The 109,569-nt window shown below is 41.8% G+C and overlaps 1 protein-coding gene across 2 annotated transcripts; it reads right to left on the bottom strand.

Moving 5' to 3' along the window:
• Positions 1-26,183: 26,183 nt before the first annotated feature.
• Positions 26,184-103,992, bottom strand: znf827 (zinc finger protein 827). 2 transcript variants are annotated; one of them, XM_033623320.2, is made up of 15 exons: positions 103,581-103,992; positions 82,750-84,024; positions 80,320-80,492; positions 79,528-80,023; positions 69,704-69,982; positions 56,755-56,994; positions 52,687-52,741; positions 52,459-52,559; positions 40,469-40,606; positions 39,046-39,217; positions 36,783-36,949; positions 32,994-33,203; positions 31,082-31,259; positions 27,675-27,725; positions 27,206-27,345 (listed from the first exon to the last, which is right to left on the bottom strand). In XM_033623320.2, the coding sequence occupies exons 1-14, from the start codon at positions 103,621-103,623 to the stop codon at positions 27,677-27,679; spliced, it is 3,576 nt and encodes a 1,191-aa protein (XP_033479211.1). In that variant the 5' UTR covers positions 103,624-103,992; the 3' UTR covers positions 27,206-27,345; positions 27,675-27,676. The 2 variants fall into 2 exon arrangements, with proteins under 2 accessions (XP_033479209.1, XP_033479211.1); XM_033623318.2 differs by lacking the exon at positions 27,675-27,725 and having other exon boundaries at positions 26,184-27,345.
• Between the last annotated feature and the right edge of the window lie 5,577 nt (positions 103,993-109,569).

The raw sequence follows: 109,569 nt of genomic DNA, 5'->3' as shown, positions 1-109,569 counted from the left end.
CCATCTTGGCCAAGAGACAAAGTCAGCTGCAGCACCCCCGCACAGGTCAGGTGTACGTGTTTCCAGGATTTGAGGACATTTGGGGGCTTAGCCCGGACCTCTCTCTGGGGGTCCCGGGATCTTCCCCTTGCACTTTTTTGTAAATATGATAGGGCTGTCAAAATAATGTGTTAATTTCGGTTAATTAATCACAAAGAAAACAGCGCCTTAAAAAAATGTATGCTGATTAATAGCGTTCTGTAGTGCCCTTTGACCCAGGGCGTCATTGAAGGCCACAGTGGCATTGTCATATGATGGAGGCAGACAACATTACTTTGCTTCGTTGGCTCCATAAATTGAACGTTTATATTTAAAAAACATCCAGATGGAACTGTTGATAGGAGCACTGTTCTGCAGTAAGGAATCTTCGTACCATCAGAGCACTTCAAGCCTGAAATATCACCTCAACACAAAGCATTTAGCAGCAAACCCGGAGGTCCGAGCTAGCACAGCCTCTGATGCTCACACTAGCAGCCAGCCTCATCAAGCCACACTCGACTAGGCGTCAGATACAAACTGAGTAATTCTACCTCTGACTGACCCTTTCAAAACTGACTACAGTGGACTGCAGACCAGTTTTGGTGATAGTGGACAGGCGGACAATTGTATCCAAAATCCAGCAGCTTTACTACGACACATCTGCCAAAATTCATTTGAAATGATTTTTTAAAAATACTGTCGCAGCAACATTTGATGGATCCAATTAATTTAGATTAATTAATCACGGAGCATTTAATTAATTTGTTTAATCACTCTACAGTCCTAATATATAAACAAGCTATTTTTTATGTTTCTAATGCACTCTGGCAACATATTTACATTCAAAGAACAAATAAATCCCAGCAGGAATCAACCTATTTTCATTAAGAAATAGACAATGGTCATCGGGCCACCCAGAACCCTAACGTGGGCCAGATTTGGCCCTTGGACTGTATGTTCAGAATCACTGATTTAGTCTGTAAAATGCTTGGAGAAATGTGAAAAATACATCTCACAATTCCTGGAGCCAAAGATGGCTACAAATTGCTCAATATTTGTCCAACTTAATCAGTCCAGAAACCAAAAATATTCATATTATAATGATATAAAACAGAAAAAAGCAGAAGATCCTCATGTGAGGACCCAAGATTGGCAATTTTTGCATGACAAATGACTTGTATGATAAATGGTTTATCAAAATTATGATGAATGATTCATTTTGTGAAGATGAAATAATTGCTTCCAGCTCTAGTGTGGACACAAATGTTAGCATTTTTTAGATTTTTTTCAGGAGTTATGAGTGCAACTTCTCTTTTTATGTGTTTTGGTGTTCTTCCATTAAGCCATTATATACAGAGAATGCACAAAATTACAGGAAGTACAACATAATGCAAGCAAGTACACTAGCCACAAAATATTACCTGTTGTAAAGCACATAATCAGGAAACTGTTAATAGTGACAGTGATAATGATAATAAAAATAACAATATATGTAGTAAATTTAAATATTACAATACAAATACTATACAATGAATGTACATTTAAACATTAAAATGCATCTTATAAGTTGAGTAAAAATGATGTAATTCAGTAAATATATATATGTAATAATTTCAGTCGGTTAAAAGCCAGTTTAAAACGATGCTCAGGTGTTTTTAGTTTCAGACACTGTTGGCCTAATAGTGCTCTTCTGTACATATGGGCTCAATATGTCCGAAATATAAACTTTCTGGCACGTCAGTCATATCCAGCTTTTTTCCTTCAACAGCTTAATAGTTCAGCGCTCGGAAAATGTGACATTTTAGGGCTGAGGAGAGAGATATTTTTCCGAAATGTGTTGGCACAGTAAAATTCAGTGAAGTGATCAAGTTGCCATATTGAACTTTTTGAACTTTCAGTACAGTGCTGCGAATCGGAGAGATCAATAGGATCTTCAACCTTATTTTAAAAGTACCTCGAAGCCAAGGAGGAATTATAAAGGTGGGGTGATTTGATTTTTGTATTCTGAACCAACTACAGATGATTTTGTACTTTTTAATTTAACACAGACTATAAAATCTTGATGATTGGATTTTATTTTCTACTTTATATAGTGTTCATGGTACTGTATCTCTACCCCCGTGGGTGTGAGTTTCTACTTTCTTCAGCCACTAGAGGTCTCCCAAATTCCACTCAGCTCTGGATTCATTATCCTAATGACTGGGCCCTGAGTGCCAACCACCCTCCTCTCCATAATGCCCCCGCCTCCTGCCCTCCATCCATTCTTCATTGAGGTTGCCTAGGGTGCCAGGTCACTCAGAGGTGAGGACATCAGCAGCTGCCACTCTCCTGGAGCACAAGCTGTACTGTAGTCCTCACCCTCGGTGCCAAACCCTCCTCGGCTACTCTCAATCCTCACTGAAAAGAAAAAGGGAGTGATGCTTGGTACAGTACAGAAGAGGAGGGCTGAGCGTGTTACTGTACAGCTTTCAACCTCACCCCTCACTTTGAAAGTAGCCTATATTTCAGGCCAAAAAGAAGTGAATTCAGTACTAATCCATGCTTGTCCTTGCTGGTTTGCTTTGGAAATACTGAGCCTGAGCCCCCCAACCGCTGGACGCGCTCCCAGGTCGCTGCTCGTTTGCTCCCGCCTGCGTACGAGAGGAAGAATGCCCCTTGAATGCAGATGGATTCATTAGGTCTGAGTAACACCCTTCTCCTCCATCATGCTGACACAAACACATACACACTGTAACTGCTCTGGCTTTGCAAAAGGGAACAGTGAGTTCTGCAGCTCTGGACACACTCCACACACACACACACATGCATATACGTACACACACAGTCGTCTCCAGTGTAAACAACACCATGCGGTTTCACTAAGGAAGATTAACTCAAATGCTGCCGGATCGTGTTCGGCCATTTTAGCCTAAACACAGGACCCATCCACATGTGTTTAGCATTTTGCTGGATCTCTCGAATGTAAGCAGAGGACAGAGACTGGCTCTTTGATGAGGTTTTTTCATGTTTAATGGAGGGGCTTACATTGACAGCCTTTCTTTGTGTCAGCAGTCTGAAGTCAGAATGCTTTCCTGGCTCCGGACAAAACAAAACGGTGCCCTCATACTGTTGTAATTGCAGTCCCAAAACTCGGCTTTTCCCCCTCAAAACCTCAAAGTCTGGAACAAGCGCCGAACAATCGGTGCTGCTACAAATGTCAGTAAACAAAGCGAGCATATCGACATCTATGTTTTCCTTCTTGTTGGTTGTGTCAGCGTTACAGTTTGGTTGTTTTCGGGTCAGATCAGAGCGTGAGGGAAGCCTGACACTGAGGGAAATGTCAGACTGGCCCTCCTACCAGGCTGATTTGGGAGCTGTGTGTGTAGTGTGACAACCGGTCATGGGCTGCTGATCCACAAAGCCTCACCCCATCCCTGCTATGTTTGCTCTGCTCCTCACACACAAGCACATACCGCCGCACTCACCCACCCTCCCCTCTTTTTGAACACCCGTCCTGCTCACCTCCTACACATCTTGTACATACATACAAGCCATCCATCCCCTGTCACACACTCGCACACACATGCACCCACACACGCTGCCTGCCTTGTTGCTCACCCGGCCGCTCCGACTCGGCTGGCTGCACTGCTGTCTCTCTGTAGTGACAGATGAGTGTGTGAGAAGCATTTCCTCCAGGCTCAGGGCTCACTTTCAAGACGGCTGCAAAACGATACAAGGAGCCACACGCTAATGGGGTTGGAGAGCTGCAGCGAAGCCCTGAGTGTGTGTATGTGTGTGTGTGTGTGTGTGTGTGTGTGTGTGTGTGTGTGTGTGTGTGTGTGTGTGTGTGTGTGTGTGTGTGTGCTTGTAGATGTAACACCCCACTCATTATGCTGCTCTGATGGGTCACTGTGCAGCCTCTTTATAAGAAGACCCTTATGGCGACATGTCTTATTATATCAACTGCTGAGATGGATGTTAATACCAGGCTGTGCTGTGCATGCTGCGTGCTCTCTAGCCTGTAGAGTGATGAGACGTGGTTGGTATTCGAAGTGCGTCTCATTGCATGGGCTAATTCTATTTAACCTGGTGAAGTCTGCTAGATGGTTCGGTCAGAATGCCCCAGGGAGACCACTATGTACCTCTGCTTTATTACCCACCTGAGGAGGCTCGCTCTCCCACACATGCACACTCCACTGTTTGCTATGTGTAATTTACTGTGCAGCCTGTGGGCCAGGCCTTCATCTGCAGGAAGGCGCGAATAGAGCCTTGGCGCCAGTAATTGGACTTTAGAACTGATTGGGGAACTTGATTGACCCCCGGTAATGGATTTGAGTGAATAATTATTTGTAGTTATGGTTGGAAGATGATATCAGGGAGAGAGAGACCAATCCCACCAGTGTGACTCACCCCTGCCGCCAGAGCAGAACGCTGCCAGCACTCAATTAATGAAATCCAGCTGCTCAGACTCCCCACGTGTAGTGGCTGATCAAAAAAACACACAGGGGTCTGGTCAGAAAAAGGGTTATCTTCATCCAACCTTTCCCTTTCGCACAACTGGCAGCCCGTGGCCCATCACAATAGTGATTATAAAATCTTCTCCACTCCAGGTACAAGACATTAAGGTTGATAATGTCTCCATTATTTTTTAACTGCCTGTGGCAGTGCTCAGCACAGCCCATGGCAGCCATGTTAATGAGACCTCTCAAGATGGCAGGCAGCGCCTCCTCAGGACACAAAATGCAATCACTCTTAATCCAGCACTTTAATTGCTGGCCAAGCCTGCCTAAGTGAATTCAGCTGTTCCATCTCTGCAGGCAAGTGGCTGCACCTCGAGAACGATCCAACATCATACTCACAAAGATAAACTGTGCTTCAAAACAAATGGGAAGTGATGCACGGTGGTCTGTCTTGTTAAAACCGAGGCTTATTTTTCTGGTTTGAGGGTGTCGGACAGACACAGAGAGCTCAGAAAGCACAAGTTAGATTTTCTCTCCTCTCCCCTCACTGCCTTAACGCATAATTTTTAGCTCTCTTCAGAGGCTCGAGGAGGTAATATGCAGGGAGAACAGCAGCCACCTTCCTTACCTCTCTTTTATCTTCCTCTCTTTGCTCCTTGATTGACCCACTTGCTCCCACATCATTATCCTCACACCTCTCCTCACTACAGTACATTTCTCTTTCCTCTCTTCTTCTCCCTCTCACTCTCCTGCCTTCATCTTTCCACCAGTCCTCCTGTCATATGTCCTTGTCCCCCCCCCTCTTCCTTCTCCCCCTCTCCCTCCGTGTGACCCCTCATTGCCCTCTTGCCAGTCTCTATTATTTCTGGCTGCCCAGTGGCCTGGTCAGGCTGGTGCTCCGGGGCTCCAGGCAGCCCGTGTTATGACAGGTAACACTGGGCCGCACACTCTCTCTGGTAACATGCGGAGGTCAGCCTGTCATACCTGTCCACAGCTCCACTGTGCACACACGCACATGCGCGCACACACACAAGTGCCATGAATCACTGTGTATGGATAACTGCCAGACAGCCCTGGCCGTAACCTTAGATTCAGCAAAAGTGAGCGATGAGGCGCAGTGGAGTAGAAATACACCTTTCTCCATTCTGTTCTTTGTGCTTGCAAAACAATGTCTTTTTTTCTAAAGGTCTTTACATGATGTGTTGCTTTTACAGCCTTGGCAACCAGCAGGAATGCTGTGTAGTTGTTCCTGTTTAGCTCAGAGGAGGAGGATTTAACTGGATAGTGGCTGTTAACTACCGCTAGACTCCGCTCTCTCCTGGCATGGCCTGCTCCCCGTGTTAATGACCACTCACAGTTGCTGCCCTGAGGGGGCTGCAGGACAGAGTCAGCCAACATCAGACCCTCACAGCACCTCCAAGACCATCTGCTCAAACAACACAAAATATGTTCCGCATGTTATTTGTCTTTTGCATCCATTGTTTTTGGCTTGTAAGAAGCGACGCCAAGTTACAATTTGTTTCATTCATAACAATTTTTAATCGGATGGGATTGCTTCTGCGGAGGGTCCAAGCGTGTTCCCTGAATGCATTTCCTACTCATGATGTCTCATTTCTGTCCAGCTGCCCTCTATCAACTAGTGAATAGCCAAGTTTTGTAAGGTTCAGGGCCAGTAATGAGAACAGTCATCCTCTCCCCGACCGAACAAGCTCTATCCACCCCGGACAAGATGGTAGCGCCCCGGTAGTCGATCAGCGGTTGTTGTTACCGTGGCATGTTCCTGGCTCCCCGTCTGATCCAGGGCAGTGCCCCTCACTACCAGGCCTGCGAGGGCCAAGGGGCCGGCATGGGTTTGTCACGCCAGGTTGACATTTCGGGGAGCTTTGCCAGGACACCACAGCACATTTCGTCCTCCTGGACAAGTGGTGTGGGAGCAAACGTGTCAACTTGGGCAGATGGGCAGGCGTCAGTGCCAACCGCACTGGACCGTACCGGACCGCTGGCCTGGCAACTGTCGGCCAGCCAGCCAGACGTAGCGCTTCCTGGCACATGGTGGAGGGGCAGGTGTCTCCCTCTAGCAGCAAGCTCTGGGAGCATGTCCGTCTGCATACAGTTTATGTGCCTGTGTGTGTGAGACGGCGAACAAAAGATCAAACCATATAAGTTATTGCAACTCAAAAATAAGTATGCAGAACAGAATTTAACTGACTTTGATAGTAGAGTTTCAGGGCAGCCAACACCAAAATGAAATCATTTAAACAAACCCAAACTGAAACCAGACCACTCGACCTTTAAGTCCGAGCAGCTCTCTGAGTTTGATATTATGGAGGTCTGGGGCTGCCAATGCTAAAATGAGATCTGGTAAAAATTAAAATAAAATATAACCCCTGAACCCTGAAGTGAGCTATAACCAGACTGCTGTGTCTTTTTAAAGCAACTCTTTGGAATGAAAAATATTTCCATACACCTGAATTGTGACCCATCAGGAGGCAGTACCACTCATAACATTGTGTCACTCATAAACACAGCACTATAGACCTTTTCAAAATTAACATAACCATTCTAAATGTGTCTCTGTGTGTTGCCTGTTGGAAAGTTTTGCAGAGTATATGAATGGCATCAGCTAACAGGAAGTAAAAATGGACCCAAGCTGTTGCCTTGCAATGCAGTTCCAATAAAATTTACCATAGCAATACAGATGTAACAACCTTGGACTGTCCTTTCCCTCCACTTACTGCTGATATATTTATTCACAATGTTTTAGCTTTTATCAGCTGTATGGACAAGCAACAGTTTGTTATAAATCCAGGGTAAATTATGGACCACAAAAATGCCTATGCTGTTTTATACTTCTGTACAATACTACGCTGTCCAAAGGTAGCTCCAAAACCTACCTTAAGTTATTAGCGTTTGAGTCCTCGTCATGTGGCCTTCTCTTATGCGTGCCTGTGTGTGTTGTGTACCTGACAGTTATGTTACCTTTTTAGCATCTTATAGCCTCTGAGTTGTTTTTAAGTGTATAAATAAATTTGAGTGGAGTTGAGAAAAAGACACTAAAGCACTAAAGATAAATGTGGGCAAATACGTACATCATAAATCAATCTTCCAATTTCAACATGCATAAATGGAGCACTACAACAACATCCATGCCATCCCAGACAAAAAGAAATACACTGGTAAGCAAGAACGTGCTGGCCTTTTTCACTTTATTCAAGCAAGTCTGGAAAAATAAGCACAGATTTAGCTGGATGTGGTTTTGTTATTTAACTTTGGCAGATTTTATACGAGCAGACATCAAGGACGTGACCCTGAATAAAAAAACATTTTTCATTTAATTTTTAGGAGCAAAAATCAGGACATAATTAAAGTTTACATTTCAAAGTCAAGTTTTTGGCTGTACATTGTCTGCAAATTCAGCTCAGTTCATATTTAATTTCGTTATAATTACTACAGTGTTATGCTTTGGAGTAAACAGGAATTTGTTAGTGGAAGTCAGTTCAGGGGAAACTAGAAAAAAGCAATTTGTATAAAGCTTAAGGCTGAAGCTTTTGTTAGATTGAGAATGCCTGAGGATGATTTGTGAATGTATGTGCATATATGTTAGGATGTGCACATGCGTCTGGCACCATTTCATTATCTGTGTTAGCGTACACCTGTGCTTCTGTAGGAGTGAGCCTGTGTTTTGCTGCACATCTCAGCCAGGCATGCTTGGAGGGAGAGCCATTAATCTTAGCTAAATCAAATAAATCAAGTGCACTTTAGAAAAGAGCTGTCAGTGTAATTGTTGTGATAGCCATTCCCCGGCTTCTCCAGGGGGAGCTCAATTGAAAATTGTGCCAGGGAATGCACACTCACCGCCGTCCAAAAAATGCAAGGGCTCTGACAAAAAAAAGAGATATAGCTGAGGCTGCCCTCTGAATGAAGACATCTGAAGCTGCTCAGTAACACGATGAACACCGCTGAGGGTGATGAGATTGAAGTTTGCAGCCACGTTTGTGCCGCGGAGTCCATCATAGTGGGATGCTTGGACAAGGCCGCTTCAGTATAGTGGGCCTGTCTTTTTGTTTGATCTTCCCCAATCTTAAATGTGGCCAAAATGCCCCTAATGCTCTGCTCTGCAGTTGGCGCTGCTGTTAAACGGTTTTGCTCAAGAGAAAGCCACCGCGGTGATAAAACATCAAACCTAATCTTCAGCTCCATCCGGTGCGTCTGCGCAGAAAGAGCACAATTTGGTATTTACATTTAAAAGAATGCTAAACCCTTTCAAGGAAAACCATATTGGTGGGTTGCAGGGATGAGACAGAGGAGATAATGGGGATGGAAAGAGCAGCATGTGAAAAGGCTGCTCTGCCCTCAGTGTCCCTCTCAACCAATGAGGGTTAAATGACTATCTGGGCACCTTGGCAACCATTTCTGTGCTTCTTCTTCTTCAACTAATTCGGCTGTGAACAGGCTGCATTCATCAGTCAAACATGCCTTTGCTTCTCTCTCAAAAAATAACCAACCTGCTGTGAAGGAGTCTTGAAATATGTTTAGTCTCACTTGAACAAACGATTTTGGTTTCAGGTTTTAGATTTTTATTTTCACCCATCCTTTTATTGTTTACTTTATTACAAATACCCTCTCCAGCTAAATATTTCTCATTTCTTCATGTTTCTCAAGGTTCCAGCAGATGGTGCCAAACTGTGTGTGTGTGTGTATTCGTGTACAAAAGCGAGTGTTTGTGTGTGCATTGATCTCCTTAAGTGTGTGTCTTTGAGCGAGAGATGAAGAGAGCCCCTGTCACTCACCTTCACATCAGGTATCACAATAACCAGCAGAGAGGCGCAGGACAAAAGGGTTTTAGATAAAAGACTATACTGTATTTATTCAAGGTTTCAGTTGAATACATTATAATCTCATTTTTTGCAGATACATGGGTCAGAGTAGTTGTCGGCCCATATTGTTCCTATTTATAATGAAGTTAAAAATATTTAACTGCAGCTTCAGATGTTTTGGTTGAGAAAATGATCTGCCCGAAACCTTTTTTTTGTCGAGGACACATAATACAGCTATTCAACAAATCCTCTCCACACTCAAGAGTAACAAAGTAAAAGTAACAGAAAAAGGTTAGAAAAAAAGATGAAAAGACATGGATGGATGCGATCTCTGTTAATTTGTTTGACCCACTCTCGTCTCAAATGAGAATGGATGGAGGGATTCCCAATGTCCTGATTGGAAGATGGATGAGTGTGCAGCTATGGCTTTAATTGATTGAAGACAGGAATTCAGTTAGGGATAATTGAATCATGGAAATCATTAAAAGCTCAAGTGCATGAGATAATTAGGAGTGCGAGCCAGGTTGTAATCAACCCTCAGTACAAATCATCTTTAGGATAGAGACTAAAAGGAGCTTGTTATCCTGCAAGATTTAAGGTTTCGTGACATTTGGTGTAAAACATCAAACCCTTCCTTTCACATAAAGGCACATTCGAGCGCTTTGAAGCGCTCGAATGCGGCTCTTTTTTGGATGACTCGGATCATATTTATTAATAAGTGACCGCTCTGTTTTAATATTTCCGTTTACTTTTGGCTAATTGGTCTCCAGGCCAGATTTTCCTGCTACAGATTCCCAGGGTCGGCCGGGGGTCAGCGTTCTACTTCATTACTCCATCCAGGGAAATGAGGAGCCTGATTAGTTTGGGCTTGACCTTGGGCTATTCTGTTAAGCTCGCTATAACTAAATCTCCTCTCTTATAGATCTCAGCAGACTCAAATCATTGAAATTGTTGCATCTTGCATGGGAACACCGTAAACAAGCAAGAGCGCAAGAAGATGTTTCAAAATCTTGTTTCCTGTTTCAGTTGCAGAGGCTTTGCTTGTGAGCTGCTGACAATCGGTGGGCAATATCTTTAGGTTCAGTGTCACACAAGATGTGAATGAAGTGCAGCACCAACTGTTACCCATAGAAACCAAGTAACCTATGGCTGGGGACTGTCATGGAATGCCATGGTAACAGCAGAGCTTAACAACAGGGGAGTTGGCTGGCTTGTGTCCTATCTATTTCAAAGACACTATCATACTTAAGTAGAGCTGCTCTCCCTCTGCCCATTTACAACCGCCCCCCCTCAACCCCCCCACCCCCTCTTCTATAATGTGTTTGTCATCCAGTTGGAGTGGCCAAGCAGTAGCTTTATATTTGAGGCAGCACCCAGCAGGGGGGTATGATCTGTCCTCCCTGCTGATTCAGGCTGCCCTAAGTCTGGATATGCTAGGCCCAGAGACTTGTGGGTAATCCCCCCCTCTCTTTCCCCCCAAACACCCCCTGCAGTGCTTCCTGAATCAGATTGCTGCTGACCCCCACCGAGTGATGTCTCACCCCAGAGAACGGGGAACGGGCGCAGCGGGGGTTTGGGCAGGCACTGATGCTATGCCCGTGGGCTGGGCACCAAACATGCATGTAAATACATGCCCCACCATGCGTGTCCAACCCAACCCAAAGAGCGGCGAGTGAGTGACGCACCACACAAGCCTGCAGATCATCTCCCTCTGCTGCTCTCCCTCAGGTGCACCTCAGGTGTGGATTGCCTTTTTTTTTTTTGCACAGGCTTGAGCCTGACATCTTTGTTTTTGGTTTGCACTTTGCATAAAACTGCACGAATTTCCAGGAGCCTGTGCAGACTTGCACGACTTCCACACACTATTAAGGACTGAATAAACATGGAATATTTCATATTCACCAATTCATTTTGGTGCCTAATTTTTTTCCAAAGATGAATAGATTTACAAATCAACAAGCAGCCTCAGCGGAGCCTTATTCTGCGCTGTTTTTGCCCTGGCTTCAACCCATGCCAAATCGATTCCAGAGGTCATTTTCTTCCTTCATTTTCTCTTCCCCGAGTGCCAGTGGTCTTGCTCTGCAGCCTGTACTGAAGGCTGTCTATGGCAGGACTTTGTGTGTTTATTTTCTCTGTCGAAGCAAAAAGAAAAAAGAAAAAGGAGATCTGTCTCCACTTAGCAAAGCCTCGGCTCCTTCACAGGGTAAAAACCTCGATGGTGGATGAGGGGCGGTGAGGAGGGGGAGTCGTAAGAAGTACTGATGCTGAGTGAAGCATGCATTTTGTTAACTGCAGGAGAAGGAGAGGGCACACAAAGATGAGGAGGTAACCAGGAGAGGACAAAAGGAGAGTGCTGAGTGAGGGGCAAGAGGAGAGATTCTGTGTGATAAAAAAGATGTATATTGAGCTATAAAGGGGGGGAAAAGTGTGAGGCAGATGTAGTGAGCAAAATATAGAGAAAAAGAGAGACAGAGAGAGAGAGAGAGGCCAGGCAGCTGGGAGCTCCCACAGACACGCACTTCTGTCTAAGCAGCTTTCCTCTCAGGGCAGGGTCACGGCGGGTCACGGCGGGATTACACTTTTGGCAAACAAGAGGGAGCTCCTCTCTCACAAAGCCGTGCACGACTCCCCCATGACTCTCAGCAGCTGTAATAAAGCCAAGGCAGCCTGAACCTTCAAACAAAAAGCTAACACGCTATCGATCGACAGCGGCCAACTTTCGCGAGGTGGTGTCGAAAGGTCGACATTGTGCAGACAGCTCAGGCCGGGGTGAAGGGCTATTATTGGGATGAGGGAAAACTCTGGCGTTTAGTCTTATCACAGAAATTCCTCACTTAGTTGACAATTTCACCAAACTGTCAGCGCAAGAATGGAGTTATTGTTATTCGGCAAATGAAGAAAAACAGCCCCCGTGTACAGTGTGATATTCCAATCACAAAATCCAAATGAGGTTTTTGTATCCTTTCAATCAATAGCCATCCCCTGCAGTGCCTGCATGTCTCTTCACTTCCTAATCAACACTTCCACTCATAGGGAGGTCAGCTGAGCAGGCGCACAGTGCCCCGAGCGCTGCTTTGAACTTAATTAAGCAGCTTTAAACACAGCCGAAAAGATTCATTATTACACAGGCAAGATGAGCAGCTAGATGAGAACATGGCCCTTCAACAGAAGAGATTCAGCTTCGGATGGCTGTTGAACCCACAAGGGTCAACACTGAGGTGACGGAGGTCCCGCAAGGACTGCCAAATCCTTTAGATTTGATAAAGGTTCCTCTAAATCACTTCCTTTTTTCAAGTTAAAACCTCACTCCGGCTTGTATAAACACTGTGGATGAGACTGTATACACATAGAGATGTAAACAGTGATATTATCCGCTGAAGCAATGCAAAACCTGCAACCAAAAAAGAGAGAAAGAGAGGTAAAGATGGAGGTGTTCATGTGCCTGGAAGGCTGCAGCGTGCCACCAGGGTGCTGTGAGGCAGGGCCTGTTAAAGGAGAGCTCCAGACCAAGGTGTTCTATAGCTCGGGGGCTAACGGTGATAAATGAGTCCCTTAATGTCGGCAAACACTTTATCTCTGCTTCATCTGTTTTCATTAGGCAGGGCCAACCTTTGGCTGGGCGAGAACGTGCTGTAACTTTCATTACTACAACACAGAAAGGAGAGGGAGAGAGACCTCCCATCGGTCTAATAAAAACACCAGCTAGACACCATGACAGATCCTATTCCTTATTATTATGATGGCACGCCAACGTTATAAATTAGAGATTGCTATATCCCTCAAAGATGATCTACACTGTTCCTTAACTCATGTCCCTGTCTCCCCATTGAATGATATCTGCCCTTACTGGTCTCAAACATGCATTTGATGCTTGATTTCTCAGCCTTTATTTTTATGTTTTTATATGCTAGTCTCTCTGAGAGGAACGTTGAATGGACACCAAGGCTTTTGCATTTCTTGGTGATATTGGTGGCACAATTTGAGGGTATTTTATATTTGGGGTCCTCGTAATTTGATTTGAATGTTATGAAATATGAGGATCCTTGTTTGGACAGTATGAGATTTTCACAGTATGACAGCCATCTCCGAAAATATTGCAGTTTCTCTGTGTTACAGAATTTATATTACTATCAGTCAGAATGACACTGAAAGCAGTGATTCCCAGCTGGTGGGTCCTGGTCCAAAAGCAGGTCGCAGGTCCATTCTGAATGGGCTGCAAGTGACTCGAAAACATGTCAAGTTAAAAAAATAAAAATTTATTTTTAAGTACAGTGAATTTCCAGCACAAAGCTTATATTTTGAAGTGCTGTTTCCTGCTGTAGAGTGAGTGACTAACAGAAAGCTACTTGACAGAGGCAGCAAACTTGCTCAACAACAAGTATGACGCTGAAAATATTAAACGTTGTGGACCTTGAACAAACGACTAATGAGAAATCTGGACCCCATGTCTGGACCAGTTGGGAACCAAGGCCTTAAAGGAAAATGGAAGATTTATTGTTGGTTGAACAAACTATTAATTAAACTTGAAACCATTTTGTTAGTGGACATTTGTGTAAGAGGTCTCTCCTTAGAAAATAACCAACATAAAAAGGAGATTCTCCGTCCAGTTGAATTATTTTTTCAGTATCGTACATTAGCAAATGTACAACGTATGCTGACTTCTGCATCACGGTACACCTTAAAACAGGTATATCCTCGCAATCCTACATTATTGTTTATTGAATTTCAGTCATTTTGGTCATAGTATAGCATGTCTTCAAAAATCACGAAAAAACATCATAGTATACTATATCATCAAAAATCATGAAAAAAAAGTCATAGTATAGTATGTTGTCAAAAATCATAAAAAAACGTCATTGCATAGTATGTCGTCAAAACTCATTAAAAAAAGTCTTAGTATAGCATGGAGTCCAAAATCATGAAAAAAGGTCATAGTATAGCATATTGTCCAAAATCATGAAAAAACGTCATAGTATAGTATGTTGTCCAAAATCATGGAAAAAACGTCATAGTATAGCATGTCATCAAAAATAATGAAAAAAGTCATAGTATAGTATGTCATCAAAAATCATTAAAAACGTCATAGTATAGTATGTCGTCCTAAATCGTGAAGAACAGTCATAGTATAGCATGTCATCAAAAATCATGAAAAATTGTCAGAACATAGCATGTTGTCAAAAATCATGAAGAAACATCATAGTATAGCATGTTGTCAAAAGTCATGAAAAAATGTCATAGTATAGCATGTCACCAAAAATCATGAAAAAATCGTCATAGTATAGTATGTCGTCAAAATCGTGAAAAAATGTCGTAGTATAGCGTGTCACCAAAAATCATGAAATAATCGTCATAGTATAGCATGTCATCAAAAATCATGAAAAAATGTCATAGTATAGTATGTCGTCAAAACTCATGAAAAAATGTTATAGTATAGCATGTCGTCCAAAATCATGAAAAAAACGTCATAGTATAGTATGTCGTCAAAAATCATGTAAAATCGTCATAGCATGTCGTCAAAAATCATGAAGAAACATGACAGTATAGCATGTCACCAAAAATCAGGAAAATGGTCATAGTATAGTATGTCGTCAAAAATCATGAAAAAATGTCATAGTATAGTATGTCGTCAGAAATCATGAAAAAATGTCATAGTATAGTATGTCGTCAAAAATCATGTAAAATCGTCATAGCATGTCGTCAAAAATCATGAAGAAACATGACAGTATAGCATGTCACCAAAAATCAGGAAAATGGTCATAGTATAGTATGTCGTCAGAAATCATGAAAAAATGTCATAGTATAGTATGTCGTCAAATATCATAAAAAACGTCATAGTATAGCATGTCGTCAAAAATCATGAAAAAAAGTCATAGTGTAGCATGTTGTCCAAAATCATGAAAAAAACCCATCATAGTATAGCATGTTGTCAAAAATCATGAAAAAATGTCATAGTATAGTATGTCGTACAAAATCATGAAAAAACATCATAGTACAGCATGTCATCAAAAATAATGAAAAAAGTCATAGTATAGTATGTCGTACAAAATCATGAAAAAACATCATAGTACAGCATGTCAAAAATCATTAAAAAAATTCATAGTATAGCATGTCGTCAAAACTCATGAAAAAAAGTCTTAGTATAGCATGGAGTCCAAAATCATGAAAAAAAGGTCATAGTATGGCATATTGTCCAAAATCATGAAAAAACGTCATAGTATAGTATGTTGTCAAAAATCATGAAAAAACGTCATAGTATAGCATGTCGTCCAAAATCATGAAAAAAAAGTCATAGTATAGCATGTCATCCAAAATCATGAAAAAATGGCATAGTATTGCATGTCATCACAAATCATGAAAAAATGGCATGGTATATAGCATGTTGTCAAAAATAATGAAAAAAGCCATGGTATGTCGTACAAAATCATGAAAAAACATCATAGTACAGCATGTCAAAAATCATGAAAAAACGTCATAGTATAGTATGTCGTCCAAAATCATGAAAACAAAGTCATAGTATAGCATGTCATCAAAAATCATGAAGAAACATCATAGTATAGCATGTCACCAAAAATCATGAAAAAATGTTATAGTATAGCATGTCACCAAAAATCATGAAAAAATGTCATAGTATAGCATGTCGTCAAAACTCATGAAAAATTGTCATAGCATAGCATGTCGTCATAAATCATGAAGAAACATCATAGTATAATGAAAAAAGTCATAGAATAGTATGTCGTACAAAAATCATGAAAAAACATCATAGTATAGCATGTTGTCAAAAATAATGAAAAAAGTCATAGTATAGCATGTCATCAAAAATCATGAAAAAACGTCATAGTATAGCATGTCGTCCAAAATCATGAAAAAAAGTCATAGTATAGCATATCCAAAATCATGAAAAAAAGTTATAGTATGTCGTCCAAAATCATGAAAAAAAGTCATAGTATAGCATGTCGTCAAAAATCATGAAAAAACGTCTTAGTATAAAATGTCGTCCAAAATCATGAAAAAAAGTCATAGTATAGTATGTCGTCCAAAATAATGAAAAACGTCTTAGTATAATATGTCATCAAAAATCATGAACAAACGTCATAGTATAGTATGTCGTCCAAAATCATGAAAAAAAGTCATAGTATAGCATGTCATCAAAAATAATGAAAAAAGTCATAGTATAGCATGTCATCAAAAATCATGAAAAAACGTCATAGTATAGTATGTCATCAAAAATCATGAAAAAACGTCATAGCATAGTATGTCGTCCAAAATCATGAAAAAAAAGTCATAGTATAGCATGTCATCAAAAATCATGAAGAAACATCATAGTATAGCATGTCACCAAAAATCATGAAAAAATGTTATAGTATAGCATGTCACCAAAAATCATGAAAAAATGTCATAGTATAGCATGTCGTCAAAACTCATGAAAAATCGTCATAGCATAGCATGTCGTCAGAAATCATGAAGAAACATCATAGTATAGCATGTCATCAAAAATAATGAAAAAGTCATAGAATAGTATGTCGTACAAAAATCATGAAAAAACATCATAGTATAGCATGTTGTCAAAAATAATGAAAAAAGTCATAGTATAGCATGTCATCAAAAATCATGAAAAAACGTCATAGTATAGTATGTCGTCCAAAATCATGAAAAAAAGTCATAGTATAGCATATCGTCCAAAATCATGGAAAAAAGTTAAAGTATAGTATGTCGTCCAAAATCATGAAAAAAAGTCATAGTATAGCATGTCGTCAAAAATCATGAAAAAACGTCTTAGTATAAAATGTCGTCCAAAATCATGAAAAAAAGTCATAGTATAGTATGTCGTCCAAAATAATGAAAAACGTCTTAGTATAATATGTCATCAAAAATCATGAACAAACGTCATAGTATAGTATGTCGTCCAAAATCATGAAAAAAAGTCATAGTATAGCATGTCATCAAAATTAATGAAAAAAGTTATAGTATAGCATGTCATCAAAAATCATGAAAAAACGTCATAGTATAGTATGTCATCAAAAATCATGAAAAAACGTCATAGCATAGTATGTCGTCCAAAATCATGAAAAAAAAGTCATAGTATAGCATGTCATCAAAAATCATGAAGAAACATCATAGTATAGCATGTCACCAAAAATCATGAAAAAATGTTATAGTATAGCATGTCACCAAAAATCATGAAAAAATGTCATAGTATAGCATGTCGTCAAAACTCATGAAAAATCGTCATAGCATAGCATGTCGTCAGAAATCATGAAGAAACATCATAGTATAGCATGTCATCAAAAATAATGAAAAAGTCATAGAATAGTATGTCGTACAAAAATCATGAAAAAACATCATAGTATAGCATGTTGTCAAAAATAATGAAAAAAGTCATAGTATAGCATGTCATCAAAAATCATGAAAAAACGTCATAGTATAGTATGTCGTCCAAAATCATGAAAAAAAGTCATAGTATAGCATATCGTCCAAAATCATGAAAAAAAGTTAAAGTATAGTATGTCGTCCAAAATCATGAAAAAAAGTCATAGTATAGCATGTCGTCAAAAATCATGAAAAAATGTCTTAGTATAATATGTCGTCCAAAATCATGAAAAAAAGTCATAGTATAGTATGTCGTCCAAAATAATGAAAAACGTCTCAGTATAATATGTCATCAAAAATCATGAAAAAACGTCATAGTATAGTATGTCGTCCAAAATCATGAAAAAAAGTCATAGTATAGCATGTCATCAAAAATAATGAAAAAAGTCATAGTATAGCATGTCATCAAAAATCATGAAAAAACGTCATAGTATAGTATGTCATCAAAAATCATGAAAAAACATCATAGCATAGTATGTCGTCCAAAATCATGAAAAAAAAAGTCATAGTATAGCATGTCGTCAAAAATCATGAAGAAACATCATAGCATAGCATGTCGTCAGAAATCATGAAGAAACATCATAGTATAGCATGTCATCAAAAATAATGAAAAAAGTCATAGAATAGTATGTCGTCCAAAATCATGAAAAAAAGTCATAGTATAGCATGTCATCAAAAATAATGAAAAAAGTCATAGTATAGCATGTCATCAAAAATCATGAAAAAACGTCATAGTATAGTATGTCACCAAAAATCATGAAAAAATGTTATAGTATAGCACGTCACCAAAAATCATGAAAAAATGTCATAGTATAGCATGTCGTCAAAACTCATGAAAAATCGTCATAGCATAGCATGTCGTCAGAAATCATGAAGAAACATCATAGTATAGCATGTCATCAAAAATAATGAAAAAAGTCATAGAATAGTATGTCGTACAAAAATCATGAAAAAACATCATAGTATAGCATGTTGTCAAAAATAATGAAAAAAGTCATAGTATAGCATGTCATCAAAAATCATGAAAAAAACGTCATAGTATAGTATGTCGTCCAAAATCATGAAAAAAAGTCATAGTATAGCATATCGTCCAAAATCATGAAAAAAAGTTATAGTATGTCGTCCAAAATCATGAAAAAAAGTCATAGTATAGTATGTCGTCCAAAATAATGAAAAACGTCTTACTATAATATGTCATCAAAAATCATGAAAAAACGTCATAGTATAGTATGTCGTCCAAAATCATGAAAAAAAGTCATAGTATAGCATGTCATCAAAAATAATGAAAAAAGTCATAGTATAGCATGTCATCAAAAATCATGAAAAAACGTCATAGTATAGTATGTCATCAAAAATCATGAAAAAATGTCATAGCATAGTATGTCGTCAAAAATCATGAAAAAACTTCATAGTATAGTATATCGTCCAAAATCATGGAAAAAACGTCATAGTATAGCATGTCATCAAAAATCATGAAAAAAAGTTAAAGTATAGTATATCGTCCAAAATCATGGAAAAAACGTCATAGTATAGCATGTCATCAAAAATCATGAAAAAAGTCATAGAATAGTATGTCGTACAACATCATGAAAAAACATCATAGTATAGCATGTTGTCAAAAATAATTAAAAAATGTCATAGTATAGCATGTCGTCAAAAATCATAAAAAATCGTCATAGTATAGCATGTCATCAAAAATAATGAAAAAACTTAATAGTATAGTATGTCGTCCAAAATCATGAAAAAACGTCATAGTATAGCATGTCATCAAAAATAATGAAAAAGCGTCATAGTATAGTATGTCGTCCAAAATCATGAAAAAACGTCATAGTATAGCATGTCGTCAAAAATCTTGAAAAAACGTCATAGTATAGCATGTCGTCCAAAATCATGAAAAAATGTCATAGTATAGTATGTCGTCAAAAATCATGAAAAAAAGTTAAAGTATAGTATATCGTCCAAAATCATGGAAAAAACGTCATAGTATAGCATGTCATCAAAAATCATGAAAAAAAGTTAAAGTATAGTATATCGTCCAAAATCATGAAAAATCGTCATTGCATAGCATGTCGTCAGAAATCATGAAAAAACATCATAGTATAGCATGTCATCAAAAATAATGAAAAAAGTCATAGAATAGTATGTCGTACAACATCATGAAAAAACATCATAGTATAGCATGTCATCAAAAATCATTAAAAAATGTCATAGTATAGCATGTCGTCCAAAATCATGAAAAAAAGTTAAAGTACAGTATGTCATCAAAAATCATTAAAAAATGTCATAGTATAGCATGTTGTCAAAAATCATTAAAAAATGTCATAGTATAGCATGTCACCAAAAATCATTAAAAAACGTCATAGTATAGTATATCATCAAAAACCATAAAAATAAGTGAAAGTATAATATATCGTCCAAAATCATGAAAAAAAGTCATAGTATAGCATGTTGTCAAAAATAATGAAAAAAAGTTAAAGTATAGCATGTCGTCCAAAATCATGGAAAAATGTCATAGTATAGCATGTCATCAAAAATCATGAAAAAACATCATAGTATAGTATGTCGTCAAAAATCATGAAAAAAAGTCATAGTATAGCATGTCATCAAAAATCAATAAAAAATGTGATAGTATAGCATGTCGTCAAAAATCATAAAAAATCGTCATAGTATAGCATGTCATCAAAAATAATGAAAAAACGTCATAGTATAGTATGTCGTCAAAAATCATGAAAAAAAAATTATAGTATATCATCCAAAATCATGAAAAAAAGTCATAGTATAGTATGTCGTCCAAAATCATGAAAAAAAGTCATAGTATAGCATGTCGTCAAAAATAATGAAAAAACGTCATAGTATAGTATGTCGCCCAAAATCATGAAAAAAAGTCATAGTATAGCATGTCGTCAAAAATCATAAAAAAAAGTCATAGTATAGCATGTCGTCAAAAATAATGAAAAAACTTAATAGTATAGTATGTCGTCCAAAATCATGAAAAAACGTCATAGTATAGCATGTCGTCAAAAATCTTGAAAAAAAGTTAAAGTATAGTATATCGTCCAAAATCATGAAAAATCGTCATTGCATAGCATGTCGTCAGAAATCATGAAGAAACATCATAGTATAGCATGTCATCAAAAATAATGAAAAAAGTCATAGAATAGTATGTCGTACAACATCATGAAAAAACATCATAGTATAGCATGTCATCAAAAATCATGAAAAAACATCATAGTATAGTATGTCGTCAAAAATCATGAAAAAAAGTCATAGTATAGCATGTCATCAAAAATCAATAAAAAATGTGATAGTATAGCATGTCATCAAAAATCATAAAAAATCGTCATAGTATAGCATGTCATCAAAAATAATGAAAAAACGTCATAGTATAGTATGTCGTCAAAAATCATGAAAAAAAGTCATAGTATAGCATGTCATCAAAAATCAATAAAAAATGTGATAGTATAGCATGTCGTCAAAAATCATAAAAAATCGTCATAGTATAGCATGTCATCAAAAATAATGAAAAAACGTCATAGTATAGTATGTCGTCAAAAATCATGAAAAAAAAGTTATAGTATATCATCCAAAATCATGAAAAAAAGTCATAGTATAATATGTCGCCCAAAATCATGAAAAAAAGTCATAGTATAGCATGTCGTCAAAAATCATAAAAAAAAGTCATAGTATATCATGTCGTCAAAATAATGAAAAAACTTAATAGTATAGTATGTCGTCCAAAATCATGAAAAAACGTCAGAGTATAGCATGTCATCAAAAATAATGAAAAAGCGTCATAGTATAGTATGTCGTCCAAAATCATGAAAAAACGTCATAGTATAGCATGTCGTCAAAAATCTTGAAAAAACGTCATAGTATAGCATGTCGTCTAAAATCATGAAAAAATGTCATAGTATAGTATGTCGTCAAAAATCATGAAAAAAAGTTAAAGTATAGTATATCGTCCAAAATCATGAAAAATCGCCATTGCATAGCATGTCGTCAGAAATCATGAAGAAACATCATAGTATAGCATGTCATCAAAAATAATGAAAAAAGTCATAGAATAGTATGTCGTACAACATCATGAAAAAACATCATAGTATAGCATGTCATCAAAAATCATTAAAAAATGTCATAGTCTAGTGTGTCGTCCAAAATCATAAAAAAAGTTAAAGTATAGCATGTCGTCCAAAATCATGAAAAAAAGTTAAAGTAAAGTATGTCATCAAAAATCATTAAAAAATGTCATAGTATAGTATATCATCAAAAACCATGAAAAAACGTCATAGTATAGCATGTTGTCAAAAATCATGAAAAAATGTCATAGTATAGCATGTTGTCAAAAATCATGAAAAAATGTCATAGTATAGCATGTCACCAAAAATCATTAAAAAACGTCATAGTATAGTATATCATCAAAAACCATGAAAAAAAATTAAAGTATAGTATATCGTCCAAAATCATGGAAAAAACGTCATAGTATAGCATGTCGTATGTCGTCAAAAGTGCAAACTTGCACAGAGTGATTACATTGCAGCCTGTTTAACCGTCGCCAGCTGTAGTCATGTCACTTAATACTGGACCAATTACAAAATTTGTTGTTCCCATTCATCACTTTGGCACAAAAATCGGGTCGAAAAAGGTTGGTTGGTCGTGGTTGAAAAATACCAAACTTGCCCTTTAAGTACCGTACGACATCTGTACTTGGGAGGCTACTTCCAAATCAGACTGGGCTCTTGTCAGCCAAATCAATGAATCCAGAAAGCCCAACACCATGCAATTTAACAAACTGTGAAAAAGTAATTTTACCAAAAGTATTTTTAAACAGTTTAAATATCAGGACCTTTTCCGAAATTATGTCCTGACTAAAAATGAGTTTAACACAGGTCCATTTTATTTTTGAATTTATTTGTTTAGTGACATGAACACTATCTGAGAACTTTTTATTTATTTTATTTTTATTTTATTTCAACCGTTTACTGGACTGGATACTAAAACAAGGTTATTCAATCATTCAGCAGAAAAGAACTGCGAATGTTACATGTATTTAATCAGCCTACAGTATATTTTTAATTTACACACTATAACCAGTAGCACCAGTATTATATCTATGCTAGCAGCTACAACACCAGCAACATACTATAGCTACCTGCTCACAGTTGGCTGAATAGTCTGTGTGGATCACCTTTCAACGTGAAAATAAATGTAACAGTAAAGATAACTAGAAATATGTCTTAAGCTCCCCAAGGGATCTGAGACTACCTCTACCTCACACACTGTATAAAATGATCTGTTATATGTAGCACATATACTAGAAACTTAAACCAAATGACTGCTCTGTGTTTATGCATAAGAGACAAATACTTATGTATTTGGGTCATTTAAATATTCACAGAAGAAACAGCGAGCTTGGAAAATTAAGGTAACAGTTTTGTTATATGTTTAGAAAAGTGAGAGAGAGACACAGTTTGAGGTCGTGGATACACATGATACTCACCATCAAAAGAATGAAAAGACAAACAAGCGACGTAATATTTGATGTAAGCTTTACTTTCAAATCCTGTTACATTTAGACCTGGCAAGTTGAACATAAAATAATGCCAAACAAAGAAAACAAATACAAAACCAAAAAAGTACAAATGATCTATTTACCAGTTATCGTCACAACCCTGTACAGCCTTAACAATGGAGTAATAAAAAAAAAGCTTTGTACAGCACATACCAATCTTTACCGAGTGCCAAAAGATAGCTGAGCCTTTTTCTAATCATAAAATACAGCCAAACTTAAAGCTAACTGATTGTAGACAGTGCAGTGTGATGCTAACTAAATGCAACCGAGGGGAGTTAGTTTTAAACACAATTAAGTGCTGAGGGCAATGTCATGCATACTCTGAAGTGCTGAGAAGGTAGTTAAGCTTTAAAATAAAAAAAAAGGTCACTGTGCTGCTTACGAGTAAAATAAAATAAAACAGAATAAGTGCTTAAGAATATCGGTTTTTAAAAGGATAGAGCCCTGTTGCCTTTTTAAACATTACACTCAAACTAGGGGGGACAGAAAGAAGTGCAGCCATTCATGATTACGCTGTAATAAAAGGCAGACATTTTAAAAAGGTGTCAAGAGTGGACACATTCTTTTTATATTCATCTTTTTTTCTTTTGGACCCTGACAAATAGTTTGACTCATTCTCAGAAGTCTCAGGTGGTTTCCTTCCACCAAGTGGCACTAGAGTATAAAAGATAACGTAGATAGTACAAGGAGAGAGTGTGTGTGTGTGTGTGTGTGTGTGTGTGTGTATTGAAGGGATGCTCCTTTCACTCCAGAGACAGCATGCCAGACATTGATAGAGCAAAAAGGAACAAACAAACAGCAGTGTAAAGGGGGACAATCGAGGCATCGCTCCAGAGGCAGGTAGTGACGGATTCAATCCTAACATCACATCCTGCGGCGACTTACATTTTGGTCTCGACAATTCATTTTCTCTGTCCAATCGACATTTTTCTGACATGATTTAAGTAGAAAAATAAACAAAAGCAACAATGATTCATTGTAAGAAAAATGCATGAGTGAAATAAACAAAAGGAGAACATAAGGAAAATTAAAATAAAAAAATAAAAAAAACCAATCCCTTAACAATAAGGGATTTTGGCTTGAAGACCACTTACAAACACAAGCGCCATCAGTAATGGGTAAAGCTTTTTTCATCTTTTCAAAATAAAATGCTTGTACTATGCTGCCCTGTCTCGCAAACATACTTCTTTTTGAGCAATTTACGGATAAATACATATTCTCTTAATCAAAAAGTGCAGCGCTGTGCAAAACTGGCTATCACAATTTAGCCTGGGACCTTTAGTTCCCAGGGAGAGCTTGACCTCTACTGTCTAATTCATGCAATTTGTATTCACTGACGTTCTCCGATTTCACAGAGGCAGACCCTTTTGCACCGCTCGAAATGCCTACATGTGAAACTAAGGGGTGTTGATTGAGTCATTTCCAGCAACTACTGTCCACTTCACATTACGGTAACCTGGTGGACCTAAGTTTGCACTTAAAAAAAAAGGAAAATAAAGATTTAAGTGCTTTTGGCTTGAAGTATAACTACGTTAAGTGCAATTGAAACTCAAAGGGGGTTGGGGCAAAACGCAGTACCATGTCTGCCGGCCTAACAGAAGCCAGTGCCATTGAACGCAACGCTGTACAAGTGAATGGCTTTGCTTCATCATTGCACCTACAGGAGCTTTTTTCTCACGATGGGTTCCTCTATGAATGTTAGTAGAAAATGTTTTATTATGATGTAAAAGGCTCAGTAAAAAAAAGTAATAATAATAAAAAAAATTGAAAGACAAAAAAAATAAAAACAAAAACAAACGAAAGACACAGAAGGCCACCAAACACACTAACTTTCCCGTCTTTATCCAGCACAGAAGACGTCCCTGTTCACACTTCTGTATCGCTTCTTTTTCATGTACATAAACAAAAATACATTCATTCAAGTCATTTTGGAACAGTTTTTTTCTTATTTTTTTTGTACACAAAAAATTACAAAAAGCTCCAAAAAGCACCATTGAATCGGCCTGTGGTGACCCTGGCTGTGGGTAGCTCGCTAACCCAGAGCTGGTCACCTCCACAAAACAGTTATCTCATATATCTCTTCTAAGTATAGGTGCGTCATACATAGTTCTGCATGTGGAGCTGCGCTGATATCCACCTGGTCTCAGACGTAATGAATTCATGTTTCTGTTTGTCGTGTCGTTATTTCACTGCTTATTCACCTGCGAGTGCAAATTCATAGTCAACATTTTACTTTCAAATTATTAGCAATAAATCTATATTTCTTGTCAGGATAGGTCAGATTTGTCTTATTTACATCATCACAGCTTATCTTCTGTTTTGTGAGAACTATTAAAATTAGCTAGTAACCCACTGAAATGACTCCGAGACGGGGGTGATATCAGGCAGCAGCGATGCATAATATGGTTTCACCATTATACAAAAAAACAACAGAAATCAAAAAGATGGGAAGGGGAAGGGCTACAAAACTATGTACAAGACTGATAAATAAGTAAGTGCGTGGTTTGAGGCGTTGCTTTGGAAACGTGCCTTTTACAATGAAAAGCATTCCGTTTCATTGGTTCTGTCCACGTTGCACCGCTAACACTTCAGGATATCTCGAATTTAGCTTCCTAATGACGTCAAAGCTAGTTGAAACACAGGCATGCTATTTCGATGCATAATAGCAAGAGACAAAAATGCACTAAAATATAGCACTTGCAAGTTTTGTTTCATCTTTTTATCTCGTCAAACGACTAAAGAAAAATATCTATAAAACTGAGATACGTTAGTTTCCTCAGATAATGCAACTGGGTCCAAGTCATTCAGACATTTAAAAACAGAAAAAAAGGTAATAGAGAGTAGTAGTTGAAGTAGTAATAATTCAATTGATAGAACTGATAAGAAAAGCAGCTTTTTGATATAAATGCATTTTTAGCATGTACAGCCTTTTTCTCTTATAAATGTTTTTTTTTCTTCTTTTCTTCAATATGTTTGTCTGGTCCAGCTTATTCTGCTGGTCTGATTGGAAAAGACGTTGCTCCCACTGCAGTGGTCAAGTGTCATTCACACCACCGTCCGAGGAGTGAGGGAAAGAGTGAGGAGGAGGAGGAGGAGGAGAGGAGGTGGGCGAGGTCAAACAGTCTTGGCCCTCTCCATCAGTCCCAGGTAGGCCAGGAAGGAGTGTTTGTGGGAGGAGGGCGAGGGGGGAGAGCGGGAGGGGGACGCCGAGTTGGAGGAGAAGAGGAGAGGAGATGTGGCGGGCCGCCATCTGGAGTGGAGGTGCGAGTGGAATGTGAAGCGGCTGTTGTGGGTGAACAAGGTGGTGAGGGGGATCAGGTGCGCCCGGTCGCAGCTCCTGTACTGCTCGAACACGTGGCGGGAGGAGGGGAGGAAGAGGGAGGGGCTGCCGCTGCTCGGGCCGCCGGGGTTTCTGGTGGCGTTGTTGCCGTTCGCGCTGACCACGCAGTGCAGAGGGCTGCCGGCGTCCAGCTGGTGGGACTTGCCCAGTGTGAGTGACAGGGCAACGGACTGGAGCGCCTGGGACGCCGTTAGACTCATGAGTGGGCTGTTACTCCCACTCCCTCCGCTGCTCCCTCCTCCTCGGCTGAACAGGAAGTTCTCCTGTCTCTTCCGCAGTGACGAGCCCCCTGGCGATGTTCCCTGGAGTGGCAGCTCCTCCTCTCCTGCCTCCTCATCATCCTCCACCTCTTCTCCTCCTAAGCCTCCGTCCAGTCCCCCCGCTCCTCCACTCTGGTGTTTCTTGAGGTGGCGGCTGAAGACAAAGGGGTGTGTGGTGGTGAAAGGGCACTCTTGGCAGCCGAAAGTCTGGCGTGGCGCGTGCTTCAGCTTCTTGTGCAGGTTGAGGTTGTCCTTGCGCTTGCAGCTATAAGAGCAGCGGTCGCAGTGGAAGGGCCGCTCGCCCGTGTGCACACGCACATGCTCGATCAGCTTATTGGCCGTCTTGGACAAGTAGCCACACTGCTCACACTTGTAGTGGTTGCCCAGGCGGTGCCCGCGCATGTGGGCCTCCAATGAGGCCTGGTCGGGCCACAGTCCCTGGCAGATGCGGCAGCGGTACTCCATCTTACAGTGCGTCTTAAGGTGGCACTCCATGGCCGCTGGACGATTGGTGGAGTAGATGCAGAAAGGGCACCTGAGTAATGCAACAAAAAGGGAAGCAGGGAGGGAGGACACAGCACACAAAAGCAAAGGACAGTTGAAGGAAAGTGTACGTTCAAAACCACATAACACACCTTGAAATTTAATAACACAAAATGATGAAGAGGAGGAGGACAGGTAAAGGAAAAGTGTGTATCATGTACAGTTCTGTGTGCTCATGGTGGTATGTGTGGCAGTTTAATGGTGGGAGAATTGAAGTGATCAGGTATATGTGTGTGTGGAGGAGGAGGGGGGGTGACAGGCTGGAGAAAAGATTGGAGCAGTAGGACATGAAGGGAAATGAAGGAATGGAGTGGCACTTACATTTAAATAGCACCTTTCATCTGCTCTGGGCCCCAAAGCGCTTCACAAACCCTGCAGAACAGAATCACCTCAGAAAAACCTCGAAATGGTCAAGGCCCTCTCTCCCTTTCTACACACTCCTACATATATAGAAACACTTCACATTGCTCAAGTGTATACACGTGTACACACTGGTCTAGGAAAAAAAATCTTGATCTGGACGTTGGAGATTAGAAAATATAGGCAATAGGAGTTTATTTAAAACCTGTTTGCCCTTAAGGTCCATTAACTCTCTCTACACCTGCTTGGCTAAATCCTGCCTGCTTTTAAAAGTAAATATAAATGTGGTTTACATAAATTAAGAGACTGTGTAAACCTTGAAGAGCTGGAAATATAACCCACATGTGCAGATATAAACAGAACAGCATAGAAGCATATTTTCTGATAACTTTAAATATAAAAAATATCAAAACAGCTCATTTCTTCCATCTTTTTTCTCCCTTGAATTAAAAAAAAAAAAAAATCAAAAATATCCTCTACCTGCTTCTTTCCCTTCTGAGTAGCTAGCTTAAAATCAATCTGGCTTCAAAAACATTAACACCAGACAGAAGAAACATTTAAAACCGTTATAAAACTCCTGTACATGTATTCACGCACACTCTACAGCTAGCAGCAAATCCTCGAGTTAGTGACTGAAGATGCTGTGTGGAGATCTTTGAGCTATGAAGGGGGCTTCTTGTGTGTTTGTGCTCTGTTAGCCACAGGATTTGTATAAAGTATAAATCATCATAACTGTGTTGGCAGCTTCCTGGTTTACATTTAGTGAAATGCTACCATTTCCAGACATTTAGCAATGTTCAGAACATCCTAACTCCACTGATGGCTGCACAGGAAGAAAAGAAATAAAACGATATAGAACACAGATCTTTGTTTATGACAAGATGAGGCGGTAATCATAATGATACTTAATGACTCTGCACATGCACAGACTGGAGTTATGAGAACAACTCAAAAACAAAAAAATGGCTTGTGTTACTTGAAATGAATCTTTACAAAATGTTTCATTTACTGCATTCCCCCCCCCCCCTAAATATGTAGTCAAATATTGTCATGTGTTGGAGCTGTTTTGCTATCGACTGCCACCCTGGGTTGGCCTGAGCTCAGACACTAACATCATCAGTGTGTGGTGTGGATGTTGAGATCAACAGATGGGCTTTATGTTAGCTTGACAGGCCTGAAATGGGACATAAACGTGTCACAGTACAACAAAGGCTCCTGTGGGACTGGAGTATGGAGATGGAGAGGGAAGCATGTGAGGAGACTGGAGCTGCATAAACAGTCACTATTAGGAGAGCGAGGCTGCCTTGTTAGAATTAGACAACTATGTCCAATGTGCATGAGTACTTGAAGGGCTGCACGATTATAGCCAGAATGATGATTACAATTATTTTACACAGTAGCAAGATCACGATTATTTATCACGATTCTTCATTGATTGATTTTTACTGCAAATGAACAGAGCACAGCTTTTACTTCCATGTTGTAAAAACATAAGACTTACGGTTTTCTATTAAGAATACGATTCAAATATTGTATTTGAAGCCCTGTAGTGAATTGTAACGGTCTAAATGAGTAGCAGTATTCCCTCTATCGCTGTATATATGTATTTCATTTTACTCGTAATATTTCAGTCCTAGGACTTTTTTTGTTTTTCTACCTGTGAAGATATTTGTGACTGAGTTTTTAAAATGATGCACTGAGCATTTTTGTTTTATATTGAAAATCCAAAAATAAAGGTTAAAAAAATACAGTTCTTCTTCACCTAAATTCAGTGCATCTCCTAAAAGCAAAATATAAATAAACTGTAACATATCTGTACCAAAATATAAGCTGACTAAAAATAAAAATGCCATTACAGAATGCGACCACATGAAAACAGATTTTACTGGCACATATCTTTGGTCACATGGAATGCGATTGCACTGGTTATTTTAGTCCGTCTTTGGGAGCTGGATGGATGTTTCCACCGCTGTATTTAATTTTTTTTTTTTTTTTTTTTTTTTTTTTTACAGGGGTCACGGTATCGTGACGGGCTGTACAGAGTCACTGATATGGATGTCTGAGTTGATGCTGGCTAAAGAAGGAGATTCAGTGAGGAAATGTAAAGAGACATTATTGTTCTTGGCCTTTAATGTACCGCACATTATGGTGTTTCTTCAGATGGTTTAACAAGTTGGTTGTGTTGCTTTGTGGCGAGGACACGTCTCATGCACTTTTTGAATATGATTTTTTTTTCTCTTTTAAATTGGAAATACTTCCAAACAACATATGGTGACCATTGATGAAGGGATGATTTTCATTCTGCTGCAGCAGGGTGCACACATTAAAAGTGGAGGCTTTCAGTTAATGAATTGATAGCCAGCGGAGTTTTCTATGAGCAGAACACGCATTTTAAACATCAGTATCACAGCTGATCATGTTCATTTAATTGTGGGAAGCCAAAATCCTTATGATCATCAATTAATTGTGCAGCCCTAAGTACATGTTCATATGTTTGTATATATATATTTGTGTGGGGTAGGTTTGGATGCTGTATTTAAAAGCTTTTTATCAGGGTTTCCACAAAATGCACGCTGTGTATCACAAAGCATGCATTAGTTTAATTTCATATACATTTGGACTGACATGGCTATGATGTAAGTGATCTGACATTTGTGCTTCTCCTAAATGATTATCTTCTAGGGGTGTGCCAACAAATTTCATATTACTGTCTGTATTGGGGGGAAAAGGGAGCTTTCTGGAATGCAGGTTTCATCAAACATTTTTTCTTTGGCATGGCTGTTAGCTGTGGGCAGTGGAACAACAGACCCTGAGGGGAAGCCCATTTCCATCTCCTTTCCACTCTCCCTTCTGTTCATAGCAGCCACTGCAGACCCAGAGACCACTGTCTAATAAGTTACACTTGCCAAGAGAGGCTGTCGAGCAAAACTACAGCTTGTATCATTTCATTTGCTGGCTGCAGATAATGAACATTAAAGTGAGGTTAACTGATTAAGGACACATGGCTGGAATAATCTTCAAATAGGACCACAAATCTATTTCTGTCTTCAGCTGTATGGCTGCTACAATCAGCTCTTAGTGAAAGAACCATAATAATGTCAGCCAGAATAATGTACATTATGCATCTTTTTGTATCCTTTGTTATTTAACATGCATCGTTTTATCTATATCAAATGAGTTAAATGGTGCATGTAAAATAATTACTGAAACCATATGCCGTATGTAACTTGCACACCCCTAGCATTTGTCTGTGACTGTGTACGTACTGTGTATGTGTTTTTGTGTGTAGTGAATTGAAAGGGTGAGGGGGTAAGGGAGGGGGAGGACGGGCGGAGTTAGGAACCTCTGTCTGTACTTGCTTTCCTTACTTGAGCCCTCCGGAGGGGACGGTGTGGCACTTCTTGTGCTCCAGCAGCTGCTCAGGCGTCTTAAGGAACTTGTGGCAGACGTCGCACTCAAACATTCGCGTGATGAGGTGGATCTGGAGGTGCCGTTCATACATGCTACGCGTCTTGCACACAAAATTGCAGAAGACACACTCGAAGCCTGGAGGGGAAGGAAAGAGGAGAGGGTGAGATAAGACTGAGTCTGTTCCAATGATTTTTAATTTGATAATTTTGTTGCAGAGGCTCATCGTGCTCTTCAGACTCAGCATGACTGAAACCTGACCCCAGAACCTGAAACAAAGGGAGTTCAGATTCAGGGAAAAGTCAGGTTCAACAATGTCCACCAGAGCATGTGAGCGGAGCGCGAGTGGAAGAATTTTGGATGGAACACAGAGCAGATTTTTTGGAAATTCAGAGCGTCGCCTCATCTCCATCCCGCTCCAATTTCACTCTGGTACTGCTCACACCATGAGTTTAAATGCGTCTGTGTTTTACACACTCACAATTTCCTGTCAAAAATTGGCCGCTGCAAGATCGACAATCAAGTTTCCTAAGTAGTTTCAAAAGGAAACTGAGCAGTCATACAGGTGCACTATTCCTGTAACACTAACTGAGCTTTTTTGAGTGGAGCGGGGTGAAATCTGAGACGAGCACGGAGCGATATTGAGCGGAGCGGCTTGGAGCGCTTTGAGCGAAGGAGCGGAGGGAACGAGCAGTTCTGTGAGCGAGGAGCGGAAATTCTCACCGCTCCACTCGGCTCACATGCTCTGATGCCCACTCACATAAAAAGAATATATATAATAAATTGATACAGCTGGGCGAAGACATCCTGACTATCACTCCCTAACAGGGGTTGAGCTCCAAAAACAATGTATCTCACAAATATTTTTTCAGACCCTCAGTACCTGGCATATGCCTGCAACTTTTAAACTCCACACCCCAAGTTTGTAATGTAAACATTTGGTTAGGAATCTGTACATCCAGATAATGCTGATGACATCATCTGGGACTTTTTCTTAGATTTTAGAAAGACACACAGAAGACTTCATACATTATAGTATAAAGTGTGCCGTTAAGTTACTTAATGGAAGATAAAAAAACTGCCTGGACTAGGCCACATATGAATGCAATTAAGTAAATGAACGTGTCATTTCAGAACTCATTTGCATCGTTCTCCAACTGTTCTGATTTAACAGGTGTATTTATAAATGACAGGAGTAATAATGAACGTCTTCTTTATGTCTGTTACAACAGTGTCGTTTTTTTAAAAGCAGACTGAAAACTAATACTTCCTCAAGCTCTTAGTAGAGAGGTTTAAATGGTGTGGTTAATGGATACTTCAGTACTCTTATTATTCCCTTTTTAATAAAGCCTTCTTATCTTGTATGTTTTTGTCACGTACAATCTTTACCTACTGTTTTTGCCTTTTATTTGAAGCACGTTGAGTTTAAGCCTGTCGTATGAAATATGCTACACAAATCAACTTTATTTCTCGATGTCCATATTTGGTCTGTCACCCAGTGCAAGCAGATTTCTGACCAAAGAGTAAGTGGTTAGTCTCAGTACAGCTCTATAGGAGGAGGGTTATTAATTAAATAATACTTGTGTGCACCAATCCAGATTTAGCAACTTCTGAAGCAGAATTTGATGACAGTTAGTGGGTTGTTTGGTCACTGTCAATCAAATCCCTTTAAATCACACCCACAAAATCCAGATGAAGCAGATAAGCTAAGATTTGACTCTGACACTCTTCATTAATATAACCTGATGTGTTGTTTTATTGTTGTCTATTCTGTCATGACTATACAGTGCTGTAGAGACAGAATGGAGACGTTTTCAGAGGCTTCAAAATGGTGAAGTGTATGTGTTCGCACTAATTCCCACGATTCCTTGCCTTTGTCAGACTTGTCCTCAGTTCCTGATCCCGAGTGGCTTCCAGAGCTGGACTGGCTGCCTGCGGAGGAGGGCGGGGCAAGCAGGCCCCTGAGTTCTTCGTTACCGTGGGTGAGGTCTCCGCCCTCCGAGCTGTTGAGTGAGTCGCTGAGGGCCGAGAGTGACGAGGAGGTGCTCTTGGTCTCACTGAGGGGACTCCTTGAGTTCAGACCTGGACACGAGAGGAGAGATGGCAGAAAGTGAGAAATCTTTATCATTTCGATGGAAAGCAATGCTGGGGAAACAAATGCACCAGCCCTGACTAAAGAAGCCCCTGGAGCAAAGATATTACCTGAAACCCTGCAGAAATTGTGCTGAAAATCCGTTTCAAGAACCCCATCGTTATATACATGCACACACACACACTGGCATACACACAAACAGAACACAGGCAGGCAGCCTCGGCAGCCCTGTGCTCTGACCGAGGCCCTGCTGCCAGTCAAATCAAGATGCAGTGTGCTTTTATTGATCCCCTTCTCTAAGTCTGCAATTCACTGCGAAGAGAGAGGGAATTAGAAGGGGAGGGGGCCGAGAAGGAGGGAGGGGTGAGGAGCGCGGGTCATGGCCGAAGGAGCTAAGATGGCGGGAGCATCTCAGGGCACAGCTCAACAAAGGGCATTCACTCAGGAGGGAGTGAAAGCAGGGAGGCAAGGCTGCACGGATCCTGAAATGGTTGACCTATCTTTTTAATACAGGCACACAAACACACATACACACACACACACACGTTGCCTAAAACATACAAGGATGTACACATGCAGTGCACACACAAGCAATTATACTGTAATAGAAGACATGATTAATTGCCTTCAATCAAATCTAAATAAACCAGGGTCAATCACACCGCAGTTTTAGCAGCATTTTGAATACAGTATTGAACCAGCTTGAGGGAGCTTTTATCTCCTCTGCTGCAGTATTTAACATACACTTGCCTTCTCTTATAATATCCAAAAGGCTAATGCAATAGAATATAAGCAAAAAGAGAGAGAGAAAAAAAGGCACTGCTCTGAGCCAGTGGGCCTCGACCTTGAAACACACCTTAACTGAAAAATATTCCATTTTCTCTTTCACGAAAAGCTTCGTCTATGATTGCCCGGCAACAATCATGACATAGGAGCGGAAATAAAGAGGCAAAGCCTGCCTATCTGCCAAAGTATCCAAGGTAGATATCAAGTAGTACCATCACATAATTCACCACCTTCCCCCTACAGAGAAGGGCACCCAACCAACCTTCTCCCCGTGCCGAGTCCAGCCTTCACAGGGGGTCAGCTTGAACTATGACACCTGCTGCGCACAGCCATCTCCCGCCTGGGCGTGTCCACACAGTTGACCAGATAACTAGCCTTTTACAGTCCATCTGGATTCACTCTAAGTGCTGCCTTAAACCTCAAGTAGAGACACTTTAACAAAACCTTAACAAATTACTAAAATCTCCACATACAGACGGCAGCAGGACGTGACCATAAGCCACACTTCTGTACATTTGTGTGTTTGTTGTTGGTGTCCATCTTGTGTGAGACTGAGATAAATGCCAAGCCAGGCTGAGAGACTTAAAAGATGGCCACAGTGGCATCGTAAACCCAGCTCGTCTCCAAAGGACCCAAGGCCTATTGATTTTTTCCCCTCAGGCACGATAAGGGCCAACCTTCTCAGATAAACAAGGCCACTGTGGCCTCTGAAAGACCCCTCAGCTGTCTAGGCCGGACAATCCCACCCACCCACACATACACACAAGCAGCACACGCACCCACTCACACACACACTGAGGAACAGTGGAAGAGCAAAACGTCAGCAATAAACTGGACAAAGCTGTTTTAGACAAAAACACTCATATCGACCACCAGGGGTTCACACCAGCAGCTTTAAAAGTCCAAAGAAGGTCGACTGGAGGAGGATTGTTTGTGAAACCCAATTCTGCTGCTTGTCTTTCCCCGTGTCCTCTGAACTGACACACAACTACGTGTTTATGAAGTGTAAATTACTGTTTCATTAGGACATTAGGATGTTTTGACTTGGAACTAATGCTCAGTAAAAAACTGGGAAGGTGCATTAAAGTCTATTTAGTATTTAGACAGTGATGCTAATTGTGCTGGTTCTGTAATTAAACACTTTGGATCTGAATTGAAAGTAGAGCTGAAACTACGAGTAAGTTAGTTAATCTATTTATCTGAACAGATTTTGCTAATTGTTGCTAATTGTCATTATTTAAAGCAAAATGTCAAAACAAATTCAAGGTATCAGCTTCTCAAACACAGCTGCACCATGGACCTTTTTTACTGTAGTAATGATACAAGTATAGAGCATATTTTCCTCATATTCTGCCTCCTCATTTTAAAGAGTATCTTATACCTCATATTAAAGGACTATTCTCAAAGTCATATTTGACAGTCAATTAAATATCCTTTGTTTTGAACTGTTGGTCAGACAAAATACATTTACATGTGTCAATTTTGTCATTTTTCACTCTCATAGAACAAACAATTACTTGTAAAAAATAATCAGCAGATGAATCCATAATCAATACTGACTTTGAGCTTCAGTTCAAGTGAGTAGTGTAGGATTTTTTATCTCTAGAAACAGATATCTGCGTATGTATGCAGAGTCTGTAGGCAACGGGACAAAATTTTTGCATCCGAAGTGCTCAGGTTTCCGTTTGTAGTCTGAGTAGTATTGACCAATCATGTTTGAATAGCAGGTTGACAGTGTGGTGTGTGAAGAGGCGGAACACACTGGCTGAAATACAATCTTGGAACCCATCGGCTATTGTCTGACTAAGAGTTAGCTTTATATTAGCTTTTTAAAAGTGTAGCTGCATTCATATGCAGATATGTTAATAGAGATTAGCTGCAATGATTGGCGCACAGAAGAGAAAGCCTTCGCCCGTATATCTACTGGCTGCACCGGATCAGCCCGAAATATTGTCTCTCGCACTCCTCAGAGACTTTATCAGTCAGACATTAGCCGATGCACTCCAAGATTGAATGAATTGTAACCTCATCATTGTCAGAAATCAGAGCGACTGTGTATAAAAATTCATGTCCACAATTTTCAAAAACCCTTAAAAATTGAGAGTCAGCTCTTTAATGTCAGTCACTGTTTAAATTTAAACCCCATGTGTTGGAGTGCAGAGCCAAAACAATACAAAATGTGTCACTGTCCAAGTACTGCACTGTATTTCTATTCTGAGTTGTGAACAAGAGCCACAATGTGTAAGCTACCACCCACTCTAACATGTGAGAGTAATTTTGAAAATAACTCCATAAATCATTTTCCTAGGGGTTGAATCATGCACTTTGCTACTATTCAGTACATGTTTGAGAAGCCTGCATGAGCAGCAAACACAGGAACATTACCCCAGAGCTGAAACGACAGGGCGATTTATCTTTTGGTCAGTCGAGAGAAAAGTCGAATCATCAAGTCTTAATGATCGATTTAGTTATTTTTTTTTTAAGTTCTAGTGTCTGTCAGCTTCTTAGTTTGGAGGATTTGCTGCTTTTGTTTGTTATGTAATAGTAATAAATTGCAAATTTTAAGGTTTTGGACTGTTGGATAGAAAAAAATAAGCAATTTGGAACAGTCACCATGAGCTTTAGGAAATTGTGATGAGTGTTTCATTATTTTCTGACAATTTATACACTAAACAACTAACTGATTAACTCAAAAAAACAACCCAACACATTTAGAGAAGCTATTTCATTACTTCAGTCACTCAGGACCAGTGGACCACCACGTGTCACCAGGGATTGTGTACCTGCATGTCCAGTACTAATGTGGTTCTTCATGTCGTTCTCCTCCATGCAGACATAGTCACAGACGCTGCAGCAGAGCGAGAACATCCACTGCTCCTTGTCCACATGGAGCGACATGTGGCTGACAAACTGGGCATTCAGCTCCGTCTGGAAATCACACACATGGCAGCTGGACAGAGAACAGAGAGGAAAGGGAAGGATGGCGAGAATAACAAGGGGGTGGGGGGGGGTGGGGGGGACCGTCAGCCTTAGTGTTATATTATGTCTGCATAAATTGGTAAGTGGTACAGCACGGATACATTTCTTTTAATTTGATTAAGATTATTGAATATTTCAACACTGCAGACGTGGTGCTATTTGACTCTTTCCAGATCATCATTAGCCACATAAAAGTATTCCAGTACACAAGTACAGCATTTTGGGAAATTCACTCATTCACCTGGAGAAGAAGATCAAGAACACTAACACACTAAAAATCACACTCAATATGAAGCTACAGCCAGGAGATGGTTAACTAACAAGCGTGTAACAATACATGTGTTGAACCTTTCTGTGCGAGGCGTTCGGCTCGGTATGCAATACAAGCCGAGTAATTTCTTTTTTTTTTTTTTTAAAGATTTTTTTGGGGCATTTTTTGCCTTTATTTGACAGGACAGTTAAGTGTGAAAGGGGGAGAGAGAGAGAGGGGATGACATGCAGCAAAGGGCCACAGGCTGGACTCGAACCCGGGCCGCTGCGGCAACAGCCTTATACATGGGGCGTCTGCTCTACCACTAAGCCACTGACGCCCCACGAGCCGAGTAATTTGTTGACCTACTATTTGTTAGCGCCATTTCTAGCAAGTCCTAGTTTTCTATTATTTTTTGAGTCATTCTAATGCGGCAACCTTTGATTAAAGGCAGGTGGGCTAACGTTTGGAGCGTGGACGACGCCATGGGGTTACAGTCTTTAACCGCAACCCATTTGGTTAGATTCTGTTGTCTGATGAAGTCATTAAATACCCCATTGATTTGAATTAGTTTTTGTGAAGGCCTTTGTTTGGGGAATGTTTGTTTGGGGATTCTTGTTTCCATTTATTTTAAACGCGACAGTCAAGACAATCAGTTCATAGCGCCATCTTGCAAACCTGAAAATCAATCTACTCTCAAACCAACCAATGCACCCTGGATCATCAAACAGTGAGTAAAGCTAAACCAAAGACAGTGAGTTCATCGTATCTCCCGTTATGGCATCTGTGGGCGGCTATTTTTTAACTTATTTGGAAGCTGCAATACTATTACATCTGCAGAAATAAAATATACATCTTAAACTGTGTGAAATGTTATGTTTTCAGCGCCACTACACACGACGTAACATGCCATGCGCTGTGTGCCCATCCCACCCCAAAGCAATACATTCTACTCCAATGAGACATGCTAGGATGCACGCTACGCTAAAAGAGCTTGTTACAAAGTGGTTAGTAACACCTGTAACGCCATAACCAGACCACAAATAGAAAATCCTCCGATAACCTACAGGTCTGGCATTGGGTGTCACTTTGGTTTCGATGTGAAACATAAAGGGGGATGGCGAGAGACTTAAAATGACAACGGTATGTCACATCTGCTACACAACTGTACGTTACATCAATGGGAATATTTCAAACATGTTAACTCATTTCACTCCCCCCTGTGTGTCAGTGGGTGGAACAAAACGGAAACAAGGAGCAACACACATGCTACAAGCTAACATTATCCCCGCAGCATTTAGGCAGACATTCCTACCTGATCACCAAAACGATTGCTATGTTTATAGCCGCAGATATGAGACCTGACTTTGTAGTGGAAAACTCTTTACGAACATGCTAAATGTAATTGAGCCCAGTTAGAATATTCCTTCATAAACCCATTACAGCCAGACTGTAATTTATGCTTTGTACAAAAAAACAAAAAAACAAATAACAATGTTAGTTTTAAAACACTAAACATTTTAAAAACAAGTAAATTTATCTGGCATTTCATAAACAGAACTGTTTCTAGTGTTTGAATTTGTTTATAACTACCATAAAGAGCTGGTTTTGTTTTGTATACAATGTGTCTTGTTAATGTAACGTATAGAGACAGAAGTCTATTTTGGGAGGGTGTCTCGCTGATGAGGCCAGCTACAGATGTGAAGAAACTGTTTTCGTGGCGTGAGGTGAGTGTTTCAAAGAGTTTACGACCCCTGATATTGGCTCGAGACATCCTAAAAGGATTTGTGTGTTGTGTTTTGCTCTGTTATCATTACCTGTAGTAGTAGGGGCAGTTCTTGCGCTCAGCAGAGTCAGCTGTAACAGCGCTGACGATCTGCTCGGCGTCTGTGTTGACCAGCTTGACAGAGTGGATGGTCAGGTGCTGATTGAGGTTAGCCCTGCACTTGGCTGCATAAGGACACAGGTGACACTTGTACTTCCTCTCTTCTGCAAAAATAAACACAAACACAAAGACCTCGGGTTACTGTAAACATTACCTCAGATGATATTTCATTAAGCTGCACTCAGCCTCTGAGCCTTCAAAGCAAGCTTAAACCTAATTACTTAATGCCTAACCCTGCCTCACCTTCGCCCGACCCCAACTGTAACTCTGATCCTTGGAAGAGGAAGAAAAAAAAGAAGAAGAAAAAAAAAACACCTTGTGATGTCTGACAAAATCAACTTTTCGGAGAAGCATCTGGATGATTCTGTAGATGATAGTGAAAATATGAGGCATGTACAGACATAATTTTAACATATTCGCCAGCACTATAAAATAATTTGCATAAAAACCAATGCAAAATAACAATCTCTCCTTTAATCCCACAACAAATCAACATAACAACATGTCTTCTCCCTCTAGCTCCCCCTCAAACACACACACACACTCACACACACACCATTTGCCCCAAGGACATGAAGCCAGGCAACCTTTATGTCGCCGGGGAAACCAAAAAGACCATCACACTGACATATGCCCCTGCTTCTGCTCTCTGTGGTGTGGCCAAGCTGTTCACAGCCAACGCTCTCAGATGGCGTGTGTGTGTGTCGTGTAGTGTGTGCACGCAAAATGTGAGAGCATGTCCAATTGTGCGGGGGCATTTTGTACACGAGTCTCCATTTGTGCGCCCAGTGATTTAGTCTGCAATCCCAAGTAGGTTGCATTAATTTCTAATCCGGCGTTCATTGGCTTTAAATAAAATTGCATAAGCGGGATGCTTATTAATTTATTTTCCTAATAAGGACGGAGAGAGGGATTGCGGAAGACAGTGACGGGAGAGAATGGATCAGTTGGGAGCAAAGGAGGGCCAAGTTTGAAAACACAGTGTAATCAAGACACAGGGGAGTGTACAGCTTCATCCTGAGGAAGTCTCCCGTGTCCGAGTGCGAGAGAGAAAGTGAATGAGGGAACCAATCGTGACTGCATCAGAAATACTGGTGTGTGTGTGTGTGTGTGTGTGTGTGTGTGTGTGGATACTCTGTGAGGCATCCCTCTAGCTGGGTAATTAGACGGGCAGTTTTCCCAGTGAGACTAATCATGGTAGTAATCTCTTTAAAGGAAGGGTAATCTAGTCTAGTCAACCTTATTTACTTACTGTGGGCAGCACAAACACAAGTACACATGCACAAACACACCAGCTTACATCTATACATTCAACAAAGACATGCAAATGTGCGGCGGTGGTGTGTTTTATTTACCTGTGTGCAGAGACAGATGTCTGGAAAGGGTCTGCTGTCTACCGAACACCTTGCCACAGACAGGACAGGGGAAGAGCTGTTCATTTAGTCTCCACTGGGCGATCCCGTTTCCCGGCTCGCCGTCATCCTTTTCTGAGTCTGGAACACACACACACGCACACAAACACAGAAAACCATCCTCATCACTCACTGCTGACACAATCAGCCACAGAAGCATCCAGCAGGTAGACCAAAGGCTGTAAAGTCATGACGCTATAAATCAAAGTAACTTAAGTATAATATGTCTTGATGTTGAAACCGTAACTACCAAACCACAACACACTGCTGTGGTATGTGCTAATGTAGTGATAGTGGTGTTCTTTGAATTGTAGGGTATTTTTATCATCAGGAAGTTTTGCCTTTATTTATTTAATAGTGGATGTATGAGAGGTGACAGGAAGCAAGGGGATAAGGGGGACGAGGAGAATGAATGCAGCACAGGTCAGAAACAAACCAGGGAAAGTTGTGATCAGTGCAGAATATTGTGTGTGTGTTAACCACCAGGACGCCCCATTTACATCCATCTTTAATGAGATTTAACACCAGTAAAACAGCTGGAACAACACAACTGTTTCTTCACTTCATATTTGCTTAAAGAATACTTTGCAGTGTTTCCCCTATAATTGTACAAGCCTAATGGGACCAGGCCAAGAGATCTGTGTTTGTGGGGGAGACTTTGAAATGATGAGGTATCATCTATTTCCAAATGGTTTCAGATGGACAAACTCTCTCAATATAACAAAAATAAAAACATATAAAAGACAAAGTCAACATCGAAATAAATCACGGTCCTTGTATTAAATTCCTAGGAGTCATAGCAGATGAAAAACTAACATGGAGATATCGTATTGAACTTGTCTGCAAAAAGATGTCGGTTATGTAGAGTATGTTCACTGGTTAATCATTCCTGTATTTTAACTCTTTATTACAGCTTAATTAATCCTCATATAATGTTGCGTGATACTGCTTAGGCTGCCACATGTCCCACTTATCCTAACGAGATTTTTCTAATTCAAAAGAAATTTTTGAGAGTGATTATCTTCGCTAAAAGACGCGACTCATCTGCTCCGCTCTTAAGAAATTATTAGCGTATATCTATCACTATCAATATCAGTTTTTAAGGTGAACATATACCAGACATGTGTATTCATGTATAAATATATACACCTGACTCATGACCTGCCCAGTGTTTTCCAGAACTTATTTAAGTCTTCCTCAGACAGTAACTGATATTCCACAAGACACTCTAAGCACTTAAATCTAAGGTATTGTCGGACGTCCCTTAACCAATATTCACTGAAATAGAGGACCATCTCACTGGAACAACCTTCTTCCTTCACTACATTTAACATGGACATAATCGTTATTCAAAAAACATCTGAAAAAGACCCTTAACATTTTACTGATGCATGTGTAATACATTTCAGAATGTAAATACAATTTTTTGTAATGAGTACATTTCTATTTGTTTTGAATTTCTGATCAGTTAAAATTTGTTTTTAACTTTTGCTTTTCACTTACAATCCCTGTTATTTTAAAGGGGAGGTATCTCCATAAGCCATTTTTGGCTTCTAACCTCTTCTGCACAATGTTTAAACTTTTTTAAACAATGTTTAAACTTTTCTGCATTCGCGGTCATTTAGGGTCACGCAAGTTTCTCTCCTCTCTGTGCTTCAATAAAACCTGCTATAGCCTTATGGTAATAATGGTGACTAGCAAAAAGGAAATTTTTTTTTTTTTAACCTTGACAGTTACATTTGTGCAAATTTTTATACTTTTATTTAATGTTCTTTTCAAATATTTTTCTTGTTGCCAACCTGCAGCCACCCCAAAGCAGTCAACCTCTGGGAAACACTGACTTTGACAACTTGGGGAAATATGTTTGTTCCCTTTCGTACAGAGAGTTAGATGACAATGTTGATGCCATTCTCATATCTGTCCACTAAATATGAAGCTACAACCAGCTGGAAATTACCTTAGCTTGGCACAAAGACTAGACACAAGGGAAAACAACAGACTTGCCAAGACACAAGAAAATGAAAATGTCCGGTCGAGAAATAGTCTGACACATAACCCCCCATAAACCACATCTTGTTTTTATATGTAACGTGTTGAGCTTTAAAGCTACCTGTATGTGTATCGTTGAATGTTGAACTTTTTCGTTACCTATCCCTTAAGTGATAAATAAATTGAGATATATATTCTACCCAGCTTTAATAACCTCATACAGTATTCTCTTTCTGTTGAGGTGCCCGTGTGCTCTCCCACTGCTCATCAGTTCTAAGCCCTCCTATGGAGGCCATGTGGCTCCCATGCTAATCAGCCTGCATTACTATGTACAGTGCTCTGCCTCTGGTCTCCACCCGACTACACAGACAGGCAGGAGAGGATGGAGGGGGACTGGAGATGGGACAAATGACACAGAAAAGAATCAATGACATGACGCAAGATACAGAAGAAATAAGCAGCCCTTTTTACACAGAGGTCAAACTACAGGGCCACTATGAAGTTCCCTTTGCATTTTTACACAGAACCATACCATTTACTGTCTCTTTTATGGTAGCTGACCTCATTGTTTTCCCAATTTGTGGACATTTGTGGCCATGTTCTTCGTCTTCAAGTTAGCTGCTAACTACAATCAGCTACTTTTTAAATCTTCTGCAGTGGGTCAGACACATAACACGCCCTCAAAACAGTACACCCGTGCTGCCACTGATCCCGTCCTGCTGGCTGTCCCTTTCATACAGACATCATTTCGGCTCTGTTCGTACCTCCGATTGCTGGCTTAAAAGCGAGACAACTCTGTCCCCCCACTCCACAATCGTACCTTTTATACAGAACGGCAAAGCAGCATGACAGCATGAAATTCCCACCCTGAAGAGGCAGTGTAAAAGGGGCTAGAGAGTGAAAGAGACAATACACTCACATCACATTTTACCAGCAGTGGATCTATCTATGATTAATCTAATTCCATTAAGATGCTGTGTAAGTACAACATGACATTCACTCATTTGGCTGCTTTAAATCATGGCAACGTGCTACTCTCTGGTAAAGTAGTGCTCAGCCAAAAACTAGGAGGTATACCAGTCTAGTCTATCAGGAAAAGTCTCATTCCCTTTTACTTCAGTGAGACAACAGAACTGACACACTGTGGGCTAATTTGCTAACCCACAAGACAGAAACCTGTCTGCTACCATTTGACAGATGCTCCTTGTCTCGCCTGCGGGTGGGATGCAGTGCAAATGCATTCTTAATGTTAACAGCAAGCACCAGTCCTTTGCTCTAAAGCCTGCAGCATACACGTTTCACTGTAGCTCTCGTTACTGTATGTCACCCCCCCCCCTTCCCTCCCTCCCGCTGCACCCCATAATCAAAGAAATAAAAAGAATGAGAGCGACTATTTTCAGATGCTTTGATAGAGTCTGAAGAATTGAAGTTTCTGCTTTGAATTAAACCAGAATAAAAACGTATAGTACTTTTCTCATTGTGCTGTGCAACTTATGCAGATGGAGGCAGGATTTTTACTTCTCATCTGCAATGTGCAGAGAACACGCAACACGCACTGACCTTGGACAAAACTTTTTGTATTTGCGAGGCATTAGATTCTTTAAGTTATTCTGAGTTTTACTCTCAGTGTTCATAAAGGATGGAAAAACTCTGTTGCTTACTTTCCCCCTCTCACTTAAAGTTTTGATTCTTTGCAGATGGAAATCAGCGTACACAAGCCTGACAGTTCTGACTTTACAAAAGAGAGAGAAGAAATTGAATCTTTAAGTCACATAATGTACAGTTTATACCGAACACCAAGTTGTGGTAGCTTCTTGAAGTCACATTTCACCATTAAAAGGGCTTTTTCCTTTTAAAGCCGCCCTACAAAACCCATTGATGAGGTGTCTGTGGTGGTAAAGATGCCGCAATGAGGAAAAGCAGAATGTTTTCAGGAATTTGGGGGTATGTTTTATGTTAACCAAATGTTAAAGAACAGATGCATCGGCTTTGGAAGGTGGTGCGAAAGGACATTTTATTGTTGTGTCACTGACTCACAAACCCTGGAGCATTTTTTTTTCTGTATCTGTGTCACAAATTTAATCCCCTCTTTGCCCCTTAACATGCAAACTAATGAATTTATGGTGTGTGCCTTTGTCCGTTTGCTTTTATTTGCCCTCACACATCTTTTTTGGAGCTGTCAAAGCAAAACACAGCACACTCTGTTTGATTCAAGCACACAAAAGAAGTGTTTAAATTCTTATTTTAGAGGAGAATGGTTAGTATACAGTGCATATGGAAGGTATCTGTTGTGTACGCAGACAGCTGGAAGGTAAAAAGGGACACAAAAAAAGTGCGAGATGCATGTGCACTACCTATAGCCACATTAGTTTGTCTCCATATGCTCTTGTGTACTTTGTTTTTATTCTATTCTTATTACAGTTTTATATACCTCTCATTATGTATTTATTTTACTTTCTGTTTATCTGTACTTAATGTCCTTCTGCTGCTGCAACAACTGGACCTCCCTGCTGGGAAGCAATATACAGTACAGGCCAAAAGTTTGGACACACCTTCTCATTCAATGCGTTTTCTTTATTTTCATGACTATTTACATTGTAGATTCTCACTGAAGGCATCAAAACTATGAATGAACACATGTGGAGTTATGTACTTAACAAAAAAAGGTGAAATAACTGAAAACATGTTTTATATTCTAGTTTCTTCAAAATAGCCACCCTTTGCTCTGATTACTGCTTTGCACACTCTTGGCATTCTCTCCATGAGCTTCAAGAGGTAGTCACCTGAAATGGTTTTCCAACAGTCTTGAAGGAGTTCCCAGAGGTGTTTAGCACTTGTTGGCCCCTTTGCCTTCACTCTGCGGTCCAGCTCACCCCAAACCATCTGGATTGGGTTCAGGTCCGGTGACTGTGGAGGCCAGGTCATCTGCCGCAGCACTCCATCACTCTCCTTCTTGGTCAAATAGCCCTTACACAGCCTGGAGGTGTGTTTGGGGTCATTGTCCTGTTGAAAAATAAATGATGGTCCAACTAAACGCAAACCGGATGGGATGGCATGTCGCTGCAGGATGCTGTGGTAGCCATGCTAGTTCAGTGTGCCTTCAATTTTGAATAAATCCCCAACAGTGTCACCAGCAAAACACCCCCACACCATCACACCTCCTCCTCCATGCTTCACAGTGGGAACCAGGCATGTGGAATCCATCCGTTCACCTTTTCTGCGTCTCACAAAGACACGGCGGTTGGAACCAAAGATCTCAAATTTGGACTCATCAGACCAAAGCACAGATTTCCACTGGTCTAATGTCCATTCCTTGTGTTTCTTGGCCCAAACAAATCTCTTCTGCTTGTTGCCTCTCCTTAGCAGTGGTTTCCTAGCAGCTATTTGACCATGAAGGCCTGATTGGCGCAGTCTCCTCTTAACAGTTGTTCTAGAGATGGGTCTGCTGCTAGAACTCTGTGTGGCATTCATCTGGTCTCTGATCTGAGCTGCTGCTAACTTGCGATTTCTGAGGCTGGTGACTCGGATGAACTTATCCTCAGAAGCAGAGGTGACTCTTGGTCTTCCTTTCCTGGGTCGGTCCTCATGTGTGCCAGTTTGGTTGTAGCGCTTGATGGTTTTTGCGACTCCACTTGGGGACACATTTAAAGTTTTTGCAATTTTCCGGACTGACTGACCTTCATTTCTTAAAGTAATGATGGCCACTCGTTTTTCTTTAGTTAGCTGATTGGTTCTTGCCATAATATGAATTTTAACAGTTGTCCAATAGGGCTGTCGGCTGTGTATTAACCTGACTTCTGCACAACACAACTGATGGTCCCAACCCCATTGATAAAGCAAGAAATTCCACTAATTAACCCTGATAAGGCACACCTGTGAAGTGGAAACCATTTCAGGTGACTACCTCTTGACGCTCATGGAGAGAATGCCAAGAGTGTGCAAAGCAGTAATCAGAGCAAAGGGTGGCTATTTTGAAGAAACTAGAATATAAAACATGTTTTCAGTTATTTCACCTTTTTTTGTTAAGTACATAACTCCACATGTGTTCATTCATAGTTTTGATGCCTTCAGTGAGAATCTACAATGTAAATAGTCATGAAAATAAAGAAAACGCATTGAATGAGAAGGTGTGTCCAAACTTTTGGCCTGTACTGTAGGTTCATCTTTTTTTTGCAATTTTGGTATGTGCCACAAATAGACTGTTTTATAACTGGTCAAAAATGATCTAATTCAAGTGCATCTTAATCTTAATTTAAAAAAGGCATATATAACTATGATTCATTCTAAGATATCCTAAATATGCTGCAAGGGAAATAACGCAGCTATCACAAATTCGAATACTGAACAGAAATGTATTTGAACTTTGAGGAGCTACATCAAGTTCAAACTGCTTTTGAATAAAGTAATGTTTGCATATTATTTTCACAGTGTTCCTTCTATGAAATATTGTTTCTAGGGTATCACAAATGGACCACAAATTAGGAAATAGTTTATAAGCAGAGCCTGTTTTTAACTGGAGCTGAAATTATTAGTCCATTAGTCGATTGACACAATTTAAATGGGAAACTATTTTGATAATAAATCATTTAAGTTGATTTCTTAAACAGAAAAGAAAAAGGGCAAACACAATGTCTGATGAAGAGGCAGTCTCTCCAATGTAAGAACTTCCTGCTTTTCAGTTTTATATAACTGTGGGATGAATATCTTAATCGTCTGTCTCCAGTAGGTTTGTGACTCACCACTGTAATAAAGGTGAGTGAGGGCACATGTGTGATGGTAAATACATGTAAATGGACCAGTGCAAAGCAACATTTAGCTGAAAAATGTATGAGTAATCAGTACACACAGTGGCTATGTTTGTGGTTCCTCACGCAGAGTAAAGCCACACAGGCGGTGAAGGTGTCACAACACGAGACATGTCAAGAAACTTACTGCGACCCCGACCAACCTGCGGGTCGTGGACATCCTGACCTCCTGCATTAGCTGCAACCCGCCTCTCAAAAAGACCTGATATCCAAGTATAGCTGCCTGATTGCACTGCTTCTCTCCTAACTTACTGTCTGTGTGTGTATTATTCTGAGAGTCCTAGGCCTTCTTATGGAGCCTTGTAGTTAAAGCTTAGCACATAAAGGCATTAACTTGTCCTGACTCATAAGTGAAACTAGGGGACGGCCTGGTCACACAAGGTGATGAGAAGCTGGATGGCAAGGGCTGGAGGCCACGACCTGGCTAACACACTGATGATTAAGCCGGTTAGGGTGTGGCGTGAGCCTTGAAGTGGTTAATGGTTTAATTAGTGCTATTAGAGCTGGAGGGAGAGGGAGAGGGACACAAACAAGAAATGAGGATCGTAAGAAACCCCAGACTGAGGAGAGAAGACACTACCTCCTACTTACTTATTGTTTCTTGCTTATAGGAATACATCACCCCCCAATGACCATTTGTCTATCAATTAATCACCAATGTTACATTGAATTAATGAAGAAAATGTGTTTTTCAGCATGTCTCCATGATGGAAAAATACAAAAATGGAGAAATTCTTGATGAATTTAAGGCATAGGTGTCTGTGTTTAACAGCAGTACTATATCAAAACATCTCATTTCAAACTCCCACACAACTCTTGCAGTGTTATCTGAGTTTCATTTATCCAGTCGTATACTCAGTACTACTCAAACAGACCACCCTTTCCAACAAGGAATAAGTGAAACTTATCAGTGCTCTCTTCAAAGCCATACTCCATTGACAAAAACAGTAATTTTACCTTTCTGAACATGGGAGTTGCTGGTCTATCGCTGCCTCAAATAGTTAGTTTATTTGTGCTATTATGGGAATTTGCTGAATTCAAACTGACCTGTTAAAACATCAAAATCAGACAATAACACAAACAAACAAACAAACAGATCAAGGCAGTGATAAATTACTGTTTTTGTCAGCGGAGTCTGGCTTTAAAGATAGTGTACCATAGATAAGCTTCACTTTTGGTTCAGTACCCTGTCGGAAAGGAAAGGGAAAGGATCCCCTTTTAGTCAACTCATCAAGAATTTCCCCAGTTTTTGGATTCTGGGTTCATTGGAGGTATGCAGGAAAAACAAAATTTCTTCATAAATTCAACGTAATACAAGGTAACTGAAACACAAATGATAATTGGAGAGGTAAGGTTTTGGCCTCATGCACCATTAGCAGCCATTAAAATTAACATTTTTTATGTCTCAGAAATACTATTAAGGGTGGTTGCCAATTATGTAGCTCACAGATAAATAGTTGTGGAATGAACATAATCGTCTATGAGCGTATAAAACTACAACCCTTATCTCCTGGTGTTTAATCATAACTTGACTATAATAATATAAATAAAAATAACTATTTTGCATTCTAGAAAAAAACAGGTACATTGTCAAATACATTATTAAAATATCTGCAATAATGATGTCAGCTTTTCTTAAATACACGGCAAGTTTCAAGACAAAATAACGACAGCTAATCTCTATAAACCGATATCTGTATGCTGAGTATGTGGGCAATGGGGCAAGATTTTGGTATTGGACGTGTTCTGGTTTCTGTTTGTCGTCCATGTTGTTTTGACCACTCGTGTTTGAAGGGCAGGTAAACAGTCCATGTGGAGAGGCAGTACACATTGGCTGAAATGCAATCTTGGAAACCATCAGTCATAGTTAACAGTTTAACTTTATATTTGTTATTCAGATATCTGTTTATGAAGATAAGTTGAAATGACCAGCACACAGAAGAAGAAGTCTCACCCTGGGTATCTGCTCTCTGCACCGGATCAGCCTGAAATATTGTCTGTCGCCTCTAGAGGCTTTATTATTGTCAAACGATAGCCGATGGGTTCTGAGACTCTAACACAACAGTCAATTGTCACTCATTGCTCACCAACAAGTGGAAACTACAAGCGCTAAAAAAAAGACGCCAGCGTGAAAGTGCCAAAAACTGCAGTTCCTCTAATACCCTGTTGAGGCTGGCTACAAAAGTGAGTCAATCCCAATAGACACCCAGGTTAAAATGCTCAACTTTATAGCAGAAATAAACATGTTTACAGCCTACGAGGCATCATCACAGTCTGTGAGTCAAATATGGTCACTTCTGCCTCCAAGAAACCAAGATGGTAATGGTTAAAATGCTGAACTGGAGGCTTTAAAACAGGAGTCACGGTGGCTACGTCTATAATTTCATACAGTTTTTGCTCACACATCATTTTAGGATCTAAATTAATAATACCACAATAAACTTAGCGAAACCAATGAGTCTCTTTATGTTGTTGTTTTGGAAAGGTGGCATGAACTAACAGGAAAGGACACTTAAGTTCACCATCCACTATACAGAAAATCTGTTTGATTGAAGATCTGCCTTCCTACAGCTGCAACTTCAAACGCTCACCAATATTTAGAACAGCAGGGTGACAAAACTGACAGAAACCAAAATGCAGATAGACAAAAGAAAAAGAGCAGGCGTAGAGAGGCATACAGTGAAAAGAGTAAAACAGTAAAAGAGCGAGCAGCAGAGGCTGGATCTGAAGCTTAAACACACAAGGGAAAGGGGAGGTGGTCTGGGCGAATTAACTTTCAGGACACTCTTGACACCCAGAAGCCAATCAGATTTTCATTAACTGGCAGAGGGACAGGCAAAGCTGGCACAAGCTAATTAACCTCTGGATCTCTCACTGCCAAAGGAACATGGAGGGAAGTTCTGGGATGCCAGGGAAGAGGGGAGGAGAGGGAGACGGGGGATGCCCTGGGCAGAGGCCTCCGGGTTGGGAAATGCGTGAGAGTGCAGAAAGGCCGCATGGAGCTCTAAAAATGAAACGGGGAGAGGGGGTTTACCAGAGAGGAGGGTGAGATCATGTTAAGTTGGAGGTGGTTAATTGAGATGTGTCCTTGTGGCTGTATACTAAGATTTAAAGGTGTCTTCATGTGTAACTGGATGTTGAGTAACTCGCCAAGCTACAAAGCACCTGTGTGAGAGTGTATGTGTGCAAGGAGTGTCTGTAAATGTATGCATATGTATGTGTACAGCATGTGCATAATGAGCATCTCTGCATATACAATTATTGCTACGAGCTACAGTGAAAATGTCATGAAGACTTGGACATGTCTTTGAAGACACTGTGCTATGAATGATGCAACAGTACTGACTGTTGGCAGTTAATTACGTCCGCGTCTTGACCAGCTGCAGATCATTTTCTGTCTATTATTTATTTGGAGAAATGGTAAAACAACGTGAACAAACATAAAGACACTGTGTCTGCAACTAACGATCATTTTTACTGTCGATTACTCTAACGATTATTTTCTCGGTTAATTGTTTTTGTCGATGAGGTGTTAAGAAGTAGTGAAAAAATGCAATTCACAACTTCTTACTCACACTGCACAAAAACCCACTAACATTTGGCTTTTGTATTTAATGGCAAAGGTTACAATCAGCATTTACTACTACGACAAATGACTCTGCAGTGGTCACGGGCGTTTATCAGCTCCAATCGGATGTGATTCAAGGTGCATCCGATCCAAAGTCAAGGTGGGTGAACATGCCAACTTTAGCCCCTTTGCTGGTGTGATGAAATGACAGGCCGCCACAAAACACTGTCCATGTCTGCCTGAGCAGCGCTTGAAAATCATTCCAAATTTAGTTGTCACTGATTCTGAGAGAAAGACTCGAGCCGTACACGTGCCACGTTTTTTGTGCCCTCAAATTCATCGTTTTTAATGTAGCCACGTGGCAGGTGTTCTCAAACGCTGAGCAACGCATTCCTGAAGGCCTATTTTTTAGGATGCAACAGCCACGCCCCAAGATAAACCGAGTTTAACTTTTGGAATACAGCACCGCATGTCATGTGACGAGCAACAACCAATCACAGCCAACAGATATCTTTCTCTTCTTCCATAAAAATCAGTCTGTGATAAATACAGACAACTTGATCATTTTGGTGCAGAGCTGTCAGAGCTTTACATCTGTCCCACGGATGATACGCCCACACACATAAGATCAGCTCTGCACTCAGGATTTGAGGTAAATAGGTTATGATAATATGACTGTTAAGGCTGCTTAGCAACGTCAGACGCAACCTGCCGCCACGCTCATGAAAGCTGGCTCAAAATAGGCACAAAAGTAGAGCCCAGCACCCGACCTTGCATTTTCCAGGCGATTAAAGACGCAGCATGTGTGCGGCCCCTTAATAGGTAAGGCAGATTTAAAAAAAAACAGAAGTAAACACTGTAACATTTTCTTTGAATTTTTTTTTCCAGGCTTTTTTTTTTACCTTTAATGGATTACGCAGATGAGGGGGGAGAGTGACACGCTGCCTGCTCCAACCACTAAGCCACAACACCGTTACATTTTCAGTGACCTCCATGCTGCTTTCTAATGTTTACTAGCCTGGCGGTGATGTCAATCGGATGCAACAGAAATAAAAAATCAGAAAGGCACACTCATCCACTGCAGAGCCAGGGTACACAGCTCTGGTCTACTGGAAACAAGAAAGCAGCTACTGCCTATTTTTAACAGGTTTTCCATCTTTTAAAAAACCTGCATACACCCACTAATTTTGGTGAAAAAAGGGTATCAGATCCAGGATGATGTCTTTGCACAATCAAGAGCCAGAGGATATCCAATTTACAGTTCTACATTACAAAGGAAAAACAATAAATATTTACATCTGAGAAGCTGGAACCAGAAAATGTTTCACATATTAGCTTGAACACTGATCAAAACGTTAAATTGATGGTCACAATAGTTGCACATTAATTTTCTGTCAACTGACTAATCGATTCATTGACTAATAGTTGCATCTTTAAACAACACAATATGAGCTGATGCCCATCCTTCTACTGCCTACAAAAAAACTGCTAGTGATATGTCTGTTCCTCTACTACTATAGTTATGTTCCTGTGTGTGTGTGTGTGTGCGTGCGTGCGTGTGTGTGTCTTACCGTGGAATGGTGCCCTGGTAGAGGAGCTGGCTTCTGCGGGGGAAGAGCTCTTGGAGCGCGAGTTAAAGGGTGATTGTCTGAAGCACTCGTCCAGGAACGGACTGAAACATGATGCATAATACTAACAGTTTATACAGCTACTAAATAAAACACATATTCAGACTGTATTTAATACAGGATATTTCCTTATTGTGAAGCAAACACACAAACAGGGTATTATTGACTCACCTGTTTATTCCCACCATGTTACTGTCTTTGTGGTTGTTGGCTTTGCTGACTTTTTCTGGAAAAACAAACAAACATATCAACCCAGTCAGTACAGTAACATTAATATATTTCCACTTATCCATTTGTGTTAAACATTACACCATCTATTCAACCCATAGACAATCTGTAAACGGATACAGGAGTTACATCTACCTCATATGTACAAGCATTTGATCAAGTGACTGATGTTCCATTGTTAGGACACACGATGAAAACTCAGCCGTCTCCATGACAATTACGCACACTCTATCTGCTGATGAAAACGTGGCTGTTGTCTCCAGGAAAAGTGGACCTTGAATTAAGAAGTTAGTGTTTTATGTTTTCACTCTGAGTCCTGAGTAACTGTAGAGAACAGATATGTAGATGTAGAAGCATCTTGATGCCCTATAAATTATTCTGTTAACAAATGGTTGCCAAAAATGTCCTAAAGCTTCCCCGCACATTGCCCATTATAGAGCAGAGAAACAAACACTATATGATCCTGGTTCCTTGAAGTTTAACTCGGCTGGTAAAGCACAGGTTGGCCATGCCAGCAGGGGTGCACTGGCCATCTGGAGTAGTGGGAGTCTCTCTGGTGGGCCCGCCGACCTGTGGGCCGAGAGTTAGCCCAGGAACACCAATATGAGAAGATTTTTGAAAAGTAACAATGTGCATGAATGGTCAGATCAGACAACCCAGATGGCGTGTGTGTGTGTGTGTGTGTGTGTGTGTGTGTGTGTGTGTGTGTGTGTAGATGGTAAAACAAAAACATTACAAACACCTCTCAACACTATAGTGTTCAATATAAATCCACTGACAGCAGCCTCAAGAAGCGCCAAGAGTTAAAACAACACCGCTAACATAATGTCAAAACACAGTTAAGATAATAAACTTGAGAAAGTTTGGATTTATTCTAAGAATGTCTTATTAGATTGCATTATAGTGTACAGATCTACCTAACAGAAAAGTACCCAGTGTACAATAATATCCACCACCTTTGGACACGCAGGAAAAGTCTGTTGAAAGCCATTTATCAGGACGAAATATTCATATATCTCATGGTGCTACTTTAGGAGGAATAAAAGCGAAATGTGTTTCCAGCTGGTGATTATCAACCTAACCTGTGTCTGACCTGCAATGCAGAGATTTTCTCACACATCAGCACCTGGTTCTAACTAGCTGCGCTTTTCCTCTCTACTTTTCCCAACTCGTAAAAACTCAAAGGCTTTTTATTTCCTGACATAACAACGTGCTGCTGAGAATAATCTTAATGTGATCGATCAACTGAATTCGACATCTCCTGACGCTTAAAGGGAGGTTTTGCCGGTATTCAACCAGCCTTGTATCATGATACAGGTAGTATGTGTGAATGAACTATGGTGAACTTGTCACCATCTTGCCAGCACCAAGATCTCCCGCCAGATGACATGCCACTTGGGCTGCTGCTCAAACTACAGATTGTTCTTCCCTATTTTTATATACCCGCCACCACAGACACAAAGAGTACAGGTATGATATAGGAACAGTAAGCTAAGCTCCACCTTCACATGCCTGTTGGGTCAGAGAGGTGACGGCACACCTAAAGCTACAAGAGCTGAGATATCACAATCAGGGCTCTATTAAAAAATACTACAAGGCATGGCAGCCCTTCCTGGACTACTTTAACAACCTTCCATGTGCCAGGTTGACTGAATAAGGCCTTCAACCCCACCCCCTTGATTTAGTTTATATTCAGTTATCAATTTATTCAATTATTATTTAATTTAGTTCAGTTGATTTTCTCTGATTTATCTATTTTACTGTTATTATTGATCTTAACATTGCTTTGAGTTACCTATGTCTGGCTTTACCTCTCCTACTTGTACTTTTTATTACTGTTTGCCCATGTGCTGTGTTCCTTTTGTACAGATTGCCTGAAAAATGCAATAAAATCAGTTAAAATAAACAGTAAACTAAGTAGTTGATGCCTATTTCTCACCTAAAATGTTATCAGAAACACTGTTTAGCTGTCATATAAGATTGCTGGTCACCTGCCAGCCGCCATATTTTTTTCGGACCGGCAACTCGCATTACGTCACCCACCAGGGGGAACCTTTATAGGTCCGGTGTGGCACAGTGCATTCTGGTAGTTGTAGGTTTTCTACCTCTTGAGCAAAAGCAAATGCCTCAGTCCTTCTTCTCTGTTTATCTGGTCATGTAGCACCAGTTTCAAAGTATGTGCGTCTTTCTCCTGCATAGACAGCCCCGTTTCATGAAGAGACCGTCTTTCCAGCAGTGAAATACTTCTTTAATAAGCCTTATATTATATTTCAATGGAATAGTTTGTCCTGATATTACTAGTGGCACTTGTTTATTTCCAGTGCCTCCACTACAAAATGCTGCAGGACACTGTTCAATAAAGATTAACATAAAAGCGTTAATATAAAAGTGTCAATAACTGCTTGTGTTTTCCAAAAAGCCTTGATGCCTTGGGAGTGTTCACACCTGAGATCACACCTGTTCATGATCATGCACTAAGACAACTCTGTTCAAGAATAATTTAAATACTGTTGCATGCACCTGTAGTGACACAAGCAGAGGGCATCAAAGTCCACCGCAATACACCAGATATTTGGAGTGCTTCTTCTGAGTGAGTCACTTCAGGTCCGACATGCTTGCAGCTCATGATCTGAATACTTGTAAAGTAGCAGCCATTTCTGGTTTCTCACAGAGCGGCTGAGTCTTAAATACAAACGATTTTAAGAGGTTTCTAAGTGGTAAGTAAAGTGAGAATTGTAAAATCAGCTCTAATACCGCTACTTGGCCAGCTGCTGTGAGCATAGTGTATGGGTTTCTGTATTCAGCTGTAAAGAGTGCTATACAAAATGCCTGAGAATGGAGCCATATGTGTAAGTTTCAAGGCGATGCACTGAAGTGAATTTCAAAGCTGCAACCATCTCAGTGTTCAGAGCGACCTTGCTACTGATGTGTCTCTGAGGTCCTACTGCTCTGGGTAATTCATATTGATTGCTCATTGTGTGACAGCAGCCCACTCTGTTCCAGTCCCCCTCACATTCAAACCCAGTTCTAAGGGGGCGGTTGTCGCTGTTGCCAGGCTAGCGATGCCCTGGCCTCCCTGGGTGGGCATACTGTGTACCCCTGCTGCCCTCTCTACCCTCCTTATCCTCTGCCCCCCGCTACAACCCCCCACCCCCACCCCTAAACACCCCACTCCGTCACACTGCTCGCCAAGGACAGAGGTCTCTTTCCACGTTGCCATGGAGATGCCGCACGGGAGAAATGTAAAGGGAGGAGGGAAGAAGCGAGGGAGGGGAAGTGCAGGGGGCGAGCGTGTGCAGCCAAGTGTGCTTGAGCCGGCATGTCTGAAAACGAGTCAAGGGAGAGAGAGGGAGGGAGAGGGAGAGAGAATGAGAGAAAGGAGGAGAGGGAGGAGGGAAGAGGGGGCATTTGTGCAGACACCACTCCCCATGGGGCCTTGTGTGAGTGTGTAAAGGTGTGCATGCAAGACTGTGTGGGAAAGAAAGACTGCCAATGTGTGAATTTGTGAATATGTGTGAGAGCAAGACGAGGAAAAAGATTTTACACGAGCTTGTTTCACTATATGGCATTTCAGCGAAGCAATCAGAGGCTGGATAGAGCCGAGGTCACAGCCCAGGACTACAAGCCTGACCCCACACGTGCACACACACACACACACACACACACACATCTGCACCTTCTCCCTGAGGGGGCGATGGTTCCACCTCAAAGCTCTGTCTTAATCTAGCAATACAAACAGCTGTCTGCAGCTTCAATGTCACTTTCATGGCCGCGCAGGTAAAAAGCAGGATGTCATTACATGTCATATATCCTCGACTTTACAAGAGAGCCACCAGGGGATGGAAATGGAAACATGTAGGTTTTATGGTCGAGTATCAAAAAACTGTCCAAGGTTTACACTGCGGCGCTGCGGGGGAAAAGAAGACATGTTACTGTGCATGTATGTGTGGATCTACCATCCCTCGGAGAGCGGCGTGTGCCTGACAGCGTGCATGTCTTGAAGGAACATACCTGACAATTTGAACAGTAGTTCGGAGGCCATTTTGACCGATATGTCCTGGGAGAAGAGGTCTTTCTGGGGGCGGGCCAACGTCTCGGGGAGGTTACTCATTGGCTCAGTCTTCTCACTCGCCCCTAAAGTGCTGAAGGCCAGCAGGTGAGAGGCAGGTGGGGTGAGTTCTGCAGGGGGTGGGTCCACCTCCATGGGCTCTGCCTTTACCTTCACCTTCTGGTACTGATCTTTGTTGTTCTCTGCAGCAGATAATTGAACAAGAGAAGATTTACTGGTTAGACTCTGAGGAGATTCAACCGTTATACATTATCTAAGGGTAAACACGTTTTTGTTTCATTTAAAGAATCTGGGTTACTGTGACCAGTTTAAGGATTATACACTAACCAGCAAAAACAGAAACCTGTGTAATGTGATGCAATGCATTACCCTTGACTGAGGTAGGATTTTGAATGCAGGACTTTTACTTGTAAAGCACTATTTGCCTAGTTCTGACCAAGTTTTCATACACAATATATTCCAGCTTTTGCCCTTACTCTGAAAAAGACAATATTCTCACTAAGCTGTTTACAGTGCTGCTAATGAAAATGAATATTCTGGGGCACTCACTAGCTCGAAAAAGAACTCCCGCACACTGTCTAACTTGCAAAAATAATGATTTTAATGCTGCTGCAACATTTCAGTGACTAGCTCTTCATCAGGCAAACAGTTTTGTAACAAAGAGAAGCCATCTTAAGTAGGAGTGGCTGTGAGTTTGCACACATTACCCACGTGCAGTAGGAAGACATCAATACCAAACATCAAAAAGTTAACAATCAACATTATACACAGAAACAGAGGAACAAACAGCTTAGTGACAATCCTAAACACGCCCCCACTAACTCACCTGGTAGAGCAGGTGTCTCATGTACAAAGGCTGTGTCCTTGCTGTAGCGGCTGTGGGTTTGATTGCAACCAACAGCCCTTTGCTGCATGTCATACTCCCTCTATCTCTGCCACCTTAATGCTGTATCTGTCCTATCAAATAAAGGCAAAAGCCCCCCAAAAATAATCTAAAAAAAATGAATATGCTAGTATTTGTGTTGCATACTTTGATTTACATGTCAAAATACATGAAAATGTAACAATATAGTGTACCTGCATACCAAATTAAGGCCTTATGCGATGTGTTTTTTTGATGTGTTCATACAGCCCAAATTCACGCGTCCCACATCTGCCTCAAGAGGCTCTACACTCAGTAAGATATATGACACGTGGTCTATGGTTGTAGACTCCACATGGAAAAAAATCCACACACACACACAAACAAAAAAAAACATTAACACTCCTAAAAAGCAACAGAGGAGGGATCCCTCTGCTGTAAATGCCCTACATATCGAATGAGTCAGAGGATAACTTAAATTTTTTCATGAAGATTTGCAGACTTGAGAAGTATAAAAATTTTTAGGTAAAGACATACAACATTAGATAAACACTTGCTGACTTTCACCCAAATGTACAGGTAAATAATTTATCCAGCATACATGTTTAAAGAAGTTGTAAAGATAGAAATAAAACCAAAAGGGGGAAATCCAAATAACAGCCAAAACATTGCAGCCAAAGCCGAGCTGAGCCGGTTAGCATCTAGCTGTGTAATTATTAGGGCAAGAGGCCACCAGGAGGTCACACAGTCGCTCGGGGAGGGCTCCAGCAGCTCATGTAGGTTCACTGAAGCAAACAGGAAAGACATCAAAACACTATGAATGTTAACGAAGACGGGATGAATCTATGTTTAGAATAACCAGGGGTGTTTGGATAGAAGAGGCTCTGATTGACAGTGGTTTTCCAGCACACGAACAATGGCCTGAAAGGGTGAAAACAGCTGTTGACTCACTTCTCATACAAGTTCGAGAGGTGAGGCGAAGTGAGCGGGCTAAAAATAGTCGAGATGGCATCTGTTAGGAATGTCCCGAGCCGATCTGCAGAATCAAACACTGACTCTCCTCTCTCTGTGGATATTAAACAAAAGACTATAGGCCGCCATAAAAAAATATTGGAAACTATTAAAGGGAAACTGTGTGCAGGCTATATTTTCTTAATGCGGAGCTATTCCACTGTAAGAAATTGGTTCTCTAATGGCCTCTGTGGCTAAATTTACTAGATTAAATGTAGGCCTACTTGAGGCTATAGTGAGTATACACTGTGCAGTTGTATGATTTGGAATAAATAAACTCACTGGTACATCTGTTAGCATCTGTGCATCACACACATCTGATCTTTGACTGCAGGGAAGGCAGTGTCTCGGTGTGGTGACAAGCAGGAGCAAGACAAAGCAGTGGGGTTGATACAGTGCTGCTGACATGGCGACTCAGCACGATTATGGGATATATGAATTTGGCAGGGCATCGGGAGCAGTGGGAGGGGCAGGGGGGGAGGTTAGGAGAGCTGGAGAAAGAGTAGGGAGGGAGGGAGATACAAGGCAGTAACCCTGCGCTAACCCTGCCACCCCCCTCCCCTCACATTCTCCACTCCTCTGCTGAACGAGGCCAGTGTGAGACACCAAGACGGGTCCTGCAGTACATGGTGTGCACGTGTGAAACATGCAAGAGTATCCACTGAATCAGTATGCATGCTACTGTGTTTACGTGGGCGAATTAAAGTGTAAACTCCCCCTCGCCGCCTCCCTAGGGTCCAGGTGTAGCCAGCATGTGGGGGACACTGACAACCATCAGCCCCACTAATCCTTTAATCAGGTGGCCAGAGTTGGCCAAGAGTAACCTAGGAGAGGCTGATGGAGGGGCAGAGCAGAGGAGGAGAGAGACGGGAGGGCGGAGGGGTGAGGGTGGGGGTGGGGGCACAGCTCTGCAAGGGTCAAAAAAGGGACACGCGAGCTTCCATCATTGGATCACCACCCTAACGACAGAGGCTGAGTGGACCGCTGCACTGCAAAAACACACACACAGTCACACACAAAAACGCATCCCTGGACTAACGGATACTATATGTGCTTGAGTTCCCAGCGCAGGGACAAACATGCTTATGACTCAAAGTGCAGTCCACGTGACAGAGAGAGAGAAAATATTTGATTCGTAAACACACAGACACCACGTTGAAAGCATCACATCACAGCAGGTCAGATCAGAAGTCTACCTGTCACACAATGAAAATGTGGCCTTACTCCCACACTGATAATAGCTATGGCTTTTTGGTCAGGGTCGTGACCTAATGTTCTGAAGCCATAAAAAGCAGCCCTCAGTCCGCCTGAATCCAGCTTGTGTGTGTCTGTAAGTGAGAGCGTGAGAGTGTGCGTGTCTGTGTGTGCGCCCTGTGTGTCTATGAGCGTATGTGTCATCCCCTCTGGAGCAGAAGCCTCTTCTGTGATACACCAGCTGCCATTAGGCCACAGAATCAGGTCTGGAGGAATGTGTGTCTGTGTGTGTGCCTGTGTGTGTGTGTTGGTGTGAATATACAAAGTGCCTGTGCCCTTTCTAAATAAATATCATAGCTTTTCTCTAGTTACAGTGTTGCTTCAATTCCTCTTATTATAACTTCAAAATACGCCATACCTACAGTTATTTTCACAAACTAAGGGACATATTGGAGTTTAACTGCAGGCTGTTATTTTATGTGTGTGCATTTTAGAAATTTGTGAGGTAGTTGCACCACCACTGAAAATGAAAACTGGTATTTGGTGGTTTATATTGTGATATTTTAGAAACACCATAATCGTGTAGATGGGAGCCACTGTTGTGGTTATATTTGAGGAATAAAAACCAGGGAAACTGACTTCCTATTTCATTACAAATAATCTACTTTATTACACTTTCAAGTTTAAAACTTGGCCTAGATGTAAAAGACTATTAATGTTACAACAAAATGCACAAAGTCCTCTGCAGAGTTTGGCTGGCTGTCCTCCTGTCTGAAGGGACAACATGGTCCAACGTAACTATCAGTACTATTAATGTTAATTAATTAATTAATGTAATGTATTAATGTCAATAAATCTTTTTAAAACTTTTGGTCCAAAAATTAAATTTTCTTTTTTCCCCAAAGGTTTCAACAGTGAATTGCTAAAACTTTTTGTAAATTTAAGAGCAGGCATAACAACTGAAGACCCATTGAAACGGTAGTTAGAGCGTCTTTAGCTTCTGCGCTGTGATGAATTTTCTAGTTAGGATGGCAAGAGAAATGACACCCACATACCGATTCAACTGAGCTGGACAGCCACAAAAAAGGTTCACTGGCTGAGATTGATGCCAAAAGATATCAATTTATTCAAAACATCCATGCACAAAAAGAAAAGTGCTTAAAGTGCAAAAAATAAGTAATAAAAAGTGATAAAACCAGCGTCAAACATTTCAGTTCTTGACTCAGCCTGTGAACCTTTTTTGTCGCTGTCCAGCTCAGTGGAATTGGTGTGCAGGTACTTCTGCCATCCTCTCTTGATTGTCCATTGTACCGACACACCCAACTTTTTTTTGTTGCCCTAAGTTGGCGCAGTTTCACAGCAGCCTTAAGACTATGTATTTTATCATGAAATCGATTATTTGAGCCGAGTACAGTAACAAGAAGAGATCAAATTTTTTGCATTTGGGACTGTTAGAAAGTGGGCGGGGTGTTGTCTTTAACGTGATACAGCGGAGTCCGATGCTGAGCAAATTGTCGGCTCCTCAAACACCCCTCTCATCATAAGATCAGGAGGATGAGGGAGGGATGAATGAATTAGACCTCAACCACACAGTTTTGAAAATGAAAACAAAGGTTTCGCCCGCTGATATCCAAACACACATCTCATTCTATCTCTCTCCATATTGCTGCTAGGTACGACAACCTACAAACAATGAAGTGTGGTTTTATATGACCAGTGTGACTAGCTAGTTGCCCATTTGATTGGACAAACTGTTGCAAACTCCCCTGAGTGCAAAATGAGTTATCAAACATTTGAAACAGTTTCACGTAAAGAGGAAAGACACAGATTTTGATGTAGAAAATGCTCTGATAGAGATTTTTCGCTGAGTATTTAGCATATGACAAAAGATTAATGATCAATTAACACAGGGGCACAGGATTAAAACTAGGAAATTGTATATTTCATTTCATGGAGACTTGAAGTTCACATGCACACATCTGTTCGTTTGTTTGGTAAATAAAATGTGAACTTTTAGTTTTAATTGGGTTTTACTTTCAGTGTTTAAGATTCATGTCTCTGCTTAAACAGATGCACATGGACTCTATTCATGAAGCAGCACGTGCTTTAGAAACTAATGACAAACTGTTAGTTGAAGTCTCTCCGGATCAGACGGGTTAAAACTTATCCAGATGTGACCCTTTAGGTAAAAGGCTGCAAACCAAAGCTTCTATCAGCCACACTACACGGTTTTACAATGTGTGTGAATGTGATTTGTACGCCAGGTTACTTTAAATGCACTATACATACCTTGTTCCCTCTGACGCAGCACTACTCAAGTTCTGAGTCAGAGCGAAAGTGACTGGGGTTTGTGCGATGTTCTGTTTTTAGTGATCAACTTTGACCTCAGGTGTCTACTCGAATCTGCGTGGACGGCGTGACAGCCTGTTTCGCTGAGAACATACAGTAGGAAGGTGCAGACCCAGGACAGATTTGTAACTACACTTAGACGAAAAAAGTCACACACAGTTAGCAACTTAATGCATGCAAAGTCAATTTATTGCACCACTTTGATGCGTCGATGGCACAGGAACAAAAACTTGGACAGACAGGCAGTGAGGGAGACAGACAGAGGAAGAGGCAAAGAGGAAAGAGAAAGAAAAAAAAAAAGTCAAACAGTGCCAGAAAAAGAACACCCGAGGGTAAGAGAGGAAACAAGAAAGTGGGATGAGAGAGAGGAGCTGGGGGAGGACAGGAGGATGAGGAATGGCTAGAGCCTAAATGACAACCTCTCAACCCCCCCCCCTCCCGTTATCCAAGTCTACCCTTCTCCCTGCTCTGTTATTCCACATCTCTCCATCCCTGCCCCCATCCCTCTCTCTCTCTCTCTCTCTCAATCTCTCTATTCTCCTGCTCTCTAGCCGACCTGCTCAGACAGGGGTGAAGAGTTCATGCGCTTCAAAGGCTGCAGTGTGGAGACTGCATGTCATGTGGGAGCCACAGCAGCCTTGCCTGCAGACTTCACAGACAGCTGCTGCTACAATTGATCCTCGACCAGCTAGCTCTCAGTAGTTCAGCCTTCCAACGGTCGCAAACTGGAGCTACATCTGACTCTAGAGCAGCATGCTTGATAAACAGCCCATAAGGAACCAGATATGGCCCGTATAAAGTGGTCCTAAACAAAAAAACATTTGGCACAAGCCAGAGCTGATCCAAGGCTGGTGAAACTTCATCATATAAGGTCAAGACAAAAGCTGGCCGATGATTTGCCCTGGTAATTCCGGCTATCACTTCCGCATTTAAAACTGCCTACCCAGGAAACAAACAGATGCAGCGAGGGGCAAAAGGATTCAACTGTGTATTTCTCTAAATAGAACTTTAGGCAGTGATAAGGAGCTGGTGAGACAGAAAGAAAGATGTGGAGGTAGGAAGGGTGGGAGTAGGAGAGGTCAGCGAGCGGCCACACTGAGGGGGCATGATGAGGACACTGTCAGAGCAGTGTGGAGCTTAACATAAAGTAATACTCCACAGTAATGCCAGTGTTGTTGTGAATTAGAACAGTGAACTGCTTACACAGTCTGCTGTGATAATCCATGTTGAATAAATAGTGAATGCTTTTATGTGAGCGTACAGATGAATAATAAGCATTACATTCACTCTCTAAATAAAACGGGAGGGGCGATGTGCATTTTTAATACGTACATATATTTTTACCATAATAAATATAATTATTTTCAGTGCTCCCTTTGTTTTGTTTTTAGTTTATTCCTAAAATGCTTGATGGTGTTTTTTTCTGGAAGCCGAAGAAACTGAAGTCTCCAATATCATTTTAACTATTTCTGTTGTTTTAATAGGATTTAAGATCAAACCATTATATTTGTCATATAAAAGTTGCTGACCAGTGCAACCACTGCTGTTAGGGCTGGGCGATATGGTCAAAATCTTCCATCATGTTATATGTAATTATATATCATATATTTATATCACCATACATTAATTGTTCTGTAAATGTAATAAAAAATGGTTTAAAATGGTTTTAAATAGCCCTGTGATAGTCTGACCTGTCCAGGGTGTATACCACCTCTCGACCAATGTCAGCTGGGATATGCTCCAGTCCCTCTGCGACCCCCAACAGGATAAGCAGTTACAGAAAACGAATAAATGGTTTAAAAATAAACATACTGTACTTCATCACATTTAATTATTTTCTTCTTTTTTGGGGGGGGGGGGGGATTTCCATGCAAACAACAACAAATAAACAACTGCCTCACATGCAAGACTTCCTAGAGCTTAAGGTCAGTTAGATTTAAGACTTGTTTATGCCACTTGAAATGACATTTAAGACCAATTAAAAAAAAAAAAAAAGCTGAAAAGAAAAACAATAAATGCCCATTTTTTGTTGTAACGCGCAATTTTGTGTTTCTCACTCTGCATGTGGGATCCCACTGCCCATTGAGTCAAGTTTGAAAAGCTTCTTGCGTAAAATACATTGAGCCTCAGATGCATTGCTTTGTACCAGGTTCAGCCATGCTGTGAATTTTGGTTAAACAGCCGATTTTTGTTGAATCTGCACTGCCCCTTATCATCCAGGGTACAAAGACAGCTAGCTAGCAGACACTGGATCCTCTGCTCTGAGCATCCCTGCCATAGACAAAATAGTTTTAAAGTGTTTTTGGTTCTGCTTTCCTGATCTGTGTGACGTTAATACTAGAGACATTTGGTAAAATATATTTGTAAGAAGCAGGTTTTACAATGCAATGTCAGAAAAAATCCTACTTTCCATGTCTCAGCATTTTTAAGACTTCACACACTGATTTAAGCCACTTCCAATACAAATTAAGGCCTTATTTCTACATTAACAAATTCATTGCTTTTTCAGGCTATTAAAGGATCCGCACAACATTTTACAAATATTCAAGTTAAAACTGAAAAACTCCAAACAGTAACAACTAAAATTCTTTCAAAATGGAGGCTTTAAGGTTCTAGAGATCAATGACTTCAAGTGTTACAGGTTTCTGTATTTAAAACTTTATTCCTCCTCCTCGTCTGCCAAGATCAAGTTACCTTGCGAGGCAGCTAGACTTGTGAGATCACACAAGAATCCAGCCCTGATTTACTACATAGCCTGCCCCAAATAATCCCCACAGAAGAAACAGTATTGCCAAATCTCTACCAGTGGATGTATTTCTATTGCCGTTCAGTATATACCGCCATATCCCCCAACCCTAGGTGCTATGGTACTATGATACATTTTCCTAAGCTTCAATTATGCTTTACTGTCAATGCTGCACAGTTGGTAGGAGTAGTGCTATGACATGTACGCTCAATACAAACAAGGTAGTGGTGGCAAGGTCTTGGTGAAAATTAGCTGTCTGAATATTTGAAATTGAAAAGCTTTAAAAAGGGACCATGTTTGTTTTCAGTGCACAATCATTGAGTTGATCATTTGGACATTCTGTTATTAATTGCAATGAATATGTGTGGGTGCAAATATGCAGCATTACATAATAAAGCCCAATAATGTAAATAAACACATTCTACAATCAGCAGACACAAACATAAAAAACATGATTTAATGCAATGTAAGAAACAATTTCAATAAGTCTGTCTGCAGCTGTTACTAAACTGCTTTAAGACTTCACGAAAGCCTTCCACTTCGGTTGACTAAATCCCTACAACTACCTGAAGGCAGCAGGAGATGTACAATGTGTGTTTTATCTGTAACAAGTGCCGCATCAAAGAGCAGAGACATTACGCACCATGATCCGCTGAGGTTACCTTGAGGAAATCATGCACAACCAAACAGGGCGCTGCAATAAAAACCTGCACACATCAGGCTGGTCTGCTTCAACGTGGATGGTATTCTGCCACTTTATCTGTTGCATTTTAATAGCAAAATGAAGAGGTGGAGCGGACTTAAAATAGGAATGTTTTAGCAACATTTAACACTGGTAAGTTAAGAGTTGACTTTTAAGCAGAACAAAACTCCCACAAAAAAGAAAAACTCTTGATGGAGAGTCGTGTAACTGTCAGAATATCCAGTTGACAGTGACGATTTCCACACTGTAGGCCGTCAACATGCGGTGTGTCAGTCAGTTGTGGCTCCTTCAGTAGAGGCAATCATGTGCAATCTTTTGAGGGGAGGCCAGGTGGAGCTGGCATCCTTTGATTACAAACAGCGTTAATTATCACTCAATCAATCAGCTTTGGCCACTGCTGCAAGAACTGCCAATGCTTCTGGAAATCAACACCCACTTTCCAGCTTTTTGCTGCGTTCAGCTAATTGCTCTGACACACAGACAAAACCAAAACAATACAGTTTTCTTATAAAACCATGTGTGTCGACTATCACTAGAGCTGGTAGACCAAACCAAGACTTACCACCGGTTAATATAAAACCTACATTTCAATGGTAACCACAGACAAGCCTTAGATACTGCTTTGTTCCTTCTGGATGTTTAAGTAGGTTGTTGTTTTCTATAATAATCACCAAAAAGAACCTCATAAGCTGAAAATTTGTTGCTGTCAGTTCACCGTCGTTCTGCTCCTTAGTGGTCAAAATTGCTTAATGCAACTCTTATTAGGAAGGTAACGAGCGCTGTAGAGGGGACAGGGCCTGTAAAATGTCCTCAGAGATGGAAGGCCTGTTCCTAAGGAATGAGGAATGAGTTAAGCAAGTACAAAGTGTGATTTCACACCTATAGTGAGGGTGGCTGGATGGTGAGTGGGTGGCACGGCTGTTACCCACACGATGCCAGTCTGCCAGGGCACCACCTAGGGCCCTGTACCCCCTCCTTCCCCCTCCCTCCCTGTGACGCCATGTTCCCCTTGCCCTGCAACACCAGTGCCCATCTGCTAGGACACGTTAGCCTCTGGCGCCAGGGACTATTTAGCCTGGCGTAATTAGCCCCCAGACACCAGCAGCCTGGTTTTAAACAGATGTGGGGGAGGTAGCGCTTGCAAGGCGACTCAACACGACCAACCAATGTTTGATAAGGAAGAGAGGAGAGAGGGGGGAAGGAGAGAGAGAGAAGAGAAGAAGAAGTGACCTAGTTAAAGGGATGATGCAACTCATGTTACAACACAATGGGCAGTAATGATGACAACCCCACTTGCTCGGACTGTCCAATGCCATGGTCGAGGAAGGATGAGCAGCGGAAATCTAATTAGGCTGTGTCCATTTGCTGTACGACAAGCAAGGATGAGAAAATAAGCAGAAAAGTGATGTTCTGAACAAAGAAAATGCTCCGTCTAAACTCCCCAATGTGATTTCCCTATTCAAATATCCTTACTGAGTTTCTGTGCTCTGGGGCTGACCTTTAACAGGGGACACAGAGAGGTTACGGTTTAGATGCCCTTGAACCTCACGACCGTAATCACACGTGACTGTAACGGCATTGACCTTTCCCTGGCTCTCTCCTTTCCTCCTCGCCATCTTTTTCTCCTTCCCTTCCCCCAGGGTCATTTGAGGGTCCAGACTCTTGTCAAGGCTGTCACTCTAGACAGCCCTCTCCATCTACCGCCCCCGCTGTTGCCATGGCAATGGACGGCACTGCGCTCCGAGGACTGTGTGAGGGGGCAGAGGGAGCCAGCGGACGGATGAACGCTGCAGCATCTCTCCCTAACCTAGGTCAACCTTGCAGAGCTAGTGTAAGTGATGGGTGGGGATAAACGCTGGCCATGCTGCTTGAGGACCAAATAAACTGGCAGGATAACATCAGCGCAGGGATTGGAAATGGCAAAATTGATGGGAGAGGAAGAGGGCTAACAGTGATGAAACAAAGAACATAGGTGGAGGCAGTACAGTGGAGGAATTATATACTGCCCACATCATTCTCTCGGCTTCTCGCTCGCATTTAACACAAAGTCCAATATCTTAAATTTGGTCTTTCCGCTGTTTTAAAGTAGTAATCATGTCATCTTTGTCTTCATCAAATGCGCACGCAAAAGCACATGCGCGCACACACACAGGGAAACGTGACCTGGGGGCAGGCAGTGGAGCAGCACACGTGTAGTACCACAGAGCTCCCAGCCAGCATGAGTCACTCCGAACACCAGTCAACCCAGAGAGAACAATGGCAACCGGTGTGTGAGGTGTCTGTCAAGCACGCACACACTGGCACAGGATGAAGCGCCTCGGATGGAGTAACGCCCCACTGCGCCACCATCAGACTACCATTTGCTTTGTGCTTTTTAACACCGTGGATGCATATTTGCATGAGTGTGTCACATTGTAAATTTTACGGCTGCACAATTCTAGCGTACTAATGATTCCATTATTCAAACCAGTCTGTATTTCTTTCTACAGGAAAAGTAGTTCATGAAGCCTGATAGATATCAGATCGAGAAAAATTCAAACAGTACAGCAATATATTATTAAACCATGATAAAAAACAATCATATAGCTAGGGAAGCCAGCTCTGTTGGTACATACTGTTACATACTTCAGCAGATTTCATTCTTGACTGCCTGAGAGATACACTCCAGCAGCCCACAGCGGACAAACACCTGTCCATAATACACTTGAACTGGACCTGGCATTCACTGGTGATTTGGGATGTAGGCTAAAATAAGCAGCGGCTTTAAACTTTATTTAGCAGCCGCATAAAGTGTATGGTGATTGAAAAACAATAGATAAAACAACGTAAGTGCAGCAGCACACGCGCTGTGCTACAAAATAAAGATGTAGGTTTGAGTCCCTGCCTGAGGACTTGTTTCCAAAATTCTTGCGAAGCTCAAACCAGCAGCTGTAAAGGCAAAATCATGCTGCATTGGATGATGTCAGAGTGGTCAACACAGGTTGAAACAGGCTGCGTGTCAAATATCTCATTGTTTAACTGTCTGTCATGGAATGAGTGTTGAGTTTAACACAGCAAGCAGATACTGTAGATCAATGATACTCAACTACTGGCCTGTGGGCCAAATGTGGCCAGTGATAGGGTGCCGGGTGGCCCAACAAATGTTTTATAATGAAAATAAACGTATTCAAACTGGAAATAGGAGGATATGGTGCCAGAGTGCATCAAAACATCAAAACAGAGATTGTTAATCAAAAACAATGGCCAGAGAGGATCCCCAGACCACCCAACAGACCCCGGTTAATTATTTATATATCAATTATTAATGTTTGTTTATTAACTGGCCCCTGGCCTCCTGTCATTTTGCAAAAGTGGCCTCGGGCAAAGCAAGTTGAGTATTCCTGCTGTAGGTCTTTTGCCATTTGATGGCATTGTTTTGAAGAGGAAACGGTTGCACAAAACAAAGCACAACTGATCCTCAACACGCTGCCTCTTGTTCACAAAAACTTGGGAGTAAACTATAGATGCACAGAGGGATACTGTAGAAAGAAAAAAATCTGCAGCCACCATGTAGAGCAGAAGCCTCAGAGAAACAAGGACTATTTCACTACATACACTTTTTCCCCACAGGTACACTTTGCTCACCTCTGAGAAGCCCCCAATTTCAGCTTGGTTAGGTGTGCCCTGCTAGAAAACAACAGAACCCTTTGATGGCAGTCCGAGCCATGACCTTTGACCTACAGCTAACCTCCCGAGCTGCTATTGGCTGATCTGAAACTCACACAGCTGACCAGCACAACAAATATCAATAACACAGAGCATAGCCTGTTCTTTCCTAGATGTACTTCTGTGTAGAGATGAGATGCATTAAGGGTTTTACACAAACTCAATACTGTAAATGCATCCAGTAAAGACCAGACACTTTGCTTCACTTTAGAAGAATTAAATAATTGAATGGGTCAGAATGAGAACTAAAAAGCTCATTTGCATTTCCCCCTTATCGCAAACATGCACAGATCCATAGAAACAGTGCGAATACAGCCTTACCTGAAAGCTTAATCAGCAGCTCAGAGGCCACCTTAACGTTGATATCCTGGCTCAGCAAGCTGTTCTTTGCCATGGGGCTCCCTTCCCTCGGTTTCAGCGACCCTGGACGCTCTGTGGCTGCTGTCGCCCCCGCTGGCCCCTCCTGGCAGAAAGTGGCAGGGAAGCTTGGCTGGACCTGGCTCTGGGACTGGGAGGATGGTCTCGGGCTCAGCGCTTCCTCCACTTTGGGCTCTTCCTTCAGGTGGAACGGAGACTTGAGCGTCTCCCTCTGGTTGGCTGCTGCAGTCGGAAAGAAAAGAATGAGAAGAATTAAGAAGGTTAATTTGAGGAAAGCAAGCAGAAAGGAGTCAAAATACTAGTTGTGACCAAACAAGTGAGGAGGTCTGTCGGGTAATTTGAAATGTGTAAGTTTAACCCAGAAATAATAAAAGGCCAAACGGAGGCGTTCTTTCTATCACCGCATCTGCCTTACATTACTTACTGAGTGTATGGCAAAAGGTCTCTAAAACTTGCATGCACCCAAGGGTCACATACTGCATTCTGTATATCCTTCAGCGTGTGGCGAACATCTATCTGATGTAATGTTTTTAAATGGAAAGTGCTGTTAGTTTTATATGATGCAATGTTTCTTTATCTATACCCCTGTCTGAGATCTAACATCTGATGCCAGTATTCTTTTGTTGATTTGCCTGCGCAGGGACTGCTGAGACTCAACTGTCCCTGCTAAAAAAAAAAAAATGGAAAAACTTCTTAAATGTATTGTGGTGTTAACGTTTACTGAAAAAACAAACACCTGAAGTTAAGTGTAATACGCCACAAGGACATCACATCGCCGTTTTCAGACAACATAAAGTACAATACACGAAAATGCAAATTAAATGGAACAAAGTGGTCCACAGTGGATTGTCACAGCCCTATCGCTGCAACAGACACCACAGTTGGCTCGCTGTGGGCCAATACAGAGGGTGCAACCTCGTGACTGTCCTTCTCTCTCGGTCTTTAGGGCATCCACAACAAATTCCCAGTTCATTTCCCTCCTCTTTTCTCCTTCACACTGTCCCCTCCCCATCCCATTAACGTCCGTACACTCTAATTCTCGGCGCTATTCTGCTTTAAGTCTGGCTCCCTCATCCCGCCTGAATTGTCTGATTCCTCTTCAGATGTAAGAGCATAAAATAACTCCTGTACTTCTGTGGAGCGCGATAGCAATCTGGCTTATCTGCCATCTCTGCAGTGTGTAGCCTAGGTTAGGGAGTGAACTGTCACATGGATCCCTCTGCTCTAAAGTCATCTTCAAGAGAAACTGGGCCACATCTAATCCGCCTTAGATGAATAATTAATAATTAGACATGGAGCAACTTCCGATAGCCGCCAAGAAAAGAACAGCGGGGCAAGCGCCTCTCTTTGTGTCTCTCAGCACGTTCCAAATAAAACTCCGCACTAAAACGAAGGTTTACACAGGCTATAGCTTACACCACTGTTGACATTTAAAATGGCTATAAAGCACCGAGAGAAGCCATAGAAATATGTTTTAAAATGCATTCTGCTCGCCTGTGCAAAGTCACTTGATATCTTCTTTTCATTCAGTGCAACTATGGAAACCATGGGGAAGGTTAAAGGATACTATTGTCCACTATTGTAACCTGATTTACAGCGGGTGCGCCATGCCATTTTTCAGAACCAATTACAGCACTAAGTACTTCATTAAGTGGATTGGCTGTTGGCAGTACAGATCTGAATACATGAAACTTTAAACACTTACATGCATGTGTGTTTAAGCTGTTGCTCAATATATATCTTTACAATATGCCATATTATTAGAACTGTGTAAAATATTCATTGTATTTTGTCCTTTCTGGTTTTATGAGCCAATATATTTTGTAATTTTTTGACTTATTACGGTTAATTAGATAACAAACACCTGCTGTAGGAGGAAGTGGGGAAGCAGAGTTTATTTGAGCAAAGCATGAAGTTTGTAGGAAGTGTGTGTGTAGAACCTCATGTTCGCTGCACTGTTGCCATGTTGTCGTCTGCCAAAAGTAAAAACAAATAAGCCACTATGGATGAATTAGTATCTGCGACTGAGGTGTTGTGGTTAAGACGGTTTCACACGTGAGTCACGAAGCAGAGCCTCGTTGCTATAGCGAAGTTTGAGAAGCAAAGGTTGCTTTCTATATTTTTCTTTAATTGTAAAAAATGTATGGACCTTTAGAGTTATTTCTCCTCACAGCAGAATACTACATGTATGGTATGATATGATGTTAATGTTATAGTAAACACACAAACACATTTTAGGAGCTGCAGAGGAGCTTCACAAAAGTTCACCTCTAAAATTACCTGTACATTTATGTTCAAAAATAAAATATAGGGTTGTACCGAAGGTCTTTGTTTTACATTTGAAGCTTCTATTGAGGTTTTTAAGTGAAGCTTCGAATGTCTGTCGTCATATTTTATGAAATCATCACCCTAAAAAAGAAATAAAATCCTTGAACAAAATCCTTAATTTGAATACAGTGATTCATCGGATCAAATGAGTCTTTCTCTATTAAATCAAATTTCTATAATGAATACATGTGATTTATGGTGCTGTTGGATTACTGCTAGACCGTCTCATTACTACAGGTGTGTGCCTCTTTTTGCAGCGGGAGAGCAAATAGTTTTTGTCTTCAGTGATAATATCGTTTTTGTAAGGTTAAACAAATATGGATTTAAGATGAATATTTGTTCAGATAAAAACCTGTCATGAATTTTAGAAATGATTACCTTTGTCTTTTTTCAATGAATTTTGACTTTTTTGACTTTGAAATGTTTGGCTGACACAAGTTGTAAAACAATCCTACATCGCCACCACTGAAATCTTATTCAACACATAATTTAATACTAAATAAATAGTATATCGTACTATATCTCTGTGTATTGCACATTCTTTGGACAATTTTTTTTTACATATTTTTTACCACTTCTAAGAACTGCACAGCTAATTCAGATAGATTGTTCATATTTTTTTTCAGTATTTTTATCATAACTTTATTCTATCCTATATTTTTGTCTCTCAATTTTTGCAATACTTGTTTTTATTTTTTAATTTCATTTTCTCTTACCGTGTTTATGTTATGCATCAATACACCAAAGCAAATTCCTTGTGTGTAAAAACATATTTGGCGATAAACCAGATTCTGATTCTGATAAGTGTAACCTGATCTTTATCTGCAGCTGTGCAGAAATACCAGGTTTAAACAGACGGAACAAACATGCAAAAAAAAATCTGTGCAGCATTCAAACTTTAATTTAGACAACACTATTTACAGCCCTAAAATTTGATTGAAATTACAATCTTAATAAACTTATTCCAATGGAGTTTGATTGTGTCTGAGCCAGGTACCAGCAAACATATCTATTTATCTCATGAACATCCTTCTGAACTCTTGACACATCAACAGTTTTCAAGCAATCTGTACACTCCTGCTGTCTGTCACACACACACACACACACACACACACACTCATGTGCACACACACAGACACAGGGCATGGATATAAGAGAGGCTATCACTCTTGGGCAGACTGCTGTCCAGTCTCCTCTGGCCCCAGCAGAGATCTGCTCTGCTCCTCACCCTACCGTCTCACCTAACATCTCTAACCGCCACAGGCCCGCCGCCCCCTGCCCGCATCATCAATCTGTGCCGGCTCCGGCCCCTCTGATTAATGATGATCTATGCCGGAGGGATAGAGGGCTCAGGGACGGGGGATACGGGGCAGGAAGAGGGGACAGGTGCTGGTGTTTTGACCACCCATGTGGTGCCACGATGCCACAGTGCCACACCATGGCGGGCCGGGACTGCAGTTCAAGAGGGGGAGAAGGAAGAGGTTGAGCGGTGGGGGGGTGTGTGTGTGTGTGTGTGTGTGTGTGAGGGGTGGGGGTGGGCAGTGACCTTCAAGTTCAGGGGCAGTGGCGCAGGGTCGCATGCGGCACCAGCTGGAAATGTCACACCGTCAGATGTCAGCGGGCAGGCTAAGTATAACCTGGTCAGCACCTGGAAGGACGTCCTCTAATTAGAAGCGTGTTGGGCCATGTCGGATCAGACAGGGACAGCACACTTGGTCACCGCCTTACAAACACACATAAAAATACACTATCCCGTTTACCCACACAGACACACGCTTATCTATATCTTCAGAGAAATCCTGACTTGGTGTTGTCACATACAACAGTGCAGTGTCATGCTGCATTCAAACCATATGGGAATGCCGGGCTGCACATAAGCCACTGACAACTACAGACGCAACACAAACTTAAGATTCTCAAATTCTTCTCCTCTGTGGCCTCACGAGAACAAAAACAACCCCAGGACGTGCACTCACACACAAAGTCACACCACTCCGGTGACCTTTTGGATTGTCGCTATAAATAGAGTGTATTTCCACTCAGAATCTATGTTACAGAGCCCAATGAATTATTTAGTAGCCTAATCCAATGGGCAAGTTTTTTTATTCCTCTACGCTGATGGCTCAATAACAAAAAGTCAGAGAACACTACCAAGAGGAACAATTCAGCCTGCAATGCTAAGCTTACACTTTGGCCTTTTGTCTGTCAGAATTTCACAATCACAATAGCATCATGAGCACTGTGAAGTGAGCACAGATCTGAGGAGGAGACGGGCATCTCTGGGTGACTGGGCATCTCCTCGGTGAGCTTCCTGCCTGCGCGAGTACGTACCCCGGCCAATGTCAGCTCCCTGTGCATGATACTGTACGGCTGGTTCTAGCTCAGGGTTGACGATGCTATCAGTTTGTCTCCATGTTATCACACCCTTCTGACACCTGCCACCAATGCCACTTTCATCCCCGTTCTCTTCCCTGTTCCTCTCCCCTTCACCACGCTCCTCTCTCGCGCCTCATCCGTCTCGCTGCCAGGCGCTTGTCCACTCCGCCTCACCTCTCGCTCCGTGGCCAGGGCTGCCGTCAAATAACTTCATTAGCTTTCCACCTCTGTCACGCCGGCCTGCTCCCCCTCTGACAATTGGCTGCTGTTTTCTCCCGGAGAAAAAAAAAAAAAAAGCACAGGGCTACGTGGGGCAGGTTGAGAACCCAACAATAGCTGACAGTGTGCTAGACACCGGACAGTGATACTGATGGCTGCAGTGGGGATGTATGGACCAGAGGTCACACACAAAAGGCCTGCCTGTGTCCGCTCATGCAGAGCTGGAAAGCAAGGGACATGTAGATTAAATCTTGATGTTCACAAAGTGACAAAACTAAAGACGAGACATTTCAAGATTCTAAATATTCTGTGTCATCTGCACTACGCTTCTACATTCAATAGATGCCCCTATGGTGTTTTAAAATACAGCAACACAAAAAATGCCTATATCTCGGAAAATGACGTGACAAAAGAGTGAAGAAAAAATCTATGATCTCTAAAATTACTCAAGATTTTTCATGTACGATGATGAAATTCTGCCTGCGCGTCGTTTCATCGTAGCAAAGCAACACATGCAACATACTCTCTCAGGAAAAGGATAAATAAGACAACTGCAGAAGCATCATGACAGATGCAACACCTCCCACAACCCCCTGCATGCCAATTATTCACACCCAGCCAGGGTCAAGCTCATTGTGCCTGTGTCACCGCAGCGGGGGGTGGGGGGGTGTCGGTGTTTGGAGGGTGTGCAGTGCCCACTGTCATTATTAACTCAGGGTCCACTGGGCACAGGGTAGGGGCTGTGCATTTCAAAGTGCCTCCGTGGCTTTCATCTCTGAATCAAAATGTGGATCACACTGGATAGCTAACGGTTGTGTCAGCGTGCAAGGATAAAAATCAAAGGGTATCAGTATAACACTCAATGGAAAGCAGGGCAGCCCAAAAAATGATATGCTTATTATGTCAGAGGTCAGGAAGAGTTCACTGGCTCTTTATGCCTGGGGAACTCGATGCAACTCCCTCTTTGCCTCTTTCTCCCTCTCCCTCGCTTGCTGTCACTTTATCTGTCTCTTTTTTTTTATCTTTCCCTCTCCAGCTTTTTATACCCCCCCCCCTTCTCCTTCTTCCAGGCCTTGTGGGATTGAGGCACTGAGACAGCAGTGTAAAAGCAGGAGGGATGAGCTGCTCGTGTACACATTCAATCTGGGTTGGCAGGGAGGTCAAAAGAAATAGAGTCTAGAGGTCCCAGGAGGAACTTCCTCACCTCTCCCTCCCTGGCTGCTCCGTGGCATGGGTAAGTCTTACAAAGATCTGAGCCCAGTTCTTCTTAGTTTCATAACCCTCTATCTTTAACTCCGCCCCCCAACAAAGGGAGAACTTTGTGATCAAAGACACAGTATTCATTAAAACCCATCATCATGCATTGAAGTTCAACATCCTCTCGTTCTGTCTTTTTATATCCGTTCTCATTCTCCTTGAATGATGCCCTGACTAAGATGTCCGCCACTTGACACTGGACTGACATTGCGAGGAGCCATCTTGGCTCCTCTGGGACTTGCCTGGGCTTGATTGTGCAGTCTGGGAGCGAAGTGCAACTGGCACCCAGGGGGCATCCATGTGGAGCCCGGGCGTGCGAGATCGAGGGGGAGTTAACTAAGCCAGCCCAGTCCCTGTGCATCCTGGCGGGGTCAGAGGATGGCGCTGAGGGCGCTAATCATTTCAAATTATGAATTCCTTTTTAATTATGAATTATGCATAAATTTTTAATTAATCTAATGTTCCCAGGGTTTTTTCCTCCCATCCGCGCTCAAGATCTCAATCTAATTACACAGCATTAAGTGGAAGAGTGGCAGCCGTAGCCTCGACCCCGATGCTGAACCTTGGTCAACCTTTTTCCATCAATCTTGCCATCGTCTCCGAGCTCATCCTTTGATATTTTGCAACATGGTGAAATGCATCTAAACACAGTGTGGACCTGGTGTACCTTAGAGCAGCATGTTTGTCCAGTTTATTAAAATAATGCTGTATCATTATGTTGTAAAGCTCGGGGGAAAAGTCCATGTCACAGTGCAACTTCTCCAGTGGCAGAAAATACTGAATTACATGTTAACTTGTAAGTGTTTAACTGTTTCATATTACTGCTACCATTACTGTTAGCCATAAGTTCTGAGGTGCAGACATCTAGGTGTACAGCATCAACTGCAAGAAAGGGCAAGACTTCACCAAAGTACAGTAGGGTCATATAAACAATCATTAATGCAAGGCTCCAGACCAACTTCTCATCATCAACTTTAGAACAGGGCTGAGTAATATATAGAAATTACATCGAAATCGCAATATGAGACTAGATATTATGTTAGATTCGGAGTCATAACATCATTAAGTGTCGTCTTTTATCACTGCAATATCGATATTGTGGTTTTTGGTCAAAGATATTGTCGTATTTGATTTACTCTAAATCACCTAGACTTATTGTCATTTTGTCAGTCATAATAACAGCAACACACAGGCAAAGAGAACTGTTAACAGGACAAAGATGCCTAGAGGTTACAGATTTTCAACTCCCCCGACTACTGATAAGATGTGGGTGAGAAAAATTAATCCCTCAACAACTTTTGTCGAGGTGCCCTTCAGGGAATTATTTAGTCCCCAACTGCTTCAGTGGAGCTAATCAGTGGCCGACAGCACAGGGCTGAGGATGTACTAACTGGGCGGCCATCAAGTGTCATTTGAACTGTGTGCAAAAGAAGCAAAACATATACAGTATACCCTTCAAGTATTCATCCTTGGGTGAATAAATTATGAAAACAATGTGAAGGGGAATGTAGAAGAATCTGGACATTGTAATGACATTGTTAAGCAGATAATATGTGGTTCAACAGACCATTTATCTACGAGATTAGACATGAACATACTGTACATGCTCTGATTTGGGTCATGACTTTAGTGCTTCTCAGTGGTACTTGAGTTGATTTTCATGTGCACGTTCTTCTCTGTTGCTACCAATCATGATAAATACCCCCCAAAAAACATCCCTGTTGGCCATTTAGCAAAGCATACTTTAGAGGCATGAAGCCACTGAAGCCTTAAGCAAGAAAAAAGCTTAATATAAGAAAATTCTCAGTCTATTTACTCCTTCACGGTATGCGTGGAATCTGTTATCATGCTAAGAATGTCTCCTCTCTTTTGCTTATCCCATGACCCCTTCGTCGTACACACGAGTGGCACGTCACAACGAGGGTGCCAGTGAATCAGTTAGCCCTGCTGGGCTTAACAGTATTCACCGTTTAGTATACATGGATGGAGCTTTCATTATTGAGATGCGTCATCTTTAGAATACAGATTTGCAAAATCAGGACTCGCAGGTGACATCCTCCCTGTGTTTATCCCAGTGTTACATCAGCTGGGCAGTCTTCATTGGGGCTGACCTGAATGCGTCGAAGCTTGCATCGTTGCCATGGTGCGATGGCTTTGTGACTTTCATCTAACATCAATTCCAAGCAGCCCAATGCTACTCAAATCACTTTGAAGTTTGTCTTGAAATCATGGCTGCTGTTGCTGCGACCTGGACACTAACAAAGTGGCTAACTGTCGCATTATTTTAGATGCACTGACCAAAAACTGATATTTCAAAAAAGTTACTGATGCTTCGATGCCCAAAAACTAATATCCTTGACAGCACTAGTTGTTACTGATACTGGAATATTTCAGGCCTTTGTATCTCTGGCTGTCTACTCTAGTTTTCAGTGAATATAAGCAAACTCTATTTAGTCAAACATACAGTATGTTGTCCTCTTCAAATCAGTGTGCAAAGAGCAAGCTTTGAATTCTTTGGGTGTTGCCCTAACCAGTTTAAAAAGGCATGTGGTACTTGTGAAAAGGCTAAAAGTCCATGGCCTACTTTTCCTCCATACTCAAGGGAGAGATACAGAAACCAAGGTTGTGAGTAACCCTTGCGTACAAGTGAAGGCATCCCTGATATCTTCAATATGCAAGATAATAGTTATGGTCTGAAAAACAGCTCAAACATACATGTCTGAACTTGAGAGACCCACGCAACTTTGCCACCTATTTTGTAAATAATTTCTATTCACTTAGCTGCATAAAGCATAAGCAGGGTTTTACATTCGAATCCTATGTTAATGCCCACAAAACGTCTAAACACATTAATGTATTTGCAGCTGTCAAAAGCTGAAACTGTCTATTCACTAAAGGTTTGAACTAACTCTCAGACATTGTAGGCTCCCATTGTTTTAAAACCCATTAAAAACAGCTCACAGAGACATACTGCGGCCTTGACCTGAAACGATAAACATAAAACTGTTTACACTTCTTACGAATGTTATTTCTGGTGACAGTGAGGAATCAAAACAAAACTTGAGGCAAAGGGGAGACAACTTCTAGCTGGAGATCAGAATGGATGTCTTCACGTTTAAGTCTGGAAGAAGCGCAATACTTTTGATAAAAGTGGGACTGCAATGACTGGAGATAGAAAGTCAAGTTGAGAAAACGGCACAATAAACAAAACAATTATGGATCACAGGAGTCAAGCTGGTGTGTCTGTGCACGCTGTTTTTCCATGTATTTCTCAAAACTCACTTACTTGATGCAATCTGTCTTTCATTTAGAGAGTGGTAACTTTAAACTGCAGCACAGAACATACTGTACATTGATGGGTTTGTGCTTTTTACAGGCAGTAAAGAAAACAAACTGGCAACTATTTGATAATTTAGAAATTAAGCAAGTATTTGTAAGGAAAATGGCAAAAATTCAAAATTTCCAGAGTTCCAACAGTGAATATTTTCTGGTTTTCTTGGTCCTCTGTGATACCAAACTGAATATCTTTGACTTTTTGACTCTTCTTGGAACAAAACCAAACATGCAAACTTGAAAATGATGCAAACCTGAAAGCTTCATAAGCAGGTCAGTGGCCGTCTTGGTGGTGATGTCAGGGCTGAAGAGGGAGGCTGTTGTTGGACCGCTAGGACTGGATCTGACCCCGACTCCTACCCCAACTCCAGGTAGGTCCAGGGAGTTGGCACTGCTGCTGGGACGGTCCCTGCACATGCTAAAGGGGGACAGCACCGACAGATCTCTTTCCTGTGGTTCCTCCTTGATGTGGACGTGATTGGAGGAAGCCTCGACCGGAGGGGACGTCTGCTGCTGGGTGTCTGAGTGCAGCGGGGACAAGTCGGTGCCTCTCAGGTCTGCGGAGCCGCTGTCGCCCATCAGGGAGCCCTCGCCCTCCGTGTCGGTGGTGAGCTCCTCTTTCACCTTGACGTCTGTGCGAGGGAAGTGCTGGTGGCAGCGCATGTGAAGCTTCAGGCTGAAGTGACGGGAGGAGGTGAAGGGGCAAAGTTCGCACTGAAAAGTCTCACCCCGGTCCTGGTGCTGATGTACCTGGAAAAAGAGGACAGGTTTGTGTCAAATCGCTTCTCCTCTCCGGCACTACAGGACATCACAAGGAAAGACAGGACTCTTGGCTTCATTTCAGTTAAATTCATCTACAACAAACATGCAGTCGTGTTTAATTATGCCATGTAGAGGATATATTACACGTTTAACTAAAGCATGAGTATCCTTTAATGTTAACAATTATTTTCCAAGAGCCGTAATGACTGCTAATTAAAAATGATGTGGATGGGGGTGACAAGGGGTGCAGGGTCACAAGATGAAGAAAATCCATATCATCTCACCTTCATGTGGGACTTAAGATTGTCTTTGCGAGCACAGCGGAAGGGACACAAGGGACACTGGTGGCTTTTCAAGCCTGTGTGGATGACCATGTGTCTCTTCCAGTAGCTCTTGCGTTTGATGACCAGTCCACACACAGGACACTGGAATGGTTTGCCACCATCCTCAGGAGAGCCTTGAGGGCACCAAAGAACATTGTTACAAGGAGAGTCATTAGTCTTTTAGTGCATGGAAATACAGCATGTACTGTGTGTTGCTGAAATGTGCCTGTGTTACTGTAGCAAAATAAAAACCATGCCTTTCCAAACACAGACTACAGTATTCACTGATCTAAAAGAGACAACTACTCCACACCTAATGGTGAAAACTATCAAGGGAAATGCCAGCTGGAAGCAATGGAACAATGGAAGTAAAAACTCAAGCATGTTTTAGTATCTCGATTATTGTTGTTGGCTTCATATCCGGCATCCATTACTGTTTAATTGGTCTTATTAGAAAGAGGCATGATTGCATTACAAATTCTACAAGGGCCTGTCAGGATGGCTTCATAAGTATTCCAGTGCCGTTCCTTGAAAAACATCTGGTAATCAGTGTTTGGTGAAATTACTGTGCTCAGCCATTCATTGACCTGAGGTGTAAAACCTCGAGACTGCCTATTTGCAACAATAAACCGCCATCTGCGGCCCAACCTCTCCAAGCACAGCAGAGATCACAATGCAAAAATGACTTCTGCTTATTCTGAGTCGAGCCGAGTGGAGCGGAAATAAATCAGGAGAGAGGAAATGTGCGTCGGTTTAGTGCCTTCGTCTTAGCGCTTAACACGTTTGTTTCCTATGTAATCACAACCATGTTTCAGAAGAAGGGAGAAAGCATTCCCTTATATATTCAAAGTGCAGAACATGCCTGTGCAATAGAGTTTTATAGTGGAACTGGCAAGGGACGACAATAAAACAAGACATGACGGTCAATAATCAAGGTCACATTTTTCAGTCTGGCGACCAAACAACTACCTGCATTTTTACAGCGCTGCTCGACCTTGACGGCTCACGGGTTAGAGCAGACCCCCTTTTTAGCATGCAGATCACAGAATATTACATCGACTGCCTCATCTGTCTGAAGTCAATTTGATCCAGCCATTTTAGATTTGGCGGGGTTGCGACACAATCCCTCAAAAGTGCCCATCCATCTCCCTGAAAACATTCTGTTCTCCCTAAAGGCTACTTAGCGAGAGCATGCACTATGAGGCTTTCTCTCTCCCTGCGCACGAGTGGGATCTTTGTGTGCACCCTTGTTTGGTTATATGTCTACATCTGAGTACACACTTACAGAATATACTGCATGGCCATTTGTGAGTAACTGAGGAGGAGAGAATAAGAGGGAGAGAGAAAGAGAGAGTGTGTGCACGCATCTGTATCCAGTCAGTGGAAAGTATGATGTGTTTGGCCTTAAGTCTGCTGTGCTGATCAGTGCAGAGGGCTCTGGCTAGTGGGGGTTGAAGCCAGGAGGAGGCTGCCGAGATGGATATGGACTCCAGGGCTCCCCACTGTGCCGAGCACACACTGACGGCCCCCTTTTGGCAGCACGCACATCCGAGCACAAACGAGCTGGTCTGGGAAGGCAGTGAGGTCTCAGTCGGAACCCCCCGTTGAGCCCACAGACCATTTCCCAGACTAGAAGGCCAGCCAGGGCTGTTTTCTCTCGGCTATGCTCTCTGCTCGGCTGACAGTTAAGCTGAGGCTACACTACTTGCTACTTCAGCGCCAGTGAGGTGAGAACAAAACCATTACAAAACTAGAGAAAACATGTCATGGAAGTTCAGAATTGTGCTTTTTTGGTGACAAGTAAACCTGCTACTCTCCCACACAATGACAGCGAAGACATTGTGTCTTTTTGGAGTCAAGCTGCCGTTGCAATATTAGTTTTAACTTATCAGTACTAACAGTTTTGATTTGCTCGTCATGACTTAAATGGCATTAGTTCTTTAGTAAATGCTGAATGGGAAGAAGTACAATGAGAGGGGAGAGTTCTCTTGAACTTCAGGTAAATCTGTATGATTATTTTTCAAAAGAAAACGGCATGATGAAGGAAGATGAAAACTTTTCATATAGTGCATGACGTGTAGCAGAAACGACCTTGAACCTTCACAGACTCTCTCTTCTATACAAACATAAGGTCATTTTGTTTCATTGTAGCAACCTTGTTTAAGCGTAAGTAGCTTGATTCTGTGTTTAATATAAGGCAACAATTCAGTGTGTTTTAGTGTTTTGCAATGAACAGAAAAATACAACTTTTCTCTGCTAAAAATATCCAAAAATGCACCTAACCTAAGCTGGGCTGTACTCTTATCATCAATACTGATGCAACTATAATATTGATGAATGTAGTATTACTGTTACAGTGATCGCAGTACAGACATTATTCCTTTAGATTACCTGCTTGGCTGTTGGGTTTGCCTCTGCCCTTTGGAGTAGAGGGTAACAGCAGGTCTAGGCTCTGGGTGGGTGTAGAGGGCGTGGGAGCCTTCTGGTTCTTGTCCAGCAGGGGCTTCACATCCTCTTGGAGGACCCCAGGAGTCGCCAAGGAGGAACCATCCTTCTTCTCTGCCAGCAGGTTTCCCGCTGCCCTGGCTGCCACCTCTTTGAGCAAGGCAGCAGAGGAGGTCATTGAAACAAGTGAGAGAAAGGAACTAGCCGAGGACTGGTGGTCAGTAGCAGCACTGGCGGTTGACGAGGCTTGGCTCCGCTCGCTGACTTTCTTGGAAAGTGCAGCGAGGGTGGAGCTAGCTGACTGTGGGCTGAACGGAGAGTTGAAGGCATCAAAGCGCACCACGTCTTCTCCCCGACCACCCCCTCCGAGGGCGGGCACTGCAGATGAGGCAGAAGTGGAGGAGGAGGAAGGAGTCGTTGAGGAGGAGGCCACGGCATTCTTGTCTTGGAGCACGGCATTCGCTGCTGCTTTTAACTTCTGGATTGCAGAGTCTGGGGACAAGCTGGAGCCGCAGGGTGTGGAGCAGCTGGCCGGTGGCCACTTATCTGCAACACCTGCCCATACGAAGCCACTGCCGTTGCTAGGGGTGACAGAGTTAAAGGGGTCAAGGGGCTCTTGCTTAATGTTGGTGACTGAGGGTGCCAAGGAGGCTGGTGAGGCTGAGCCGCTGTTGTTGTTATTGGCCAGTTTTCGGGCAAGAGCACTTAACTGCTGGGCGTGGTGGGAAGACGGGGAGAGAGTCAACGGTGGGGCTAGACCTATCGGAGGAGACTCCCCCCCAGCACCTCCCCTGGATGACCGACCCAGAAGCTCCCCAGTGTCAAGTTTCAGCGACCCAGCCTCTAGGAGGCGCCGTAGGTTGCTGCTGAGGGGTTTTCCCAGGGCACGAGATGCTGCCTCGCCATACAGTGACGATACCACAGAGGAGAGTGTGTCCTGGGTCGAGAATGCACCTCCATCCAGTCCAAGAAGTTCCAAAGAGGCACGATGGACGGGCGTGGGGCAACCCAATGAGCTCTCACCTCCACAGGTATCGTGGTCCCCGGACCCAGTGCTGACTCCAGGCCGTTCATCAGGAGAGGAGCCCCTGGCCAAGAGAAGCTCATCCTGGGTGTCTCCGTAGGACGACGACTCTGAGCGTGTGTCAGAAGCATTCCCAAACCAGCCTTCTTCCTCCACAGGACCGTCATCTGGCCCTCCTTCCTCGTTGCTGTCCACATCTGAAAGAGGAGAGAGATCATGCATACAGATATCTCCATGTTGCTCAAGAAAAGACAGTTAGACTAGGCATTATCTGTCAGCTTAACACTTAAGCATCCTAAGTATGAATTGTGAAAGCCAAACACTTAAGAGTTCAGTAGCGGGCATGGTCATAGCCTCTGGATAGACAGCTTTTAACAGTGGAAATTACTATTTACTATTAACTTTAATTATTTCTCATCCTTGCTCGTCTGATATTGCAGAGCAGTTAGTAATCTGTCCTATGTGGAAGCCTAATTGAAACCACGATTTTGAACATTCATAAACGCAATTACCTGCCCAAACCAAGTCAAACGGCCAATTGAAGCTGCAAAAAATACACTTTATTGCTCAGCAAGGAGAACACTAAAATGACTTCCAACACAAATTGAACATCTTTTTATACAATGGCAGCTTTCCACCAGGCGCATCCAAGATGTTTGAGTAATTTAGATTTTTCTGTCCTTTTTTAACCATATTTTTCCCACCCTTGGTCTGGAAGAGTCTAGTAAAGGGGTTACCATGACAACGGGTCCTTCTGGGAGGCTAGACAGCAAAGATTAGGGTAATGGAGGTTACAGAACTAGATTAATATTCATGAGCCTGCAGATACCACCGGGGAGCCAATAAGGATAGGGTTAAGGTCACCAAGGGTCATTAATATACACTTCATGTATCAATATTCATAAGCAAAACATTACAGCTTGCCAGACAAGGGCGAACAAAGAAAAGTGAATATTCCTGATACATATTAACAAACCTCCATAAGAATATGTCAAAAGCACCAAGCCTGGGCAAAACAAAATGTCAAAACTGACTTTTTTTCCCCTCCTCTTTGGGTTCGTGTACACAACCTCACAAAACATCTGATACAAAGCAAACTGGCTGAGATTTCTCAGAAAATTGGGCACTCATGCAGCTGCAAAAACATGTGGCAATGAAAGAATTATTTAAAATGTCTCACACGCCAACATACATGCAGTATATCCACACACACCAAAGCCGTCTTCACCCTCGCGACCCTGACAGAGGCCTGGTGGGTCTGCTCTCTGTTTACAGGCAACGGCAAAATGGTTGCCTGGCAACCCAGCCCAGCGACCTGTTGGGATCATTAGAGTTGGCTGACATCTGGCCAGCGTGGCTCGCCATGGTCCACAAAGGTGACCACAATCACAACCCACTATGACCGCTACTCTCCTGCTGCAACAGATATCAAACAGGGCTTACACACTTCCACAAAGCATCTTCTCATCGCTGTCTTTCACGCACACACATCTTACATTTTTCAGCAACACACAACCAAAAGCTGACAGGAAACATCAGATGCCAAAAACCAAAACAATGGATTATGTTATAACACTGGCCTTAGGGGCCTCCAACCCGTCTGTGACCCCGTGTCTAATAGACATCACCTACACAAACAATGCAAGATGTAAGAGACTGATGAGCAAGACAGCGTGTATGATCCTTCTCATTTCTTACTACTGTTCTAAAGGTGAATGGAAACGTCATAATGCGACGATTGTGAGCCCAATTTTCCCATGCTCCTTGAAGCCATTTTGCCACCTGAGTAGGGTTAACAGGAATGAAAGAGAAGGAGCGGGAGAAAGAGCCAGTGAGTCATGCAGGGCAGGGCTTGACCCATTTCCATGTGACATGCGAAAAAGCAGCAAGAGCCACTAATGGCTGTAATGTGGTTAGAGGGAAATCGCTAGATTGCTGACCCAAGGTCTCAGCTTTGAGGCCGAACTCTCTAGCTTCCTTGGTTCACTCTTAAACCTCAGGGTTAGGTACAGCTGAACGCAACACTACACCACTAGGCTTCTGCCAGAGTGCTACAGTGCACTGATGCACTCCACTACCATGGCTTTGTGTGTCACAAGTGAGCCACCCCTGTGGGCGGAATGACATTTCCCAAGGTCATGGTCTCCGGCCCAAGCTCTAAGGGGGCTTCGTCTGAGCTCTGCTCTCACAACTGCTGCTGTATGCCCACCACACGCACGGGGACAAACATATGCACGTGCATACATATGTTTAGACTCCAAATGCACAGCCAAGAATGTGATTTAATACTGAAGTCCTCCCCTCACTGCATTTCTGACACACATTCAAATGCTTTGCCTCCAGTGTGGTGGCTGGCTCTGCGACAGTAACTGTAACCCCCCCCCCCCCAAGTGATGAAGGCATGGAGATACGGGCCGAGGCGGCAAGCGTCTGCCACTGAAAGGGAACCATTTAGCGGTGTAATGGCGGGGATGACTTGCATGTTGAGACAAACAGCTGCGGGGTGCTCAGCAGTCTGGTTCTGTTATCACTCACACACGGGTGATTCAGTGGTGCAGCGGCAGGGGATTTTCTCTCTGGGCCACAAAGATGTATAGCGCCACCACATTATAGACAAAAAGAGAGCCATAACAGGTCAAAGTGCAAGTTGAAGCTACATAAAGAGGAGGCCGTGAGGCTTCGAGACCGGCTAAAATAAACTGCCTTGAGCTTGAACAGAGATGTACACCAAGCAGCTAAAAATATTTTGATGTAGCACCTCTGTGACTTACGGTGTTTGGAAACCTGTGTGTTGTGTTAACCTGTCACAAAAAAAGAGACAGGGAGCTCACAGCCTGCAACTACAGCTAAAAACAGTTGGACATTACAGGTAGTGTGCTTGTTCATTGTTTCACCACGCAGTGCTGTCAACAATCTCCATTTGTGAACTTGGCAGGATTATTTTGGCCGTGGCTTTTCTAGGTCAGAGAGGGGTGCATGTATGTGTATGTGTGTGTGTGTGTGTGTGTGTGTGTGTGTGTGTACGCACATACATACAAGTTTAGTACAGGAGTCAGCCAGATTTCCTTGTCAAACAGAATGATTGCTGGTAAAGGGAAGAGTGCGAGTTAGAGAAGGGAGAGAAGAGCAAGGGACTGGAGTAAAGGTAGGTCAGGAGGTCACTCACCACATGACTTGTGTGAGGCTGCTGACTAACATATTCCCTCTCTCTCTCTCTGTCACACACACAGACACACACACACACACAGACACACACACACACAAAGCTATTCTGTGACTTAGCCAGGCATGAAAATTGGCCTCGCTGACCCCAGGCCTGAACAGGGTAGGGGGAGAGGAGACGGGGAGGCGAAGGAAGGAAGGGACAGATACAGGGATGGTTAAGGGAGGGGTTGATTTGGCTTGGCAGGAAAGAAGAGGAGGCCATTAGCCGATTAAGGCTGGACAGGGGTGCATCAATACTGTGCCGATGTCAAAACGAGAGTCATGCCCATGAGCTAATATAGCAATGAGAGTAAGAGAGTCAAAGGGAGAGGGAGCACGAGCTAGAGGGAGGTAGCGCAGGTCAGGGAATCACTAAAATCGCAAAGATTGCTGACCGCAAAAGCCATTAAAAGTGAGATAACATAAAAGACTGCCACAACATACCAAGACTAAAGCCATCACATCTACATCGGCAAAATGATTAGTCTTACATCTTTGCTGCTGCGACTGGGAGGGGGAGACTGTGGTGGTATGTGTGTGTCTTTGGGTGTGGGTTAAGGAGGTAGAGCAGGGGGTGAGGATATAGGAAGGAGGGCAGTGAGCATGGATGCAGTGAGGAAGGAGCCACGGTGGTAATTAAGTGTCCGGCTGGGCCCTGGCGGGGGTTGCCACGGCCGCGGGCTATGCTAATGAGCACGCCCGGCGGTCAGGGCTGCCTTATTAACGCCTGCTGGACAATATGGTGGGAGAGACGCTCTACTGGCGGGCTCACGTCTCTGCAAATGACTAACAGTCCTCCCGAGGAGGAAGGTAATTCCATTAATTGGGACACACTGGATCAGGATCGCTTCCCTTCCCTTTTCCATAATCTCTCACCAGCTTGATCTCTTTCACACCCACATGTTTTTTTTTCTTGTATAGATCACTCCCTTCATCCCTGTCCCTCTTTCTCCCGACTCCATAACTTGGAATACAGATATTAAAAATAAATAAACAAATGAAGCGCAGATGCTCTAAATACATCCAGCTGGATGTGTGGGAGCTAGCAGACATACTTTCCCCCCTTCACATGAAATTATACGCCATCAATCTGTTAAATGCTGTCTTTTGCAGGAGCAACATGATAATTGCTCCAAAGTTTATCCATCATGTTATTTCCATTAGGAAGTTGATGAAACATGACAACCAACAAGGCTGGGCAAGACATGTGATCACTAAAGCAAAATGTCACACAATGGAGCATTTACTTTTGATGAACTTGGTGATGGTGTGATAGCCTTTGTCTTGTGTTGGGATGCAATGCCACTCCCTTCTACATTAACCTATTAAAGTAAGTGCCTATCAGACAGATTGTACTCTTAAAAGCAGCAATTCCATATACATACACATGGCATATGTGTAGTCACTTATATTCTTGTCAAGGCCTTTACTTTCAACGACTTGAAAAACTGACAATTTTTCTTCCACGCAAGAGTAAGCTGAACCATTAAACATTCCTCTAGCAATTAATTATGTTGACAATATGTCTTGATACATAGGAAAAAAAAAACCCTGCTGGTTATTGATTGAGGTTCACATTAGACTTCATGAAAACTAAGAATCAACTCTTCCATTTCAACTCCAGCTACCTCCGTCATCCTGCACAACTGGCAGTCTGTGACAAAGACGAAAAAGAGCTCATCTTTTAGCTGGAATCTGAGGTGAGGCGATACTCTTGGTGAGGATCAGGGTTCAGGCAGCAGGGCTATATATAATGGCGGTTGAGTCGTATTGAAATGTAGTGCAAATTACCATCTGTGTATTTTCGGCCTTGGCCTCCGTGGTTTGTGGGTACTTTGGGCGGCATGCCAGAGGTGAAACAGGAAGGAGAAGTGTTCTTGGAAGAGAATGAGACGACTGAGAGCCCCAGACCTCTGAAATTCCTCATTGCAGATGAAGTGCACTTTACCCCCTGGTTTATTTTTCCCTTCCATTTTTAGCATCTCATGTTAAAAAAAAAAATACTTGCTCATAACCTCAGATGTGTCATCAAAGCTATAGACCTAAACTGCTGGAGGGAGAGAAGTGGTATGTCTATTGCATCTTTGCAGCATAAACTGACATATTACAAAGATTGTGATTAGAGGAGATAACAACTGAATCTGATCAGTGACTTTATTGTCCCACCCTGAAATGATTCAACCTGGGCTGGAAGTTAGTGTGTCTCACATGTTTGGACAAACTGTGTATTTATACTATCACCTTCTGTAATGGTTGTACCATTCATATATTATTTATTGTGTCTCCAATGTGACATCTGAATGTTACTACATAAAACAAGCATAAAAAACTTAAATTCAGATATATCTGCTGCCAGGTATCATAGTATAGGAGTTTAGTTCAACTGCAGTGGGCTGTGCAGTTAATGTGGCTCCTGCAGTTATGGCCAATTTAAAAAATTTTCCATATTCCTGAACAGTGAAAGCCAATTTCCATTTCACATGCAACAACATCCTGATGCAAATGTGTGAATATGATGTGAGACCATTACAGAAAGCCCACATAAGCAACCAATCGCCCAGAAATAGACATACATATTGCGATTTTAGAACTTTTTCATCTCGCTTAAGAACACCCTCTGTCGCTGAACACAGACAGTATCTCGCTAAATGATTAGGAGTATCATTCTAGCAATAATCTACAGCCCAGGCTTGAGGCGAACTGCAGTATCCAGCTAATGACACTAATTGGTGACTGGAAACAGGGCCAACGCTCGCTGTCACAGTCCCAAAAACAGCATCAAAATGTTTGAAACATCTTTTACACATGAGACTGTCAAACCCCATGTCTTTCTACCAATTCCCATTTCAACTGAGCAGACAAAGGGCATTCACGTTCTAATCACTGTGCCATACTATCAGAGACCTTCAGAGTCATGGTTGTGTACTTTTTCTTCAAAGTCTACAATAAAACGCAATTGAAAAGGCAGAATGATGAAAAGTCCACCAGATTGGTGCATTAACATGCCACTTTATAAACTAGATGAAGTGACTTCCTAAACAGTTTGTGAAGTATTAAATGTTAGAAATCAATTCTGTAAATTCTCAACATGTGGAAAACACTGACTTCACTGAGTTCTCTCAAACAGCTTATAGATAATATATTTTAATGTCAGTTTATCAGGCTGCTGCCCAATTTGCAAAAGCGAACATGCTATAAACAGGGAGATCTGCAACACCAAAGGAAAGCAAATGAATATCTTGAAAAAACTTCAGGCAATAAGGATCAACAACGACCTGTCCGATGTACTGGACAGTCAGTGGTGTGTGAATGGTAGCCAAAAAAGCCTAAAGGCATCTACACACCACGTACTATTTGTCAGCTGGACTAAAACCAAAACAGCTTCGACAGATCTGGTTGTCTGTGGACGGATTTGTAAAAAATATATTTTGATTTTATTTGATGTTTTATTTAGAAAACTGCACGCTTAGTTAGTTTATGTTATACAGCCACTTTGCATCTCATCTATTTCGTCTTTAGCAGCAGTGGCACCCCAGAAATGTGTCATAGGGATGGCCAAATGAAGCTGCTAAAACCTTGGTTGTGGCACACCAAAAGCAAAATTTAAGATACAACAGTAACACACACCAAGGATTATAGCGAGGTGCTGATCACTGGCAGTAGACTTGATTATCAAAAACAAGAGTCGCATACTCTGGCTCAATAAGCATTTCTTTTATTTCATTTTTCACATTTCTTTTATTTCTTCAAGATCAACAATCTGTTGATCTTGAAGAACGTCTGAGGGCTGAAACATCACCATCGACATAAAAGAAATGCATATGGAGCCAGAGTGTGTGATACCTGTTTTATGTAATTACACCAAAAGCAAAAGCCTTGACTGAGTTTCAGTAACTCTATTATAGTGTTGAAGTATATAAGCTAGTTGAAAACAATGTCAATACGAGAGTTAAGGAATCACATACTGATATACTTTGTTTTGTTATTTTACAGCTAATATTACAAATTATCTGATGTGCATAGACTAATACTGGTACAGTTAACATTTTGAGTTCCACAAACAATCCTGTTTTAAAGTATTATGTATCTGTGTATACATGTGTCACGCAATTCATTGTTCTTCATATGGGCTAGTTGTCCTTTGTTTGAAAAAAACAAAAAACAATATTCAGCTTTAATTTAAAGGAGTACATTAACTGTAGGGAACATAACATCTACTTGGAACAAGATTATTCAAGTTTAAAAACACCACACAGATGCCTCCAATTATTTTTGACTATTTTCACGATGGAGGGCCAGTGATTGTTTCAGTTTGGCCCTTGACGACACCACTGTTTGGCAGTCTGTAATAACCTGCGTGAATTATTTTCTAATCTAATTGTGCAGCTGATCTCAGTTGTAAAATGTGCAAATACTGACTGCCAATGACATCACAGTGGGCGACTTCTGCATATGGTGACATCTTGGGCATTCCCTTCATAATGACAAGCCACTGGCGTCCATTACCAACTGTTATCAAGTCCAACAATGGCAGCTATCAGCCAATTAACAAATTATCAATGCATAATATAACCAGAGAGGAATGTCATTCAAAGTGATAAATCACATTAAAACCAAAACCATAATTCAATATCGCCACTAATCAAATATTACCATTAACAGCCCTGCTCATTGGTTTACATCAGCGGCCATGACATGCACAGTATTTGCTGCTAGAGCCAATCGTGTATATCCTGTGCCTTTGTGGTGACGGCTCTCTTAAAAATCAACCAGATTAAACTTCCTAATATCACTAACAAACATATGATATGTATGATAAACATCCCAAGCACTGTCATGTGTATGTGGAATGAGTCGCTTTAAATAGCTCTTCAAGCTACTAGATCCTTGACTAACTCTGAGGTGGCATTGATTCTGACTGGGCACATAAAACACAACATAAAGGAGTGGGCCTGTGCCGCAGCAGAGAGGCAAGGATTAACTGGCTAATTACAAGGTGAGAAATACTAAAACCAGCATACTGGTGGTAATTCCCAAAGGCACTGGTTTGGACAGTCAACTGGCCCTGGGTCAACTTTGTTCTGGATGGTTTTACTGTCAAACTCTGTGCCAAAGGATTTATTTTATTATGAATGACTTATTCACTGCTTGCAGTGTTTTTGGTTACGATGAGTCATGCTTTTTTATTGAATCTACTTTACAAGCACTGGTAAATAATCTAAGCAGCCAACAGAAAAGGAGATCTCATGTCCGACAAGGTTGTCCTTTTATCTTTGAAAGCAATTCTATGTACAGTTCTCCACTGAATGAGTAAGAAAAGATTATTTGACTGACAAAAACAGCTACAATGACTATCTGTGGATCACCATAGCCCACCCTACTAAACTGATAGCACTAACATTTTAAAAATCAGAAAAAAATCATTTTAAGAGTATTAAATGTCAAGAGGTCAAATGTAATATGTAGTGCGTGTCACAGGGTTAAGTCTCCCACTCATTGGATATCATTTACTGGTTCGTTGGTTGGTGAAGTGAACATTTCCTGGCATAATTTTTAAAAAATTCAATTGCCCGTGTATTTAGAAAAAAAACTGGCAGAAAAAGGTTTCCACCCGAGGAATGCATGCAAGGAAGAAACCCCAAAACAGATGAGTGTGCTGGGGTCTTTAACAGCATGGTGTCGGTCAGGGGTATTACTCAACAGCGTAAATCCAATCCCAGCATTTAAAACTGCTGACCAGCCATTACTCAAAAAAGGTCACTCGGCCACATGGGTTTGAAAAGTGCCAAATTTCTTCAAATATTTTCATGTTGCATTGTACAACTGTGTCTCTTGTACTCTTCACTGCTTCCGTTTCCACACTTTTTTTTGTCAAGTGTTTAGTGCCCTGTCTTGTTTCATTGCTTGCGGGCTTGAGGCACTGTACAATGTTGCTTTAATTTCAGTATAGTACAAATGCAGTCTATCCAAAATTTGATATCATGAATCATAATATAACACATTTATTGTGGATAAAAGCCAGATGCCAAGTCTGTCTGTAACCAGCCAAAACACAACCCTTTCATTTTTTAAAGAAGTAGTAGAATATTCAGAAGAATGCTGCGTAAATGGCATGTTCCCTCAGACGAATTAAGAACAACCAAGTGAAAATAAAATTCAGTGTTTAGATTTTTTGACCTATTGATTTACACCATGGATTTAGGAACTTTTATGACCGCTGCTGATGCACATTAAGATAGTTCTTCATCTATCAGCATACATGCACAGATGATATAACCATTCTCAAAGTGACCAGTTTAATAAGTAAAAAAAAGAAAAAGTTCCAGTTTTTAAACATAAGTGCTTTGGGGGAAAAAAAATCATTCATACGTTGCTAGATAAATGGGACTCATTGCCAGCATAGTGTCTGAACACTAGACACAAACCAATCTCTTGATTCTGTGAGAAAGAGCTGTTCATATTCATCAAGACTCAAGCCGTTGCCTCTCATAGGAATAGGCATATGTGGGTGGCATCCTTCTTTGTGAAACTGAATACAAGCAGCATGCAGCACACTTTAAAACACCACATATGGTAGAAAAAAAAAAACTTTAGTGTTTTTTTTACATGCACATGTCCTAGGGATGAAACAAATAATGCCTCTGACACAACATGTCCAGTGCTGCTCTGCTTACCTAAAAACTGCTTGGTGGTGTTACATTTTCATTGACATAACCAGATCAATTTGCTGTACTGCAGTGGTTGTTTCACAGGGTGTCGTGTATACAGTGTTTCCTACTGTACAGACTGACATAGCACCACAACTAAAGGACAGCAGGATGATAAGCACTTCATTACGGCCACTACGGAGAATTATTTTTTAACAATTTCCTCTTCTCAAGCACAGAGTGACTAACATATGTATGTGACTGTTTAACTAACACAACTCCCTCGCATATTTGCTTTCTATCAACCAAAATTGTCATGACCACAGCTCAGATTACCATTTCATGTGGTTTTACAAACTACTAATTATAAGCCACTTGACATACTAGTCAGATCCCATCAATTTGTCTTCCGGTTGACAAAGTAACCTCATTCAACCAAGACGTGGATGTCGCGCTAGCATTCTCAAGTAGACAGGGTACATTCTTTGGAACAAGTGCGAAAAAGAACAGGCCATCACCCTGCTGCGTAGTTTTCTGGCATACTGAAGCTCCTCACAGAGGTGATTGTGTGTCTGTGGAAGAGAAGTGAGAGAGAGTGGGAGGGTGGAAGGTGGGAGTGTGTACAGCGTTCATGTATTGTTTGTAAATCACCCTACTGGCAAAAGGGACACTCGGCTCTATAGCAGCCAGTCCACCCAGGGATACAAAGCAAGGTCCGGTGGGAGGTGGGGGTAGAGTGAGAGGTAATTCTATATGTGCGCGCATGTATGTGAGGGGACAGTGTATTAGAGCGATGGAGGCAGTGTCTATTAGAGACACTCAGAATGGACAGCAAGGGAGAATGAGCAGAGGAGCGAGGAAGACGAAAGAGGGAGGGAATCTTGAGAATTGAGGGGGAGGGGGGGAGATGCCTTTTTTATGGTGGTATTGCTTTGACGGCTGTTTGGCAGAGGCGCCCAAGGCAGTGCCTGCTTGGATTTTAGCCTGTCACTTAGGACAGGGACACTAATCAGGATTGGTCCCGGTCCCTACCCCGGGAAAGGGGGGAGCACTTTCAGGCCATTATTAAAAAAAAAAAGAAAAAGAGGGAGCAAGAGAGGGAGAAGAATTGCTGTGGCACAGCAGGAAATGCTAACCGCTAACCTCATTTACATGCAGGTCCAGGGAGAATGGGGGGGGGGGAGCTTATTCCGTTTCCAATCTCCATGTTAAATGCTGGCCAGGGCAGCTGATGGGAATGAGAGGCATTGTTCGCCCCATGCTGCTCTTCCCCTCTCCGTTACACCAATACCTGCCTCGCTTTCTTCAAGGTATAAAAAGAGACATTGCCTCAGTAATTCTAACCCCATCTATATGAACTTGACATGTGATGTATGCGGCTGTTTACTTTGTGCAGATCGTGTACTGCAACCAATCCTCATAGGTCTATCTGTTCTGTCATAACCAGGTTGTGACCTGAGGCTGCCGCATTCAAAGCCATCCTTCACCCACTGAGTCTGTTCTGTGGCATAATGATTGCTATGACAACCATCACTTAAAGCCATGGGTAGGTGGAGGAGAGATGTCAGCTTCTCGTCTACTCTTCTGATGATCTCATTTCTGGCTGGCAGGTACAACAAGGTCAAACCACTGAAACTGGAAAAGTGGCTGCTTGCTACATGCAAATGACAAAACCGAGTTTCCAAACAATTACACTGCCCTGTCCAAATCGACATGGGGCTAAGCTCTGAGAACCACAAGGTGGGGGGGAAAAAAAAAAAAATCAGGGGAGTCACAGAGAATGAGATGTAGAGGGAGGGATGGCTGTCTTTGGCCAGCTATGAGCACAAAGTCTGGCTGTGCGTGCCAAATGAGGTTTTTAAACGGTTTTTCTGGGAGGATTTGTGCTAATCTAGAAAACCTTCTGGAGGAAGTGCAAATACATCTGCCGCTGACCACTCCCCTGTAGAGTACGAGGGATTAATGACATGGCAATCTGAACCAACATGGCCCCCATTCAAAACACTCGTGGGGAGTGGGAACATACGGGCAATCATGAGCTGAGCCATTAGATCCAGTTCTTTTTAGGATAGCCTGTTACCTAAAACCATTCATTCATTACCACACTGTTAATTTGTCCAGCTTCATTTGTTCCTGCGTATGGTTATGGTTCTTACAGGTACCATAAGCTACAGGGCTCCTCGCTCAGAATGAAATATCCAGTGATTAGCTAATCTCATTAGCATCACAAGGACAAAATCAAGTGACCAAACGCCCTTGGTAAACAATGAAAGGATGAGACCTGAGTCACATCGTTCTTTAATGCACTGGGAGTTGCGACGACTACATTGTGCAAATGGGGAAGCCTCCGCTACGAGACTGAATTAGTCAAGATGCTCACCTGCATTTTCAACATCATAAATAACCTCACACCGCACTGACAATGGCTTTCGCCGAGATGACATCACACCAATGATTTTAACTTCTCTGGATTTTTGTCCCGGAGCCAAACACTTCCACTCTCCTCTTAGAGGTGATATATTGTTTCCCTAGAGAGCTGTCACTGCCTTATGGTCCTACTATCCTGTGTCTGTAACAGACCCCTCCCCCCTCCTTCTTTACTTTTAATCTCCCTATAAAACTGATCCTACGTCCCAAAAAGCTGCAGACACACAGCTGTTAGCCCAGCTAGTTAAAGACATTAGCCTGTGCCTTGCTCTTGACTGCCTAAATGTGCAATGTGGAAACACTTCCACACCGAGAGGAGAGAGGGGTTAGCCTGGCTAGTGCACTAAAGGCTAACTAGAGCCAGGCTGTGCTTGAGAGAGAAACTCTGTGTGCATGTGTGTGTAAGAGGCCTCCTGCCCTGCTCTACCCACACAGGAAGTGAGGTCATCTCATAGCACTGCGCTGTGCAAGTGCATTCAGCGAGGGCGACAAAGATCAACGTGTTGGCCAAAAGCCATTTTAAGCCCCCTGGCAAGATGCACATACTCTGATGACCCACGCTAGATTACTACGTTTCATAAAGCAGCTGTATGGACAGTAACTTATAATATGCAAATAAAGCTGTAGGTTTGTAGAGACGGTCAAAAAGCAATAACCAAAGCAGAATCCATAGCCAAAAAAACTATAATCAGATGCCACCATATGCCAAAAACTTCTTAATTTCATGCACCAGTTAAAGATGTACCACATGCTGCAAAATATTCTTTGGAGCCCACAGGCACTGGTCTTTCTTCTAAGACAATTGAGGAAGTTCTTTATCTCTGTAAAACATAATTTTAGTGTCTTTCTAGGAGTGAAACGTGAGACAGAGTCCAACAATAAATCACATCCCTGTTTAGAGCGGGCGTCTGGCACGACTGGCCGGCTTCAGCTCCCCAGACCACTACCTCCTTCACCGCCGCCTCCTCCTCCTCCTCCTCCTCCTCTCCTCTCATGCTCTCCATCCCTCATGCCTGTTAAAGGCTTGTCCTGCAGGGCCTGGATGCACTTGTGTGGTACAACAACAGAGAAACCGCCCAAAGCTCTTAACAGCTCTTCCTCTCCACTTCCTCCCTCCCTCCATCTCCACTGCTACCACCACCAGCTCCTCTCTCCCTCTCCACTCTGCTCTGTCTTTCCCAGCTGCACCGGCGAGCTGTTCCGTATGAACTGCTGCCAGCTGAAAGCCTGCTACTCCTGTGAGATTGCTATTACTCAGTGCAAGCAGGGCTCTGCGTAGCCAAAGGGCTGCTCTCCGAGCTGTAGATCTCCATGTTGTGACTTGTCAACACGGGAAAAATCGTTACCAAGGCTGAGGCACTTCCATTCCACACAGAGGGGGTTCTGATTGAGACCAGGCAGACAGGCAGGTACTGTACTGGAGGTATTAGGACGAATACTGTAACCTGATTTTGTGCTGCAGAGGATTCTCTGCTTGGAGAAGGCACTTTGAAATTATTAGATAACAAAACATCTGAAGGGGAAAAAATACGTTTCTGATGACTTTCAACTTCAGTTATTGATACTGAATTAAGTAACAGCTGAGCAACATGAAGCAGATGTTTTCATCCTTCTTTCAACACTTTAAAAGTTGACCACAAGGTTTTTTACCTTACGATTTTAACTAAACTGTGGTGCAGATTTTGCAATTTACTTTTTAAAGATGCAAGCAGACAACTAATAAATCACAAACTGGAAGGAGCAACTTGTGTTTTTCCACCCTCGCTGGTAAATGCAGGGCTGTGTGAACGTTTACTCGCACTGAGAATATCTGATTACAAATACATTATTCATTAAAATAACCTGAACTTAACTGCATCACAGTTTACAGCCCTATGCCTACATTAAAAAAATAGTACAAAATTGACAAAATAATGTTATAAGTTGAGCCAAAGTTGATAAAAGAACAAGTAAACTACACAAAGAATCTGAACAAGCACTCAGCAGCAACTTTTGTTGGACAGTCTTTGATGACTGGGGCAACAAACCCGTTTCAGCTGGTATTAAAAAGTATTCAGATTGGTATATTAAGCCTGTTTTGTTGCCTGCAATTAGATGTCTGAGAAAACTTTGGTTAAACTACTTTCCACTTCTGGGACACAACTAGCCTCTCGCATGCACATATAAACTCTTGACCAGCTCCTCTGCCGAAAACACATTTGTGTTGCTACATTATTAAACACTCAGGTCTCCTTCCACTGACCTCAAACATTCTGTGATCAAAAAAATTGTGGTTTATGAGACAAGATAAGAGCAACAATTTAGGAGTGTGAGTCAAGTCCGTTTTATTTATAAAGCCCAATATAACAAATCACTAACTCGGTTCTGTCTGATCCACTACTTGTTGCCCGGAGATGCTATAATTTAACAGGAATTCACAATGTTCCCTAAACAGGTGACGTAAATCAAACGGGACGCTCATTTACTTTTTCAATACTATTTATATTTTATAGATGTGCTAGGCTACCCTGATTGCCTTAACCAACAGCGAACAATTACAGCACCATTAAAGCTTTTCTTCCAAGACAAAGGCCGCACCTCAGCAGTTTACAGGTCGGACTGAGGCTAACGTCCTGTACGGGACAATCTACTAAACTTAACCAAAAACTACACCCTGAAATTCATAGTTATTATCCATACACAAGAATCACACCTATAAGAATCAGCCATTATTTTTCAGCAGAGAGTTATTAAAGGCTAGAAAGTTGTATGACATTCTAATGGGGGGCTTTAAAAACAATGTGGATATATGACAATTACGAGACACAAAGTTTGTCCTACATCAATGCTCTATTCCCTGAGTTGTTTAAGGAATAGTAAAGGCATTGTGACTACAAGCTCCCTGATTTGAATAAGTGAATGGGCGGTGAAAATATGGGAATAGTGAAAAACTGTGCAGTCTCCTTAACATCTACAATCAATGCAATGACAAACCAAGTACGTCACCATAACTTTTACAATACTGTACTCTGCAGGTCCCAAATGACAACTTGACAAAACTTATCAAAAGCAGCTATGATGCTCGCCAAGATACAGGAATCTGCACCAATATTTCATGCATTAGCCTAGCTCTATAGTGACACTACAAGGTGCTATGTGAAATAAATGGGCACTCAAGTTCAAATGAATTATTCAATGGCAATGTGAAAGAGGTAATCCTGAGAAAACTCCAATTTCACGTGTTATTCTAGGGTAACATATGGACCGGACCCGCAGAGAGCTTTGATTCTTGAGAAACATTTATTTTTAAGTTGTATTTACCCTGAAACGCATCACTGACACCATGATAAACCACCCTGCTGCTTATGTGCCTTGCCAATTGTCTAAAGTAGCAAATAAGGTTACCGTTCGCGCATAAGATCCACACCCTGAGGCTTGTCCAGGCCCATTTAATTTACCCATTTACTGTCAAGTAAAACACAAAAGCCAGAGTCCAGTTTGGCCACTGAATGTTCAATGAGAGCCTGTTTCTATGCTCTCTGTGACAGCGTATGGTGAGCGAGGCATCCGACACCTTTCCCCTGCCCTTTAATTCATTTCTAAGTTAAAGCCTGTGTATCATTATTCGCTTGAGCTCCACTCGTCCAACACCACCAGAGCACCCAAGCCCCATCAACTTGAGGTGGGGGGGCATAGCGGTGGTGGTGAGGTACGGGATTCTTGGCAGAAATTCCCCACAAATTTTATGCCAAGAGCGAAATGGAAACCTCCTCTAATTTTCCCTTCCCCTTAATCCAATGTTTTCAAGCCCCAGCCCCACCAAGGTCATTATAATCATAGCAAGTGGAAGGGAGCCAGTGACCCGCCATTACGGTAAGGTAGAGAGCCACACAGCCAGTCAGCTATTGGCTGACGAAGAGCGGCCAATATCTGTCTAGAAATGTAAAAAATCTCTCCATCTCAAATGTAGATTACTGGGGGATAAGTAAGCAGAATACAAATGTTCCTCCCAATACACTTAAGGTTGTGCTCTTTATGATATGGACTCTCTCTCAGTCTATATTTTTAACATACTCACCCACTTACTTTAAAAGACTCCGAGGATGAGAATGTCGACTGGTTGAGAAATACTGAGGGGACTTGCTTGAACTAAAGGCTGTAAGATGTACATTTTGGAATATAAAATGCCAAACAACACAAAATATTAAGGTTCATTCTCACTAACCTAATGTCATTTTTTTTTAAAAATCAGAAACCAACCTACACAAAACATTAAACCTTACAAGCATTTTCATTAACGCTAACTTTAAAGAGTGAGTAATAAGGCAGCAAAATTACACAAACAATAACACACTGCAAGGTCATAAAGAATGGCAGTTTTCATTGTGGCACCAAAGGTCATGTTTACTTGTCAGAGTGAAGGCGCCATACTGTACTGTGACCTCCATAGCCGGCTTATGTACCCACAGACACGCGCACACACACACACAAACACACAAGGGTTGCCTGTTCACTTTCACATGTGCGTGCCGTGCACACACACTTAAAGAATAGTATCCTCTCACAAGCTGTGCCACAGACAATAGGACAGTGCACACCAGGCAACACAGCCCATATATCTGGGTCTGTGCTAAGATAAAGCACCTCCAGCATTAAAGCCAGTGTATTAGCTTGCCCTTTTTCACCACAGATGAAGAGATTTGAAGCTCGATATTGTGCTTGTTGGCTGGCACACCACCAGGGTGTTGTTGGCTGAATAATGAAAACACACAGACTGACAGCGAATGGCATGAGGTGACACTTCCATTCTAGAGTGGGAAGATCCAAAACAAAGCGCAAAAAGCTTCTGACAAATTCATACTTTCCTGTGACAGTTTGTTGACTGAGGAGGGAAACAACTCCTAAATCAGAAAAGGCTTTCATTTAAGCCCAGGAACACAGGCACAGCAGTGCTCCAGTACAGTGCCTACACAGGAGTACATGGTTTCAGATACGTGGGTGAAGGGTATTTTTGTTCCAGACCAATTAGGAAGCAGCTTAATTGAGAGGATGACACAGGCTAACTTTGGTCTCCTTGCCCAAAAAAAAAGAGGGGGAAATATTGGATGTTTGACTGATCCAGTCTGCATAATCATGACACTGTGAAATACAGCTAAACGGTGCACCATCTGAGTGGTCTAAAATCAGGAAGCTTTAGCAAACACAATCTCAAACAACTTAATTGTAGGATCTCACCATTTTCCCAACATGTTACAACAATTTATTTAAAATCCTGCTCAAGCTGATTTAACCTTTAAAGTACTTTACATTGAAACTGACAAAGCATATACTTCAATATTGTAATCATCATAAAGCAGGGCTTGTTTTTGCTTTTTAAAAATTCCTGGTAACATCTCCTGCACAACAACATGAAATTCATTTATTTATATCACAAAAATACCCAATAAACTATGAGCATACATGTGTCCCTGTTAACACGGTGTCATAAAATCCTACGCAGTGACTCACTCCAATTGATCAGGAGACTTTTTTTCCTATCTGGGGAAAAAAAAATGTAGCCTACAACTTATCAAAGCATCAGTTAGCCATACTGTACTCCATACTGTATTCTCCACCTAACCATAAACAGGAACATGAACGTCACTATGGAAGAAGGGAAATTCAGGAAATGGAACCCAGCTTCAGGTATTTAAATAAGAAATTACTGCTTGTATTTCATGATAACGCTGCACACTTGATATGCTTCGTAAAACACTGATTTTGGAGGACGATGTTCAGTGGACAAGCTCCCTAAACGAAGCCTCGGTATGCAGATCGGTGGTAAAAAGGCTGCAGTGGATTACCTTTGCTTATATATGTATATGTGATACATAAATATCACGACCCTGTTCTGTGCAGTTCAACCATACAGCTTACATACTCCTAATGCAGCATATGAGTGAGGGCTCACTGTCCAAATATCTCCCTGCCACTCAGTCACATACACACACAGATGCACTCACAGTCACTCACTACTGTCACCCAGTCTCCACCTCTATGCCTCCCAGCCAACGGCTGCTATTTCCCAAGTTCAACCCTAGGTCAAACACCTGGGCAGTGCATCAGTGACCACAAAATAATATGTGTGTATTGTGTGAATGACTCTGTAAGGCACATTTTGATTTAAGGTGTCAGGTGCTGGAGCTCATTCATTCCTCAAAGCCTTTGAAATTAAAACTATGTGAGCAAACTGAGAGACAACTTTAAGTGCTTTTTCGTTTTTATGGTGGCTGGCAGTGATGAACAGCTGGCGTGCTTTGACATTTAAGAAATGAAGAAGAAGACTGTCATAAGATAAATGTATCAAGCCCTCGTTGATTTTAAAGATGAATCACAGTTATTCATTACATTTGCATAGCAATGTGACTAACTGAGCTGTTTGCTTACGCATGTATTGAGCAGAAATGATCAAGAGCAGAGAGATGTCACTCTCTGGGGATAATTCCTTTAATAATCCTTGTCATTGCCCACTACCATCTAAAAGCAATCCTCTAGTGGCCGGAGTGTGTTATCGCAGCTTTTCATTATCTGGACTGATAAAGGCACAATACGAACATCCAAGATACGGAGGGTCAAATGTACAAAAGTAAACCAACCTCCTGCTAAAATCAACTACACGGGGATTACAATGGGTTTCTGCTGCGGCACGATGTTGTTTCGAGCAACGTAGCGGAGCATAACTGCCGTTTCCCTTTTCTAACCGCGTTATTGATCGTAGTCTGTCTGCAATGAATGGCTGCAAAGGGAAGGGGGAAAAACCCTGAACTTCAGGTGACCGACCATGGCTCTGACATAGCCTGCATGCAGACTGGGAGGGGTAGAAAAAAAAATACACTGGCTTGGAGGCAAGAGAGGAAAAAAAAAAACCTCTCCACACTTTTTAAAGTCGACGACAAACAAGCGCGAACAAAATTCGGTTCCGCGATTTCTGGAAGCAGCGAAAAACTATGAGGCGAAAGTTACACGTTTAATCGCCGAGGAAATGAAGTTTACCGAGCGTTGCTAGATAGCGCTATTGCTAACTAGGAACACTAGGGTACGGGTAGCCAGACTCTGGCTTGTCTGATCCGACTGACCCTTCATTTTATTGCGGCCAGACTCCCAGATCCTCCCCTTTCTACCCGAAAAGCGACCTAGCAGAGGCGAACACATTGCCCGAAAACGCTCGGCCGTTAGCCCTCAGACACACACAACCGACACATATGCCAACTGACCGCAACCTTTAGCGGAACCGGACCTTTATCGATTATACTCTTTAATAAAGCCACGTATCATTTATCCACTCACTGCCTAGCTAACGTTACCCATCGCCAACAACATGGCTGCCTCGCTCGGACCTAAAAAGGGAGAAATAACCTACGCCGAGTCTTTTGTCTGTTTCACCTCTTTAACCCTAAACTACTGCGCAAAACACACGGAGAGCCGTTAAAATAGAACAAATCGAGTGAAGGACTTACGTGAAGGCAGGCGCTTGGGTTGCTCCTGCTTCCTCCTTGGCATTTTCCCCCGTTTTTAATCACATTCTCGTCCTTGTTTGGGGATAAGAAGAAAAAAGGTTTTTCCCATTGAGACTGGAGGCGCCAGTGATGGCAGGGACTTGGTCGTGCACCTGGCTTTGCTCGGTTTAAAGTGTATTGTTGGGGAATGGGAACACAGGCGGAGGAGGTGCCGCTGTTGTTGTTGCCGTGTCTTGACTATGGCTGCTCTCGGTGCAAGTGTGTCTCCGAGCCCCTAACTAACACTAATGCAGGGATCAAAGGGCAGCAACAGCAGAGCAGACACACACACGCGCGCACACATACACGCACGCACACACACACACACACACACATGCTCACACTCACTCACACCGCGTTCACACGCTCTCTCTCACACACACACACACTCACGCACACGCTCTCTCTCGCGCACGCACACATTCGAGGAGCTCGCCCCCGAGAGCAGCGTACGGACAAGGTGCCCCCAAGCTTTCAGGGTGTATTGCTGAAAAGAAAATGTATTTGAAAAAAGAAAAAAGCAAAAGAGGGTATAAATCAGCAGAGAGAGCATATTGATCAGGACGAATTACATTAACGGATTCTATTTAATTTCCTTTTTTTAAAAAAAAATATAACAGTAAGTGACGATAATAATTAATGCGAATGATGCAAACATGAATTTAGACGCTATGAAATACATAAAGCAGCTTGCTTTACCAAAACAGACAATGAACCACTGCACTTAAACCTTTATTTAAATTAAAGTTAAGTATCCTAATTGCAGCATGGTGAAATATAAATGCTCAAAATGAATTTTAGTTGCCTAATATTGACTGGATGACTTAGTTAACGCAACAATATTGCAAACTTACACATTAAATGTACACTGCTGTAATGTTGTAATGTTGCTGTAACTCTAAAAATACTTAATTTTATTTAGCACATTAGTATTTATAGTGTTATAGTACATTCAAGTTATTTATAAACTCAAAGAGGAGGACATTTCAAATCTAACGCCCACTCTTTCCCCTGAAAAGTTTCTATTAGGCTGCCATTTCACCATGATTCATAAACTATATAAAAGTTGCATTTAAAAAAAAAAAGGAAAGCTGCAAGTTGAGGTGAGCACTGATTAATAATAAAACATCATTATCAAGCATCCGATATTTTTCATTTATAGTTTATAGTCTAGTTTATTTCTGTCATCACATTCTACCTCTTTTTCATACACACAGGAAACCTTTGTAAGAAACATACATGTCAAGCTGCTAATTTAAAAACTGCCTGCTGAGTTATACCTAGAATTTGTCTATTAAAAGAACAGTAAAAAAAAAAAAAAGAAGGTACATTGTGTGGGAACCAGTATCAAGTCAGGTGGGGATGATAACAGGTGTCAGTGTCAGAGAGACGTCCAACAATTATCCAACCCAATGTAGTCATCTCCTCATCAAAGTTGAGAGACCAAAACTGGCCAGAGCTGAATCCTCCTCCCTCTCAGCTGGGTGTTGGGGCTTTTTCACAGCGCAGGCTGTCCCCCACTCCCTGCTGTTGGACTCCTCCAGGCTGCGTTCTGTTGGCCTGCCGCGTTCTTTCACACCTCGGCCGTGTGTGAGGAGAGCTGTGTCTTCATCCCTCCATCCTTCCATCCTCCAGTCCTCCTCCTGCCATGCCTTCCACCCACCCCCAGCGGAGGCGCAGGAGGCTCGTTACCGTGGCAATTAGTGAAAAGCCCAAATTAGCCCTCTTGGCTGTCCACAGGTGACAAAGACACTTTGCATTTCTGCTAATTAGGAAACAGAACAACATGATTAAATGGGGCCTATCAGGAGGAGAGTGGACAAACATGTTCCACAAATAGAAAAGAGTTATATATTATTGCATCTTCTGCATGAAATGATTAAGACATCCCATTAGGTTTTTCATTTGTGGCGAGGATAATGCAGGGTTGTGATACTGAATATTATAATGGTTTACATTACAATTTTAATGGACTTGTGTGAGTGTGTTTGTGTGTCTGTGTGTGTGCGTAGACAGCTGTGTTTCTCACCTTCAGCTGCAGATGGATACTCCACGGACAGGTGTTCTGACCAAAGTGTGGATGAGCTGCTACAAGGGAAAGGTTAAATTCTTTTTGGTTTTTGCATTTCTTGCACATTGTCTGTATTTCTGTACACAGCACAAAATATGCATATGGCAAGACCTCTAGACGATTTCTCAAAGTACCTCAGGGAAAAAGTAGTACTATAGTTCTGGTAGAACATTCAACTTGGGCAAACAGTTATAAATTAAACACTATGTCCAGCACATATATATGTTTGAGATTTTATGAGATTTTGTAGAAACAAGTTGAAAAAGATGGAAAAGGTGACTTTAAGAGCACACAGACACATTTTCTGGTTCAGATCAGTTACCATGTCTATAAAACGCAGCACAGTGCAAACAATATTTTTATGATTCCACTAAATCATTGTAATGCAGCAGCTCTGGTTTGTACGTCTTGATGAAATTACAGATGAATGTCGTTGTTCTCTCGCTTTTTAGATTTCCGAGAGTGATGTTTATGCTCACAAATTAGGTATTAACTGTCCTACAGAAGCTGAAATTCTCCTGCTGGATGAGTGTTAAATCTTGCTCTGTGTATCCACCCTTTGCTTATTACACCACATTAGTGCTAATTAATGATGGCAAACTCAGTGTAATAGCCAACTTCATTTACCAGGCTGACTTAACCCAGATGGAAATCTGTGTGGAAATCTAAAAATTCTGCACCCATAAATTCCACTAAACATTTTCATGAACAGAAAATAAGATACACTGGACTAATAGTGTCTCATGGTGTCTTTGTCCCTAGTTGAGTTTGGTTACGACAGGGAGGTCACAGCCTGTTCTCTGACCCCGACAATGCCAGGCAGCTGAGGTAATGCTGGCAACAGAACAGTCTGCTGATAGTAGCCATGGCAACACTGACATGACCTCACTCAGGGTTGAACCTAAAGGTCATTCCTCATTGCTCCTAAGACGAGTGCTCCAGCTACATTACCAGTGACAGTTCTCAGGTTTCCCAGCAGGAACACTGTACACTATATACATATGCTAATGCATAAAGGCTCTCACCCAATAGGCTTTAAATAACGCCACAATAAGTGCTGTGCATTGGTGTCTGCTTTTCTAACTAAGTGAAGCTGTAGAATAAACTTGAGGTCAATTAAAATTGTTTTGTTTCACTCCCCAATAACTGGCGCAGGTTCCCCGCTTTGAAAACGGCTCATATTGTCAGTCGACATTATTACTACTTATTAAAATGGTTCCCTATAGTGGCACAACAGTTAGTGGGGGCTAAATGAGTTTCAGGTGCTTCAGTGGAGGATGGAGCAGACTGGAGAGAAATGAGCTAACTTGCTTATGTGCCTTGGGGGCAAACTGAACATCCTCCAGTTTCTTCTGCTTTCCTCTCTCTTTTTCTTCCTCTCCTCTATCCTCTCAGGCCCTGTCCTGTGCGGGCAAGGCTGGTTGGGCTAACGTTAGGCTCGGCCAGTCAGATGTTGCCCTGGGGTAAACAGAAACATCTGTCCCCTGCCCAGCCGTGACTGTCGCTGAGTGATAAATCCTGTGGTGGCTTGTGCCAGCGCTGTCCGGCGTGCCACCTGTCCCCCTCCTACACAATATCCCCAACCCAACCCCGACACATACACACACACTTCACCCTATTTGCACTCGTCCGCCTTCATCCTGACAGTGTGACAGAAGCAGGTGGTTCACTCCCTTTTTGCCCTCTGGCCTTCTATGCTCTCGTCCTCAGTTGGCACATTTATGCAGGGAGCGAGAAGGGTTGTCGCCTCTAGCAAATACCAGCGGAGAGATCCCTACCAGGTTATTCAGCAACAGTCCTGAGAAACTCAAAAGCCTGTAGCGGTCGTTTTCTTTAATCAGGCATAAAGTCTGCAGATCAGATAAACTAAGTTTCACAAAGGTCAACAAAAACCTCAGTGAAAAAGAGAAACCCAGGAGAAAGTGCTGGAGATTTTACAGAATGTGACTTAAATGACAATGATTTTTACGTATTCAAGGATTCTTATTCTACAACCCGTCTGACCTTCTTGTAAGTTCAGCTGTCAGACAAAAGCACGGACATACACTGACATATACTCATACTTTATCTCTGCCTGTCATGTCTTACTCTCTTGCTACCACTTCCTCTCTTTGCTCAACTACTTTTACTAAAGTGACAGAGGCAGGTGGCCAACTTCCTGCCCTTTGACCTTCAGCAGTTTCCCCGCAGTAAGAAGACATGCACACTCACTTCCACACAAACACTCACAGAGAGAGCGAGAGAGGAGGAGCCTAGGTTGGCCTGGGTGAACTGGGGCAGAGGTCTTGCAAAAAGGCCCTGGAGGGAAGCGAAGGTCCTTCAACTCAGGGACAAGAGTTATTTTAGCAGTGCCAAACCTGACAGGCTGAATGATAATCCTCGCAGTGTCAACACAGTGCATATGCACATCAGGAAGAAAGCGATATGCACAGTATCAAATGCAGCCCAGTCCAACTAAAAACTGACTAGAAACTGAAAGGAATTGGTGAGCTGATTAGTGGCACACTCCTTGCGAGCAGAGTTCTAAAAACAGTGTGCTCTCAGTTTGCATACTAAATTGCAGGACATTTTTCACAGAAACTCACAAAGAACTATACAGTAACACTGTCTGCCACCTGCCTCTAAATCACTTTTTTATTCCAGAGGCAGGGTGAGCAAAAATTATTATAATATATAATATAATAATTACAAAAACTGTTATGAACAGCTATTCATTTGTCCGCCCTTCTGCCCTTGGCTGCTTGACTATCTTTTTTCTTTACAATATATCTGAATTAATCTCGCAAAAGGCCAGTGATAAATTCTTTACACCATTTAAAATAATATCAAATGAAAGAGCACTTCAACACTAAAACGTGTGTTCTTTTGAGCTGTACTTTAGGCTTGTGCACGCCTGTGTGTATGATTTGCATGTTTGTTTTATGCCTCTATGTGTGTGTAAGAGGACCCCCGCTGATTAATGTCACTTCATATTGTAATGGAGCGTGCTGAACATGTTCTGATATCTGTAATGTGTTACCAGTCTCAGCTTGATTTTATTGCCATGGTCTAATAGGATATTGCCACTATCACAATTTGGATTAACTTCCATATCACTGCTGTTAAACCGAGTGAGGTTTTGTATGTGTGCGTGCACAAATGATAGAGAAGTGGGGATGTCTATCAGGGTGGGCTGCTCTGGTCGATTAATTTCACATTCAGCACCTCCTTCATAATGCGTCTCTTCTGTTTGTCACCACAATAGTTTTCATTATGAACAGTTACAGCTGCTGTTTTTTTTCCCCCTCTCATTGATGCTGTGGTGAAGGAGGAAACATTTTTGACCCTGTGTAAAATAAGGCACTGCTGTCTGAATTTGCTACAGGGGACACTGTACTGGCAAGCGCTTTCGTTTTTTTTGACCAGTCTTTTATGATTGGCTTGCCTCTGATGCACACACACACACACACACACACACACACACACATGCACACACAGGTATAACGAACCCTGGTAAAGAGGTCTGGCATGCTTTTGTACGAACATTTTTTTGTCAGCGGGGAGCAGGGAACTCTATGCAGAGGAGGCTGCCCTTGCTCTGTGAGTCCTTTGTCTCCCTACATCCCCAAGCTCCACCTCTCTCTCAGCCAGCCCTCCAATGGGAGAGCCTTCAGGTGTTGACCTTATCGGGTGGAGGTCAAAGCCAGGTCAGGGATCTGTTGCTAGGCTACCATCAGATAAGTGGCTGGGGTAGGCAGCAGTGGGTAGCTCTGTCATTCAGGGCTTGTCATGTAATCTTGTTCATTTGCAGACAATTGTCTGGACGTCAGAAAGGCTATCTGGCCCATACTGTTGTAATGAAACACATTAAAATATTAAAACCAGCCATGCTGAGCATTG

The sequence above is a fragment of the Epinephelus lanceolatus genome, chromosome 3 (genome assembly GCF_041903045.1).
Source record: "Epinephelus lanceolatus isolate andai-2023 chromosome 3, ASM4190304v1, whole genome shotgun sequence".
Taxonomy (NCBI): Eukaryota; Metazoa; Chordata; class Actinopteri; order Perciformes; family Serranidae; genus Epinephelus; species Epinephelus lanceolatus.
Note: the sequence above shows the minus strand (reverse complement) of the source record. Positions and strands in the feature narration are given on the sequence as shown.

Excerpts from the sequence above, each read along its gene's own strand:
- znf827 (XM_033623318.2), bottom strand. The coding sequence starts at position 103,623 with ATGCCAAGGAGGAAGCAGGAGCAACCCAAGCGCCTGCCTTCAC. Across the intron at positions 80,493-82,749 it reads CAAACCCAACAGCCAAGCAG|GCTCTCCTGAGGATGGTGGC; the intron begins GTAATCTAAAGG and ends GGTGCCCTCAAG. Across the intron at positions 52,560-52,686 it reads AACATGGTGGGAATAAACAG|TCCGTTCCTGGACGAGTGCT; the intron begins GTGAGTCAATAA and ends ATCATGTTTCAG.